At 34.7% G+C, this 144,179-nt stretch overlaps 10 protein-coding genes and 2 long non-coding RNA genes across 31 annotated transcripts; 4 read left to right on the top strand and 8 right to left on the bottom strand.

Moving 5' to 3' along the window:
• Positions 1 to 983: 983 nt before the first annotated feature.
• On the bottom strand, positions 984 to 8,265 carry LOC119067199 (ubiquitin carboxyl-terminal hydrolase Usp2). Of its 7 annotated transcripts, XM_037170034.1 has the most exons (9): positions 7,797 to 7,913; positions 6,711 to 7,023; positions 5,214 to 6,405; positions 3,950 to 4,133; positions 3,262 to 3,772; positions 3,030 to 3,199; positions 2,755 to 2,901; positions 2,612 to 2,690; positions 984 to 1,308 (listed from the first exon to the last, which is right to left on the bottom strand). In XM_037170034.1, the coding sequence occupies exons 2-9, from the start codon at positions 6,728 to 6,730 to the stop codon at positions 1,239 to 1,241; spliced, it is 2,373 nt and encodes a 790-aa protein (XP_037025929.1). In that variant the 5' UTR covers positions 6,731 to 7,023; positions 7,797 to 7,913; the 3' UTR covers positions 984 to 1,238. The 7 variants fall into 7 exon arrangements, with proteins under 7 accessions (XP_037025929.1, XP_037025924.1, XP_037025930.1 ...); XM_037170029.1 differs by lacking the exon at positions 7,797 to 7,913 and adding an exon at positions 8,140 to 8,265 and having other exon boundaries at positions 5,214 to 7,023; XM_037170035.1 differs by lacking the exon at positions 7,797 to 7,913 and adding an exon at positions 8,140 to 8,265 and having other exon boundaries at positions 6,276 to 7,023.
• Positions 8,266 to 9,766: 1,501 nt separating this feature from the next.
• Positions 9,767 to 10,873, top strand: LOC119067202 (mediator of RNA polymerase II transcription subunit 8). The gene is made up of 4 exons (XM_037170044.1): positions 9,767 to 10,017; positions 10,083 to 10,298; positions 10,372 to 10,498; positions 10,567 to 10,873. Exons 1-4 carry the CDS (start codon positions 9,853 to 9,855, stop codon positions 10,815 to 10,817), a joined length of 759 nt encoding a protein of 252 aa, XP_037025939.1. The 5' UTR covers positions 9,767 to 9,852; the 3' UTR covers positions 10,818 to 10,873.
• An 866-nt stretch (positions 10,874 to 11,739) lies between these two features.
• On the bottom strand, positions 11,740 to 37,409 carry LOC119067200 (kinesin-like protein Klp10A). 7 transcript variants are annotated; one of them, XM_037170041.1, is made up of 10 exons: positions 37,258 to 37,409; positions 36,270 to 36,395; positions 21,104 to 21,297; positions 19,074 to 19,214; positions 18,615 to 18,672; positions 14,449 to 14,794; positions 13,874 to 14,387; positions 13,167 to 13,811; positions 12,914 to 13,088; positions 12,205 to 12,841 (listed from the first exon to the last, which is right to left on the bottom strand). In XM_037170041.1, exons 2-10 carry the CDS (start codon positions 36,316 to 36,318, stop codon positions 12,696 to 12,698), a joined length of 2,268 nt encoding a protein of 755 aa, XP_037025936.1. In that variant the 5' UTR covers positions 36,319 to 36,395; positions 37,258 to 37,409; the 3' UTR covers positions 12,205 to 12,695. The 7 variants fall into 7 exon arrangements, with proteins under 7 accessions (XP_037025932.1, XP_037025936.1, XP_037025933.1 ...); XM_037170038.1 differs by lacking the exons at positions 36,270 to 36,395; positions 37,258 to 37,409 and adding exons at positions 22,116 to 22,226; positions 22,344 to 22,925; XM_037170037.1 differs by lacking the exons at positions 36,270 to 36,395; positions 37,258 to 37,409 and adding an exon at positions 22,116 to 22,929 and having other exon boundaries at positions 11,740 to 12,841.
• A 1,627-nt stretch (positions 37,410 to 39,036) lies between these two features.
• LOC119067126 (dnaJ homolog subfamily C member 25 homolog) lies at positions 39,037 to 40,383 on the top strand. The gene is made up of 2 exons (XM_037169900.1): positions 39,037 to 39,225; positions 39,310 to 40,383. The coding sequence occupies exon 2, from the start codon at positions 39,314 to 39,316 to the stop codon at positions 40,325 to 40,327; it is 1,014 nt and encodes a 337-aa protein (XP_037025795.1). The 5' UTR covers positions 39,037 to 39,225; positions 39,310 to 39,313; the 3' UTR covers positions 40,328 to 40,383.
• Positions 40,384 to 41,761: 1,378 nt separating this feature from the next.
• Positions 41,762 to 42,183, bottom strand: LOC119067124. The gene is made up of 2 exons (XR_005085870.1): positions 42,066 to 42,183; positions 41,762 to 41,999 (listed from the first exon to the last, which is right to left on the bottom strand). It is a non-coding gene; the product is annotated as an uncharacterized LOC119067124 (long non-coding RNA).
• A 6,678-nt stretch (positions 42,184 to 48,861) lies between these two features.
• On the bottom strand, positions 48,862 to 71,056 carry LOC119067261 (coronin-7). Of its 3 annotated transcripts, XM_037170138.1 has the most exons (18): positions 70,597 to 71,056; positions 67,661 to 67,842; positions 67,043 to 67,582; positions 66,757 to 66,978; positions 66,413 to 66,693; positions 65,329 to 65,811; positions 64,674 to 64,860; positions 64,484 to 64,599; positions 64,364 to 64,387; positions 64,110 to 64,288; positions 63,856 to 64,040; positions 63,512 to 63,793; positions 63,023 to 63,446; positions 62,812 to 62,950; positions 62,551 to 62,757; positions 62,348 to 62,483; positions 62,169 to 62,284; positions 48,862 to 49,505 (listed from the first exon to the last, which is right to left on the bottom strand). In XM_037170138.1, the coding sequence occupies exons 2-18, from the start codon at positions 67,818 to 67,820 to the stop codon at positions 49,413 to 49,415; spliced, it is 3,774 nt and encodes a 1,257-aa protein (XP_037026033.1). In that variant the 5' UTR covers positions 67,821 to 67,842; positions 70,597 to 71,056; the 3' UTR covers positions 48,862 to 49,412. The 3 variants fall into 3 exon arrangements, with proteins under 3 accessions (XP_037026033.1, XP_037026034.1, XP_037026035.1); XM_037170139.1 differs by lacking the exon at positions 64,364 to 64,387; XM_037170140.1 differs by lacking the exon at positions 65,329 to 65,811.
• Positions 71,057 to 73,468: 2,412 nt separating this feature from the next.
• LOC119067604 (actin-related protein 2) lies at positions 73,469 to 77,662 on the bottom strand. Of its 2 annotated transcripts, XM_037170699.1 has the most exons (8): positions 77,470 to 77,654; positions 77,172 to 77,282; positions 77,036 to 77,050; positions 74,903 to 75,118; positions 74,473 to 74,682; positions 74,257 to 74,406; positions 73,920 to 74,198; positions 73,470 to 73,852 (listed from the first exon to the last, which is right to left on the bottom strand). In XM_037170699.1, exons 1-8 carry the CDS (start codon positions 77,515 to 77,517, stop codon positions 73,685 to 73,687), a joined length of 1,197 nt encoding a protein of 398 aa, XP_037026594.1. In that variant the 5' UTR covers positions 77,518 to 77,654; the 3' UTR covers positions 73,470 to 73,684. The 2 variants fall into 2 exon arrangements, with proteins under 2 accessions (XP_037026595.1, XP_037026594.1); XM_037170700.1 differs by lacking the exon at positions 77,036 to 77,050 and having other exon boundaries at positions 73,469 to 73,852; positions 77,470 to 77,662.
• Positions 77,663 to 78,947: 1,285 nt separating this feature from the next.
• LOC119067147 (mitochondrial import inner membrane translocase subunit Tim9) lies at positions 78,948 to 79,565 on the top strand. The gene is made up of 3 exons (XM_037169945.1): positions 78,948 to 79,133; positions 79,207 to 79,302; positions 79,375 to 79,565. The coding sequence occupies exons 1-3, from the start codon at positions 79,080 to 79,082 to the stop codon at positions 79,507 to 79,509; spliced, it is 285 nt and encodes a 94-aa protein (XP_037025840.1). The 5' UTR covers positions 78,948 to 79,079; the 3' UTR covers positions 79,510 to 79,565.
• Positions 79,566 to 79,578: 13 nt separating this feature from the next.
• Positions 79,579 to 83,977, bottom strand: LOC119067138. Of its 2 annotated transcripts, XM_037169936.1 has the most exons (4): positions 83,547 to 83,972; positions 83,261 to 83,454; positions 82,823 to 83,195; positions 79,579 to 80,293 (listed from the first exon to the last, which is right to left on the bottom strand). In XM_037169936.1, exons 2-4 carry the CDS (start codon positions 83,398 to 83,400, stop codon positions 79,601 to 79,603), a joined length of 1,206 nt encoding a protein of 401 aa, XP_037025831.1. In that variant the 5' UTR covers positions 83,401 to 83,454; positions 83,547 to 83,972; the 3' UTR covers positions 79,579 to 79,600. The 2 variants fall into 2 exon arrangements, with proteins under 2 accessions (XP_037025831.1, XP_037025830.1); XM_037169935.1 differs by having other exon boundaries at positions 83,261 to 83,977.
• Positions 83,978 to 87,096: 3,119 nt separating this feature from the next.
• On the top strand, positions 87,097 to 138,169 carry LOC119067132. 4 transcript variants are annotated; one of them, XM_037169918.1, is made up of 8 exons: positions 87,097 to 87,111; positions 88,019 to 88,348; positions 115,138 to 115,230; positions 129,707 to 129,860; positions 130,771 to 130,898; positions 132,389 to 132,536; positions 132,615 to 132,737; positions 136,042 to 138,169. In XM_037169918.1, the coding sequence occupies exons 2-8, from the start codon at positions 88,280 to 88,282 to the stop codon at positions 137,172 to 137,174; spliced, it is 1,848 nt and encodes a 615-aa protein (XP_037025813.1). In that variant the 5' UTR covers positions 87,097 to 87,111; positions 88,019 to 88,279; the 3' UTR covers positions 137,175 to 138,169. The 4 variants fall into 4 exon arrangements, with proteins under 4 accessions (XP_037025813.1, XP_037025812.1, XP_037025814.1 ...); XM_037169917.1 differs by lacking the exon at positions 87,097 to 87,111 and having other exon boundaries at positions 87,178 to 88,348; XM_037169919.1 differs by lacking the exons at positions 87,097 to 87,111; positions 88,019 to 88,348; positions 115,138 to 115,230 and adding an exon at positions 120,219 to 120,338.
• Positions 99,416 to 101,494, bottom strand: LOC119067152. The gene is made up of 3 exons (XR_005085877.1): positions 101,483 to 101,494; positions 100,820 to 100,821; positions 99,416 to 99,489 (listed from the first exon to the last, which is right to left on the bottom strand). It is a non-coding gene; the product is annotated as an uncharacterized LOC119067152 (long non-coding RNA).
• LOC119067145 (CD63 antigen-like) lies at positions 132,875 to 135,249 on the bottom strand. Its single transcript, XM_037169942.1, has 5 exons — positions 134,913 to 135,249; positions 133,685 to 133,879; positions 133,451 to 133,624; positions 133,103 to 133,393; positions 132,875 to 133,040 (listed from the first exon to the last, which is right to left on the bottom strand). The coding sequence occupies exons 1-5, from the start codon at positions 134,958 to 134,960 to the stop codon at positions 132,936 to 132,938; spliced, it is 813 nt and encodes a 270-aa protein (XP_037025837.1). The 5' UTR covers positions 134,961 to 135,249; the 3' UTR covers positions 132,875 to 132,935.
• Positions 138,170 to 144,179: the final 6,010 nt, after the last annotated feature.

Here is a 144,179-nt window from a genome sequence, read left to right as displayed (position 1 = left end):
GGTTTCTGTGTTCCGTATAAAATATTAAAAATGGATTTTCACAAATTTGAAGAAAAAAAAGTCCGAAACACCGAATATTTATAATCCATTTTCACACACAAATTAACCTTTCACCGACGTCAAGCATAGTATATCGCCAGCATAAACATATCGAGAATCGGTTAATCCTTATTTTTGATCTAAGCGTTTTCGAAGAGATTTTAATGTACACCTTATGTTTGCTATTATATATGACTGAGTGAGCCTGAGCTCTTTGCTTATTTTATTGTATATGCTGTCGATAACAAGCGTTTAACCGTCCATGAAAGGTTAAAAACACTTTCTGGTATGTATATCACACACACCCACTCACACATACACATTTAACAATAATAAAACAACAAAAATATTTTTCTTTCATTTCCCATTTTGTTTTTTTTTTTTCAAATAAATTATAAATTAAATAAAAAAAAATAAAAAAAATAAAATAATTAACGAACAATAATTCGATAGAAAACTAAACAACTTAAATAAAAAATAATACCAAGCACTGTATGATAGATAAACTCAAATTGACTAGTCATGGACTGAGTAGTATTTGATACTGAATCAGTAGTAATTAGTAGACATTGCTGATGAATTCGATTAGATGGACCATCATCACCATCACTGGCATGACAATAATAATCGCGCTTATGGACTGAATTACATAAATGAATTTGTTTAGGATAATTGATGGAAATCGTATTGGCATTACGACAATGTCGTTGATTGGATGGTTGATGCATTGAGTGGCTATTAAGTTTTTTTGTTTGTTTTATTTAAATTTAATTTTTAGATTGAAATTTTTGTATTTGAACATTAATCGAGTTGGATAAAAAAGATTTCTTTTTTGTTCTAATAAATAAAAAAAAAATTCAATAAATTAACTAAAACTAAAAACAAAACACAAAAAATACAAAACAAAAAAAACGAACAAAAAATAAAATAAATAAAATTTTGTATACAGAGCATAAAATGTACAATAATTAATTTCGAAAATAAATTGATTTGTTTTCTGTTAATTTCTAAAATATATTAATTAATGGGTGTCACTAAATCGCGCGGGTTAATTGAAATTAAAAAGAAAAAAAAAACAACAACAACGACAACGAGAAACTTAAAATTTTTTTCTTTTCTTTTTGGTTGTTAGTAGCTTCGTTCTCACTTGTAAAATTTTTAGTTTCCTGTCAGTTTAACTAATTTTTGTTTTATTGTTCTTACGCTCGTTCGTAGAACAGTAGATAGGCACTGGATGAAACCAATCCGCTTTCACTAGCATCGTGTACCCTAAAATAATATTTCGATTTTTTAACAAATTTCTTTTGCACACAGTCATGAACACGTAAAATTGCCGCCGTGTTATCAATCTCTTATTTGTTGAGTCCACTTTGTTCCACACATTCACATGTGTTTCACAGGTGTATCAGTGTAGACAAAGTGGACTATGGACTAAACAATAATAAATAGAAAGATAGCATGGCGGCACTTTCAGGTGTTCATGCTTGTAAAATTTAATTATAAAAAATTATTTCTTTTAGCAAGTAATAAAATAGACCGTCGTCTGTGTTCCCTATAAGACAGCGATCTACCAATACCACAATCTGTGACAATATGATACCCGTAGAAGCAGTATGTTTGTATGAGAGAACTGGTAAATACAGCTGTGGAAAACGTAGACATAAATCCGGTTGACATTATCTGTATTCTACGAGTATCTGTTTGTGGGAGGTACGAGGGCCCCAACGGAAACAGATCTATAGTGTGTGTCTCAGCCATCACAAATGGTAAAAAGTTGTTGTCAATTTGCAGGAAACCGAAAAATTTGACTTGTCTCCCTCGACCATTTTTTTCTTCTTTTGGACGACAATACCTTAAATTTGACAGCAATTTGATTCGTATCCAAGTGTGACGCCTGACATATACACCTTCGTTAGACCACTCTTAACGTTTGAAAACAAGAATGGCAGAGCAAATGTTTTTCGTATTAGCACAGATAAGTTTCAGACCGTTGCCCCACAATGGAATGTTATGGGAAAAGATTGAAATGAAGCTTCCTAAATGAATGCAAAGTATGCAAAAATCCAAAATTGAGTCACAAGAAGAATTTTGCGATTTGACAAGAAATTATAGAAAAGTCCACGCACTTCCACGGATTTTGAGGATGTATTTTTGTATAAAGCCAAAACCGTTTCCTTCTTCTTTAACTAGAGAAAATAATGCAGAGAATCGCATTGCATGGTGAAGTAATAATACAGTAAAAACGCTCACTGAATGAACCTAAACGCTGACCAATCATTCCTGTAAAGTTTTATAAAATCAGACGACAATCTAGGTAATGTACTTCTACTAAAAAATAGACGAGAAAGATATGGTTTTTGCTTTAGCGGTTCGCTGTAATAGTAATAATAGTAATAGTAATAGTAATAATACCCACAAACGAAGCAGACAAAAACAAAAGTGATAAATACACCGACAAGCTAGTACATATTCGAGATGTCAGTTGTACTTCGTGTTTTTAAATTCCCAACCCACCGCTTGCCTGTATTATTCTATACGAAGATCATAACGGATATTAGATCAAATCACTTACATGTTATCGTTAAATTCATGCCATTTCTTAGTCACTGGGTGTTTGCACAGCGCCACATAATGTCCACCAGCAGTTGAACCTGCATAACATTTGCAATTTACAGCAAAGTTTCACAGGAAAATTTAAATTATCGGCACGCTTACCCATATGATTTGATATGCCATACAATGAATACAGTGCTGATGACGAATTGGCTGCATACGGTGCCATGTTCAGCTCTCGGTCACCGGTCGGAAACTCAACAATATTCGATAATTTGCTCCATCGTGTCTCCGAAAATCGTTTTAAATCTGTTTTTAAATCAATGTTAAGGAAAATCGGTTATGAATTAAACTGTACGACAATTTTGGTCCACAGTATTGTGAATGTGTTAGTAGCTATCGTGCGATAATTTATTTATTTATTTGGAAAAGGATACGAATTACTAAGTATTTGGGAAATCGTTGAATCGTAAATGTTTTGGTACTTTTCCGTCTCGTTTTGCACTTCGAGCATGTGGGCATTTCATCTCCATCGAGCACTTCCTCTTTGATGAATAAGTCTAGGCAACTTTCCAATTTACATTTGCTTGACGATGGCAACGGCACACTATGAACAGTCCAAATGTTATTCATTTTCCGAATACAGTCCGAACACATTGACCAATTTACCTCAAATCCCAAAATGGATCGAACGTCACACTCGTATTCCCGCACTGTGTACATTTCAAGCTACTTTTTAGCTGACCAACAAACAGATCCTTAATCATGGAATTTTCGACTTTGGTGTACCATTCCCATGTCAGATCGGCCTTTTTATTATCCGATAAATTGTCATCAATTTCCAGTGTTCCGCCCTTCGTACCCGTATTACACGCACTGTGCAATGAATCCAGAAAGAATCGCAGAAACTCTTGTGCATCCTGCTGTTGACATCCACTGTACATTCGATGTTTACACGAAAATGCCGATTTCAATTCACTGGGTGTTACGCTGCGAGTGTTCGTCGTCCACATATCACGTATCAGTTTCGCGAATTCCACCAAAATTCGTTGATCTTTTGTTGTTGACCGGCCATCGGTTTTGGTTTTGAGGAAACGTGACAATTCAGACGTATGACTTAGACATTGAATCACTGAATTCATGAAGCATGTGTTGCCGATATTGCGAAGACCACACAGACCTGCAATGGGGTAGGTTAGATGAGCACGGTTACCATTAAATTGCATTGATTTTTGCAAAGAATTTAGTTGGACAATTTATTTTGACAAATATGCCAGATTTTGGCAGACTTTCTGCGAAGCTAACTAGGTTTTGAATCGGTCGTTAAAAGTGTCACACAAAAAATAGTTATTTTTACCTTCGGACGAATCATCCGATACATCGGATATGGAGCTGGAAGCCAACGATTTGTTAAAGGCATCAGAATCGCCTAATGTTCGGCTGCTGAGTGTTGATCGTCCCTCTCGATCCCAGTACCGATTTGTTGACGATGGTGACGACGAAGACGATGGAGGCAACGAACGAAGAGACGTATTTCGTATCTAATGAAAAGGAAGACATGAAATTGGAAACGAATGACAAATGTTATGGGCCGGTAAATGATTTTCCGAAAAAAAGTATTTTTTTAATCAATGATTGACGAATGAATGAATGAAAGTGAATGCATCAAACGATCAAACAATGTCCAAATTTATATAATAGTACCACAAATACGATACGAGTAAATATTAAAGTGAAAGGCTGTGGTGCGTCACAAATTGAATTTTATGCTGACAATACAGTTAATGCCGATCAAATTTGTGTGTCAGTTTGCTTCAGCTATTTTACCAGCTAGCCGACTCATACAAACAAAATGCCTATGCGTGTTTATACTGTGTTATCAATACCACGCGCATATAATCCGTAAATAAGGACGGCATAAGCAGTGTGTTTGGACCAGCTGCTCAAGCAGCGGAAGCAAGCTTAGGCACACATTTTGGTCGGCATAACTGTAATGTCGAAAATAAAACATTTTGCAAAGGTATTGTTAAACGAACAGATGATGAAAATGTCAACAGTCGTACAAATTGCAACGGAATGGAGTAAAATCTAAGTGTCTCTGTTTTCAGGTGTTCGTAAAAATTACCACGTTCAAATCGATCCGTCATTAATCAATCAACAGACGATGTGTTCCTCTTTGACGCTAAATCAGATGGATCTTTAATTTACAAACCAACGTTAACACAACGTAAACAATTGGAAGTTTATTTATGAGGGGGGAACAAATATGGGGATAGGTACACTGAACGCGAACACGATAAACTCATTGCACCAATAATTTGTTTTTGTAAGTTTTGAATTTGAACTGAACAACTCCCGTAGCCATTTTCACTCTATTTGTTTTCAATCAAGTCAACAGTCCAAAATAAATTCAGCTCTCGATAAATGATGGATTTATGGACTAAAAATCGTCTAATTCGAACAAGCACAGCGCACAGCATATAATAAACTCAAGAGATATAAAATTCTCATTCATAAAATCAAATAATTTTTTTCTTGTTTTTTTAAATAAAACAACACAGATGAACAACCAGATGAAAAGAAATTAATTTATGATTTTCATGCGAAAAAATAGAACTTACACTTCCGTTGACATCACCACTAAGTTTTTGTTTATCTGTCGGCGTTTCATCGTTTCGTTTGTTAATCTGTCTCGATGCTGGTGACGTCGACCGCGAACCATTCTCACCACCAAATGCAAATCGCTTTTCACCGTTACTCAATCCATTTTCCGTTCCACTAACACCGTTCGCCTGATTACCACTTCGTGGATTCGTCAATGTGTTGTATTTATTGATGCCAGACGCTTCGATCGGTATTTTCGCGGTTGTAGGTGGTGGAAGTGTCGACGACATATGACCGTTAAAGTACTCTCTGGACGTTGTTATTTTCGAAATGGTCGGCGAATTTTTCCGTTCACTATCGTCACTGTCAATGTACTTGATGTCGTCTAATAGATCAGGACTTTTTTGCAAACAATTCATGTTGTTGTTCAATTCGTCCGATTTTTTAGTGTCACTTTTCAGGCTAATTGAAATATTCGTTTGATGCACCAATGGCTTAATTGGTCGACGATTCTGTCGAAGGTCTACAGTTGTCGCACTACTGTGATTCGGTGACGAGTCACGACTTTTTATGGATAGTCCGGAACAAACGACCTGAGATCTGGCCAATTCACATTCGTGACGCAAAAAGCTTCTATCAACGGTAAGCGGTCGCACACCGGTAATTTTCAAAAATTCACTCGATTTCGATTGATTGGTTATTGTGGTACTACTATTGTTGTTGTTGTTGTTGTTATTGATGTTGTTGTTATTGTTGTTGAACATACTGTCGGTCACATTTGAATGACTGTTTCGTACACTATTTTGACTGGACACTAATGACTTTTTACCGACGACAGATGAATTGACCACAACAGCGGTGGCTTTTTTTGTTTGTGAATTTTTTAAGCCAACAGCCGCAGTGGCAGTGGGAGGTGAATGGGAACAAATGAACACTTTTGGATTATTTGATTTTGTGTTAGTAACAGCAGCGGTAACAACAGCAGGCGGCTCAGTTAAATTATTATTATTTGAGCTTGGATGGAGTGAATTAAATGTGGAACAATTATGGGTTGCTAAAGAGGGCACACTCTTCTTTACCTTGCTTGTAATAGCTGAACTGTTAACGGGCGACGATGTATCACGGTCACGTGAGGCTGATCGCAAGAAACTACGTGCGTTGGATATATCCGCCGATGCTAATTTACTGCTTGTCGTTTCAGACAGTGATCTAGAACGTGATAATTCTAACTTTGGTATATAATGAGATGGACTATATTTCTCGTATAGATCCGCCCCGGATGTAGCTACTGAACGTGCTAATGATGATGGTGATTGTCTTTTTGTGTTGTGATAAGAATTTGAATCGCTTTTAGTGGCTGATGATGATGAACTATAACCACTGATCAATGCACTGCCACTACTACCATCCAATGAATAATCGCGCGATCGACTTTCCGATCGAAATCTCGATGATGTGGCGGATGATCCCGTTGGCGGTTTGTCAAAACTTGAACGTGTCGTGTATCTACTTACTCCAAATCGGGATGAATCATCGCTACGCGAACCGTAGCCAGAAGATGTGGTTAGACTGCTTCGATATTGGTGTGGCTGACGATTCGACGAGTACAATGATGATGTTGTACCACTGTTGGTTGACAATCTTGATGTATAAGTTGATGGCAGATATGAATTCCCAGTCGTCGTTGAGAATCGTTGCGATGAAAGTACAGGCATATTACAGCGAACACAATCGAATTGTCTTTGCGTCGGCTAAATCTGATTATCGCTGGTTCGTTCCGATAGATCAGTGACGTCTGCTGTGCTGTTCGTATATTGCCGATCGAATCTGCAAAAAAGAGGTGAAACAATCGTTATACTCGGGGTAACATTTTGTTACTTCGATCTACTTCGATTATACGGTGTGTCTGCCCAGTTTGACCGATTTGAAAGATAAGATACAAAGAGAGTGAGGTGAAGGAAGGTGACGGGATGTGTATGGAACTAAAGTTTTGAAGCCTTTGGCGGAGAAAAGTATTCGATTCCTGTTTGTCAAATCAAACCTTGTCTACGTTTAACAAGTGCGAGCGCGATAAATCACTACCGTATTGTGTCGAGCTATTGTGTATAGAAAATTATGAACGAAACACTAAGTCAATTCAAGGTCTGTCATAAATTAATCGAAATGTTTGCACGTTGTTCGCATTTTCTCTATCCGTTCGCAGCTGTAATTAAATCTAAACTTCAATATCAGAGAGAATACTCGCACCGTGTTTATAGTCTATGCCATCAAAATCAACCTACGCACAATTAATGTCTCACCAGGACTGTATATTTAGAAATTTTTCTTCGCTACCTTGACTACCACTTCACATATTTTTCTTCAGAAATCTACGCTATTTTTCCCATCAAATTCACTAAAAAGGTGACAAATTTTCCTTCGTACGTTAATTAAAGGTCATGTAAATCCGAAAACAGATTCTATTCCAATCATGAATGGAAAAAATCAATGGCCATAATTGGATAATTGGATGATTATGGAATTTCAATTCCACACTAGAAATGATGTGCAAAATCAAGGTCACTATTCGATTATGACAGCAGAGTTTTTCAATTTACAACCTTTTTTTTCCACTGTAACTTTTCGTTTATAAATTCAAATGCGAATGTTTCGGGTCACATCAAAAACTGTATTTATTTTAGAAGAATAACCATGACGCCTTCGGTATCACTATTGATCAAACTATTTATGAATGTAAGTGAAAAATATACCCCAAAAACGAGATTTCAAGTACACAAAAATGGAAAAAAAAATATTTGAAAATCAGGTCGGGAAATCGTTCTGTCAAAACACTTTTAGCCACCCGTAATGAATCATTTTCCTAGCACTCCTTGTTGATGCCATTTCTGGTCGGTTATTTAATTTGATTGGTCAAACGTTTCGTTAGTTTTTTCAATCACTTACTTTGTTGTTAAGAGAATAAATTGTTTCACTAAATAAAATTGCGAATTTCTTCCATTGAACAACACATCAGAACAATTTTTTTTCGTTTTAAGTTTGGTTTGCAAATGACAGATGGCGTTCGATTTTCTTTTACGATGTTAGAACACGTTCGCTTTTGGATCGGATGATTTTATTTTGAACGCACATCACTCTAAAATACAGGCAAATTGCAACGTAAAAAATGCAACCTTCAAATGGTCCCAATAATTGAATATCTTCTGTGTTCCGGCTACCTATGCATATTTGTTGTCTCAGTAGTTTTATTTAGGTATTCCAAACGCTCTGGTTAAGAGCGCAACGGTTTGATCCATGACTACGTTTTTGCTGTGCTCTGTGGTGTGGGTTTCAAGCAGCTTTCCACTTATCATCCGTTTTCCATCAGCGATGGCAATTTTTCAGTAAAATCGTCAACTACTTGTTCAACGTTGCGATTTTACGCTGTCTTGTGAACGAATGTGATGGAAGCAACTGAAGATGAACAGTTCTATACTGTTCTGTGACCACCATCACATTCGGAGGTCGAAACAGCGTCTTTGCCTCATGTTTATTCACTAAACGTGAACCATGGGAAAGGGAAAAGCAAAAAAGCTTTGTTGTTCAGCTGGGAGGTAATTTAAGTGATTCCAAACGTCCTGGATAAGGACGCAACGATTTGATCTACACGGGATCTTCAGCAAATAATAATGTAAGGCAAAGGAGCGTTGTGTTTTACTGTCTCGTCTGTGCTTTCCCTAATAAATTAAAAGAAAGGAGCTGCTGTTTTGGTTCTTGAATAAATTTGTTGAAACAAATGTATTTTATTCGTAGTTGTGCCAGTCCAAACAACACGTATATGTGGGTAAAATAACTGTCAAGTTACGAATTCTTAAAGTTAAGAAAGGCATAAGAATCTACGCTTTGGTGTCGTAGTTGTCGGGATCCTATTTTCACGTAAGAAATACGAATCGAGTATGTACGTACAATCGATAAATCAATCAGAGGTTTCCATACCATAAGCAAGTATGAATGATGAAGATTGTGTGTTCTATAGAGTTTTACGATGAAAGAGAAAGAAATATTTTGACAAGAACCCCAAAGCAAGTTATAATGAACTGGTTTTCGGTCTTCTCACTCATATCATAACATGTTGAAAGAGAAGAAAATACTTTGACAAGTACCCCATCATCATCATCTTGTCTTATTCCGCGGGGGAGCATAAGGCACCAACAAATTGCCTCCATCGCACACGGTTCAGCGCCAAGGCTTTCACTTCGCTCTAAGTCTTTCCTTGGTCTTTGGCTTCTTCAATGATTGTCTTCGTAGAGTGTGTGATCATTAATGCCATGTTCTCAACAACAAATTTTCGTTTGACATGACGTTCGGCCAAAAGATCTACAAGATTCGTCCTAAACATTTGTTAACAAAAACTTGTCACGTCTCACAGCCATATAACAGGCAGTGAAAGCCAGTTTGTCTTGAAGATATGAATCTTCAGGTTCCTTGAAATTTGTAGTAATTGTTGTTCAACAACGCTCCAAATATGATTGTCACTCTATCGCAAAATTGAACTTGGCCACAAATCTAAATTGAACGACTCCCTCCTTGTGACTGTCATTGAAAAGAGTCAACTAAAATTGCGAATCTTTGGGCGAGTTGTTTTGTTTTCCAAAAAGTATTTTTTTTAAACGCCTAGCCATGCAACGAGAAGAAAAACAACGTGAATCGATGCTTGACGCTCTGCAAACTCGTCTTAACGATTTGAAAATATCAATCGGCGGCATGATTCATAAAATCGAAACGGAATATGAGACCATCAACTGGCCAACTTTTTTGGACAACTTTGCCCTGATTTCAAGTCATGTAAGGATCAAATCCCCAAAATTTTATTTTTCAACCTTGCACTCACAATTGATTCTCTTATGCAGCTCACAGGCCTGACGAAAATTCTGTCGCACGAAATGGGAACACCGCTGAGGAATTTGACCGTGTTACCACTACTATTATCACCTGAACGAGATGAAGCCCTGCTACAGCTGACCGAAGGACGCATATCGGTTTTCTCTCATGACATGGTGCCCGATTATCTGAGAACCAAACCTGAACCAACCGCCGAACAACGAATGCTGCAACACGAACAGAAAGTGAGAACTAAAATGTTCTTTTTTTGTGTGAAAATCAACGCATTATCCACACAATAACTTTGTGAACTTACAGGCGAACAGTTTAATAGCCGAGACGGCAATAAAACAAGTGGCTCAATACACCAAAGTTGTTTCGCACGTCTTCGATTCGGTTAGCAAGGCACGAGAGGAATGGGAAGTGGAATCGTCGACTCGATCAGGTACAGTCAGTTTTTGTTTTAAACGAATATCCGTCGATAAAATCGGTGGTCGCCTTCTCTCTTGCAAGGTATACAGCAAACGAGTAGCATGTCCGATACACATACACTGGTTAGTGCAATTGGTATGGGAAAAGGACTGAAAGGAATTATGCCGCCGGTTGGTGGTCCTGGACCAGCTGGTATGATTCCACCATCTATACGGCCACAGGCTTCAATGAGTTCGGTTAGTCCATCGGGTGCGAATCAGATAGGAAAAGCACCGTCAGCTATTAAGACGAATATTAAATCAGCCAATCAAATCCATCCATACGGCCGGTAGTGAATTAAGTGAATGTTGTAGCCAGATCAATAAATGAACCTCGGAATGAACGAATTGATCAATTGTTTGTTGCTTGATGACGGTTCATAACCGCTTGGAAGTTAGCTGCTGTTTTAAAACTTCAAACTGGTCGATTCAAATCTTTCATCTCAACGTAACTCTCTTCTGATTTTATCGCAACGCAAACTGAGTGTTTGGAAAAAGAAAAGAAATTTTCCTGTGTTGAATTCTCTAGATCTGCACTCCAAGATTGTTGGAAGATGAAAGGTGGAAGGGCTGCCATGTATGACTGAGGCGGAATACTTTCTAATAAGAAAAAAACAATGTCACTCTGGGCCAAGATTTTGAAACAGCAGGTTACGCATCACGAATGTGGTGGCACTCAAACTTTCTAGTGGCTGAAGTTAGAGGAGAACATTTTATGCGAAACATATCCGCTCAACCGTTCTTTCAGACAATAACAGAACCAAAGTCGTCGCCACTTCGTCGGATCCGGTCAATGTTTGCGTTTTTATTGGAGGTAAGCGGAGTCGCATTTTTCTCGGGTATTTACTTTTTCCTTGTTATCGACTAGTAGCAGTAGTAAGTACATGCACTAGCACATTCTTTCACCTTTCACAGACGGCAAGGAGTTTCTGATCGGATCTATTACATCATTTTTGCTCTATGCAAGAGATGGAGTTCAAATCTTTTACTTCATTTTGTTGAACAAGCGTTTTGTTATATAAGACGGCATCAGTCAGAGCTTGTCGCTTGTTCTAGAATTCGTTATCGATAAAACAGATCGTCTATGTACCATGACAAACAGGCGCATCCGATAAAAACACAATGAAATGCCATTGTGTTTTAAAGACCGCGCCTTTTTCGGCATGAGATAGTCGTTGGTCCAATGGGACTGTGTCGGAATCGAAATGAAAAATTGTTGCTTTTCTATTAATTTTAATTTTCAAAATTAATTCTTCATTTAAGGCGACAATTAATACGAAATGTTAGATGAGTGCGACGATACAAAGAAAAAAATGGATGTCTGATGGTTGTTCTTTGTTCCATTTCAACGCAACGTATTTTTTATGATGTTTTTTTTTCTCTCTTTAAATTTTATTCAAAAAAATGATTTTCTCTCTTCTCTCTCTTTTCTCTCTCTCTCTCTTACTAAATTATTTTTTTTTTAATTTATATTTGAATTATTAGTTAGTATAGTACAGTGGTGGTTGTTGTTTGTTTTCTCTGATGTCTTTTCTTACTTCATTGACGGTTGGTTGGTTGTTTTAGTGTTTCAAATGATTTTTGTTTAAACTTTTAATTTTCCTTCTTGCTTCGCTATAAGATAAAATTATGCCATCTCAGCGACGGCGTAAACAAAACCAAAATGAGAAAATTGATTTTGTTTTTGTTCAAAGATCTTGAGTTTATAATTTATTTAAAAAATCGTTTTTATCATTGTTATTTGAAACATAATTTAAACCACACAAGGCAAACTAAGCACGTCAACAGAAAAACAAATGAAAGACAATTAGATCTTGCTGTTTCTCGTTGATTTTTTTTTTGTTTGTTTTGTTTTCTATGACTACACATTGATTTGTTTGTTCCTTTTGTGTCCGCAGAATCTCATTCTATAAAATTTGCAAGCAAATCCCATTGATCCCGTTTTTTTTTCTACACACAATCATATCTATCGACCACTGTCGTCTCCGGCGGCCGCTCTTCGATAGATCTCGATATTATTTATAACAATTCGTCACTCATAAATTTTGAAACGTAAATTAGACAATAGGATAATATTAATAGTAGTGGTTTTTGTGGTGTGTTGGTTTTTTGTTTTTAAAGTAATGTTGTTGTAGTGGCAATATTTGATTTTACATCCAGTGATTCGATAAGCTAACGTTTGTCGGGATTCGTTTTCACTTTATGCGAAAGCATTTCTTCGTTGGCAAGTTTCGTTTGAAAGTCCCCAAGTAGATCTCGACAAGCTTCGGCCGTTGAGATAAGTTGATTGAATAACATGATGCCATTTTTGCAATACGCTGAAATTGGAACCAGAGATAGAAGATGTGTAAATGACTACTATCGAACCCGTTGTCGTCACTTTTACTCACCATCTTGATCATACTCCACATAGTTTGTCATTGCGTAGAGTTTTCGTGTTTCTGGTAGAAATTCTGTTAAAAATTCAATGACCAACTTGTGCTGATCGACTGCTAACTCTTCGGCTTGTTGTAAGTCGGATATAGCAGCATGTTGATTGAACATTTCGTCAGACATATCATTTTCCTAAGAAAAACAAACATTAAAATTGAGCGAGACCCGAAAACGATTGCCGCATTGGGCTACAAATGATTGTCTACGTACATTCAACGACCGCAAGTGAACCAAATCATTTTCGTTGTCGCCATTTTTATCATCACTTTCCATCTGTTCCACATCATCTTGCTGGCGTTTCTCTGGATCCAATTCTTTGACCCGATTCGCATACCGTAGTGTATTTAGGGTGTGCTCGCACGAACTGAGTCCCGGCGAAATCATAGCAATCATGCATGTCTTGCTCTTTTCGCCGATGAATGAGTCACGCAACACCTGCGTCAGTTTGCTCACACGGAATGGAAGATGTACGCTTTGTTTGCCGAGCGCTCGAATGCACTCCTTCAAGGCCAACAGGGATTTGTTGATTTCAGCGCCCTCCATCCGAACCTGTCGATTTGCGGACTGTGTGTCGGCACCGCGTTCGTTGCCGGCCAGATCGATGAACGAAAATTTGCCGTGAATTCGTGATGCGCCGGGCGGTCGAAGTACAATTTGAAAGATTGCATGAGATCGAGACGAATTTGAGTTGGCTGATGTCTGGCCAGAAGTTCGAGTGCTGTTGCCGTGATTGATTATTTTCAAGACTTCATCAACGTTGTCAACAACCTTTTCGGTGAGCCCAACCACTTGCACTTGCTGCTTACCATCCTCCATGACGCGAAGTTTTTGTTTATCAGCGAGTAAATCGAAGACCTGGCAATTGTAAAATCAGTGTCAGTAAGGTCACGCAGGTGCGTTGCATAAACTTGAATCACCTTTCCACTGTAAATCTCAAAGAAACTGCAAGATGTAACTAAATTTAAGTGTCGATACTTAGGGCCCCGCAATTGAGTAAACACATCCTTTGCTGCCATTGCGTATATGCCATTTTTGGAGTCCTGAACTTTTCCGTTGAATTGACCACCCATTGTATGAGTTTTACCAGATCCGGTTTGACCGTAAGCAAAACAGGTGGCCATGCCACCCTCAAAAATGGTTTTCACCAGCGGTTTCGCCGTATATTTATAAACCATTTCATTGTCATGTGCTTCGCTGAAAGCGTAATCGAAACGGAATTTGTGATTTTCCAAATACTTCGTTAGATCAACTTTCGTTTTCGGTTCGTGTACAAGTAACTGATCTTTGGTAGGCACCGATATCACATCCAGTTCCTTTTTCATCATCTCCTTTCGACTGACCGGCCGTTTGCGCACACAAACTGTAATTTGATGATCATCAATTGGTTGGCCATCAGTCAACGGTCGAAAATCAATTTGACTCGTATAATCTCTGCACAAAAAAAAATGTTTAAAAAATGGAAATTTTGGCACCTTCTCCGACGCCTACGAACCTAATCATTTTAGCCAATTCCCAATTCGGATTGCCCGGATCCAGATTCATCAATGCATTTTTCTCCTCTTTCATTTCGGCTTGCCGGGCTCGTCGTTTTTCGCGATTTTCTTTCAATTTTTCCACCTCTTTAACGGCATACGATCGGCGAGGTTGACTACCTTGTTGGGACGTCGGTTGGGTTGTTTGTTGAGACACTTGTTGGGCATGCATTTGTGGGATATTTGAACTAGACATTCTTGACGGCTGAACCAGGCGTGATCGTGCAGCTGGAGCTGGAGGAATATTTTCTGTTGTTTCCTGATTATTCTGGCTAGCGTAGGTCGCTGCTCGGGTTGTTCGATGGCCTTAAATGAATAATAGAAAAAAATTAAGTTTTGGATTCCGACAAAATCTTTCATTAAATTTGATGAATATATTGTAGGTCGTAGCAGTTTCACTCTTGTACAATTGGCAAGCGTAATCGTTGAATCCGTTACGACGCATGTGTTTCAAGTAAAGTCTAGTACTTTATTACAAAAATCTTTTACTTCATTAGCTATTAGTGAACATATAAATTGATGGAACACCAACCCGAGTTCATCGCTTATTATCGACTTCTTTATCGATGAATAACCGTTTCTAAAAGGTGTTATACATGACAACGCGGTAGATGATTAACTAAATTCACACAAAAAATACAAACAAAAGCTCTGAAAATAGCTATCCTTTGTTCGCAATCGTACGCTCTACTGACGGTATGTAAGCATAATGCTTTCCCTAATTATTTCTGTTTTATTAATCATTTTTGTAAAAAGAATTTAATTGCACCACTGTTCGAAAAAAATGGGAGAATAATTATTGTCTTAAGTAATGGGTGAATGACCTCCATCCATATTAATAGACGTGATAGGAAAAATTATCAGTTGTTTAGGAAAATGTATGTCAAGGCAATGCCAATAAATCTTACCAAGATATACCATCCCAAGCTGTCCCAACCGAAATTTGTAAAATTAAAATTTTTCTAAATAGAATTCTTAACTAAAAAACACTTTTGGTCACTAATGTCCTGTATATCAAAAGCTTCACACACGTTCGTTCGGTTATATCTTTGCTCGCTTGATAATGGAACTGAAAACTTGACCACTTGTCTCAAAGTCAGTTTTACTAATACGTTAACTTTAACATTGAATTTTTCTATATTTGTTATTCGGTCATCACATAAATATCATGACGAGACCATACAATCAACGAACGTTTACTTGTTATTTAAATAGTGGTGACCATTGGCAACGAGAAATCACAAACAATACAAATTTTTTATATTTAATTGAGCTTTATCTACCATACCAAATACCAAATAAAATACACGAACGTGTGAATAAAGCCATCCCCATTTACCGAATGTGGGTAATTTGGTTTCACATAAATCCATAAATCCACATAAATCCAGGATTAACGAAATTCACAACTTCAGCTCGGCTGAACCGAATAAGGTCGCGAAGTGTAATGGCGGCACTCAGAAATTCCAATTAGGGTATCCCCTCAAGGAATGGACATGGGGAACAGAAAGAAATTTCAGTGCTGTACGTTTGGTAGGATTGAAGCATTGCAATTTAAGGTTATTGAATTTGATCAGTTTTATCGATGGCAACAGCAAACACTCCCCTGCATTTAAATAAAAAGACCTTAGTTCCGGTCGAGCATAACTACATCGACTGTAATCATTTTGAATCAATGTTTATGTGGAAAATTATTGTGGACGCAAAATTGATATCGTGTGTTTATTTGTGGACATGAACAATGAACATGAACTTCGAGGATTGATTTGATGTGGAAAAAATAAATTATCGAAATATTTTATGTGTTGAAACTCATGTCATGTTGGGTAATTGTAGATTGAAATAAATTACCGGCACGGACTCGTTCACGACTGTGCCTGTCCGGGAAACTGTTATTTTTTTTTAGATCTCACCTGGTTTTTTTACACTGATTTGTAACGTTCGAATTGCAATTATTTTTTGGTAAAATTTAATTTAAAAGATAAACATGAAAATTGTAAGTTTTGATGTCATGACTGCTTTGTTTAACACATAAGCTATGTTATCTGTTATGATCGACGGCAGTAAAAACAAGTCAGTGTTAAAGATAATGAAGTAAAAGATTTGGCATCAAACACTAAGCGATAGCGATACTTTAAACTAAAGGTTGCAACGATACGCTTGTCGACAACAATTTGTCTTTTACCAATGTGAAAATCAGGGAATGCCCACTAAATATCCTCTAATATACTTGATGGGTGTCCATCTCAATGGGCGGATATAATCACCATCTCCTTTTAAATCCTACACTTCTCACTACGGGCCTGTGAATATACGATGGAAAAGTACGGACAAAAGCGAAACAAAACGAAATCAAAACATAAAAAATGCGGAGCAAAAAAGAATTGTTGACGATCTCAATGAGCGATAATAGAATTGGGTTGACCAATACCTAGTAATTTTCTTACATTTTCTTTTTTGTTTTACTGCGGCGCTGTAGTAATAGATTTTCAATCAGAGCACTAAAGTTCATAGACCTTTCATTCACATCACGAATGTCACGCGGAAATTTCTTTTCTTGACATTTCATGGTGTTCAAGTGCGATAGGTCAGACATATCGATACGTTTACATTGTATAATATAAACTTTATGCGTGTGAACCAGCAGCATATAAATTCATCGCGTTGAGACGAAAGCGGTCGACGCAGAGGCGGTATAAAAATAAACATTTAAGAGACATTTCGATATTGATTACCGAAATTAAAGGATAGAAATGAATAATTTAGCTTTGAATCGAATTTTACGGTTATTTGAATCCTAAATCAAAAAGAACTGTTGAACGTTTTCGGTATCGGAAAAAGGTCTTTTTTTCTATTGACATAGGTCAATTGTGAGATTCCTGACAGATGTCGTGCGAAAGACGCAATTCGGAAGATACGAAGATCGAAACATCCTCTGTGGACCTTCAAATAGTCATCGTCTCATGTATGACTTTGATCCGAAAGTAGGTACAGAATTTCATGAGGAAAAAGCAAAAACATTTCTGCCTTTCTGAGCAAGACTTTTGAATCTGCCAAGTGAAAAAGTAGGGTAGATGCACCAGTCGTCAGACATGTATTTGTCGTCGGACACATATTGTTCTCTCACTGATAAATTGTTTCTATAAATGGAAAAACAGTCCGATGGCTCACACTTTGGAGGACTGGTAAGTGTACATAACAATCATGATTTTTGTGCGTAGCAACAGCAACTTACTGTTTCTATTTAGAAATGGCTAATCATCAGTTATCGGCAATTTTGACGTCGACGACGAAATAATGAGCGATGAATTTGAGTCAGTAAATCGGAAAATGTCGCTAAGGATTTTCCAAACACTTCGTGATACAAAAGCAGTAACAGATGAATTTATTACATTGCGATACGATTGCTCGTTGTAAGGTTGAAATAAATAATTTGCAAAAAAGACGTTTGTTAAAGCGATTCAATAAAAACCTTGTAATTTTAGGTAAATAAGATCACGGAACAGACAGTGAAACCGCCATGCGCTTTCTTAAAAAAGAAAAATAAGACTGAACCGAGGTCGTTAAATGAAGTTCTCACGAATAAATGTAAGATTATTTTCGATTGACCATAAGTGGACTGGACATATGTACGTAAACGGATTAAAAGTTAAGTCAAGCACCTTTGAACGGTGCGAATGAGTCAGACTAGCACATAAACAATGCAAAAAGGCAGTCATTGGACTGATATACAAAAACGATAATTTATACAGGCACCTGCAGCTACACTTTAGCTTTTAAAAATGGGTTGCCATCGGTTGGAGAAAACGATTGCATTGTTTTCCGTTATGAGAAATTGAAGTAAAAGATTCTGCATGGAACACTTGGTGACACTTTGAATACAGAAGGGATTTGATTGCGATTAGTTTTTACGATTCATATGATGAGGAAGAAATACTTTCATCAATCCAGATGTGGTAAAATTTAAAGGGACACACATTTCTAGAACGCCGACTTTGCAAATTGCAAATCATAGTCATGAAATTCTTTGAAGATTCTACAATACCGGTAATCTGCATTTAACAATCTTTCGTGTTTCTCATTAAAAAAAAAATAATAATTTTGTATGCTACATTGATACACTTACCGTTAGTGGCAACATTGTTATTTAGGAGATTCACTCGAATGCAGCCTTGAGTCGGATTCTGAAAATTATATAGAACAACATTAGTTGGAGACGACTTCATTTTCAATTTGAATAGTCCACGTGTATCATACAATAGAACATTTAAGCAACAAAATAAAGTTAAGTGCATCAGCTCTCACTCCTGTAAAATAAAGAGCAACTGAAATAAAGATAATTTACCGGAATCCGTTCGGTAGAAGTATACAAAATGTTTGGCCGCAATAATAAAAATTTCTATAAAAAAGGTGTGCTCGTCTGTACAAAACAAATGACATTTTGTACAAAAGAATAAGTAGTGTGACCACAACAATTAAAGCTAACTACAAGAAATCGAAAAGAAAATCCAAAAAGTAATTTACATGAAAAAAAAACCAACAACAACAACAACATAGAAAATCAAATTCAATTGTGAAACACTACCGATCGTGTTGTAGTAGTTTGTCTGATCGGCAATGTACCGCCAGACGTTTGACCGACACTTCCGCTGGACGTGTGCTCAATGCCATCATCATCCTCCTCATCATAATAGCTGTCGTCTTCTAGTGAAGAATGTGATGCTTCCTATAAAAATTGTTGGGAGATTTTTTGTTGCGTTTCTCTTTCTTACTCGCAATGATGAACGAAAATCATCTGAACCAAAGTCGCGTTAAATTAACATTATAATTTTTCAATAAAAACCTAATGTAAACGTTTCGTGTGAGATTGTGCCGTGGTGCTTTACTACTTCAACTAAGTCAATATTCAGGTGCAATTCTAGGTTTATTTCAATTTTTTCTCTCTCTGTTTCTTACGCATTTTACTGGTTCGTACAAAATGAACATCGAAAACATATAAAACTGTCGACGGGAATACTGCTGCACTCTGAATTGAAATTTTACCAACTCAACTCAAAATATAATTGACCGGTATTGTCCCTTCTATGGTATTAACTCAATGCTTACACAATACTGAACTGAATGAAGTCCCCGATTTTTTAATGATTTAATTTTGTCCGTTTGCATTTTATCTTGGCAACATGTAAACAACACCTAGGTTACGAGCCAGTTGTAAGTTTGTTGTCTTTTGAACGAAAGAAAAACCGCCCAACACAACGTTTTGTGTCTATACAATATGTAATCGCCCTTAATTCAAAAATTCTTTGTTCCGCGAAAATTACTTAGCGTGCAGACATAGATATGCAATAAAAAGGAACAGAATTCGCTATGGTATGATTGAAGAAAAAAAAAAAAAAATTGAGTGAAAATGAATACGGCAAAACAACAACGGTATGTTTTGAATGAAAACAAATTACTTTTCTCGCCTTTGTTCACTACTCCTGTGTATATGCAATAAAAATAATCGGTTTAGCACTATAGTGGCAAGAGAATTAGTTCTCTAACATCGAAAAGGAAATTAGTTCGACTTATTCAATATCGCAATATTGTGTACGCGAAGAAGCATGACGATACACGTTTAACCGGAGACTCTCAACACCATTTCTGCGAGATATTTATTTTAATTTGGTAAAAATTGTACATCGAAACACACACAAACCAATTTCGATAAAACATAATCTATTTCACACCAATGTGCCAAACACCGTGTGAGCAATGAACTATCGATTTTCTGTTGGAATGAATTGCAAAGCAAATTTAAATAAACGAAACGGTACACATCTACGCGATGCACCTAAAGTTTCCATGTTCTAACATTTTGAATTTGAATATAAAATGCACGCAACAACATTCGAAAAGTTACTTTCGTTAGCGGGGCGCCCCGGAAATCAGAAAACTCAGTCAGTAGTTCATAGTCAAATGAGTTACTTTACCAGCGATTTAAAGTTGCTATACATAGAAGAAATCAGGTTGATGGGTGGATGGGATAACGTATACAATAACTTATTGTCAATAAAAGTGATATTTATGGGGTAACGTCTTAAGTCATATTGGCCTAGTTTTACGGCTTCAAGTTTGCTATTACATTCTCCTTCAATTTATGCTCAAATGAATACTTGAAATTTGAAACTTATGCTCTCTTACTGTGGCAGCCGACATCATAACAGTCGTCTAGCTGTCTGCCGATTTAGTTTTATTTCTTAAAGAAGTGACAATCCTATTTCGCAATACAAATTAAAATAGCAAAAATGTGAAATATGTCGATTATATGTCCAAACATGGAGCAAACGACATCTCTGGAGAATAAGAAAATACAAAAAACAATAAGTTGACCAGCCTAAGAAAAATTGATACGCATGGTGTAAGTTTTATAGCATTTGGGACCATTCAAACACACACGCTTCCAAGGAGTTTGAAAATACGATTCTCTCAGCCAGCAAATGGTGGGACTAACGCCCCCTTGAACGTTAATAGTGTTTGAATAGTCCCATTCGTCATAAATATATAAATATGACAGCACATCACAGCATCGTGATCAGATCTAAGATTTATCGCTTAAAAACCAAATAAACTTACCCGAGACAATGGATTTCCACTGATTTGCCGCACAATTTTCGGCGACGATGCTGCAGCTTCGACCTCATTATTTAATTCTAAAATGGCATCTAATTCTACTTCTTTCCCCTTTGTTTCTCCATGTTCATACCATTCCACTGTAACCGATCTCGTATCTGCATTCACCTTCGACACCATGGCACCATGTATTCGTCCTGGAATAGTGGAAATAGTGCACATTTGTCAATTAATATTGTCAATATTATTTGTCGGTTTTATGGAAGATTGGTGTATAATGTGTCTATGCAATAGATTTATCCACTTCCCAATTATGAGACGTGACCATGTACGGCAAAACGTACTGCCATTTATATTGCATTGTTTGATACAAAAATCTGATAAGATTTACTATAATATAAACAAGCCAGAGCCAGAGCTTATTTCAGTCAATTTTGTCGATGAGAAATTGTTAAAGTTACCAAGAATTGCGAATTGTTTGAAGTTAATTATACTCAATTGAACTAGCGGTCACGACCTATATAATATTGAGAGTGGGTGCTGATACGATTTTTATTTCTATTATCTGAATGTATTTTCTATTCAGCTGCGCTTAGTTCAATATCACAACTTAAAAAAATCAATAGAAATTCCCAGCTGCATAATTAATCGGGTGTCTTACAGCAACGAAGTGAATGGTATGCCAATTATTTGAACGGAAATTCAAACTGCAAACTAAAGTTTAGGAAACAAAGCGATACCTATGCAAATTACCTTATCTATCGACAAGGAGTGCATTTCAATTTTCAGAGTAATTTTTTACCTTCCACATCAATTTAGTTGAATTGACTGTAATTGAATGTGGAATGGGATTTTAACTAGATTCGAGTTCAGATTAGACATAGAACATCGTGACAAATTTGAATATTAATAAGGGAACAGGTGTGGTGACCCTTCGTGACAACCGAAGACATGTAACATTTTAAACTCATAACTCCACATAAACTTCTAGTACAATCACAATATAAAAACTCACTTCCATCATTATGGTCTTGACCAGGGAATTCCTCCGATCCATTATCACTCTGTGCCCCATGCGGTACATTTACATTGCACTTTTTCTCTTCATCGATGAACTTTTTCGAATCTAAAATATTCCGTTGAACTAAACTCTGATCCCTATTTTTGCTGTAATCGCGATAGGCATTTTTTTCATCCTTAGCCCAACGATTGCCCGCGTTCAGATCGTTTTTTATATTCTTACCCAAACTAGCACCACTTTCGTCTACACTTTTAGCGGATCCGGACACGAAACCACTTAGTCGTTTAATATAATTAAAACGTCGTTTCAGCCACGAAGAAGGCATTGTTAACTTGAAAATTCTTTTTAAACACCGCACAACGGTACAAAACGTCTAACAAATTACTCCGAACGGAACAACATGCAACTTATTAATGCCGTGCAATCGTTGACAATGAATTTTCGTTCGGTTTTTTTTTTATTTCACTTTTTTTTCGCTTGTTACATACACACAAAATTTATATGTTTTATAGATTATGTCCAGAATATACTGTATATGTTACACCTTGAGTAACCCCTTCTATGTAGCTTCAAATGCTCACCAGTCCCCCACTAAAAATTGCCTGTTCATTTGTCGGTAGTTGAACTCAATGAACTAAAACGCACATCACTAATATTAATAAAATGAAACAAAAAGAAACGGCATTTTCCATTTGGTTCACCATTCAAATATACATAATAACAAACCACCGAAAAATATCAAATGTTCTAACAATTCATGTCCCTATTATGTAACGCAATGAACCGGAATGTTTGATCGATAAAACCGAACTAATGTTTCATTTCAAAGCAAAAATTCATACAGATATTTTTACAACCACATAACAACAACCATTACGACCATTACGTCTTTGTATGCCAGTTTTGGAGATTTCTATGTCGTTCACTTCTTCACTTTTCCGATACTTTTCGGTAAAACATTAAAAAAAAACAATCGTGAGAAATGCTAGACTTTCAAAAAATGAACAAAAAGTCTGTTCCAACTAATGCATTCGAAACAAAAATGGCAATCATTCAATTGAACGAAATATAAATCAACACAGCGAACTGCAAATTATGATAGGGAAATGTCGTTACAGACTCGAATCATTCTTCCAATGCAATGATAAGGTCAGCATGTAGTGCATGTAAGGGGTCACGTTATGTGTCTACTCGGAAATTGTGTATCGTTCGATTGATGCCTTTAATTATAATTTATTTACTATTCATGTGAATCGAACGGATTAATAATTGTTTCATTATTTACTTTCGTATGGCACCATTCCGGGTTATGGAGAGAGAGAGAGAGTATCATTTATTCCACATGATCAATTGTTTAAATGGTAAATAAACGCTGAATAAACTCTCCTCATGCAGAATGGACAATACTGCCGTGATTTGTAAGAAAAACAATTTCCAGTGGAAATAACAAAAGAATTTCCAGTATTTCTTTTGTTATTTCCTTGACTGAAAGTCAGGGTCTTACACCAGAAAATACCGAAAAATGTGGGTAACAAAAAGGTTTACTATGATTGAAAATGTATGAAATGCTATGAAAAACGTTAAATGCGGGTAAAAAAATCGTTGAAACGATCACGATCACTTGAGTAATTTTTAACCAATTTGGATGATTTTTTTTTTAATACGTGGAATCCCGAGGCTAAGTTCGAAGATGGGCTATATTGATTAATACTGTTGATCATAGCCTCAATTAAAAAAGATTACTTTGATGAAATTTGATTTTGTTTAGTCGTGTGGGTAAATCATATAAGTTTGTTTTCGACGTGCATGAAACTGGTAGGAAGAATAATTTCATCATTCGATGCCTAACTATCAGTGATAGTTTGATAGTTGACTAACAAATTTGTTAGTTTACTAACAAATTTGATAATTGAGTATCAGTTGAATATCAAATTTGATAGTTGACTAAAAACTTGATAGTTGACTATCAAACTTGATAGTTGACTAAAAACTTGATAGTTGACTATCAAACTTGATAGTTGACTATCAAATTTGATAGTTGACTATCAAATTTGATAGTTGACTAACAACTTGATAGTTGACCATCAAGTTTGATAGTTGACCAACAAATTTGATAGTTGACTAACAAATTTGATAGTTGACTAACAAATTTGATAATTGACTATCAAGTTGTTTGTCATTTATCAAGTGGGTCGTTTTTTACTCCCTTTACAACCACATCTTACGCCAGCAAAATGCCTGTTATCAAATTAGCACACTTTGATTAAAAAGTGTAAGAAATTTTAATAAAAAAGTTACATTTATGAGATAAGATGAATTATCTCAACTGATTTCTGAAGATTTTTTTAAAATATAAATGGAGTTAATTGAATCAAAGAGAATATTGTAAAGATTTTACGAGTGTGAAGTTTGCGGCCAGAGCGAAGCCGTAATCCACACGAGTCGTGACATTTTATTCACGATTGAAGGTTTTGTGAATGGGAAATCGAGGGATTATTTTTTCTCGGTCTACCAATAAATTTCTCCTTTTACAAATATTTTTAATCCCTTTAGTATTATAGAGTCGAAATTGGTACCAAAAACTAATAAAGGTCATTTATCACCATATCACCATGTGAAGGTATATTAAGTCAGGAGGGACTTCCCTTTTTTACGCAAAAATGTAAGAGAAGAACATCTATCTAAAAAGTCCTTGTTCCACATTTGCAAAACAATCTCCGCATCTACTCTGATGTAACAAAAACAGAATAATAGACAGCTCATACGAGTGGGAAATATACACGAGTCATATTTTAATTATGATTTGAGGTTGATTGAAAATATTGAAAATTGGAAATTTATACGAAAATTGAGAGCTCAAAAAGTGGTCAAAAATCATTCCACCTTACGCTCGATGGTTTCCAAGAAATTTCTTTTTGTCAAATTTTACTGTCTATATAGTAAATATATTTTTATAAATACGTTAAAAAAACATTTAGAAAAGTGTCAGTCAAGGGACCTGACCCGCCCAAAGGGTCTAGTTTTATTGGAAATTGTTTTCCTTCCGAATTACGGCAGTATAGAGCTAGTGGGTGCACATAAAATGAATAGATGTGAATAGTATGTGATAAGAACCAAGAAGTTAATTGTTTGTTGCTTGGCAGTATTACCAGCTAGGAACATTAAAACGACGTTGTGATACCAACCTGTTTTGATATGATACATACAGGTGAAGTAAGAAGCAGTGCATCTCCATATGTCCGCTTTGGCCAATCCTTATTGGCGCCCAAACTAATTAGCACCGTGGTCTAAGACATGCACATTTGAATTGAAAATTTGTGGCGCAAAAAAAATTTTTTGATGCTGACACAATGGAACAACGTCAGACACATTCGTACTCGGTACCCAATATACTTATGTATAAATAATGGCAGCCTAAAGTTGTTCAACGAAGAAATAGGACAAGGAAAATGATTTCACTTCAGTGACGATTGACTACTTCACGTACTTCACATGAGTTATGCACCCTTAACACCTATGTGCCAGTGTGTATGGGTAGAAGAACCAACTAATCGCGATTTGTTTTGCTATGCTTTTCAAATGAACTTCTATACACACTTGTTAATGAGTAGAGTGTTACACAATTCTAGACTAATTAAACCGACAAATCGTAAAACGTACTTTCCAACCGCATTATTACTTACTTTAATTTGTAAATAATTTGCACAATCCCATATACCTTTGTGGAACGTACACTCCGAGAGGCTTTACAGTAATATCAGCATAATCGCTTTCAATTGTTTTCTTTCATTTTTTACATTTTCCGGGTTTAAACTTAATTACAATCAAGCTTATGTATATGCTGCCATTCATCTGCGATACAACCATTTATAATGTCGAAATAACATTCCATACATTCTCTGGGACTGATTCACAGAGTGAAAAATAACATCGGCAGCGAGATTAGATAAGTAAATCTGTATCTGATAACAAACTCAAATAAAAGCATTTCCGGATTTCATTTAAATGCGCAAATTGATGAATTTTAATCGGAAATGCAGTAACCCAATTGACACTGAAGACTGGAAAAAATACACAAAACGGAAAATCTTATTTTTCATTAACTCTGTGAATGTCAGTCCCACATAGCAAAGGTTAAACGTTGCAGATGAATAGACCTAAACTAACTAATAGTTATGCTATACAGCATTTTATAAATTAATTAAAATTTGAAACGGTTGAAAGATGAGTGTAATGAATTCGTTTGTATCATCGCCATTTGATGTACGTGCACTCAGAGGTCAACTATGAGATGACAAATTGATTTAATTTAATGATCTATTAAATGATCGTCGTATTGTAACAATAACGGTTACTGTTTTCGCGCAATTATTACAAATTTAATGCCAATTTACGAGGATTTTTAGCGATTCGAATCGTACATTTATTTTACCTTGTAAACGATCTTTAAATGACGCAGAGCCAGCACGGGCGAATAAAAATTAACAATTCAATAAAGAAAAACGAAACATTTGGTTGGGTTAAATACATTTTCGGAAAATAAAAACGAAAAATCGTGATTTCCTTTATGCCTCGACGATATTTCCTTGCGACCGTATTCATCCTAAATATGGCACTTGATCGCCAAGAATTTAACCTTCGCTGAGTATAAATGTAAACATCGCCTTTTATGGGCTCAATAAAGTGTAATTGCTGAAAGTTCGAAACTTTTTTTTTAAGTGAGAAATTTTTCTCAAATACGGTGTCGCGTTACATTTATACAATATTTATTCGAATGTACAGTTTTGTGTTGTAGAATAGTAATATAAAATGCAGCGCCGTCTCTTCAAATATGGTGTGCTTTATTGAACAATAGCAGAAAACTTTTGACCTCTCTGAGTCTCTTTGTCATATTATTTAACAGCTTGGAGTTTAGCGAAAGAAACGAATAGAAACAACGTGATCGATGATTTATTGTGTGGAAGTGCTTCACGGCATTGAATATGTAGGGTAGAAGAAGACAGTAAATTGAGTATCAGTTTATTAAAATCAAAACTAAGAAATAATTATCAGTTTGCCGAGAAGCAAATAGGAAGGGCCAGCTCAGCTTTGCGGAGCGAGTCCCCCAAATCGCTCGAATTAGAATTACCTTTTTTCTTCCAGAGGCAGACACAACGTTTTTCATATGTTAACCGTTTATGTTTACAGAACAGTTGATCGATTTGTTACACAATTTTTTAAAACAAAGACAAAGGTGACAGTTCGGAAGAGAAAATTTCTTTTTTCTCCCCTGTCAAAACAAAAGAGGTTAGAATAAACACCATTTCCACCGAACTATCATCACACAAAGAGTCAAGAAAACGCTAAATACCCTAAATACTAAGGATAATCACACACAAAATGAAAATTCTTTTTCTCCTCTCAAATGCTGTGAGAAGATTCGATTTGTCAATGCTCTATCTGATGACATTTCAAGTTTTTTTTCTCTTTGCAACTGTCACTTTGTTTTGGTTTTTAAAAACGGTGAAACAAACTGACGTATGTTTCGTGGATAAAAGGCTATTCACTTCGGAGAAAACCTTCGCTCTTGTTGGAATTTCCTCTTTTTTCCCCTTGCACAGTATAATAGTATATTGCTATACACGGGAAAGAATGTGATATTTCGTATCGAGATAAGTGAAAATGCCCGAGGTACTTTTACTCATCGTGATACGAAATATCAAATTATTTCCAGATCGTAGTATAACGTTTTCCTTTACGAAGTAGGACTTTTACCTAGGGACGGAAAGTCCATTTTCCCTCCCTAGTAAAGAAAATAGCTAGTTTTTTATAAACAGAGGAGGACACAATTACAATCCGATTCTATTGATGCATCATCAATGCCATTTACTATATACCGTGTTCTCAGAAAGTCTTCATACATTGTAACAGACGGAATCGACGCATATAAACGTATATTGTATGTGGAATGAATAACATCAGTTGAACTGTAATCGTTGAAAATGTGACTTCATTCTCTTGTTCCACTGCATCTACCTAATTGTATTTGCTTATTTACCCAGATGCTGTGACAACCGATTGGCTAATAATGACATTAACTGGCTAAAACTGTTGTATGCTTATATCGAAATCAAATAATTACTTAACTGTTAATAGCCCTATTTAATCTACCATGAAAACAATTTAAATCGTCACTTAAAAATCAATTAACACTATCTTCTCGCTGCAATCATACCGATCAACCAACTGTAAATTGAGACAGGAAAAAATTTATATTAATCGCGAAAAAAAAACAACAACAACTAAGCGTCACATATATACAACAACGGTTAGCAATATAATCTGAATTGTCGCAGGTCTGTTGATATTATATATGCTCGAAACACACATGCTATATAGACAATGGTTTTAGTATGATAAGTCACGAAATTTATTGGAAAATCTTGTGCTTTTAAAGACACCAATAGTTTGTTTCACACGTTGCTAGTGTTGATAAACAAAATATTTCCATTCATCCAATTTCATTCAGTCATAAAAGCAACTTTTGTAAGAATTAGAGAAACTAATACTTTGAGAACGATATCGTAGACAAAGAAATCCTTGGGAAAAACGACAATCGATGAACGATGACAACGAGAAAATTTATTTGTTGTCTGCAAAGAGGTATAATGAGAAAGGAAACAATTTATTTTACCACACCAAACGAGCAAATTATTAGAAAATGAGTAAAGTTTTCAGGACCACATAAAACTACCTAAACCATTGATCTCTCAAAGCGTGAACATGCACGGTGACCTTGAAAATGTCCATACCTCCTGATATGTCGTGCACATGATTTTTTTTATTGACGTTTGGAGAGGGCAGCGCCGTGATTAAGAATCACATACCATTAAAATGTGTACGGCATAATTTTGAGATAGACGAATTGTTCTTTGTTCGGGACCTAGGTCAATCTTTTTGTTCTAAATTTGTAGCCTAGAGTCTCACCTTTCTAACGATACCAAACATCAGGTATGGACATTTTCAAGCTCATTGTGCATAATAATTATGACGATAATAGCCATGTCTACGTACCTATGAGACTGTACGAATACGGTTGTTGGTGGTTATGGTTGTAGCCGAAAGTTAAACCTCTAGCAGTTGAAAGATAAGAAAAAAAAATCGCAGATCATCTGTTAACGATAAGGACTCCAGAAATAAACGACAAGCTGTGACTACTATGGACTTATTTTCATGTTCAGAAAAGTGGAGTAAAAGATTGGAAATCAATCTTTTGAAAATACTTTGATCAAACGAAGTTATAGACCCGATAGTGAAACTGCTGATAGGCTTGCCGTCTGTAAAGTTAACGAATCAAAAGATTGACGGATGTTTAATACGAGACTTTTCCAATAACGCCTGCCTAACTCTGCTTCAACTTGGCGTGCTAAGTCCTAAAAAAAAATTAGAAAAACCAAAAACGTTGCTTAAAGCAAAACACTTGTAACATATATGACGTGTACATCTACAGGTAAACGAATGATTCAATGTCACATCAAAGTAAATACCACAGAGATGCCAATATTTGGAAAAGTGTTCGACATTTTCTCCATTGACAAAAAACATTATTTAATTTCCAATTTGCATAACAGTCAAATGTGTTTCTTAAAAACCACAAATTCAGTTTTTCATTGAATGTGGCTCGGTATCATCAGTACGAAAAAAAAATTGTGTTCGTATGCATAAATGAGAACAGAAAAAAAAAACATTTTTATTCCAATCATCATAACATTGATGGCTGATAGGAAAACTAGTTTGATCATTTAAAGAGTCAATTGCCTTGTCTATATTATGCTTTCTTTAGCAAGGTTTAACTGTTTATTTACAGGTTATTAAACACTGCATTATGGTTTCTAGATTAGATTATGGTGTGAGAAATGTGGATCTTATTGTTGAAATAACGTCATGGTTCGGATAATTATGTTTACATGATTGGATGTTTAGATTTCAAGTTAGCAATATACTGTTGAATTAATGAGATACTTTGCAGGTATTGCGTCACGCAGTGGCAAAAAAAAATGCGGAGACAACAAGACTAGTGATGAACTCACGTTTTTGTTGAGATGTTTCTTTTGGGGTCACAACTCTGCTATAAAAAGGTTTAGCTGAGGGATTTTGTAAAATAGTTTTTTTTATGAATTTTCCGATTTGTCATTGATTTACGCAGATTTTAGGATTTTTCCTTGCCTCAAGGTATTTGTTAGGCTTCGTTACGCTTCCAATAATTCTGAAGAAACTAATGTTAGTTCAGTGTCGCACAGAAAAGTTTCCTTGATTAGAAACGGCTTGGTACGACTACAACGACTACAAAAACAGAGAGACGAACTCTATAGCAAAATACTTGTTAAAGCTAGTGAAGTAAAAGATTTATCATGAGCCAGTGGGCAAAAATTTAAACAAAAGAAGGAATAGATTGGCGATACCATTTTGTCAAATGTGATAGAGGACTATTAAAATGTCATCTCCGTGGATCCATGGCTCTAACAACGTTGAACACATTCAAGGTAAATATACAGTCAATCACAATTGTAATAGCTGAGCTCCAGCGAAATCTACAATCCAAATCAATATTAAAATCCATTCATAAATGTTGCATAATTTCATGTCAACAACTCTAAAGAATAAACGTGTTAACAAATTTCGGATTATAACACAAACATAGCTATGACAAAAACTATATTGAAGCATGAATCATTCGATACATGGTGCGTATATGCAGGTGGAAAGCTGTTATCTAAAATTTGGTATGTTTGTGCTACACGTAAAACTTCATTTATGAAAATTTTAATATCGAACATACGAACAACTAAATTAGCCAAAAATTAAGTACATGAGGCTCCGTTAATCACAAATAAAAGAGGAGCAACAGCGTACGCCATATGTTTTCTGGTATAACGTTTTATGAGTAATTCACCTCAACTCTAAGAAACTTCATTCAACAACAACGAAATGTTTTTTTTTTTAATTCGTCTCGTTTTCGACTTAATGATGTGAAATGATGTACTTCATGTTGTAATTTATATTTTTTTTTCGGTTTCGAGTGGGTTTTTGGAAATGTAGAAAAAAAAAACGGTTTTCTAAATCGAAAAGCATTTGAAAGAATCACTTTGTGCTTATGAGACTGTATCTTAGGCTATTATCGAATGATGTCATCCAAAATGAATGGTGTTTACCAAATAAAAACGACGCTTTTTTTTGTGTGTGTTGCTGTTTTCTTCGATTGTTGGTGATGGAGCGACGAAATCAATTTCAAATTAGATCATCTTTTGTGAAGGACGTTTCGTTGATAAATTGATGAGTTTGGTGCAGGTTTTTAACTTCGCTGCAGATCCGAAATTTTAATACGAAACTCGTTACCGACTAATAATTTTTGGGTAACATTACCACCTTGTCATCCACTGACAACAAAAAATTAATTTTTCCAAAGTTTCCAAAGCACCGACAGACTAAGTTCGTGCAATATTCAATTTTCATAGTTTGAACTCAGATTTTGATTAAATACAGTTCATACGATGCGAGACACCGACTGAATAAACCGAAACTGTCGATGCAACTGTGGTATTTTTGCACCTTATTATCCAAACCGTGACAAAATCCATCGCTCTAGGACTTTTGAACCAATTTGCTTTTATTTGACGACCTGAATGCGCGCACTAGATCATAATTCCCCATGCAGACAATGAAATTCTGGCTAGCAATAAATGCTTGAAAGCTATTAAATCAGAGTATGTCAATGTTAGGAATAATTTTTTATTATCGAAACGTCCCTGAAGTCAAAATGCGCAGTGATAATGCTTAGTGTGTGGATGGTCGTTCAAAATATACTGAAATGCATCGTAAGTAATTCACATGAAATTCAAATAGTTTAACCGTTAAGAAACGGCAAGCATAGCATAGTATCATCAATAAGTCCGTGGCTTTTTTTTTGTTTAAATGTATGCTTCATTTTCGCATTAACCAGGAGGTCATTTCATATATATTGTTTGTCGTTACTATCGATATATGGGATTTCAGATAATTTTACTGAACCACCAGCAACGGAAACTCCATTTGCCCCATTCATTGGATGGGAATAAGGACGGGAACATGAGTTCGTCTATTTTAAATGTTTAATTTTCATTCGATTCCCCCCCGAATGTGGCTTTTTCAGTTATAAATGTAAGTTTCAAATTAAATTATTCATGCACACACATACTGTGTATGTGCTCTCTGAACAAAAAGGTACAATGAAACGAAACAATAAAAATTGTCTCGACAAAAAGTTGTTTGGTGGTATGGGCGTTGTAGACACCTTATTGGGAACATAAAAGAACATAGTCTTTTATGTTGTTTGTATAGTTTTTTAGCCAGTGTTCGTTCGTGTCATCAGTTTCGCATTGAACACTTCTTTTCAATAAATTTGCATGAATTTGACGAAAACGTTACGTTGACTGGAGACAAAATTTACAACTTCATTTAAGTACTTTTTACCACTAGCATTTCATGTTGTAATTCATGAACTTTGGATGAAACGTTTGTTGTTGTTACACTGTCGTCAGAAAAACTCGTCAAACGTGAATTCCAGTTAGAACGAGGTAGATCTAGATCAGAGCCGATCATCCCACACATGTTACGTTAAATAAAGTAATCAATCGAAATCAGAGCACATAACAATGTAGCGGATTGAAAATATAGAATTCAGAGTAAAAGACTGACGGAATTACAGTCACTAATGCAAGAGATCAGATGGATGGAAATTGAGTGCAGAGTGCTATTTTTAATGGATATTTTGAAAGTTAGAACATTTTTTGTTATTCAAATGACATGCAGCAGACATGTTATATTGTTATGTCGTGGTCGTGACTTCGAAGAAAATCGTATTCGTATAGGTTTGATCGCGTGATCGTACCAGTTGATTCTAAATTTATTTATTAGGACAAATGCAAACTGTGGAAGAAGGAGAAAGAAGTGTCGGTGGTGAAAGTATAATAGTTTTGTGAAAATCTAATCTTTCGAATTGAATCTTTTGAATACCGGGAAATCGAACTTTCGCTGAACAAAGCAACGGGAAATGTATGCACCTGGAAGTCAGTTTTATGTTTTCGTTTACCATGAAATTTTGACTCGTTTTACGGGAAGTAAACATTATTTCCACGCATCCAAGTCTTGTCAAGTCCTGTCCCAAAACTAAACGGATGAATTGCCTGAATCTTATTTCACTTACAAACAAATTACGAACTTGACCGGTAAGCCCTAAATCTCTGAGTAGTAGGAATGATCATAGAACCATGACAAAGAGTCCCGCAATTTCGTTTTAATGATTATGCTATAGACTTTACCGTAAGAGATGAAAATAAATGAATCAGAAATAATGCCTCTGTTGTCTTCGAATGAATAAAACGAGCAAAATGTAATTTGCATGGGACGGCATTTGATTCGGTCGAAATAACCGTCAAGACGCATATAATTTAACTACATGGCATGTGTATATATGAGGTGAACATGATGCAAATCTGCACGAAAGCAGCGTTGTATGTGTAATACAATATTAAATTTCCATATTGTTAACGGCCGTGTATCGTGCGTAAAATATTTTGCTCAAATCAATGACAACAAAACTTTTTTTTATACGTACAATAAATGTAACCGTAGCTATAATATCGTCGTCGTCGTCATAATAAATTCTATTTAAAGCAGTTTTCAGTTGTCATTGTCTATTTAGAAAACGAAAAATAATAAAAGAATTCGCTAAACAAAGCTCACTACATTATTATGAGCATACGAGCATCTTTTAGGTTACAAATCGATATTTCCTTAATGAGTTTCGCTTAAAATTCGTGTGTATTGTTGTAACGACCTTGCCGACAGAATTGAATGAGTTTCAGCGTTGTGTGTGAAACATCAATGATGCGGTGAAAATTTATTTTCTTCACTCATGAGGTGAATAACTAGTCTGCGTAAATACAAACATTTTATGCTGAAATATATATTGACAACGAAAAATCGTTACAAAAACGCGTATTTCGAAGAATAAAAAATGTGTAAACGCGTGTCTATCCAATAAGAAAATATTGGCACTGTACTACCACTTTGCCACATGTGGGATGAATGTAAACAGATGCAACCTTTTAGATAAAACTTTAGCGTTCTTGCATCGGTACAAATACAAAATTCCATCAAAGTTAAAGGTGCACATTCTGCAACAGCCTTAGAAGAACGACAAAAATCAGGGAGTCAGTTGGAACATAAACTTTTTGACAGACCAATTGAACATACTAGGTCTTAGTTTGATAGAAACGGCATGGATCACTGCCACAGGATCACTGATCAACGAGCTTCTCCATGGAATGGGAAAGAAAGTTAGTCTGAGCTGTTCGTACAATCATCTGAAGACTGATGCGGTTTTCGAAGACCGTCAGTGCTAAAATGTTCCTTAGTGTGAAGTAAGGGATTGGAACAGATCTAATGTTCTTGTCTGAAGCAAATGGTCAAGGCCCATTCCATAGCCTAGCCATCAATCCCAAATCCAATCCAGTTCATTTCCTGTCAGAGTCTGAGTTATTTGGTATTGTTTATTGATCTATGTTCATACCTAATCAATCAATGGGTGGAAGGCGAGAAGACCATATGAACAAGTAACTTAAGCATTTGTGACTAGACATATTCTGTACAAAATAAGAACCAACTGGGAAGATAGAGATGTCAAAGCTTTCTATTGATTTTCGCAACTAAAAACCTATCATTCAACGTCAAAAGATCCTCGCTTCTTGCGATCTATGACTTATGAGATGATTCTACAAACGGTGTTTAACGTCAAGTTTATAAATGAAAATCACAGTCGCTTTAGTAATGAAAACTAGCACGTTAAACAAGAGGTTTTTGGACGTTAAGATCGACCAAGAAACCCTTCGAACAAGTTGTTCGTGTAACAATTACGGTGTTCGCTGAACAATCAATTTTTATTGAATGGATGTACCGATAGATGATCAAACACACATTTTTGTAAAATTCTGAAAATACACTGCACTTAACGTTGGCTCTTCTGATTTTTTTTTAATTCGTTGAGAAGAGCAACTAAACACTTCAATCGTATTTGTTAAATCACAAACGTTTATAGAAATGTTGAACGTATCGGAAGGTATATACCAATTCATTGAAGAAAAAAATCCGTGAAAAAAAGTTTTATTTTTTACCAACACAACCGATGGGTTGATTTCGGTGAGGAAGTATAAATAAATATACTTTGCCATGGGTACATCTGATTAATGATTTATATTATGGCAAGCAATTGCAACGAACCATTCAAAAAAATCAATTAAGATTAAAGACAATAGTAACAAATGACTAAGGGCCGAATAAAACTGGATTGATATTCTATAGACATTATATACCCCATGATGAATACGTACTTGCGGTAAAATTTTAAGACGAAGAAAAGCCGTTACCGTTTTTTTTTATATTCTTCTTGTTTGCATTAAGCTTTAAAATGTTGTCATATTGTAAATACGTTTGTCACCGGTAAAAATTGCATCATGAAAAAAAGCAGAATTCACCAGCACTTCCAATGAAAAAACCGAAAATCGGTTTGATATCTTGACTTGGAAACGATGGAATAAAATTAATTAGGAAGTAACATGAGTCATGTGTGACAAGTTGAATACAGAAATTTAATCTATACTAAAACGAAACATGACAATCGCGCTTCGATCTTCCATTGAATTTTCTTTTTTTGTTGCATGTTAAATGATAACGAAATTTACATGGTATCGGTAACGATAACCGGCTAAAAATGCAGAATGAATAGAAAAAAGAGTAATATTCATTGGAACGAAGGTTACTTGTGCTGTGCAAGCTTCAAGATGGCTTTCAATCCCGTTTTTTCCCAACATACAATATGATAGTGTTGTACAGTGTGCAACACTCAACAATGACAGTAAAAAAAACACACCAAGTTGAATTATTCAATAAACTCAATGCCTAACCCACGCAACAAAATATTATTTTGCAAGGGTCACCTATTTGATAGTTTTCAGTGAGAAGCAACATTCCATTTATGGTAAAATTCATTCGAAAAAGAAACATTCGAGTACGGAACGCACGCAAATTTTTATAAAAAATTTAAATGGTAAAGAGAGTGCAAAAAAAACTTACCATCCGTTCGTTTGATGTAGACGTTTTTACCAACAGCAATTTGATCCATTTTTATCCTCTTTCTTTGTGTCCGATTGTCAGCCAATTATTTCAGTTGAATTTTTTGTAATTTTAATTCAAAACACACTGAAATAAATAAGAAATAGACACCAAAATGACACCAACTTTTTTTTGTTATTTTTTTCTTTTTATGTTTTTCGGATGGATGAACAATGGAAATTTAATCAATTTTCTGAATCCAGAAACAGGCCACGTCGAATATCTAATTTTTCTCTGTACATTCGAGCAAAATGTTTTAATTAAAACAATCGAAAACTATGTTTGAAAATACGACAAATTCCAAGATGAAGTTTAAACAAATTTTTTTCGATTCAATAAATTTGTATCCGTGTGTGGGGTATAACAATTGTATGTGCCAATCTCGCGTTTGTATTCACGTATCTAAAAGTCCAAATCGGAAAAATGACAGATCTGCTCCGGTTGCCTGATGATTTCAATTTATTCGCCGTTTGGGCGTTTACATGGTCACGTTAGCAATCGATCGAAATATTTGAAATTTTATTAGTTTTGCTTATCAATCGAACTCTTTTTAACGGAAAATGTAATTTAAGTAAATTAAACGCCACTTTTGGTCAACGCAATCGTTATTGTCGTTAATCCATCTAGACAATAAAGCAAAATAATTGAATTCGACGCAACATTGTAAACTCCTCGATAAATCATTTCGCTCTAATTCAAAAAGCTTCGCCGCTATCACTTTCAACGAATGAACAAAAATAATGAAAATCTCTTGACAACCGATTCAACGTTTTTTTCTAGCATTTTTCCATGCAATAATGAGGAAGTCAATCAAAAACCCAAATTTATTTGAACCGAAAGCTGTTCATGTTCCGCTGGACCCATTTGACCAACAGAAATGTACAAAATTTGAATAATTGAACAGTTTCCATCCAAGTGATGTTTTTTACATAAATTTTAAGCTACGAACCTTATGTTTAGTCTCAAACCAATTGCGGAGGATATTACTCGCGATAACGAAGAAAATTTAAAAAAAAATTACAATAAAACTGTCCTTTTTGCCGTTCTTCTGAGTTTGTTAACGTTCACCGAACTTCAGAGTCAACTGAAATGAAGAACAGGCGAAATACTACTTCTGCAGTGATGTCAGTTTGCGTTGTGTGCATACCATTGTCGTTCTAGCTCTAGCCTATTTTCCGGAGCTGTTTGGCTAGATTGCATTTTAGTTATTTGATGTTGAGAGATGGAGTTTCGTGGGTGTTCCACGACATTTCAAGTCAACTAAATCAAGTAAAAAATTATCCGAAATTAATGCAGGAAAAATTTATCAGACTTTTTTTCATTCATTCAGATTGAGAATTAAAACTAAAAATGGTTCATCTGAGCGGAAAAAAAATCTTTCAAATAACCACTAGTCAATAATCGGAAACTTTTAGAATTTTCACTGATGGTGATGGGATCCTTATGGATCCTATTTCGGCTCGGAGGACAGTAAGATTGTATAGAAAGGAACTCATTTTTTATATTATAATGACGTACATTTTGAGTTCTCGGCCGATTGTCCACACTTGATTTATACTTTCAATGAACAAGCAAAGGTGTGTTTAGCACTCAGGGTATTTGCCGCGCCTGATCTAACACACGAATATCAATGAACAAAACATGAGATGCCCAGTGAACCGTCGAATAACGTTAATGGTAGTAAGTATACAATTAAAACGTTTTTCATACTTATAGAATGTTTTGTCTTCCATTCTTTCCTATCTACAACGGTAGTGGTAACTAGTTTAGTTCTTTTGATTGATTATTACCACTATCGAGAAGTGACTCACAGTGTCGCTGTCCTTTTGAAACTTATCTGAGTAAACACTTATGTTATTGATTTATGCAAAGTATTTATATAAACACTAAAGGTGCCGCAGACCCTCAGGGAATGGAAAAAAATACGGATCCCGACTTTCGGGTGAATATAAGATTTATCATGTTGCATCTGTGATGTTTGACGTAATAATGTTGTCAGGACTGCGTTGCTCAGTGTAAAATTTTCTGTGTTGAGTATTGAGATGCAACCTAAAAATGTGAAATTTACTCAATTTTACTCGTGTCCAACGTTATGAAAATTATATTCACGCGAAAGTAGGGATCTGCGGTACCTTCAGTATTTATATACTTTGGATTTATGAGCATGAGCGCCACCAGGTCTCCTCCTGAGCATAACTCAATGGTTTGGAGTGTAATTTTGTTTTATACCAACCACGAAAGGTGATACAACCTTTCATGCCGAGAGCCTAAATTACGAGAAAAATTCTGAAATTTATTCCCAAGGCATGAAAGGAAACAAGTTGCTGAATAAGCAGTTTGTGGTTGTGTTTTTATGTGTAATAGATGTGACAGCAGAGAACGGTTCCATGAATTTCTATTTATTTTATGGGTATAAGGGAATAACAAGAGAGTTGTTATTGTCGACTACAGACAACCAAAGAATGTACATACCAGGTATGGCCGATTCTCTAAAATCGTTAGATTTATCTTGAACGCATTAATTATTTTTGTCAAAATAATATGAAAATGAGTTAGTTAAAATCCATTTTTAAGATAGTTATGTCCTCCGCAATGACATTAGACCATACCTGGACAGTTCACATTCATTGCAGATTACTTTCATTCAAATTACGCAATTTGACTGATGAGAGCCTGCTGTTTGCAACACTGCCGGCGAATGCAGCGAATCGACTAAATGTCATTTTGACATCACCGAATGACAGTACACACATTTTTCTCGTAGCACCGGTCAAAAATGTTTTGCTAAAGTGTTATCCAAAATTTAATCAAATGAATTTTTACCTGTAGCTTTGACTAAATGACAATAATTTAACGTAAGGCTTTAACGCAACAACGAAATCTATATCGCATGTTGTCATTCTCATAGCGATCCCGTGTACGTATAATCCGTTGATCTAGTCTGCTCTGTGGACCTTTTTTTTTCAACTACGTGGTCACTAATCTCATTTTTGAATTCCAGTAAAATGTACCAAGTCATCAAATATCCAGCTTTCGTACTCATTTTGCTGATGAGTATCGATGGTGGTTCCAGCCAATTGTTGGAAGGTCTATATTGCGGTAAACAGAACTGCTATGACGTGCTATCGGTAAACAGAGACTCAACTCGATCAGAGATCTCAAAGGCTTATCGACAGTTAGCCAAAAAATTCCATCCGGATGTCCATCATAATATCGACGCAAAACGCGAGGCCGAAATTAAATTCAAAGAAATTGCAACCGCCTACGAGATTCTACGTGACGATGAATCGCGAACCGATTACGATTATATGTTGGACAATCCACAAGAATATTATGCACATTACTACCGCTACTATAGGAGACGTGTATCGCCGAAAGTTGATGTTCGTCTGGTGCTGGTCGTTACAATATCCGTAATTTCGATCATTCAGTACTACAGTGCATGGCAGAGGTATGAGAGTGCCATAAAATATTTTCTAACGGTGCCAAAGTATCGGCTCAAAGCTGCAGAAATAGTGCAGTCAAGGCAAGGTAAAGATTTGACCAAAAAAAGCAAAGGGAAACTAAGCAAAGCTGAACAGAAAGAAGAGAACGAGAAACTGATTCGGCAAATAATCGAAGAAAATATGGACATCAAAGGGGCATACGCCAAGCCGGAAATAAAAAACATTTTGTGGATTCAGTTGCTCATGTCACCGTACACAATTACCATGTACTTTGTGTGGTACTTTCGATGGATTTTTAATTTCACGATAATGAAAAAACCGTATGGTGATGAAGAGAAATTGTACCTGATTCGAAAGCATCTGGGCATGGGACAAAATCAATTCAATGCGGTGGAAGAGGAGACGAAAAACGAGTACCTAGAATTGGAACTGTGGATCAAAACCAATTTCATCAAGTGGAAAAAGGAAAAAGAGGAAGAAATGAAGCTGAATTTGGCCGAGAATCCGCGTTACAAACAAATCCGACGGTATATGAGAAACCACGAGCCAAGAAGAATGACGTTCGACGATTGAACACATGGTACAGATTTAATGTTTTCATCAATTAAAATAAGTTTTCTAAGCCAAAACGAGTTTTGAATCCTTAATTTTTTTTTTTTATCCCTGTTGTCTGTGCATTACGGTCATGCACACCACTAGAATGAGACTGTTTTTAGAATCGACGAGAGTATTACTATCTTGCGACCATAAACATTACCTCTTTTATTTTCATGTTCTTTAAAATGTTTTCTGACATTTGAATACAAAATCTTTTACTTCGTTGATTTTAACATACGCTTTCAGAAGTCACTATCCACTCACCGCCTATTTGTCTTTGTCGGCTATAACGACACCTAAAATTTAACAGTCTAGAGAGTCTGCTCTTTGTTAGACAGTAGAGGTGAGTATGCACAGCCCATGTTTTATAGTCCAGTTTGTAGTCTGGTCGTCTGATGATTTAATCTGTTCACATTCAAAAACAACGAACCAAAATTCCTCGTTTTGTCTTCATGTTTTCTCACTAGTCAGGCTACATTAACTGATTCACAAACTGGGTGCAAAAAAAAAATCAAACCGACCAGTGCGGAAGCATACAGTTGAATAAAAACCATCAAAACGACGTCCCAAAGGTGATGATTATGGCCCGAAATTGCGAAAATAAGCATTTATTAATCTACGCAATTTAACACAATTAATAAAAGAAAAGTCAAAATTAAGAAATTAAGAAAGCTGTATTACACACTGTGTAATGAATAGCAATGGATATTTCTATCCAATTCAGTTGAGTGGTCTTAATCAAACCTATCGCTTAATCGGAATCAGAGAAAAGATAACAGATGGCGATGAGCTTACAGCAACGCTATCTGTTATCATTTCTCTGACTGAAACCGAATGTCACGCAGCTGTTGTAGGTTTTATCGACACACTGTTATACTGTTATAGTGTTATACACATAATTTCATCATTGTCGCTGTTCTGCTATGGATTATCTTTATGGTTATTGAATGGGTTGCGCAAAAGCATCTAATGAATGGGTTGTGCAAAAGCACCAAAAGGCTGTCGAAGTTAGATTACAAGAATATTGCAAAAATGATGTTGTGAATATTAGCAACCCGATGGAACTGTTTAGGTTTACCCGTTGAAATGCTTATTCAAACTAGAAAATGCTATATAAATGATGACTCACTTTTCGTAATTGTTTATACTACTTATTTATTTTTGCTGCTATTGCTATTATTGCTGCTAAAAAGTGACAAAGTTTCACAAAAGTTGACAAAGTTTTACAAAAAAGTTGACAAAGTTTCACAAATTTTACCAAAAATGTTTTACAAATATTAGACCATGGGTCAAACAATCAAAGTTTCAGGTCAGAAAATAAAAATTTTGTAGATTAAAATGAACGAGATTGAAAATCGTAAATTGGTTATTTGATAGGCTTGTTGGATGAAATGGTAATGGTAATGTTAATGCCGTTGACAGTGTAATTCCTTACACCAATATAATCAATTAGCGACTTCCCAAAGGAAGTCATACGTTCCATCAGAGCCTTTGAATAGAATTCCAATGCGTGGGAGTAGATCATCCATGAAACAAATAAAACGGCTGTAACCAGAATTAATACTTTCGACAAATAGACTACAGCTGGTCCTAAGTCTGCTGTTGTGAAATAACGAGAACGTTGGCGTGGTTGTTCAATATCTAAGTCCTGGAGGAAAAGCAAAAAAAAAACTTTTAGCAAGACACAATTAAAATATTTGTAAATGGGACACACTTTATTCTTGGACAGACACACGGATACAGGCTTCACTCCAACCATTTTGTATAAGCCAAATTTGTTCTATAATTTTTTTTAAATTTAAGTCGATTTCAACAATAATTGTAGTTATAGACACTCATTAAGGCACAAAATAAGACACGTCAAATGACAAATGTCGACATGCGATCAGCCGTACTTCAAATTCCGAATAGGATGTATTCATCCAGGACTATAATATAGGCCAAGAGGGGCCACACCACACACTTGAAGTAAATACATTCTCATTGAGGAATCTAATTTTGTGGCAAAAAAGAATTCGCAGCTTTTTTGCAATTTTCGATATAATCTGGTTGCAAAAATGGAAACTCTATCACTTTCGAAATTAATTCCGTTGTAAGGCCAATTAAAGATAGTTACATCATCAAAGCCGATGTCGCAATATTCGTGTTAGTGCGTTATTGGCTCCTGTCAAAGTACAGTAAGTTTGATGATGATATGCGTGTGTCGATCGATTGACACTCACATACATAAACATATAGAGGGATTCTTTTGAAAGTACTGCAAATGAGGTATTAGTGGAAAGCTTAGATAATGTACGTTACAACTATTATATTAGGTTCACAATAACCGTCATCAGTACCAGCCCAGACTTGTCTGAAGCTCACACGGATTTCGAAAATTTTGGTTGTACATTTTTTCTAACATATATCAATGGATGGACTCAAACCTGGCATGACCTGAAAGTATTTGACCTCAGCTTTCCAACGAGCCCACTCTCATCTGCATCGCTCTCATTATCTTTAAACTAACAAAATTTTGAGAAAACCGATGTTGCTCTAATGGCGTCAATTACTGTAAGTTAACAGGAAACAATGAAAGTAAGCAGAAAACGATCGCTATATAAAATTCTCCAACAAGCATGCTGGCGATGCTGGCTTAGATTTTCTATCAAAATTGCAGACATTGGTGTCGACTGTCTATAACATGTTTTCAAATATTTGGACTTGAATAATGTTACCAGCGTAGTACAAGTGAGTCATCAATTTAGATTACCCAATTTGCTGTAGCTGCTAACTACGTGTTGACCAGTAAATATTCAAAGAAAAGAATTGAAATTTAAATGATACAACACGGGTATGGATCTGCAGAGTCGCAGATAAATACCGGTTCTTTGAAAAGGATCGTCATCAGTCCAATCTGCGTAGGATTTGATATGATGTGCACTATTTTTCTGTAGCTGAAACTGTTGAACTGGCAACGGGTGTTCTCGATATCCTTTCTTTGAATAGACTTTTTCCAAAAAATGAAGAGTTTAAATTTCCAATGGTATGACTCTAATGACAGAGATCCAATCATATCTGAACATTATCCTCATTTACAACGTTTACTTAAAGGCCAATTTAAAGGCTTAATATTGACAATTTCTCTTGTTCAGCTGTGAAATTTGTTAAAATACTCTGCAATTGAATAAGTAAATTCAATATTTGGAAATTCGAACTGTACGCTCACTTTATTATCTAATGGAAACAATTCGATTCGATTACCAAACGTTAAAGATTTCCATTTTCGTGATTTTGGTTACCAACCACCGATACCAAAAAAGATCCCATTCAAGTTTGACAAACTGAAAGTCAACAACTATCATAAAACTTTATAAAGCGACATAAATCAATACAAAAATTAATCATCAATTATGCTTGGGAGGGTATATTCGGAGACCTATAAATGGATTTTGGAGTAAATCCAAATCGTTACAATCACTAGCTTCGTTGAAAGAGATCCGCTTGAAAGTTTGCTTTCAATTTCCCGTCGATTATGTTATCAAGTCGAGGGGAAAACCACTATTTTGTGATTAACATAATTAATCAGTTAATCTGTTAATCAGAAACATAAGGTTTGCGAATCCAAACGGTTAATCGGTGATTAACATTGATTAACCGGTATATTTCACGTTTATTTGTAGTTTTGCGACGATTCGGTCAAATGCTGGTAAATCACCAATTCATCATGTTAATCACTGGTTAATCATGTTAATCTCATCAATAAAAAAGAGTGGTTTCCTCCTCGTATCAAGTACATGCAGGACTTTGAAACACTCAAATATTTCGGTTTCTTTTGCTCGAGTACAGAAAATGATATGGAAAAGTTTCATAATTTGGGTGGTTGCAGTGAGTATGGTGGCTGCAACGGTGTACACACTAAATGTCTCGTATGACGTAGCCCAAATACGACGAATTTGTCTGCACAATATGTAGCCTGCATTGAGGCGAGATATCAATTGAGCGCCTTACTTTCTTCAGAGAGTATTTGCATACTTCGGCGCGTGGTTGTTTGCTGTCAAAGGCTCTTAGTGAGGTCCCTAAACGAACAAATAAAAAAAAAAACGAAGAACTGAAGACCAAATTTATTATTATCAACAAAAATAGGTGCTATGTCCGCATACACCTACAAAATGGAGGTTCGGCTTAGACTGCAAACTCCACACAAGTAAAAAATATCCCTTCCAGTGACCGGTAATTCATAAGTAGTATTCCACAAAAAATGTCAAAATAATGCATAAAAATGCAAAATGATTGAAAAATGTTGACAGAAATTATTATTTTCATGGATCATTTTTCAGTTTCTTGATGCATTTTAAAGGAACTCACGAGCTGTGTACTAGCCCTTTATAGGGAAATCGAGGGGTGACGCACTTCCATTTAATCCATTAAATCCATTTAATCCAAAAAAAAATTTTTAGTTTTACCGAAATAATTAGGCTACCCACCTGAAAAATTTGTAAAGTAATTGCGAAAAATAGATTTGCACGATCACCAGCTCGTTTAAGTACTCGTGAGGTAAAGAAAATTTTTTTTTGGTAAAAATGGTATTAAATTTATTTAATCCATTTAATCCATTTAATCCATTTAATCCACTTTACACCAAAAACTCCTAAAAGTGGATTTTTTTCGCTTTTTAACATTGTAGTATGAGTTGTAGTACGTGGTTCGATCAACAATTTTTAAGACTTTTACAGTATTTTGTAAAATGAAGTTTTTTCGTATTTAATCCATTTAATCCAATTTTTATTCCATTTAATCCATTTAATCCATTAAATCCATTTAATCCATTTAATCCATTTAATCCATTAAATCCATTTAATACCATTTAATCCATTTAATCCATTTAATCTAGAAGTGAGTTACCCCTCGAGGGAAATGCGGTTTGAAAACTAAACCTTAAAAGTAATAGAGTTTTTTTTTAATTCTATTACATTTCTAGTACATTTCATCATATAATTGCAACTAGTACATTTCATCATATAATTGCTAATAACAGTAAACCAACTTAACTGCTATGAAATTTCATGGATATTTACCATAGTGAACTCATTTCATCAGAAAATAGAGTTCAGAGAACGAAGTACTGAAGAAAATGAGACGCCTCTTCCAGCCAATCGAAGTTTCCTGCTACTGCTCATTATTATTTTTTGTCGCCACTGTCGATAACATAATAATAGTAATAAAAAAAAAACTCCAAAATAATACTAAGTTTAGCAAATAATTTAATGTTTGTTTAAGTATAAATACATGATTATACTGCTACGTTAAAAATTATGTAATGTAAAGCCATATCAGTATAATGTTCACGATAAAAATTATTTTGTTGTTGTTGTTGTTGTTGTAGTATAAAAACATCTAAGGTTCTACAATTCCACGAATACAAAAAAGTTTTATCAAAAAAGAAATTAGTTGTACAAAACATATCCCAATATTTTTTAGATTTTTTTTCCTTTTCTGTTTTGTCTTTCTATGTGTAAATTTAAATAAATGGAAAAATATCAAAGTCTTATTTATTATAGGTTTGGTTGTTGTGTCTTCTTCATTTTAGTGAGCAATATAAATAGTGGATTTTGTGTTCACTGGTTTTTGTGCGTTTCATTTAGTAGACAAATAAAAAAAAATCGGTATAAGAGTAATCGATGTTTCGCTGAAAAGCCTACATTTTGCTAATGTGACTTTTTTAGGTGGATTTTCAATATATTTTCATCAGAATCCTTTTTGAAAAATGTAAGACGACAATAATGACCACATTTCACATATCCTCTGCACAGAAACCAGTGCGTTTCATCAATCACTTCTTTCGGCGCATTAGGCATGTTGCACTTACATCGTACGATAAATCAAAAATCTCGCTTTTGAGTGATTAATTGACAAAATTCAACCGAAATATATATTTGAGGTCGTTACAGTGCCTCAAACTTTTCAAAAAGGATCTTTGTAGAAAGATTCCATCAAAAATACAATAAAGAAATGTGGGCTTTTCAGCGAAGCATCGGTGGCTCGTAAAATCTCATTTATGGTTTTGGAATGTTATGTCACTGTTAGAAGAATTCCATAGATTTTCCTATTCCCCTTTATTCCCATTATTCTACAATTTTCCAATGAGGTTCCAACTTATCAACATTGTACAAAAAATGTGAATTCTTGAATGTTTATGGCGATCATTCCAAATAGAATGCCTGACAACCTCACATCTGGAAAAATGTCTGGAGGAGCCAGCAAAGGTATTTATTTTAAATGCGACAAAAAAGACTGCTCACAATTATGGCGCAGCCGGTAAAACATCGATCTTTTCTCAAAAATTAAAAACTACAGTAAATAAATATCATCGATCTTCTTCTTCCCTAATGTTCCCAAAATACAAGCAGCGTTACCACGTTGAATTGCGATCGAAATTCTTTGCAGAAGGTATTCTTTTGATTTTACCTCACCCGTTGCCTTTTTCATTAAAGAGCCCAATTTATCAATAAATTTCTTCGTTTCCGGACCCATGCAACCTAAAGTCTCGAAAGCAAGTGGGGTTAGCAAATAGTTTTGTTTCAAAGAAACGTAATGGTTATGCTTATGTCTCTCTGCTTTTTCAGCAATGGACCGTGCTTTCTTTGATGAATCATTAATATATGATGCAGCCATGGTATCCCGGACGGTAACATCCCACAAGAGTGATCTCCCATGACTCCATGGTATCAAAGTCATACCGTCAGGTCTTTTACCATCATCTCTTGAAATACCTGGAGGCTGTACTATATTTGGCTGTACTATATTTGGCTGTACTATCTTGTTCGCAAAATGATGATTTTATATCTTTCACAAATCGCAGATTTTTAGAACTTCGAAATCAACGCATCTCGAAGGTGTAAAGCTTCTCGCTCTATTCCCACTTTGAACAATTTTTCAAAGATATGGTACGTTCGCTAGGCTCAGAATTTACCCAGATTTATCCTCAAGATTGAAAGTATCGATCAACTTTCATGTGAAAGGAGAGGTAATACATTAAAGATATATTACATGCGATGCAGCGCTCACTTTTTAACCTGTTTAACGACTTGCGCATTGCGATAAAATACTTGAGTCTCTCATATGTGATTAGGAATTCTATTTAACGTTTATGAAGACAAAAGGTTAGTCGCAAAATATCAACCGAAAAAGTGACCAACTGTTACACAAAACGGCATCCAAAATTCGATTTAGTCAGCCGAAAGTGTTTTTGGTGAATTTTGTAGGTGGAAACAATATTGTGATTGATATTTCACGAGAATGATAAAAAGCATCTGCAGCGGAAGACTTTTCGGAACACGGGATGCAAAAAATACGGAAATACGTAGTCTTACATCACAAAATCAAAATATTTTATTTTACACAACTCGCTATTCAATTTTCAGTGAAATGGTCATGTTAGGGAGGGTACGAGTGTTCGTCTGTGGTACGGTTGGCCGCTATTCAATTATATTAGACTTAGCCATTGTGAATTTGCCTGTGACGGTGTAAATGGATTTTCATGAATAACCTCTACAATCACAAGGGTTGTAAAGTAATTTTTATTTTTTTTTGTGCAGGCCCGGACTGGCCATATGACCATACTTGGAAAATCACAAGTAATTTAGTAATTTTATTGAATTTGCTATATTGTCGCCCGTCAAGAGAGATTTTTGGCGTCATCTCTTCACTATAAGCGGCTGCTCCTACATTTTACAGGAGCGCCCTTTGGTATAGCCAGTGCGACCCAGTTGTTTGTGTCGTTCGTGTGTAAAGTTGGATACACAACTAGGGATGTAAAAATTGAAAGTCACTTTTTCGTGTGATAATATTGACGGCTTCGCCCCGGATCAGTATTAAAACGTCACAAAAAAATTGGAGACTTTCTGTCGGTCTCTAGATTGTTTTGTTAAATAACTAGAATGCACATCAATGTGGCGGTTAAATGGCAGTTAATTTTGATTGGACTAAATTAAATAGAAAATGTCTAAAAGTAAAAAAAAAACGAGGAAAATAATTAATAAATATAATTAGTAATACGACATTGTCACAGCAATAACTACAAAATAACAAGAAGAAAAAATTTAATCGAAAAATTAATTAATTTAAATGGGAAAAATGATGAGAGAAATAATAAAAAAAAAATGAAAAAAATATCACACAAAAGCTAATCCAAATGGAACCTAAAATTAATTTAACATTTTCAATTCGTAATTAATTAGATGAACTTGGATTATTATTAAATCTGAGCGCTCACTTCCATTTATATTTCCTTAACGCACACCGATAGTTTTATCTTTACAAATTTTAAACAGAAATTTTTTGCGAGACGAAAAGAAACAAAAAAAAAACCAATTCCATTGAATCAAAATGTGTAATTACAAATCGCATCGATACGTGTGGCTTCGAAAAATGGTTCGATTTCAATATAATTATAAAGCGAAAACGGTAAACGAAAAATCAGAACAAAAAATAAATTAATTATTTTCATGGCACAAAAAGCATTATTTGTTTTCTTCTTCTTCCATTCCATTTTATACTTCAATCGCACAAAATTTTAAATATATTTCATTCGAAATGGAATTCGAAAATCACCAGAGAGTGTCTGCTTGTGTGTGTGTGTGTAATTAATGTGGGTGATGTGACTAAATAATTTTATCTTTTCGTCGATGTGAATAATTGTAATTATTTAGCTAAATATAATATAAGTTTAACAACCATTTGTGTTTCTTTAATAATTTTTTTGTGTTTTGTTTGTTTTATTTTTTTCTTTCTTCATTATCCTTGTTGTTCTCTCGTTCTCATCCTCTTATAATTCTTAGAAAAATTGTATAAAAATCGTATTTTAGTTTTAATTTTATGGATTATATGAATTTCGCCTTATCTCTTACAAAAAAAGAAAAACCAAACAAAAACAAAAAGTATGGAAATTTAAGTACTAGAGTTAGTGAGTAGTGGGGAAAAAAAGCGTTCAGACAGTTTCCATTTTACTTCAATTTTTTTTTTAAACATTTTCCTTTCTTTTTCTTCTGTGTAGTCCTTTACGTTCTCGCTGTCCCGTCGTTCATTCATTCCATTCTTCGTCTGGAACTCCTTCCATGTCATCCTGCTCAAGTTTTGTGTTGTATTCCATTCGAGCACTAAGTGCTTTTTGTATCTGTGATAAAAGAAACACCAAACGTCTCAATGCACGATCAACAATGAAACACGGAAATGAAAAAAATTTGAAATTCAATCATTTTATGCTAAATTGCAGGTCTCACACGCTTTAAAAATCCTCCTATTTTATGTTTCAAAAGGTTTTTAGAAGCTTTCATTTCCTAACTTTCAACAATTAAGAGTGATATCGCCAAAACATCGAACAAAATCATACATTTAGGGACAAGGGGTCACATATATTATTGAATCATTCGATTCGTTGAACTTTTTTGAGTAAAACGTAGAAAAACTTTATTTTGTTGTCGACGCTCGAGATCATGAAATAAAAGCCTGCCAGAGCTCCAAAATCGTTTTCTCGCGATTAGTTGGGAAAAAACTTTTTTAGCTAGCCTTGTAGGCCTTGAAGAGACGCACATTTTGAGTATACACACCACCTGCTCTACGATTATGTTGCAAATGGTAGTGGTGGAAATGAAACTACAGGAAAAAGGTACATTTCAAAATGTCTTTTTTTCGAGCAGAACAGGAAAAAGGTACATTTTACATTTTGCACGAAGGTAATATGTTTGTGAAGGATGATCGGCAAAATCTGTTCTTAACGAATTTTGAAAATTGTACCACCTGATTGGTACTTTGATCATGGGTCAGGAATCTTACATGTGTTCTCATAGCGAACACTTGGTGTTCTCTCATACAAATGGTACGTATTTCAACATTTCAACATTTTTAGTTTTCGTTATTACTTTCGGTCATTACTCCCGAGTTAAAATAAAGGTCTCAAAGGTTCGAAATGCATAGTCTCATGGTCTCAAAATACATGGGACTTGATACAGAGAGACTACGTATTTAGAACCTTTGAGACTTATATTTTTACCCGGGCTTTGACTGCGTTCTCTTTAAGGTATTGGTATTTCGGAGAACTCAATGTATCATGCAAATAATATTTACAATTTTGTATTATTTCGCTCAGAAAATTTATATTGCTTCGTCTGCAACGTCTGGAAGCGACCAGTCTGTCGCCAGTTTACTCGCACTTTGCTGCAGAATGGACCAGTTTCAGTAATTGGTTCGACAATTGATTGAAAATTATCGAATTAAATGTCCCCGTCGGTTGATTAGTCCCGCTACCATATCAGCAATTAATTTTCCTTTTTTTTAATGGAATTATAGAAGGTTTGTCTGCTGACGGTATCGGAAATGGCACAACTCAACCATGTTGACCTGTTGGTGATACAGTCCATAAACTTTAAAAATATTTGGTTTCAGTATATTTAGCTAATCCTTCTGTCACATCTTTTGACAGCTTTTTACGTTTTAGTACGTTTTCTCTCCCAGCAGCAAAAACCCTATCCCAGTACAAAAAGTATATCGAATGCCGCAAATGCATTTAAAAACGAACATTCGTTGAAATACTTTTTTATCACACCAAATCTTTATCATTTTATACAAATATGTTCATCTTTATAATAACACAACATCGGTGATTTGCATGCAATTTAAACAAAACCAAATCAATTGTTCATGTGTTACATTTACATTATGGAAGAGGAATGTCTTATTCTTTATCCAAATTTGTGCACAGCTAACTGTGTTTTTCTTTCTTTGTTTAACAAGTGTAACTTTCTGCAATAAGTCACTAAATAAACATTTCGATAAACTACAAAATAATTCAAAAATATTGTATTGTGGCTTGCCTACGTCTACGATATGCAAATTTATTAAATTTTTGTGGACGAAAGAGCGACGCAATCTCAATAAACTAAACAGACATCTGAAACAAATTATGATCGGATCTACTACCCTCTCGTTTTCATACGTTTTGTTCATTATTTCATTATTGTTCCTTGACATTAGAGATTTTTTTTTTTTTCATTGTGCAAAAGTCAACCGACAAGAGGACAGCGAATTATAAAACTTGTTCTTCAATTTGTAAATTTTAATTTAATTTTTGTGCTTTATTGTGACTTTGATATCAATTTCTATCAGTATTTTCGAAATTAGTTCAGCTAAATGCAAAGGAGTTGCGTGTTCAAATGTTGGATTTGTTGTATTAAATCAGTAAAAATGTTTTCTGTTTTGATCGTCTACAATCATTGTTTGGAATATTCTGTTTCGAATAGTTAACAATATTATTAACCAAGATGGCTCAGTATGTTTCTCAATTCGTCGGTCCGAAAATCAATAAATTGAAACAACTTTAAACATTTTGACCTTAACGCCATAATATCAGCTGTGGCTCAAAATATAAATACAAAAATCAAATTAGAATTTCTTACGTGTAGTCGAATTGACTTCAGACATAATTTTGTCATTTCGCTTGCACGTAAGGTGCGAGTTTTTTTAAAAGGAATTTTAACGTGATCTTATGTGTTTAAAGATTGAATTAATAGCTGATGTGTTATGTGACAATAAAGTCACGAAGCGTCGGAAAATGTTTCAATTTTGGATATTTTTGATCGACAAATCGAGAGACATGAAACCTCTAAAATGTGCAATAACTATTCGGTATAAGTATTACCGCTGTGCATTTTATATGTGATTATGATGGCCAATAATATTGATGATGTCTCTAATATCTGCAAGTTCGAACAAAACGCCTTTACGTTGCAGTTTGTAAATGGATGAATTCCCTAAGATGAAACAACACGCCTTTACGTTTCTCTTCGTAAATGGAATTGTACAAACGCCTTTATGTTACATTTCGTATAAGGATGAATTCCCAAGGATTGTACAAAAATACTTTACAGTAAAGGCTTTACGTTACATTTCGTAAAAGGATAAATTACTAATTGATAAGATTAACAATAAACAGATTATCATTAAGAAAAAAAAATTGACAAAATGTTTGTTAAATCCTAGCGATTTTTTGATTTTGATTTTTTGGTGAGATTTGGTGACATCACAAAAATTCGCATCACAAAGATCCGCACTGACTTAAAACACCTCTTTGTCTTATTTTGTCATAAATTGTTCACTCCTTTTATTTGATTGCAAAGAAATTTTCAGAACAAACAGAAAGATGCTTTAAAGAGGAGGTATTTCTTGTCTACCTCTTGAATAAAATTTAAACTCATGTGAATACGGCCGCAAAGCTCACAGTAGTTGAAATTTTCTAGATTAAAAGACTTTTTTAGCAAATAAATCTACTGAATTGACCCGATTTGCTCATCAATAAGGTATGCAACTAGTGTGTTTACGGCCCTCGCTTCGCTCTGGCCGCAAAGTTCACACTCGTTGATTTTTTTTCTAGCATAGACAGCAAGAAATCACTCATAGAAGTCTTTTCAGAACAAATCATAGATTATTGATCCATCATTTTCCATTAACGTTAACTTCGTTAGTAATTTCAGTTCTGTCGAAATTACTCCGTATGATAAGGAGACAGAGCCATCACAAATTTCATTCTTAGTCGAATAATTTTTTTTGTTGAGGATTATTCAAGCTATCGTGCTATCAAGCGACCGACGAGACGAAAATTCTTTTGGGAATATCTCTAAGACCTGCTCTAAGGTGACTCGTCCGTTATTGGCCATCTTCAAACTTAACCTCAGGAATTTAATTCCTCTCGATTAAAAAAAAGTTTTGGAAATCTGTTGAGAAATACTCAAGTTATCAAACGTTGACCCAAAAATTCTTTTGGGAATATCTCAGAGATCTCCGGTCTATTATAGCCCATCTTTGAACTTAACGTGAGGAATTGAATTCCCCGTCGATTAAAAAGAAGTTTTTGGAAATCCGTTTAGGATTATTCAAGTTATCGTGGAATCAAGCGACGAGCCAAAAATTCTATTAAGAATATCTTTAAGATCACCGGTCCGTTATAGCCCATCTTCAAACTTGACCTGAGGAATTGAATTCCTCTTCGATAAAAAAAGTTTTTGGAAATCCACTAAGAATTACTCGAGTTATCTTGTTATCAAGAGACAAGACAAAAATTCTTTCGAGAATATCTCCGAGCTCCCCAGTCTGTTATAGCCTATCTTCGAACTTAACCTAAAGAATTTAATTCCTCGTCAAATAAAAAAAATAATTTGGAACTCAGTTGAAGATTGCTCAAGTTATCGTGTTATCAAGCAATGAGACAAAAATTCTTTTGGGAATATCTTTAAAATCATCGGTACATCATAGCCCATCTTCGAACTTAACCTCAGGAATTTAATTCCCCGTCGAATAAAAAAAAAATTGGAAATCCATTGAGAATTACTCGAGTTATCGTGTTATCAAAAAATGAACAAAGTGTGACAAACATTTTCTGTATTTAAGATTTTTGGTCATACATTCATGTATTTTCAATCATAGTGAACATTTTGTGACAAACATTTTAGAGTGTTTATCATCCGTAAGACCCATGACTTTCAGTCAAGGGAATAAATGCCAATATATATTTCGTCTTTAGTTCAAACATTTAAAAAAAAAGTCAAAAATGTAAAAACAACTGATTTTGTCATGCAAAAATATAGATAAAAATTGACAAAATTGACGACCACTAAAATATGTCGTCGATTTATATGCATTTTTTATGCATAGGTAAAAAAGACAGAAACACGCAACGCAATATTTTGTCTCACATCAAAGTTCGACTTGCTTGTAAGACAAATATTGCGTTGCGTGTTTCTGTCTTTTTTACCTATGCATAAAAAATGCATATAAATCGACGACATATTTTCGTGGTCGGCAATTTTGTCAATTTTTATCTATATTTTTGCATGACAAAATCAGTTGTTTTTACATTTTTGACTTTTTTTTAAATGTTTGAACTAAAGACGAAATATATTGGCGCAATTATTTAAAAGAAAAATTGTCTTTTTTGAGCTAATCCGCCTACAAAATTCATTAAATGTTAAAATTATATCGATAAGATCCATTTTGAAAGTGTTGCATTGAATGCAAATAGAATTGAATACAGACGATTCATGGATTACTTCGGGGGAAGAAACAATTTTGGGATCTCGTAAACAAAATTAAAATTGACAAAATTGCCGACCATGAAAATATGTCGTCGATTTATATGCATTTTTTATGCATAGGTAAAAAAGACAGAAACACGCAACGCAATATTTTGTCTCACATCAAAGTTCGACTTGCTTGTAAGACAAATATTGCGTTGCGTGTTTCTGTCTTTTTTACCTATGCATAAAAAATGCATATAAATCGACGACATACTTTCGTGGTCGGCAATTTTGTCAATTTTTATCTATATTTTTGCATGACAAAATCAGTTGTTTTTACATTTTTGACTTTTTTTTAAATGTTTGAACTAAAGACGAAATATATTGGCGCAATTATTTAAAAGAAAAATTGTCTTTTTTGAGCTAATCCGCCTACAAAATTCATTAAATGTTAAAATTATATCGATAAGATCCATTTTGAAAGTGTTGCATTGAATGCAAATAGAATTGAATACAGACGATTCATGGATTACTTCGGGGGAAGAAACAATTTTGGGATCTCGTAAACAAAATTAAAATTGACAAAATTGCCGACCATGAAAATATGTCGTCGATTTATATGCATTTTTTATGCATAGGTAAAAAAGACAGAAACACGCAACGCAATATTTTGTCTCACATCAAAGTTCGACTTGCTTGTAAGACAAATATTGCGTTGCGTGTTTCTGTCTTTTTTACCTATGCATAAAAAATGCATATAAATCGACGACATATTTTCGTGGTCGGCAATTTTGTCAATTTTTATCTATATTTTTGCATGACAAAATCAGTTGTTTTTACATTTTTGACTTTTTTTTAAATGTTTGAACTAAAGACGAAATATATTGGCGCAATTATTTAAAAGAAAAATTGTCTTTTTTGAGCTAATCCGCCTACAAAATTCATTAAATGTTAAAATTATATCGATAAGATCCATTTTGAAAGTGTTGCATTGAATGCAAATAGAATTGAATACAGACGATTCATGGATTACTTCGGGGGAAGAAACAATTTTGGGATCTCGTAAACAAAATTAAAATTGACAAAATTGCCGACCATGAAAATATGTCGTCGATTTATATGCATTTTTTATGCATAGGTAAAAAAGACAGAAACACGCAACGCAATATTTTGTCTCACATCAAAGTTCGACTTGCTTGTAAGACAAATATTGCGTTGCGTGTTTCTGTCTTTTTTACCTATGCATAAAAAATGCATATAAATCGACGACATACTTTCGTGGTCGGCAATTTTGTCAATTTTTATCTATATTTTTGCATGACAAAATCAGTTGTTTTTACATTTTTGACTTTTTTTTAAATGTTTGAACTAAAGACGAAATATATTGGCGCAATTATTTAAAAGAAAAATTGTCTTTTTTGAGCTAATCCGCCTACAAAATTCATTAAATGTTAAAATTATATCGATAAGATCCATTTTGAAAGTGTTGCATTGAATGCAAATAGAATTGAATACAGACGATTCATGGATTACTTCGGGGGAAGAAACAATTTTGGGATCTCGTAAACAAAATTAAAATTGACAAAATTGCCGACCATGAAAATATGTCGTCGATTTATATGCATTTTCATGCTTCGGGGCCGAAAATGAGGGCAATTTTTCGAATTTTCTCGGGTTTCCGGCCCTCTGCATGAAAACTCACATGTGCACCTGTTTGGGACGGTTGATTTAAGGCACTTTCGCTTGTAGACCTCACTTCGTTCGGTCTACAATCCGCGAAATTGCCTAAAATCAATCGTCCAAAACAGGTACACAAATGACTATTTTTATGCATAGGTAAAAAAGACAGAAACAGGCAACGCAATATTTTGTCTCACATCAAAGTTCGACTTGCTTGTAAGACAAATATTGCGTTGCGTGTTTCTGTCTTTTTTACCTATGCATAAAAAATGCATATAAATCGACGACATATTTTCGTGGTCGGCAATTTTGTCAATTTTTATCTATATTTTTGCATGACAAAATCAGTTGTTTTTACATTTTTGACTTTTTTTTTAAATGTTTGAACTAAAGACGAAATATATTGGCGCAATTATTTAAAAGAAAAATTGTCTTTTTTGAGCTAATCCGCCTACAAAATTCATTAAATGTTAAAATTATATCGATAAGATCCATTTTGAAAGTGTTGCATTGAATGCAAATAGAATTGAATACAGACGATTCATGGATTACTTCGGGGGAAGAAACAATTTTGGGATCTCGTAAACAAAATTAAAATTGACAAAATTGCCGACCATGAAAATATGTCGTCGATTTACATGCATTTTTTATGCATAGGTAAAAAAAAACAGAAACACGCAACGCAATATTTTGTCTCACATCAAAGTTCGACTTGCTTGTAAGACAAATATTGCGTTGCGTGTTTCTGTCTTTTTTACCTATGCATAAAAAATGCATATAAATCGACGACATATTTTCGTGGTCGGCAATTTTGTCAATTTTTATCTATATTTTTGCATGACAAAATCAGTTGTTTTTACATTTTTGACTTTTTTTTAAATGTTTGAACTAAAGACGAAATATATTGGCGCAATTATTTAAAAGAAAAATTGTCTTTTTTGAGCTAATCCGCCTACAAAATTCATTAAATGTTAAAATTACATCGATAAGATCCATTTTGAAAGTGTTGCATTGAATGCAAATAGAATTGAATACAGACGATTCATGGATTACTTCGGGGGAAGAAACAATTTTGGGATCTCGTAAACAAAATTAAAATTGACAAAATTGCCGACCATGAAAATATGTCGTCGATTTACATGCATTTTTTATGCATAGGTAAAAAAAAAACAGAAACACGCAACGCAATATTTTGTCTCACATCAAAGTTCGACTTGCTTGTAAGACAAATATTGCGTTGCGTGTTTCTGTCTTTTTTACCTATGCATAAAAAATGCATATAAATCGACGACATATTTTCGTGGTCGGCAATTTTGTCAATTTTTATCTATATTTTTGCATGACAAAATCAGTTGTTTTTACATTTTTGACTTTTTTTTAAATGTTTGAACTAAAGACGAAATATATTGGCGCAATTATTTAAAAGAAAAATTGTCTTTTTTGAGCTAATCCGCCTACAAAATTCATTAAATGTTAAAATTATATCGATAAGATCCATTTTGAAAGTGTTGCATTGAATGCAAATAGAATTGAATACAGACGATTCATGGATTACTTCGGGGGAAGAAACAATTTTGGGATCTCGTAAACAAAATTAAAATTGACAAAATTGCCGACCATGAAAATATGTCGTCGATTTACATGCATTTTTTATGCATAGGTAAAAAAAAAACAGAAACACGCAACGCAATATTTTGTCTCACATCAAAGTTCGACTTGCTTGTAAGACAAATATTGCGTTGCGTGTTTCTGTCTTTTTTACCTATGCATAAAAAATGCATATAAATCGACGACATATTTTCGTGGTCGGCAATTTTGTCAATTTTTATCTATATTTTTGCATGACAAAATCAGTTGTTTTTACATTTTTGACTTTTTTTTAAATGTTTGAACTAAAGACGAAATATATTGGCGCAATTATTTAAAAGAAAAATTGTCTTTTTTGAGCTAATCCGCCTACAAAATTCATTAAATGTTAAAATTATATCGATAAGATCCATTTTGAAAGTGTTGCATTGAATGCAAATAGAATTGAATACAGACGATTCATGGATTACTTCGGGGGAAGAAACAATTTTGGGATCTCGTAAACAAAATTAAAATTGACAAAATTGCCGACCATGAAAATATGTCGTCGATTTACATGCATTTTTTATGCATAGGTAAAAAAGACAGAAACACGCAACGCAATATTTTGTCTCACATCAAAGTTCGACTTGCTTGTAAGACAAATATTGCGTTGCGTGTTTCTGTCTTTTTTACCTATGCATAAAAAATGCATATAAATCGACGACATATTTTCGTGGTCGTCAATTTTGTCAATTTTTATCTATATTTTTGCATGACAAAATCAGTTGTTTTTACATTTTTGACTTTTTTTTAAATGTTTGAACTAAAGACGAAATATATTGGCGCAATTATTTAAAAGAAAAATTGTCTTTTTTGAGCTAATCCGCCTACAAAATTCATTAAATGTTAAAATTATATCGATAAGATCCATTTTGAAAGTGTTGCATTGAATGCAAATAGAATTGAATACAGACGATTCATGGATTACTTCGGGGGAAGAAACAATTTTGGGATCTCGTAAACAAAATTAAAATTGACAAAATTGCCGACCATGAAAATATGTCGTCGATTTACATGCATTTTTTATGCATAGGTAAAAAAGACAGAAACACGCAACGCAATATTTTGTCTCACATCAAAGTTCGACTTGCTTGTAAGACAAATATTGCGTTGCGTGTTTCTGTCTTTTTACCTATGCATAAAAAATGCATATAAATCGACGACATATTTTCGTGGTCGGCAATTTTGTCAATTTTTATCTATATTTTTGCATGACAAAATCAGTTGTTTTTACATTTTTGACTTTTTTTTAAATGTTTGAACTAAAGACGAAATATATTGGCGCAATTATTTAAAAGAAAAATTGTCTTTTTTGAGCTAATCCGCCTACAAAATTCATTAAATGTTAAAATTATATCGATAAGATCCATTTTGAAAGTGTTGCATTGAATGCAAATAGAATTGAATACAGACGATTCATGGATTACTTCGGGGGAAGAAACAATTTTGGGATCTCGTAAACAAAATTAAAATTGACAAAATTGCCGACCATGAAAATATGTCGTCGATTTATATGCATTTTTTATGCATAGGTAAAAAAGACAGAAACACGCAACGCAATATTTTGTCTCACATCAAAGTTCGACTTGCTTGTTGCTCGATAGCTTGAATAATCCTCAACAAAAAAAATTATTCGACTAAGAATGAAATTTGTGATGGCTCTGTCTCCTTATCATACGGAGTAATTTCGACAGAACTGAAATTACTAACGAAGTTAACGTTAATGGAAAATGATGGATCAATAATCTATGATTTGTTCTGAAAAGACTTCTATGAGTGATTTCTTGCTGTCTATGCTAGAAAAAAAATCAACGAGTGTGAACTTTGCGGCCAGAGCGAAGCGAGGGCCGTAAACACACTAGTTGCATACCTTATTGATGAGCAAATCGGGTCAATTCAGTAGATTTATTTGCTAAAAAAGTCTTTTAATCTAGAAAATTTCAACTACTGTGAGCTTTGCGGCCGTATTCACATGAGTTTAAATTTTATTCAAGAGGTAGACAAGAAATACCTCCTCTTTAAAGCATCTTTCTGTTTGTTCTGAAAATTTCTTTGCAATCAAATAAAAGGAGTGAACAATTTATGACAAAATAAGACAAAGAGGTGTTTTAAGTCAGTGCGGATCTTTGTGATGCGAATTTTTGTGATGTCACCAAATCTCACCAAAAAATCAAAATCAAAAAATCGCTAGGATTTAACAAACATTTTGTTAATTTTTTTTTCTTATTGATAATCTGTTTATTGTTAATCTTATCAATTAGTAATTTATCCTTTTACGAAATGTAACGTAAAGCCTTTACTGTAAAGTATTTTTGTACAATCCTTGGGAATTCATCCTTATACGAAATGTAACATAAAGGCGTTTGTACAATTCCATTTACGAAGAGAAACGTAAAGGCGTGTTGTTTCATCTTAGGGAATTCATCCATTTACAAACTGCAACGTAAAGGCGTTTTGTTCGAACTTGCAGATATTAGAGACATCATCAATATTATTGGCCATCATAATCACATATAAAATGCACAGCGGTAATACTTATACCGAATAGTTATTGCACATTTTAGAGGTTTCATGTCTCTCGATTTGTCGATCAAAATATCCAAAATTGAAACATTTTCCGACGCTTCGTGACTTTATTGTCACATAACACATCAGCTATTAATTCAATCTTTAAACACATAAGATCACGTTAAAATTCCTTTTAAAAAAACTCGCACCTTACGTGCAAGCGAAATGACAAAATTATGTCTGAAGTCAATTCGACTACACGTAAGAAATTCTAATTTGATTTTTGTATTTATATTTTGAGCCACAGCTGATATTATGGCGTTAAGGTCAAAATGTTTAAAGTTGTTTCAATTTATTGATTTTCGGACCGACGAATTGAGAAACATACTGAGCCATCTTGGTTAATAATATTGTTAACTATTCGAAACAGAATATTCCAAACAATGATTGTAGACGATCAAAACAGAAAACATTTTTACTGATTTAATACAACAAATCCAACATTTGAACACGCAACTCCTTTGCATTTAGCTGAACTAATTTCGAAAATACTGATAGAAATTGATATCAAAGTCACAATAAAGCACAAAAATTAAATTAAAATTTACAAATTGAAGAACAAGTTTTATAATTCGCTGTCCTCTTGTCGGTTGACTTTTGCACAATGAAAAAAAAAAAAAAATCTCTAATGTCAAGGAACAATAATGAAATAATGAACAAAACGTATGAAAACGAGAGGGTAGTAGATCCGATCATAATTTGTTTCAGATGTCTGTTTAGTTTATTGAGATTGCGTCGCTCTTTCGTCCACAAAAATTTAATAAATTTGCATATCGTAGACGTAGGCAAGCCACAATACAATATTTTTGAATTATTTTGTAGTTTATCGAAATGTTTATTTAGTGACTTATTGCAGAAAGTTACACTTGTTAAACAAAGAAAGAAAAACACAGTTAGCTGTGCACAAATTTGGATAAAGAATAAGACATTCCTCTTCCATAATGTAAATGTAACACATGAACAATTGATTTGGTTTTGTTTAAATTGCATGCAAATCACCGATGTTGTGTTATTATAAAGATGAACATATTTGTATAAAATGATAAAGATTTGGTGTGATAAAAAAGTATTTCAACGAATGTTCGTTTTTAAATGCATTTGCGGCATTCGATATACTTTTTGTACTGGGATAGGGTTTTTGCTGCTGGGAGAGAAAACGTACTAAAACGTAAAAAGCTGTCAAAAGATGTGACAGAAGGATTAGCTAAATATACTGAAATCAAATATTTTTAAAGTTTAGGGACTGTATCAATCATTTTAGGTGGAAAAATAGGTGATTTTCCCAAGTCCCTGACCGGCTGCAGTGACATAAGTCCAAGACATGGCATGTATGGTGAGAGAGCTTAGTCTCTGTAGTACCATAATATGGAAAAACATCCTTGGATAAGTTTCACTGCAAACGGTTGGATCGACTTTAGTGGAAGTCCACTCCAAGTCGACGAAATTTTATCCCGTTCTTTCGTTTGCTTTTCCCTGTTTTGAGGTTTCATTATTTTAGTTGATCTCACTCTTATCAGCATAAGGGCATAAGAAAAAGGCTTGATTACCACTCGTAAGAGACATCAAGCAATTTTAATAAAAATTTCGAAAGCGTATCTGCCCATATATGGCCATTACGGACAAGGTCATATCGTTTGATCGGTTTTTCACCGGATGTTACGTTTCTTTCCCATCGATTATTTGATTGCATTGTTTTGCTTGTAAATGGAAAGCTAACTCTCACATCGAAGGCAGGACCTATTATCGACAGAGATAATTTTTTTTTAACTCGTAAGTTTGGAAAAAAACTGCAGTTCAGTAGTTTTTTGTGTGTGTCAAATCTTTGACTTCATTTTTGATCTAAGTAATTCCAAGAGATTGATTTCAAATCTTTATGTTATCAATAAACAACTCACCTCATCCTGTTTGGACTTGTCAAAGTCGTTACCGTGTCTGTTGAAAGTCTGCATAATATTTGGCGTTTGATCAGTAGATTTATTTTGTGGCTGGGGATTCGGCTGAATAGACGACACTGCAAATGGAAATTCACATCATTATTCTCCCGTCGATTTCATTCGAACCAAAGTTCACTCACAACTTTCCATTCCCTCGGGCTGCAAACTGATTTTCTGAACCTTTTTATCTTTCAAACTAAACCATTCGCCGCTGCTCATTGTTTCGGTCCATGTGACACGAGTGGGAGGAAACAGATCGTCTTGGAACAATTCATTCTGAAATTTTGAAAAGAAGCAAAATCAAATTGACGCTTCCACAGAATGGTCACATGACAATTCATACTTTGATTCGCGGAACGGTAAAGCTTAATGGTTCAATGGTGTTGTTTGTCAGACGTAAAGCTTTGGCAAACTCGACAGCAGTGACATCACAATGATTTTTGGTCAAAAAACTAAGACCTTGATGCAGTGTTGACACCCTGTGGTGTGATAGGGGACATATATGCGGTGCCTCATCTGTTATTTCGAATGCATAGATTGTGGAATCGCCCTGGAAGAATTTTTTGTTCAGCTTGACTGATCTTTACGCTTTAGAAAATGTTACCTTTCCAGTCACGAACAGAGTGGAGCTATCTTCATCGTAAAATGGCATGAGAATAGCAGGAGCAACATCTAAACCAACGGTGTTAAGCGGTGTGGTCAAATCATTGACTGTGTAAATGCTGATTCGCCTCTCTGACACTCTGGAAATTACAAACAAAAATTATTCGATTTGATTCTGCACCTGAGGACGTAGTTTCGTGTTCTCGAATTACTTATCAAATCCTGTACAAAGAATGTAATGTCCTTCGATAGCATAACTAATTCTAGCACCTCTAGTACCAACCGGACCGGGTCCTTCTGCGATAGGATTTTCGGATTTCCGTGGATTGTAGATTCTAATTTTGCCATCCTTACAAACACTTGCGCCATACACACCGCATGGACTCCAAGCAAAGTCAAATATTTGGTCGGTATGACCTTTCAAGCACAATTTCTCTGTCATCGTTTCCAGACACCATAATTTTATCGACATATCGTAGCTGGCAGTGAGCAAGACATTCTTCGCCAATGGATGAAAGCGAATGAAATAGATTTTGTCCGAATGAGCTGGCAATTCACTTTCTGGAACGTTTGTCGGCTCGTTCAGTCCCTCGTCGGGAATGCGCCACATTTTGACAATGCCATCATCGCAAGCAACTGGGATCATTATGGAATGAATTGTACCTTCCCGTTCATCCAAAAGGCACAGATTATTTTCTTACCTGCGAGCATTGACGCATCAAACGGATTCCACTGGAAGTCCATAATGTTACTACCGTTGACTAATGACGGTATGACGCCATCGGGCAATCGGCCTGGTTTGCTCAGTTCATAAACAGCTATTTTGCCGCCAGGACCAGATATCGGCACCGCTACACGTTTATGATTAGCGTGGAAGCCATTACACTCTCCTGGTATTTGACGACTGATGTTCCTGATGTTTTCAATGTGGGATGACTTGTGACCCGGTGTTCCCTTTAAATGGCGGAATTTCGAAACTTTACCTGAAACGTTACGGTAAGTGGTGAGCATATCGCACGGTAGAGTAATCGCTTTAGCGGCATACCGAACACGGTTGAAGTTCTCTTCGTTGCAGTGCTCACTTCGGATGCTTTGCTATTTCTGTTACTATTCGGCTTTTTGAACACTTCGTCGCCGTTGTCATCGTTTTTGTTTGTGTCGGCTGAGAAGCAACGATTCTTTTCGTTGAATTTGCCGTTGTCATTACGACTTTTCAGAGAATCTTTGCGACTAATCAACAAAATGAAAAGATTTTCGATCAGACGAGACAACATTGAATGTTTCAATTTCAGTAATTACATGAGTGGCAGTGGTGATTGCGGTTTCTCTTCCTGAACGCTTTTCGAACGATTTTCGTAGAGTCTCTTTCGTTCAGCAATGCTATTCCGATTCAAGGACATTCTACGCAATTCATTCTCAGTCTTGTCTCCGTCACCATTATATGAACTTTCCGATTCGGAACGATTATTCTCGAAAACCTGAAAGAATTTTGGGAGAGAAATTTGTTTTCATTAAATGAAAATTGTTGTTGAGGTAATGTCATGTAAAGTAACCTTCACTGAATTATCTTCGGTTAACTGTTAGTCGGTTGAGTGGAGCAAATAGTAAAGTAGAAACGTTAGTGGGTTAGTAGACATGAATTGACAGTGTAAATTTGTTTGTTGCACAAATACCTTTCTCCGTTCTGCAGTAGAAATGGCCTTCTGAAGATCCTCTTCCAACGAGTCACTTTCAACGTAATCGTTAATGATGACCCCTTCAATCTCACTGCCATTCTTTTCAGTCGAATCTAATCATTTTTTTTTGTTATTTACATCGTCTAGCAATACGCTTTACAGATCAGGTGTATTGTGTCTACCATACCTTGAACATCTACGTCTTTTTCCACACCTTCATCGTCATCCTTACAATCATTACTGTCGAATGACTTTTCGTCGCGTGCATGTTCCATATCAGTTGAGTCAGCGCCGGGAACTTGAGGCACGGAAAAGACTTTATCAAATGATATGTCACTGTTCGAGCTAGTGAATGGTTTCGGACCAAGGCGAGGCTGAAATCGGTACAAGAGATAAATTTTTTAAACCGATCGCAGTAAGAACGTACTGAAGTTAGTCGGTAATACCAAATTGGAAAGTGATTTGCATGTGAAGTGAAGGGAAACATTCGTTTAAGTAAAATATTGGTATGGTGTGTCGCCTTCGCTAATGCATTGACTGGTATTCCGAACGTATTGTCGGATACTAAATCGAATGACTTTCTTTGCAATTTGGTATTAACGAGAATCGCAAACAGATTTTTTTGTACGAAAACGAAACCAATAAAAAACAACAAAATGTGGATAAATGATATCGTGTTGAAAAGAACAAGTGTCGCCTACCAACAAGTGAACATTGAATGAAATAATTTAAAAACCAACAACAACAACAACAAAAAAACCCAAAACGTACAGCATGCTAAACGAGGAAACGATAAAGATCACTCTAATCAAAACACAACATTACAATTTGACTCGTCGAACCTTATAGCTTGTAGTCGTTCTTGGTCTGGCAACTGGCCGGGGAATTTTATCGTTTATTTCTTCCGTGACAACAACACCATTACCCTGTTCAGACACGGAATTATTTCGGCTTGTGCGTGGCAAAGGCTTCGGCGGAGTGGTATGACCGTTTTTCGTTTGGCCCTGTGGAACTGGTGACGGTAATTCCTTTTCGGTCGATTGTACCTCCTCGAAAACTTCTTTTTCGAGTATTTCAGCGGCGTCCGGTCGTTCATCCTTCAATTTGGTCGTCATCTTTTCGTGCTCTTCGCGGTATTTATTATCAAACTTTTTGATAATATCGATTTTCGACAGAGGAATATTTTCCGTATCCTCTTCCTTCAATTTCTGCTTGGAAATTCCGTTGTTGTCCATTGACATTATGCAATTTTGTTGATTGGCTAGTGGTTTGGATTGCTTGTTTGCTTGATTTTTTATGATTTCATTAAGATTTCCGCGATGAATCTATAGCAGAGCAATACGACAAGATTGGTTACTTTCGGTTTTCTGTTTATTTTATTTGATTTATCCGGTTCGGTATGAATTGTGTGTATATGTAAAAAATCGTGTAACAATTGCGCGACTAAAATTAACTTTTATTGCCGCCGTTGTGTATTATAATTCGTACAGTCTTCATTTTGCTTCCAAATAAATTCACAGAAGCAACGAAAAGAGAGACGAGATATTGCAGTCAACGAATCATAATTTTTCTTTCCAATCAATAAAGTAAAACTAAATTTAGCCTTTCATTGTTATTAATCATGCACCAGAGTAACCTCGATCGGTGAATGGTAAAGACACGAGAACGGACGTCTTGCATTTTTAATTTTTTTTAACAGGAAAAAAAACGAATAAATTTTCCTCTTAAAAAAAGAGAGAATGAAGAGAGAGAGAGAGAGAGAGGAGAGAAACACAAAATTTAAAATGAAAAAAAATGAAATGCATCGAAACGATCGCTTACACTACAAAATATCAACTGCAATTGAAGTACGTTTCGTCTTCCGTTTGTTATTCGTTGAGTATTGTCCCTCCCTCCCTAAATGCTCATAATTATAAAAATACTTACCACAATTGGCTGATCGCCGAGCTCACGTTTCGCTGGATCGAGGCTCATTTTCGGCACCGGCATATTAACGCCAGTCAACCAGTGGGCACAAGTCAAATTCGTTTTGAAGCCATTCGTATCCGGATACAAATCGGCATGGAAATCTCGGTATGTCTTCCGCGGTACTTGATACATGATCGGAATGACAGAATTCGATGTCAATTGCATGATGCGATTGACCTCACCTTCCATTACGCGGAGAGCGCGTTTCGGTACCAAACAGGCACCTTTGGTCTGTTCGCCTGTTGTAAATAGAACATTTTGTCAGACGATTAATAACACGATCCAATAAACGTTTGTTTTACCATTATGGCGAAGACCCTCGATAAGATGTGGATCCTTGTCGGTGACTTCCATGTAAGAGATAGTTGTATCACCTTTACCAGCTAAGAACAGCATATTGGTATCCGGATCAAATAGTGGCATTAAAACGCCGGTGGAACAGTCCAATTCTAATGTCTTCTCTGGCACATTGAATTTCCTTAAATCACGAATTATTATCTGACGAAGACGAGCAGCGTCGAACCCTATAATTTGCACATATTCGAACTTTGAACTCACCACTTTGGATCAATTAATTGGTTAAAATACCTGTCGTCAAAATACGGTTCTGGTCGCCCAACCACACAACTCTCGAATCTTTAATACTCTGGTGGCTTTCAGCTATTGCTGTCATGCAATTCTGTGCCCTCGGATCAATGATACGCACCATTTTATCCTTACAACTAGTCGCCATTATGGAACCGTCCAATTTCCAGCTCAATGACTGAATAACTTCCGGATGCTCGTTATTGGCGAACACTTCTTTCTGGCAAGTTATGTCCCATAAGCTGACATTGCCAGCAGACGTAGAATGTAGAAGATAATCGGCCGTTGGATGGAATCCAACAGTTTCGACGCGCCTTTGCTTATGGGAGAAAGTGCACTCTGGATTCGAGAGTGACGTTTCCAGACCCTTCTCCGGAATGTACCAAATTTTGACTAAGCAGTCTTGAGATCCCGTCGCTAACAGTCCATCGTGAAATGGCGAGAAATGTAGATCGGTTACTGTGTCTGTATGGCCGTGTAGAAGGGGCATTGTTTTGCTCTTACGACCGCAGTCATCGATTGGAAGAACAGCCAAACTGGAGCCTAATTGAAAGTTGTTGTTTTTTTTAAAATTATATTTCAAATTTCGAGAAAATAGTCTTGTGTCCTCTCTGTATTTACCCGCATGCTCCCAATTAAAGGCCATAAACATTGCCGATGCGGCAATGTTATTGCCATATGTTTGATATGAGCCCACGCATATATCTCTGACACACACTTCTGGCTTTGGAACAATCGGAGCTGCATTTTTGTATTTTGAAGCCTTGAATCGCCAGGCCATTTTTACAATCGGTCTTGGTTATCTAAATAGGATGTTGAAGAACATTTTGTATTAGTCTTGAATTGTTTTTAGTCGATTGCCATTTTAACGCAAGATAATACGCTTCCGATTACGAAAAGATTAAATTAAAGTGAATCATTTCCAACAATTTCATATGATACCAATACATTGAGAAATCGCGAGAGGTTGTTTAACAAAAATTACACAAAAACAACGAACCAAAATCGCTTACGACTCAATTCTAACAAAAATAAAACGACCGTGCAGATATGAAAGCTATCGAATTTCTTAGAAATTATCACATCAAGATAATTTTAATGTTGCACAAAAAAAATGAATTTTAATTTTGCAAAGTCTTGCGAGTATAGAAACGAACAATGTTCAAGAATTGCCAAACAACATTTAAGATTAAACATAATTACGACCCGTACAAAGTACCAAGTATACTAGTACGATTTGCAACATGTGGCGGTGATGAATTTAAATTTTTAGAGACCTAATTACGAAAAACGAATATTTTCTTCTCGGTTAATTCGACACTGATGTCAGAAGAGTATATTGTGTTACAAGTAATGTTGATTTTTTCAGCACTAGACCCCGTCCGGGACTGCTAGACCCAAGTATTCCATACGAGCCGAGCGAGTATGGAAAATTGGATCGTGTGCTGAAAAAATCTCATTACAATACACATGCTTTGTGCCAACCGAGAACTGAAATGGACCAATGCACAAATGGTTATTTTCCTAATAGTGTTGAAATATCGCTTCTTCGTTGTGTATTTTCCGACGTCGTTTAGGAACAACGTTGTGCCTAACTTATGCTAAAGGGCTTTTTTATCATGCGTTAGGAAAATAACTATTATGCAACTCAGCATCATAATGTGCACGCGTAATAATTACACATCTAGAGCCTAATAAATTACTTTGCACTCGATGTCACAATTAACTATTTCCGAACTAGTGTCGTTTAGAAAAAACATTGTTATGCTAAAAGACTGTTTTAGCGAATTCTCTTCCAGAACTCAGAATTAACAGCTGAAAAAATTCGTCTAAATATTTATAAATGAAATATACATACAGTGATAAACTCTTCAAATGACCGTCTTTTTCTCCATCTCTTATTTCTCCAACTTCTCTCATTTCTCCATACCGAATCTCTATGTATTCGGAGAGAGTGAGAGAAGGAAGAGAAATAAGAAATTTAGAAAAAGACCTTCATTTAGAGAGTTTATCACGATCATGAGGACTCAATGAAATAGTTTTAAAGTAACTATTGAAGTTGTGATCATGTCTCAGCCAAGAAAAATCTGAGTCGACAAAGTCGTGAATATGTTTTATCTTGTGTTTTGTAAGTGTTTGTAACAGAAAATGGAGAGCAGAAAATGATGATCACGTTAATTTCTGGGAAATAATCAGTTTCAGAGAACTTCAATATTTGCAGTAACCCGGAAACGTCTTTGCGAGCAAATGACGATTGTGGATCTCGTTCGTGTTTTATTGACATTACCGAGTAAGTATCAAGATTACGAAAGTTTTTCGACTGACTATTATTATGCACTCACGCAGGCGAATTCATACGAAATAATCAGGTATACGTACGGGTCGCCTGCTACCGTCAAAGCGTTATTGGTGTTTCTATTTATTATGAAAAATATTTACATTGTTTAGTAAACTCTTGACACCTGTTAAATGACTATGTGACCGAAATATCTAAAATCAAAATTTCAAACATTCGTTGGAATGGAAAATGAATCATAAAATTGGCTAATTATAGCTATAGTGAACATGAAAAATCAGCATTGTTAATCGTCAGGTGTTCACCGACAGATTATGATAATTTCAACTCGACTATAAAATTGATAGTTTTGAGTATTGTAATATTGAGTAATCGGACTACGTCAATAGTCTCTCTCGGCCATCCTTTACGGTAGTTTGCTACTGAATTGTTAAATGGGATACGATACGATTTGTAGAAGTGAAACTGTAATTGTGGAGTAATGTATCGATCAAAGAACTTTTATTTCAGATAGCAACAGTCAACAAGTAAAAACTATAGAGCTGAAAGAGTGACAAGTGAACACGAGCGAGAAGGGATCGAAACCTTCCCTAGCAACAAATATCGTCAGAGTCGCAATATATTCGCAAGTCTTCACATTTTTATGCGTAACGCAATGGACTTCGCACATCATCTCAAAATAAGCATGACCATTGGACCATTTCAAATTCTGAACTGAAATGCTCAATGTTTTTCTTTTTCACCGAGAGTTATACATTACATTTTATTGACGGTTTCTTTAAACTGCACAAAACAAGCCGGACAATGCAGAAAACAAAACACAACACTTCCTTAAAAGGACTGAGCATTCAGCATCCAGAGATGAATTTTAAAAATTCAATTCTCAGACTTCGGATTATTATTGTAATGGAAAAAAAAGTGCTGAACAATAAATGCAAACGTGATGACAAAGGACTTTGATGCAATTGATCTACAAATAATATATAGAATATTGTGCCTCTTTATACACTCTTCGATTACTGTTTGCAAGCGTTTGGTATAAATTTTTCCATTGCAAAGCCATAACTAGATTTTTTTCTTGAAAGTAAATTTTGCTGTTGTTGTTTTGTTGATAAAATTAAATGAATCATTTGCAATGAAACGGAGAATTGATGGAATCGCAAAATTGAATAACAGTCGAGAAATGATTCAGGGAAGAAGAGAAAAAAAAACGCCATCGGCCAATATTGATATTTATACAAACACACAAGTAACAACTCACCCTTTTTGGTTCGCCTACTTTTTTTCGTATTGATAGGTTGATAGCCGATTCGATTTGAATAGAAAAGAAATTCGCCGACAATTGCACAATTTATTACATTTAATCCGCATAAAAATGTCGCAATTTATTCGCTTTGTTTACACTTTATCCGCACGAAATCCGGAGTAAAAATTGTGGAAAAAAACTTTCTTTGTGATAAACACTCAGTTCCCCAGTTCACACCCTCTCACATCCACCAATGAAAAAACACCGACGCGAATTTTGTTTCATTAAAAGTATCACTTTGTTTCAACTGAATTTTTTGCTTCTTCGATTAGATTTAACTCTCGAATCAAATGCAATGATAAAATCTGATCGGTTCTTTGTAGTAACACACAATACACTATGAAAATAAACTAGCGTCCAATCAATCCAAATCAATGGATACCTGACAACTACTCACATACACTAGTGCATCGAATACGACACAATGCATATGTAAAAAATATAATAAAGTCAATGTCAAAACAAACAAAAAAAATCACAATTTTGTACCAAAGCGCTTTTCATCGTACTAGAGCGCCGCAGACTGACAATCGCATCATCATGTTGAAAATTTTTAGATCGAAAGAAGTAAATTAAACAATCGATATTATTGGTGTAGTTGGGCGTCTAGGGTGTGACTAGGTTCAAAACCGTCTACTTCACGTCATGGTGCAAGAAGTAAAGTAAAAAAGAATAGAATTATTTTATCGGTAAATTTTAAGAAATGAATACCAGGCCCATTAAGAGCGCTCACCCCTTGACAATTTTGTAGCCTACATTTGTGCGCAAAAATATTGGTTTTTTGATGATTTCTCTGAAACAAAATCTTTTTTTGAAAAAGTAAAACCATTAAAGTACGCAAAAATGTGTTACTTTTAAAGGATAAATTGGTTTGTGGATGATAACTTATCCACTTGGAGAAACCTTTACAAATGTGTAACTTTATGTGTTTTGCATAGGTTTGTCCAAGTGGGTTAAGCTATCAATCACAAAACAATTTTTCCCTTAAAAGTAACACATTTTTGCATGCTTTATTGGTTTTACTTTTTCAAAAAAAGATTTTGGCTCAAATAAATCATCAAAAAACGATTATTTTTGCGCACAAATGTAGGCTACAAAATTGCCAAGTGATGAGCGCTCTTAAGAGGCATCGGTGCTTTGCTGAAAAGCATACATTAGGGCGATTTTTAAGTACTGGACTTAAGTTTACTTTTGATGATATCTTTCCTTTTTCAAAAATGTACGACCGCAATTCCGACCACGTATGTGGTAGCTTTCAACAGAAAATTCATTTGGTTGTAGCAGTTTGACCGGCTCTGAGAAGCGTCAGCAGCTTATGAAAACTTCTCACTTTCTTCAGAGCTGGTCAAACGAATAGAACCAATGTATTTTCTGTTGAAAGCTAACACATTCGTGGTCGGAATTGCGGTCGTACAATTATGAAAAAGGATTCTGATGAAAAGATATCATCAAAAATGAAATGTGAGGCACACAAATGTAGGCTACAATTTTAGCTAAGTACTGGTGCCTCTTAGGATAGGATAGGATAAGATGGACAGGAAAGCTGATGCTTTCAAAGAACCTAAGCCGCTAATGGGTCTGTTGTGCATTACCCATATTTTCGAGAGATTTTACAATTGTGAATCGTATGCATGATTTATCTGTTAGTGACTTACGCATGTCACGTATGAGAACTGTATTCAGCATTTTTTGTTGTTTTCTTCAAGGATCTGAAAGAACAAGTTAAGACATTTACGAAGGCAGGTGAAACACAAATCTAGACAATTCAAACATGTATATTGTTTGAAAAGTCAACTTGAAAACAATTTTTTTTTGTTAAGTGGAAATCGTCGTATAAATTTTTCCAATACTAGTTGGCGCTACAGGAAAATTTTGATCACACCGCCATTGACTAATCATTTACGATTAGGAAAAGCCCTATGAACTATGTCCATCGCTCTACCGATTGAGCTACCTGGCATTATGATGATTTAGCTACAAGCTCCCTCTTCTGACCGGTGCCTCTTAATTAAAAAGGAAACTTTTGTTGTATAAGACGTTGTGTGCTAACAGCTCTCGTAATTCACTAGATATCTCAAAGGTGCCAGGCGAAGAGAAAACCATTCACATCTGACCATATGAGGAGGTTAGCGCGTTTTTAGGCGATCTACCAAAAGATGCTAAGAAACATTTAGTTGTGAGATCATAGTATTGTTTCTTTTTACAGTAAGTTTAACCTCATTGCAGCGCGCTCGGACCTATGCATTTTAAACCACTTTATGCGGTAATATCTCCTAATTTATGCTTTCGATGCTTTCGGTTGTTTTGTTTCTTTACATGTTTCTGCACCGAAAACCATTATTTTGATCGATTAGGCTCGGATCAACAAACACGCGAAAACTGTCCTTGTGACGTAAATAACTATTATGCAACTCGGCATCATAGTGTTCAAAATTGGATCCGCTTACACTGTTTTCATATTCAAACTCTTCTATTATAAACTAAATTGCAAGCAGCCACTGTCCGATTTCAGGCCTCTAAATTTTCTAAATTGCAAGAAGCCACTGTCCGATTTCAGGCCTCTAAATTTTGTAAACAATGAGTATGCGGTTGCTAGAGAGCTGCCTTGTTCTGTTGCATTCTATTCTGTTTCCTCTTCACTGAGAGGTTAAAATATCGATTATTTTTGGCTACTTGCTCCCTGCGATGTTATGTCCTAATGTTTCTACCACATGTTGACTGGTAATTCTAGTTCAAAGGGCAAAATCTCGATTCTCCCAGCTCAAAAAGAGAAAGAGAGTGATAGAAGGGAGTCTAAATAACTAAAATGACACACAACACTGTTATCTTTTGGTGACTGTTAATTGTTTTTATTTCTGATCACAATGAACGCCTTATATTAACGATGTATACAAACATAGATGAACGAATGATTGAAATTTTCTATGAAAAAAAAAAAAAATTGTAAAGGAAACCAAAATGAACTTGGAAATTGATCATTGTCTTGCCATTCTGTTCAACGGATATAATTGTAATAAATGCTTTCGTGGAATAAAAATTGCGATTAGGAACGTGGTCCCATTTTCTTTAATACCAACAGTCCTTGTTCTTGATATTCCTGTTTTGACATCCAAAAGTCGTCGCGATCTTTACTCACATTAGCCAGCACAGCTCCACCAACGAAAACCATATCTTTTCGACTAGGCGGATCTTCAATTCGAATTTTAAATTTCTGGAAACAGATAAATGAAACGGTCAAAATTGTTCGACGAAAATGTTCACGTAAATGATGACCTTACCGATAACTTATCAATGTCATTTTTGAGCACACGTTCCAAATATAATTGCTTAATTTCCCGTTCCAACCTACTGGGAAGACCAGGATACATTGTCGATCCACCAGACAGTACGATATGCTTATACAGAACGGAACGCATATCGATCGTAGCAGCTTGAATTGTGCTAAATACTAGTTCGGCAATACCTTGTCCTTCCACGTTAATTAAATGAGGTTGGAACAAGGCCTCGGGAGCTTCGAATCGTTCTCCACCTACTTTAATGACACGTCCATCGGGCAGCTGTAAAAGCGATTAGTCAGTGACGACGGAATGGTTCTTTTGTGTCCGTCGAACTTACCGTGTACGTCTCTACCAAGACGGTTGTTTCTAGTGCCAGTCTCTGTTCCATTTCAATGTCATATCCAATATAACATAAATTCTCTTTCATCATCCGAACTGTTTCAAAGTCAGCAGTATGATTGAATGCATATCCACGTAACAGCAAAAGCTTTGGGAAATATGATCAGACGGTGAGCTTTATGGAGTCAAAATGTCAATGAGTATCACCGCATACCTTAATGAGATATCGTGTAATGTCTTTTCCTGCGATATCTAATCGTCGTGTCAAATGCGGCAAAGTAAAGCCTTCGTACACTGGACAGATGTGTGTGACACCATCACCGGAGTCGATAACAACACCGGAAATCAGTCCTTGGGCGTATAATGTTAGCACAGCTTGGATAGCGATGTATGTTGAGTCGAACCCGTATTTTTCAAACATAACCTAGGCGGAAAAGTGTTGTTCAAATCTTCAAAATTCTTGAAAATAGACCTTGGATTAAGTGACTAGTACATTGATCTTTTTAAGTCGTTTATATGACATGTCGCTGCAACTTTCTCAACATCTCAGTTGCAAGAACTCAGACTGAAATGTTGTAGCTCCGTAAACTTTCCACAAGACGAGCTACGTCGACAAATTAAATGCATTTGCCTTTTAAACTCACCTCAATCATTTTCTCTCGATTTTTCAGAGGATTCATTGGCGGCTCTGTTAATAATATTTTTGTATTGTGTGGATCAATGTTCATTTTCTTTGGTCCAAATGTATAATCCCACACATGACACATGTCCTCCCAACTCCGTACAATTCCATTTTCCATCGGATAATTGACTTCAAGCAAAGCACGCAATTGTGACGCTTCATCGCCAACCATTAAATCCTAGAAATGGTTTTTAAAATCGAATTCTAGTTAAATGTGATACTATGTGAATGCGTGCGGCACAACATATTTTCAAAAAGAGGAGTCAAAAAACATCAGCTCTGGAAGAAAATTCGGTGATGAACTAAGTAACAAAATGAAATGGTAGGAAATCGAAGAAAACATTTTTCAACTGGAAATTGAAATTTAAAAATTTAACTAAAATTGTTGTTAGCTGAAACAAGCAAATAAAAAAAAAAACAGAGTCGGATGAACAAAAACAGTAAAATTCCAAATAAAAAATCGGTTGTTAAACAAAACAGCGAAACAGTGTCTGATTTACTTACAGGTAATGTAGTTGTCACACCATCCTAAACAAATGTTCGGTGTTAGAGTAATGCGTGCAAATGGCACAAAAAATTACAGTCATGAATATAGGTAAAAAAGAACAACTCAACAAAAACTCATTCAATAAAAGCCATTTGTGTAAAACAATCAAAAAGTAACGATTAATGTAATAACAACGGTTAATAGAGTCAGAAAACTGAACAAAAATCAATTTAACTGCAGAACTGTATATACCCACACGGTGTTATGATCCGATTGTAACTGAAAATGCTAAGGTTCTCCATGTGTTCATGTTTACGAAACGGACAGTTAATCCCTAGCCATGACGACGACATTCATGTCGTAAGAAAGGACAGTGCCGCACTGACTACTCAAAGGCTCTTTGGGGGTGGAATGACAAAGACTTCTTAAGAGGTCATTTCATAGAGTTACACTCGAGAGGTGGCATGGTGGCGCTGATGCTAATCGGCAACCAAAAATTACATGGACACCCAGACATGTTTAAAAATGACAGCGCCACCATGCCATCTCTCGAGTGCAACTCTATGGGTCATTTCATACAAAAAATCAAGATGTCCGAATGTTCATAGGGTTAGTGCGGGTCTAACCAAGGAGGGCTCAGTCGCCTCTTAAAATAGCAAAATGTATTGAAGTAAACGATTTTTGCGTAAATCATAAGGCCCGATGTTTTCCGCTGTTTATGCGGGGAGTCTGATAGTTTGAAACCGTAAAATAGCTACCGCAAAGTCGTCCTGGAATAGAAGTAAATCAAAGCAACAGCTAACGACCGATTAATCGGTTGTGGTTGCAAAAACGGAAAGTAAATCGATTCGAAATTAGACCTGAAACTTAAAAGTTAGTTTATAAATCGCACTGATTTGGTATTGTGAACTGGGCAATGAAAATCGCAGAATCGTTTGAAGCGAAGGATGGATGGAATTGACAATAAAATGGTCAATCTATTGCAACTCAGGAAGTGAACTTAAAAAATCATTTCAAGTCCAATTAGAATCGAATCAATTTAGCTCACAATAAACAGCGTTTCTGAATTTACTGAACGGATGAAGTGAATCATCAATTTTGTTTGGCTCGGTTCGATCTGTTTTGAGCATAGATGCAGTACTTACGCAGGAATTTTGTTGAGAGCAGTTTGCAAATAAAATGATTAGAGAACAGGTTACTAATTCATCCCATACCCTTGCGAAAACCGAAATTTTCGTTGAGAACTTCGAGGAACTGTATTCCAGTGAACGGAATGCTTTACTCACTAGCACAATTTTATCAGTCAATATTCTGGATAGAAGAACTGTTCCAGTTGTGATCAAAGTCTTATTTATATACACCAGTTGTCATGTCATTATTTATCTCGTTATGTATGTACACATCACTGAAATACAGAGCAAACATTTTGCATTTAAAGATTGAAATCGTTACAATCGCTGGATCAATGTTATGTGAAGCTTTCCGTGTGAGTATAAAAGATGAATGAAAGGTAAAGCTTGTGAGGAGGATATATGGAGACAAACAATAACAGATTTCGGTTTGATTCATTTTTTTTTGTTCGGTGTTAACATAAAATAATAGACTTACATCAACATGTAAATCCTGGAAAATAAATTTGAATATTTGAATATAAAGTAAAACAAAATTGAAAATTAAATCGAAAATTATTTATCCATTTCTAATCCCAATGGCTTTAAATTCTTATTTGTTCTGTGACACCTACCTTAACTTCGATGTCTCCAATTTTATTTACAGCTCTGATTATCGGTCGTCCAACCATGGATGGAAAAATGTGAGCTGGAAAATTACTGCCGGCATATCCGCATTTCACAAACTGTAACAAATCCAAATGAATTTTGAGTATTTCCAATCCGAATGGATAGCATCATTCAATGGTTTCAATCACAAAATCCTTATCTAACAAATTTGTGCAGACCCAACCCATTCCTTTCTGACTAATCAAGCAATCGGCCTCGATTTTGGAATGAGATAGTTTCTTACACCGATTTGTGGACACATACCCCGGTTCCATTATCACAAACGATTACATTTCGACCCTTGTTGTCCATTTTAAAGAAAATATTCCATGCGAAAAACACGAAAATTTGAAGAAAACAATTGGAAAAGCAATGGAATATGACTAATGTCAAAAGATATCTTGTGTATATATGTGTGTACCACCGTGTATACTAGCCGCATAATATAAATCGACAGAAAGATTGTGGGGGAGATATAAAAATGGCGAATACACTGAGATGTGAGTCGCATTTCGATTCGCGGATCGCATGGGTGTTGTAATACATATTATAAATTCAATAAATAGGTGGTAATATACTCTATCCATTGCATGTGGCACATAACAGGTAAGCGTAGGTCTGCAAAAACACTACGTACATTACGCATTACCTCAGGTTGGTGGGTAAAAGACTGTTGTTTTGACGATCAATATGATATGTGAGTAGGAGTATTTTTTTTTGCCTGTGCAACGCACTCCAAGCATGAGTGAGCGTAGTGACAGCTGCCAAATGTAGTAATATTTTCGTAGTGCATCGAAATTTCTCACAGAACCAAAGATTGTATGACGCAATGCCTACAGTTTCAGTACTCTATTAAATGAAGTAGCCACTCATGCTACAAGCGCGTTCGCCTGAGTTAAATTGGTCAAGGTTCTGAAAGAACCAGGTTAAGACAACTCTGATTGATCACGAAGGCGGTGACACACAAATTGAGTTCAGCGGCTACGAAGTTTATATGAAATAGGCAACGTAACAAAAACAAAATTCCGAATTTTCCTAAAAGACACTTTCTTCAAGTTGATTTCACATACAAACTGTACTGAGTGCGTTTATCAATTTCGGTGTCACCCGCCTTCGTGTGTCTTAACCTGGTTCTTTCAGAACCTTGAAATTGGCAGGGCCTGTAACAGGACCATAGCACTGCTCCTAGCATTAACATAGAAAATATTTGGTGTATAAGTGGTATCAGAATATGTTTTGTATTTCTTTCGTTATAACAGGAGTCATGGTGAACTGGTGTGTGTTAAAATGTACAACACATGCAAATGTACACGCGAAGAAGTATGTCAAAATGTATCTTGACATCTGACATGTGAGAGACAATGATAGGAGAAAAAGGAATCCTTGAAAAGAAAAGAACGAACTTGAGGAGGTATTGCGGTCATTGAGGAGTTACTTTAATTACAGTTTACAACTGAGGTACGGGCTTTGAGAGAACAAAAATTGCTTCATTGAAGAGAGATTAGGCTGACAGGAAAAATTCTGAAAAGCTGAAGATAAATTTTGACACGTCGTAGTTCATCATCATTGCCTGATATAATGTAAAAGACGTCTAATATTGCCTTTACATCCCATGTCCCAAATCATTGCCGTCGCGCTAAAATTTAAAATGAAACGAAAGAGCCACCAATAGTGTTCATGACATCGATTCTCGTGGTTCTCGTGTGCCTTCGGCACTTCTGTCATTCGCATCTCGTGCATGTGTTTTCCTTTCCGATGGTGCATGTATATGACTTGACAATTACGGCACCTCTTCGAATATAATATTTTTATAAACAGAAAAGACTAACCACTAACAATTGTTACTCGCAAAAGGTTTAAGAAAAGTCGAAAACATGAGTGCTGCTGGTGTTTCTATTGAGTCGCTAGACAAAGATCAAATTAAAACGGTAGGCCTGATCATTCACCTTAAATTAACAAGAGAAAATCGCACCACTAACCTTAAACCAATTCGATGGACAGTTTTCAGATTTTCTTCTTTCGTACAATAAACTCTCTGAACTTTGTTTCGCTGATTGTGTAACTGATTTCACAGCCAGAAGTGTGAAACCAACTGAGGTAAATTGCTTGGCTTGCTGAACAACTAGTGTTTAGTATCGTTATTCATGTTCCAATTTCTGACTAATTCAGGAAAAGTGTGCACTGAACTGCATGGAGAAGTACCTGAAAATGAACCAGAGAATATCCCAACGTTTCCAAGAATTCCAAATGTTGGCCAACGAAAATGCGATGGCAATGGTACAGAAGGCTGGATCGTCCGGTTAATTTTGTCGATTTTATTATAGGAAATTTGCGTTGAATTAGAACTTGTTTAAATGAAACTCAATGACTCTGGTTACTTAATTTACAACAGTTTTTATGTGCCATCAAATTTGAACAAATCGAGGGACAGATTCAGTATGGGCTGTGTTGTTTTCAGTGTAACCGCTTCGACAGCATTATCACTATCGATGTGATCGAAGTTCCCGTTACTCATACGGCCCTCCTTTCTCATCAAATCGTCGACCGTTTTCAGCAAACTCTCCTCCGATATTCCTTCAACCAAGTGAATCTTACTCTCAGATATGCTCGACAACGAAGCGTTGATGTTGTGGTCGATTTGATTCGGTAAAATGTTAGCGTCCGTCGCCGAATTATTGGCAAATTCAGCTGGATCCATTCCGGATGCCAGTTGATCGAGAATGTCCAGGCTAATATGATAGTTACCCTCCTGGGTGCCGAATATTTTACTGCAATGTTTGTCCAGATATTCAACCGATGAATGAGTATTGTCGTCGCACAACAGTAGCGACCGTATAGCTTCAAGCTTTTCAACGAAATCGGATATTTCACGGAAGAGAATATGTGACTTTTCGTCAGTAGGAGCATTTCTGATTTTCTGGATTAAGAAGTCGAACAGCCGATCGGATGATTGGAATGTGCTGGGCGGTATTGGTGTTCTGATCCTTGCTTTTGGCTCAATTGTTTTTACTCTTTGCTGTGGGATGGGCATGTCATGTTCGGGGAAGGCCTTCAAGTGTCTCATTACTTTTCGACGTCCCAGATAGACCTGCGAATAAAGGGGAAAACTTACTGCTATATCAACAGTTATCAAAATTAAGGCATGAGCTCAAGTTAACTGGTTTTTATGTAGCAACATTTATGCCAAAAATACTTCCTCTGGCTGGAGCACACAATACATACTTCATTTGTTGAGCATTTTCACAACAAATCAGTACGTTTGACCAAGGCAGCTGCCTTGGTTCGACGCAGAAACAAGGGAATTCCGTATGTGATCTGGCCTGTATGATTTTACTTTTAGATTTATCAGTTTGGAGCGATCAAGCGAGCTCGATCATGAAACACAGATTTAATGATCCTTTTGTTTCCTTCCTGTTTCATCATATAAATCAAGTTAACTTTCCTGTCTTAGGCAGGAACCTGTCCAATGTGATAAGACATGGATGCCCGACGTCTCATCTTCCAGACCGCAGGTGCACTCAGATTGGCTTGTATGATTTAGTCATACCTACTGTTTTTGTAGTATTATAGCAAAATAGCACTTTTCGTAAGACATCCTGAGCTCGCTCCGCTCGTATGGAAAACTTAGGATTAGTCATAATAGTCAAAAAGACAATAAAATTCAAAGTCCTGGTCGCATTTTTCGAAGTAGTTTTTACTAGCTACGATCTTATTATGACTTATTAATAGCTATTTTACTGTCAAGTGTCCAAATGTGACGTTTTTTTGTGTAACATGTGAAAATGGTCAACTCAAGGCGAGGTTGACCAAACACATGTTTTGCCAACGTACTTTAAGCATGAGTGGCACTCTACTCAAAATAGAGTTACTGAAATTGGACAGTGTATCGAACAAATTTTTGCGAGGGGTAACCGACTGGCCGAAATGGCGGAAAATCAATTACTATTTCCTTTTAGTTGCTTTCCATTCCTTTTATTACTTCTATTACCCGATTAACACCTATACTTGCCGGATTCGCCATTCAATTCCTATAATTCCAATTCCAGGAATTTTCGAAATAGTTCCACCATATTTTCCGTTATTAGTCAATTCCATTGCGACATATTTTTTTGTAGGAAATAGTTAGTTGGTGACTCACTATAAATATAGTTGTCAAATAGAGACTAAAGTCAAAGTTAAAAGATCGTTTTGTAATGAACAGATTATTTTGAAACGCTTTCGGCGAAACTAAAATGTAGAACAGCTACAAGAAATTGATGGAATTACAAGAAATTGATGGAATTACAAGGAATTGACCGGAATTGACTGGAATTAATTGGAAACACGTGAAATTGATGGAATAATGAGGAATTGACCGGAATTGATTGGAAATACGTGAAATTGATGGAATTATAAGCAATTGACTGGAAATACATTAATGCATTGTAAGGGAATCGAAAGTAAATTAGACTAAATACAGATAACTATGATGATCGTAAAAAAGTACCAGCAATTTCCAAACATCATACTTATCCTTATTTACTTTCGATTCCATACAATTTAATGTATTTCCAGCCAATTCCGGTCAATTCCTTATATTTCCATCAATTTCTCGTATTTACATCAATTACAATTATTTACCGGATTCTCCGGCAATTCCTTTAAGGGTGTGTAGTCAATTACCCGAGTCGCTTACCCCTCGACTTTTTGACACCGTAGAAACTTTTTTCATACAAAATATTACTCTATTCGGCAACTATCATTAAAAACCCTTTTGCTTGGCTGTGCGTAATATGCGAGTTTGGAATCAGATTTTTTTATCGAATGAACGTTTATGCAACTCAGCATCATAATGTTCGAAAATTGCGAACTTCAGATGCCTCTGTTGCATGAAACGTTGTACTTTGACCTTCATCTAGAGTCTAATAAAGTACTTTGCACTTGATGTCATAAATAGCTGTGATGTTCGTAGCAAAAATTGTGACTCTTGAACGAAAAATTTCTTTTATTCACAGCCAAATGAGAGGGTATTGTTTCAACTCTTTTCGCATTGTCTTAAAATGTCATACTCGCATTTGCTGCTAAATTTTCTCAAGTGAAATTAATCAATCAAAGAAAATTAGTAGGAAATGCGAAAAGAGCTAAAACAAAAGACATTTTTCGTTAACTTTGCATCTAAATCAGCAGTTATAGTGACCGAAAAATGAGTCGAACTGGTTTTTCATTCATTTCGTTCAGCTGAAATTCTTGGTAGATGTAAATAATTTCATTATGCAGTAGAGATAATGTGATCATGGACAGTAATTCCATTTGTCCAGTTTATAAATGGCATTACGAAATCATAAATGCTCGACATTGACTCTGAACAGGTTTTGTTTTAAAAATCTGACTGAAAGGTCTGAGGAAGTGGAGGAATTGTTGAGCGTTGAAAGTTTGGATCTTAATATCTGGTTAAGGAGGACATTTGTACAAAACTTTAAATGACTTTACAGAAAAGTACGAACGTCTAACGAGAGCGTTGTAGTGTAACATTTTTGTAAAAATTTCAATGGCTTAACTCGTATGTGTGTGCTGGTCTTTCCATGTGTATATAGGCTTATGGCTTATGGGTAGAACAGGAAATCTCTGATTTACTTACTTTGTGGCACGTTCTGCATCTATTCTTATCGCCAAGACCGTTTTTCGTTCCCGTTACCTTTCCTTCGGGAATTCTGTTCTCCGGACAGTACACGATTGGCAAAGCATTATTTTTGAGTGGTGACCTGGTTGCTCGACTGAAACGTGTTCGGGATACAGGTATGACTTCTACATTTTCCAACTGATCATCAGGTTGTTGGATTTTCCGTTCATTTGGATGTTGCTGCTGCAGTGGCTGTTTGAATTCTTCATTTATTTCGATATGCGATTGATCAGATCTTGGATTCGCTGTTGTACTCGTACAGAGTTGAAATCCCTCAGGGGTTACCAGTCTATGGATGGTGGATTTTCTAATTTGTTCGGAATTTTCGTTGCTGAAATTGGAAATGACAAAAAAGAAATTTAGCATCGGGCGATATGGGGAGTTGTTAAAACGTACTCGGTAGTCCTGCTTCGAATTGAGCGATTGAGCCAATCTTTCGGTTTCGTTTTCTCTGTGGCATCACCAGCATTTAAATTTCCCCTATTCTGGCGCATCACACCACTTAACGTTAACGGTCTGGTCCAGTCATTAGGCATGTACTGTGTTGTTCGTTCAACAATCCACTTGTCATTACAAAAATCATATACAGACTGAATGCGCGACGAAAGCGATGATTGGGAATATAAAACGTTTGACGGAACATTGGTCACAAAATTCCTCTTCTTCTGACTAGCAAACTCACCGGAACACACGGAACGGAACACTCCCGACTTTATATTCGTCGTAACAATTGGTCTCAGTCTTTCACTTTTTAGTATGAAATTTTTCGGCTTGAACAGTGCAACTCTCTTCTTTTTCAGTCGAGTTCTCAATTTTGTGTCGAATTTCCGGTCATTTGGCTCCTCACTGATGCACTGTGACAATAATGTTTCCACACATATCTGTGTATTGTTGGGTAGTATCAGATGGTGTTTGGAAAGGTTCTTCTTCTCGTCAGTGGTAGGTTTTTTTGTTAGCCTTGACAACGGTTGGACTGCTACTTTTAATATCGAATCGTTAAGTGATAATAAATTTGAACTTTTTTCCATTTAAAAATAAAATTAAAAAATTTGAAATCACATAAAAATAAAAATTATTTGGGTTATGTTATTGTTGTGACAGTTGTAAACGATAAAAAAGATGTTGGTTTTGTTTACTGCCATCTATGCAATGATGCAATACAAATTTCAGACCCAAATTTTGCGCAGTTTTTGAACTCGAGTCTAACAGGAAAAGAACGATCGAAGTATTTTGAACAGTTTAATAAAAAATCTAGTACTTCATTAGTTTTAACAGAGACTATGATATTTTAAATCGGCATTGGAAACTGGACAGTGTATCACACAAATTGTTTAAACATTTTTCATACAAAATTGTACTCTATTTGGCAGCTGTCACTTGAAACACTTTTGCTTGAAATGCGTTGCTAAAACACTTGATGGAACGATAACTTGAATAAATCTAAACCGATTTTCACAAATTTCAATCGTCGATGAATAACATTTCTCATGTCAATTTCGTAGGTGGTCAATATCGATAGTGTCGATAGTTATGAACCGATTTTCGGATTTTGTGTTTAATTTATTGAAGACCTGAAACTGAAACAGTATTTCCCAAACAGTATTTTGTGGGCCAATAACTATAGAAATTCTGAACCGATTTTCAAAAACTTTGTTTAATTCGATGAAGAATGCAATAACTAGGTTCCACATCTTGGGTGGGTCGATTTGGGCTGATGCATTTAAGCCATCAAACATACATCAATAGGCACAATGCACCAATTTTGTATTTTACAAGAGATGTTAAAAATGCCAAATATTCATGGATGCGTGCCCACTTCATGTGGTATTATTATTATCTCCTTGTCTTTGCCTTCGATTTTTTTGTTTCTTTTTGCAGTCGGTTTTAACCTGTGACCAGTTTTATTATCGGGTCTATTACTTCCATTGATTAAAGTATTTTTAATCTGTTGATTTCAAATCTTGTACTTCAATGTTTTTAACATACGTTTTACTAAATAACGAACATTATTACACAGACTTTGTCATTATTTTTGTCGTCGTTATCGATTACAGATGAATATCCGTATGTGACAGGTTAATTCATTATTTATGGTGCGTTATGGCTGATGGCTTTTGGTTTTAATTTAGAGAATAAAGTTTTGAAGTTAAAATAAAAGGTGTTTTGATAACTTCATAAGGTGTAACCTAGTTTTCCAAAGTTGTCCAAAAACGACTCAAAGTTTTTTTTTCATAATTGAATTCATGAATTTTCGACTGCCTTGTACATGTAAAAGTTGTGTGTTTTGTGTGATGACCTCGGTTTCGCCTAGGATCAACAAAATTTACATACAAACTGAACTTTTCAATTCTTATCGCTTGTTATGTAAACGTCTATCACATGCTTCTAAACAAAGTTTTAATTTATAATTTTTTCTATCTTTCTCTAATTAAAAAAAAATATAAAAAGTTTGCTCATCGAGTTTTCGTTTGACAAAAAGTTTCGCCGAGGTCCGATTTTCTAAAAAAATTTAAATGAAAAATCACTTCATTAAACTACTTTTCTTTGAGATACCTCGCTTTGATAGTATTTTAATGAAAGATAAAGAAAATAAAGATTTCCAAAAAAAACAATTTTTTCTGAGTCGTCGCCCTTACACAATTAACACATTTTCGTAAATTGAAACAACGATGCGTCAGGATATTTTAAAGTTTTTATTTTTCTGTATGAGCTATCAAAATAATTTACACTAAGGAGGTATGTCTTTTCAAACATTTTAGAAAATCAGACTTCAACAAACTTTGACGACAAATGCGAACAAGAAACAATATTACGTTCAGTTCCATATGGTTCACATGCTGCCTTTAATACGCAGATTCGAGATCTAAAACATTAATCTACTATTCTATTTGGGAACTATTCTACCATGATAGGTAATCTATCATGCTCACCTCAAAAGAAAATGTACAATGTGGTGTCTTCGATGATCATCGTTGTTCTATGCTAGCCTTGATATTTATGAAATAAAGGACACAAAACAAAATTTAGGAATATTAAGGAATTTACAGAATTTGAATTCATTCAAATAATCCCTGTAAACTCATTATCTCTCCGCCGTTAACATAAGTCTTTGTTACACGTTTCGGGGGTTGCGTGCACATTGATTAATCATTATAAATCTTACTGACTTCATTTCACTCATCAAATTGCTATCACAAGCACTATACTATTTTCCACAATACATCGCTACCTGCGAAGCAATTTTTTTACGATTACCTGGATTATAGACAGTGTAGAAGAGAAGAAATAGAGAAGATAATCAGGTGTATTAAATTTACAAGCTAAATTGAAGAATGTTTACACTACACTTGCACTTCATGTATAGGAATAGAGGTATCCTCCGCACAAAAGTACCAAATCAAATCTCATGTTTAACAAGAAATTGTTTGGTGCTCATGTAAAACTCCAAGAATTAAATATATTTGAAATCATATTATACACGAAGACATTCTCAGCAAGAGCTCAAATCAAGAATCGCATATGGCCGAGACCATTTGTTACAAATTGAAACTCATATATAGATATAAAATTGAAGTTCGCTCTTTTCGTCATGTCTTTTAATTTTTCAAAATTCATTTGTTAACAGTTCCGACCGGTTAAAATTAACTTAAATACGAAATGAGTATTAATTCCATCCCCGGTACACAAACGATAAACCGAATCAATTGTTATTCCATCTGTGTTGAAAATTTATCGAGAATAAAAAAACATTTCATTGAATAAACGCTCCACTAATAATACAAAATCTTTAATACAACAACGCTGAACGAAAAAAAAAACATTTTATTGAGAACCAACGACTTTGGTTCATTCACTTGTGTGCTGAGAAGCGCTTATAGACCGTTACTTTATAACTTAAATGGGGTTTCAGCATTGTGACGTAAGGGGGGCAACTATGTACCAAGTAAAACTGAATACATCTATCCGAGTCTCATATGTATAGAGTTAATAAGAAACAGATTCAAACAGACATCACCTTAACCATTAACGAAAGAAATGGTAAACGAAGACTCTCTGCACCTTTTCAAAATACTTTACGTTTAGCTGTTTAAGCATAAACACGTGTTCTTCCGTTTTCTTTTTAAAAAAAATTTTTCGATTTTTTTTTCTCTTGGTTTTCTTGTGCATTTTGATTTGAATGTTTTCGAATTGTTTTCGAATTGTTTTTTTATTTATCATATAAAACAAGTGGAATTCATTTAAAATAGGTTGATCAACAATATTTTTATATCGTAAATGTTATCGTAAAAAAAAAACGTTAGATTTATTGTAGTGACACGGTGATGATATTTAAAAATATGAATTGATCGAAATGAGTGCACTTGATAATGAAAATTGACTGAATTTATATTGTTAACGAAATTTGATTGTCTCAATTGAAATAATATTCTTAAGTTCGCACTGTTTGACGAAACGGATAATTTTTCAAATTGGAATTCTATGAGGGATCATGTCGATCGGAATGGTGTATTATAGTTCTTAAAGCTCATAAAATGTGATATATTTATTTCTCCAAGCTCTCAGATCACTTTTCCCAAGGCAAAATCGGTTTTTTGTTATCGAGATTTTTTTTTTATCCATTCTGTCGAAGTCTTTCTTCAATTCATTACATTTTAACCTACCTGTCTGCCCGATCACATATTTATTTATTTTTTGTATATCTATATATCTATATATAATACATATGTTCTCATTGTGCGTGTTATATATTTTCGATCAAAAAATTCTTGTGGAGACAGATTCCGCGAATCGATTTCTGAGAAAGTTAACATACGAGTCAAGTGAAACAGTGCGGCAAAAAAAGACAGAGTTCAAAGCAGAATTCTGAAGAATGAAAAAAAAAATGAAATAAATCGATAAATAATAAATAAAAAAAAAAAATTGGAACAGATTAATGTTAAGCAAATAAAAATTATTAAATGACACAATCAAAATTCTGAAATATATTTCAGACAAATGGGCGCTGATTTTTAAACTACATTTTGAGCGTAGATACAAGAAGGAAAAAAAATCCTCCTATGTTCGTCGATCAATCGTGTTTTTAACTATTCTTTTTGCTGGCGTGAACTTGCAAATTGATAAATAACAATTGTGTACAACAACAATATTTTGTAGCCAATCAGATAGAAGAATTTGTTGATTTTTGATACCACCTGAGTATATTGGAAGTATATAACCAATTTGGAAGAAAGAAGAAAAAAAAACGTTACTGTGTTACATGAGTATACAAAATATACAGAAAAAGTGAATGAACGTTGGATTTGATTACGAGATTTAAAAAAAAGAAGAAAAAAATTAATTGAATAGGATCATTGACACTATTTTATCCGCATTACCGTGGTGGAATATATATTTTAGGATATTTTTGTACCGCATATGCACAAAGTGGATAATCACACTGCAACCGCTGGCCATAAATCAGCCAATATTCAAAAACAACCAACGGTAATGTATATTTTATAATAAAAGTTTATATTTTTCGACTTTGTGTATGTATATTTGTGCAATCTCTGTATCTATTTAACCAGCATTTCAAGTAAACCATACAATAAATTTTTTTTCCGTAAATTCCGTTAAACAAAACTATCAAACCATAATATTTTTCATAATTCTGAGCATGGTGTGTGAGAAGAACAATATGGCACACATGTTCGGTCGTTTTTTTTTCTTCGTATATTTGTTTTATTTATTATATATATTTATATAATGTCTTCGGATCTCGTCTAGTGGTTTATAGGCTTGCTCAGATATTTTAATATATATAGAGCAGTGCCATCGATGGTATTACGTTTACATGAATTGCAAAGATTATCGTATTTGCTTGATACGTTTGCCATTATATTTTGCTGCCGAAGAGGTCCACAGTTGCTTAATAGTTACAATTCACACATTTTTACATTACACTTTTTATGAATCCTATAGAAACGGCTAGTCCAGCTAGTCACTTATTTATCGACAGCAACAGGCGTTTGCCTGCTCAATGTTCTCTTACCTCGTACCAAAAAGTTATGATGATAGCGATTTTGTATCAAACACTTTCCGACGTCTCAAAACGTTAAACAAAATAATGAGTTGAAACATCAAATGCTTACCCTACAATAATTACACTCGAATCGACGATTCCCCGAATGATTAATTCCAAATAACCAATTGAACGCATGGAATAGTATTGAATCAATTTGTTTCGAGCTCTAGTTAAAATCACTCAAAGAATCCAAGGTCTTGTGAAGGCTGTGCAGAAGGTTGGACTCTGTTTTGCTTAGGTTTGAAAAATGGAATTCGGATAGTACAAGTAAATATTTTTATTTGTCTAGAACGATAATCTCGAGCTTATCCCTCTAGGGAGTTTTTGTTTATCTCGATATATCTCTTCTCGACAGATAAAATATGATATGCACCTATTGCCAGACTGTTATTGTGACGTATAGGCCTTCGGCTAGGGCAATAATGTCCTACACGTCAAAATACCAATCTTGGCAACAGGTACATAATATATACTGCGGCATGTGTTCACTACTAAACATGAATTCATACATCACGTGTGACATTATTTTATACGCGCGCCACGTATTTAGTACGGAGTGATGCTAATATTTGGATTTCAATTGCCTAAGTGTAGTTCGCATAAAAATAGTTTCAAACTAAATATTTAAGTTAAACATTTTGTTTAACCTGTTACAGACAGCAAGCATACGACCAGTATTATTATCGGGTCTATTACTTCCTTCGATCTAAGTATTTTCAATCTTTTGATTTCAAATCTTGTACTTCAATTTTTTTAACATGCATTTTACTATATAGAGGACCATATTACCCAGAGCTTGTCATTTTTTTTGTCGTCGTTATCAATAACAGATTAATAGCACTTAACAAAGTAAGTAATAAAGGCTCGCTTGCGTTGTCAGAAAAAATTTTAATTGAGCAGATTTTTTTATAAATTAATTTTTAACGATCGAGCTATGCGAAACGACATTTTCGTAAATGCTGTCAAAGAGGCAGTCAGAAGGCAGTGAGCTGCTAACACAAATACATTTAAGCAAACACAATGTGAAATGTCAGAATTATAGAGAGCCAAAGCCGTACGAAGTAAAAGTCGACATTGTTTTTTGCGTCTTTTTAAAGAAGATAATGTTGTGAGTTTTGATTTCAATTTAAAAATTAAAAAAAGTGCGTTTTTTCAAATGTCGTTGAACAATTTTTATCTTAAAATAAGTCAACGAATCAAAATAAATTAAAAAGATGTGGCTGTTTCCCGATTAATTATAGTCCAGCTTCTTTACGTTTGACGGGTACGGTACAACAATATACACAATCCCCATTTAGGTCTTGCTAAAATTACTAATTTTATGACTTATTATGGAAGAATATCATCGTCAAATACGTCTGTACCGCGAAAGATTTGGTCAAGTTGATTATTTCTCTCGTGGTCTTCAGATTATGGTGAATTTCGGATTTCACTTCTCTTCAATGCATTGAGCTCATTTAAGTTGGACTAGGTGGTTGGTGATCATTTGTGTAAATAATTTTATCCTCAGCAAACAAATTCGTAAATCAACCATTGATCGTGGTTAGATTGCTCTAGTTATCGTTTGATTAAATTTCGAACATTCCAAAGCAATTTAGAGGAAAATTTCGAACATTCCAAAGCAATTTAGAGGAATTATTTTGAAAAACAGCCTACCGAAATCGGACACATTTTCCAGTGGAATTTTTTTTATGTGTCTAGAAAGACCCTAGAAGCCAAAACCACTTTCAAAAAATCCTTCGAAGCTTGTGTGGCTAGCGAGAGGTGATCAAAAACCGAAAACTGCACTTTTCTCTCCAAACGACCCTGTACGGCTCGTGTAACTGGAGAGAATTTTGTAAGAAAAGTGCAGTTTTCGGTTTTTGATGACCTCTCGCTAGCCACACAAGCCACAAAGTCCACTGGAAATGCGTCCCTTTGGTTTGGCTGTTTGGCTGTTTTTTAATACAAAATTATTGCTACCAACTTCCAATAACATTTTTTTTCTTCAATAAGGCGTTGCCTCTCAGAAATAATTATTTTTCTGTGAAACAGGTGAAATGAGCACGTAAATTCGTGTTTAGCTGCGATAATTTTACAAAATTTTGCTACTTCATATAGAAATTGTTTGAAAATGTATCGTATATCGTATATTGTTTGTTATAGTAAGAATCACATTAACGGGAGGTCTTCGCTTTTTTTTCGGTTAGAAGAACTGAATTAACGATAGGTCATCATTATTGTTGTTGTCGTTTGGCTGTCGATCGCCGTTTTTTTATAAAGTAAATACGATTTGTAAATATTTGTTTGGTAAGATGTGCCATCAGCACAGTGCTGCAGATATCGATAGGGGTAACCCATCATGGGTTAGTAAGTTCGTATGTAAGTTGTCAATTTCGTGAACTTTTGACATTTCTTTCATATATTAACTATCAAAAGTTTACGAAATCGACTCACTTACGAACTGAACGAACCACAATTTTTTATTCTATTGTAAGCTCAAAGGATTAATGGTAACGAATTCATAGCTTCATCACTACTTGTTGGTGCAAATTGTTTGTGTTAAGAAAAAGTTATGTCCATTCAAGTATGAACATGCCTCAGTAAAAGAAATTAAAAACCAAATTGATCGACTGATCATGATAATGAATATTATTGACAATGTCGAATGTTTCAATTGACTAAACATTTCTTATTGGATTGCCAATCGTCTAAAAGTATACGTTTTTTTTGTTCTTCATAAAATTAAATATAACGAAGACATTTCGTCAATTAAAGACAAGAAATTTGAGTGAAAAACCGTAATTATTGTATCCAAATAAAAATCGCATATTTTTTTACTTCTTCTTTTTCTTCATCAAATACAAATAAATTCGAAAAGAAAAAGCAGTCGCATTACTGGTTGATTAAATTTAATGACTGATACGTCTTAATAAGTTGCAAAAATAGCTGGAGCATGTCGGCTCAACTTACAATAATATATTGAATTCACATCAAATTTTTTTTCATCAAACTTACTTTACTTTACCTGCGCAACAGCCACTTGTGGGCCCTGGCCAGGTCGAGAATTAGGTTCCAGCGTGCCCGATCATTTGCTGCACTTTGCCAACCTCTTATTCCCTGTGCCCGAAGATCTGATTCGTCGCCATCTATCCATCGCATTTTAGGGCGTCCTACTCCTCTTCGCTCTTCTGCTTGCATCTGCTTGCAGCCATGATTCGCCTTTGGATTTCAGGTGTATTATCTCCATCCGAACGAATCAGCGCTCCAAGTTAGATGAATTCATCGACTACCTCGAGGTTGTACTCTCCCATGCTTATCACATCCCCTTGTTGATTGGCAACCGTATTGAGCTTGGCTTTCATGTACTTGGTTTTCGATTCGTTGATCATCAAACCCATTCTCTCCGCTTGGATTTTCAGATTTGTGAAAGTGTCTACCGCTGATCCATGTGTACGACTGGCGAGATCCAAGTCATCTGCCGTTGTCTCCTGCTGTTGAGATCATCCGCCATAGAATAGGATGTAGGAATTGATGAACAGAGGAGTACTACGATGCGCGTGAAACACCCTTTGACACCCTTTTTCCATCAAAACCAATGTTCGTTGAAAATGTTTTTCAATTCGAAATATAATTATTGGATGAATCAATTAATTGAAGATTAATTATTTGTTTAGTCGAATATATTTATGTTTTACGGCAGTTAATGTACATGTCAACAATTTACGAAAATATGAAAGACCTGTAAAATCGTATGTGAAGACTCGTAATATCAAAACACCATTTCGTTAAAAACGACCGCATTTAGAGTTATATACAGAACTTAAAGAAAAGAAAGAAAAAAAGAACTGATTTTCGAACATTTACTCTTCATTTACTAAGAGAATTTCTAATTTACATTTCACTTTGTTGTTGATAATGTTCCTCTATCGGTTAACCTGAACATAAAACGTGAGTTAATATATTCATTAACATATAATAATAAAACGGGTTTTGTTTATGCTTCAACATAAAATTAAATGGGCTTGTTTGGACTCTAGAAAAATGTATGTTTTTCGATTCGAAATGGGTCATGAGTCAAGGTCGATTAATGAAGATTACATCTCGGATAGGGTAAGAAAATCGAGAGAAAGAATAAATGTCGGCGAGTGCGTTAGAAGCATCATCCACTATATATTCAATTAAATTGTGTATCGACGTGTTGAAAAATTTGTAGAAAGATGATGTTTAGGAATCATCGTCTTTGAACATTCTCATTTCAATTTTTCAATTTTTTTTTTTTCAATTCAGTAACTAAAAGTAAAACTTTCGTGGCACTTACTGAGAAAAACATCGTATACACCTTTGGTGGTAGAGTTATTTATGCCACCGAGTGACAAACGTTTTTTTAGGTTCTCGAAGTGTGACTAAATCATTTGCCTAAAAAACCTTTATCAACGCTTTTCTCAATAAAGGCAACGAAAGGTTTACTTTTCCTCACTGCGTCGACCAAGTAACTATATCGATATGAAGAGGCGGCCAAAACTAACCAAAGGTGCTCAGCGACGACAAACATATCACCAGTTAAACAATCGAATCTGCTAATTTCTCTATGTAAAATCATATTACAGTTAATATCAACCAAATTGCATTGTTTGCTTCAGCGGTTTTACCAATTGGTCCGCTCATTCAAGCACAGTATTTATACTCCTTTTTGGCCTTTTCTGGTGTCACACAGCCACCCATACGAGCGTTATAAAACCTTATATGTACGAATAGGCAGTTAAGTTCGATGAGTGGACCAGCTGCTAAAACATCAAAAGTAAACTTATCTGTGACACAAACTAGGTTGACATTAACTGTAGCCAATGTTCGAAATACCGACATGGACTATCTAATAGCAGATTACAGACTTGCTTGGAAATTTGTTGTTTTGTGGGATTTTAGTAGCCGACGCACTATGTAAAATTTATTCAGATTTAAATAAAATTGGATAAAATTTGAAAGGATCTCTGTAAGGCAAAGTGAAGTCAGTGTCTTTATTTTCAATTCAACTCTGAAAAGTATTGGAATAATACGTAATCGTAATATCTAAAAAAAATCGATTCAAAATTTTTCATCATCGCTGTGAAGTACTGGATCTCTCAACATCAAATGCAGTTTCTTCTTTTCAATACATTGAGTTGGTATTTATGCATCATCACATTTTATTAATGACATTGACGGAATGACGGAAGATACATGGTATGTCCAACTGTTAGGTAGACAGACTTTTACATTGTATCCACAGCATGTTTTAACATGAACGTACATAAAGCATTAAAATTAGCTATGCTAATAATAAGATTGTTGAGAGTCGGTGGCTGATGTGTTTTTTCTTGACTTCAGGGATTCACTGCTTATCACTGTTATCCATTGATTATTTATTTAGTAACTGATCGAAGAGATTTGATTATGTTTCAATTCCATGTACGATTTGAAGTGAGAGAATTATAATTATGAATCAATTGTGAACACCTGTCATCGGTGTGTTAACTTCTGTTTTTCGTTGATATAAAAGTTTCCATTTGTTTTCATTAATCTCTATAAAACTAAAAAAATTTCTAACTGTTCTAGAATTTTAGAATTGACAGAAAGAATCATAAAACTTACTGACATATTTCTGGTCAAGACATTTTTTAAATCGATTTTTCACCATGAAGCCATGATGGCTCATTTTTGGCCACATGGAGAAAAATGTAGATCTGGTCGTGGACCAAAAATTAGTTATCACGGCTTCATGGTGAAAAATCGATTATTCTTTAGTCTTGGCCAGAAATATGTTAGTAAGTTTTATGATTCTTTTTTAGATATTGCAAAATTTTGTAGAAAATTTTCTAGCGTGCGTGCGTATAAACAAGTAGAAACAGTTTTAATTATATGCGTTGATCCGCTGAAAAACAGCTGAAGGAAGTTCATGCTGAAATTTCACTGCCTCTGACTGTAAATTTCTACGAATTCAACAAAATCGATCCATTGCGTGGATATGCTAGAATTTTTAAAATTTTAAATTTTGTAGAATTTGTTGAAATTTACAGTTAGAGGCAGTGAAATTTCAGCATGAATTTCCTTCAGCTGTTTAGAAGTTCTAAAAAAAATCTATGAAATAGGCCCTGCGAAAAGGCATACTTTCACTAACAAATTTCATTGAATGCTTCCCAGTTAAAAGTCAGCATAAACTCGTCAATATTATTTCATAATAAAATGAAGCGCTGTATTTCTAAGAATCTACAAAACGAAACGAATAGAAAAAAAATGTTATCGCAATTATCGTAACAGTTGATCTGAATTCGACGACTGAGAGTGTGCGAGGAATTTCTCCTTTATATACTTCTCTCTATATTCGTGCCATTATAGGTTTTTCTTTTATAATATTATTATCTACTAATAATAATAAAAAAACTGTTTGTTATATTTTTGATTTTATAATATTTTTTCGCTTATTCCGATTCGCTCGAAAGCATAATAAATATTTTTGCTTCGTTCTCATACTTCCTTTTCCATACATTTCGTTATGTTCTCATGTTCAAGAAAATTGAAAAATGTGTTAAGTAAATAATTGAATATAGTTAACAAAACAGAGAAAATATAACACACAAATATAATATTAATAAAAAAAAAACGAAAGAAAAAGAAAATATATTGAAGAAGTTCGTAAGCATAATTAGAAATGCAATCATAATTACTGATTGACTGACTGACTACTGCTAAATGGGAAAAATGGTCACAATTCAGTTGCGTTTTAGATTTCTGTTTTCATGATTCAACAATTATAATCTCATTTTAAGACATACACCGCAACATACTTTTTAAAATAGTTAGCATGGTAACAATTTTATGTGCAGTACCTTTGCCCATATATCTTGCCTGTGTGGTCGGATATGTTTCTCAAAGAGTGGAGATTGATTTGACATTTTTATCAACGTAAAATAACATGAACTCCATGCTGGAACTCATTTAAGTAGAGTAACGATTTGAATGCACTAACTTTTATGTATTTATCGACGTCAGAAGGATAGTTTGAAAGTTGTCACTGAAAATACATGACCTATTTCCTTTACAAGACATACATCCAATTTGTATTTTACTTCTATTGTGTAAAACAATTCATTAAGTTTTGCAGACCTCAAACAGTTACATTTCGATACCTTCATCTGTAAGCGACAACAACGGTAATAATAAACTATCTGGTCTGTCGTCTGGTTAGTGTTCTTCTATTAGTAAAATATGCGTTAAAACAATTAAAGTAAGAAATTTTGTATGAAATTTACGAAAATACTTCAAACAGATGAAGTAATAGATTTCGCTATTATACGGTGACCGTTTTTTGAAGGTTAAAATCAATGTTTTTGATACGGCGTATACTGTATTCGATATCCGGTAAGTGTACCTAGATCTTCCAAACGACGTAGGAGTCTTTTCAACCGATGTAATAGGTACACATCGTTTCCACACACATAAATGAGACGACCAACAGAGTCTTGTATTGTATTTATTTACAACAGAAGTGTATGGCATGGCATGCAACACTGCATCTATTTAAGGTTTCAATTATGTCTTTGGTATAACTAAAATCTCTTGTAGTTCTAACTGGGCTGCACCTTTGTTGATCAATGAATTGTATTGATATGACAATATGTGACGTACACCTATTATATCTACTCATCTGAAATCAATGTTGGGCTCACGACTGAAAGGCATTACAATTCTTTTTTTTTTGTTGAAAAAGAAAGAAAAACGACGATTTTTGCATTTTTATTTCTCATGCATATTTGATGTTAGTAAGCAGTAACAGCTATAATTACAGTCAATATACTGCGTCCGAGAATATGTGTTACGTGTCGATTTATATGATAATCTTATTTACAATTCTGTTGACACTTGTGTGCCATAAACGTTTCCAGTAAGATAATGTCCATACACAAGAAGACAAAAATTCGTGTTAACTTCACTTATTTAACTAGCCGTTGATGATTGATAAAAGTTTGTCATCTGAAGTCATGTCACGGCTACAATAGCGGATTTGTGAATGCATAAAAATCAAATCTCCGATCTAGATAAATGTTTTTCGAGAAGAAATGAAATGTCTGCAGCTGCATTCTCACCACGAAATATTTACAAAAGTAAATGCAATTTGGTTTCGAAACACTTTTGGATTTATGATTTAATTTGGAATTAATTTCATGGGGATGAAGCACGACATTCTCATTAACATCAATGTATAAAATTAATTCGCAATTACATTGGAATAATATGATAAGATGGGGTCTCGGGCTAGAACGAAGCATTTTCAAGAATAAAAAAAAACTCAGTAAAGCCAAAGTACACTACACATTAAACTGAATCGCAGTCACACTGTAGCAAAACGTTCAGAATTTAAAAGTTGAATGACAAATATGTAACCACCGATGATTAAGTAGGACCGAGTTGAATATTCTGGCCCCAAAAATGAATGTTTACGGTTTCTTCGGTTGGAAGAATATTCCTTCATATGTACACAGTTGCTATTCTCAAGCTAATTTTTTTTATTAAAAATTTTCGATTTAATTTTCTCTTCTGTAAAAATAATGATAATTAAATTGCGATCTCTGCTTGCCGACCTCTTAATATGGAATAAGGCGATTATGTTAATTTAATCTGATTTACTTTTTTTTGATCGCTTCTGACATGTAATTAAAGGTTTTGCCATAAACATAACTGACTTTGTCAAATTACCGGATAATTCGTAAAATAATGAGACTAAAATGGCTAGGATTTGCGTTAAGAGGAAATTATAACTGGACGAAATCGTCATCTAATGGTAGAATTTAACTCCCTGATATTTAGCTGATATTTACCCAAAGGCTATCCCAACCATTTAGCCGTGCTGAAACCGGTCAAATTATATGATAGTTATTGTATGGGTCTTTCATTTAGCAAAGGTTCGACATTAACAGCAGAATGTTCACAAATCATATATGAACCATACGCCACTATTTGCTACTAACACTCGTTTTCATAACGTATTCTGAAAACTAATCAACAATTAACAAGTACAGAAAACACGAAATTATGCGTTCAATCAACGCACTTCAAGCAAAAGTGGTACTCAAAATAGGGTACTGAAACTTGACAGTGTTCCATACACTGTAAAAAGAGTGGGGATAAAATTTCATACAAAAAGTATTCCATTTGACAGCTGTCATTAATAGCACTTTTGCTTGAAGTGCGTTGATTCAATGCTCCATCCACATTTTGAGTTAAAAGCAAATGTTAATGGAGTTGCTGGGCGAAGTTGTCCTAGCGATATTCTTAGCGACAGTATTTAAATAACTTTTTACAGGAGATAGCCAGCAATGACAAAAAAGAGTGAGCTCTGATTTAACCGGTAAAAAGACATTATAAAAGTAATGAAGTAAAAGATTTTGTGACAATCTATTCAAAATACTCAGATCAAAAGAAGAAACAGAATTATACTCCTGCCGTCTGTAAAAGGTTGACAAAATACAGTTTTCTCCATCGAAATCTGCAGCCCTCATCAAAAATAAAAAGACAATAAATATTGCTGTCATTATTAATGTTTGTAAATTGTTAGGCTAAACAGTACATTTAACGCTCACACTGCGTGTTGGTGTACTTGTTGTCGAACACCATATGATGCTAGAATGTGAACGCTTTGATCACGTTCCCAAAAATTTGCGATGCTTCATATACACATAATAAAAATTGATCTCAAACTTTGATTGGAACGTTTCTGTGTGTTTTCAAAATGTACGTTCGAAATATATGTGCTCATAATAATCGTATAAATGAATATATAGTATAATCATAATCTTGTCAATAATACCTGTTCCTCAGCATAAATGTACTCATTTTTGCGCAGGTTTTGTATTTCGGTTAATTGGTTTGTCTTTTATAATATATTGACTGGACTGTGTGTGCGGTGTTTTCATGTTTTGTTTCATTTTGCTTTATATATAAATTAAATTTAATTTTTTTTATATTCTAAAAAAGCCAACGTAAAAGTGAGTTATAGTTAAAATAATAAGTTTGCATGGAAGATCACTTTTAAGTGAGGGTAAAAGAATAATTTGCATTATTAAAGTAAATTATTTCCAGACGAATTCTTCGGGAGAGAACATAAATTAAGAGAGGTGTAGAACCGAAATCTGTGTCCGTTGATTGTAACCATAATTTAATTTAATTGGTAATCAGTGCATTTATTAAATGTTTATGCACCGCATATAGAATGAAAATTACAACCAACCGAAGACACACTGACAAAGGAAATTCCTTTATAATTTCATTATTCAGTAGCAATGAAAGTAACTGCATGTCACAGATTATAACATCGAATGTCAGAGAGATCTTAAAAGTAAATAACAACCAACCAAAGCAAGTAACATACTTTACTGACCTAGGGAGGTAATAGGGTCATTCCCTCCCTAGGGAAAACCATTTAGCTCGTTCAAAAAGAAAAATAACACTGCACACGGGAAATAATTTCGGGCTAAAGACCTCGGATACTTTTACTCATCTTGATACGAGAAATCAAATTACTTCCCTGGTATAGTAATCTACTATTCTATTGCAGTTTTCTAATCTTTCTTACTCCTTTAGGGACTCTACTAGAGTAAGCTTAATTTTACTTTACTTCAGTAGCTTTAACATACATTTTGTTATTTGCTTTTGTATAAGAGGAAACTAATTAACAATGACCACTTAACTGATATTTTCTCATTGCACCCAACGTATAAAAGTTTTTGCAAAACCACCTATTATGCGCCGATGTATCTTTAACTCATCTAAAATGTATTGGTCTCAACGTACTAGATTTTACTATGCTGGTGCATGTAATAAGGCTATTACATGCATAGGCATAGGCCTTTACATCACTCGCATAGTAAAACGTCGTACTACACACGGAAAATAAAGTGATATCTCGTATCACGATGAGTAAATGTAACTTTTACTCATCTGGATACGAGATATCACTTTACTTCCCTTGCATAGTAATGTACTATATATGAATTTGTGCGTTATTGTGCGTTGTTTAACATATGAATAAGACGGGTCAAATCAAGTGCCTCATAATATAAGAAACATTTGTGACTGCGCGTGGAACTTGTGAAATTTATTTAAGAGAATAAAATTTTCAAGTGTAGTTTTTGTTAGTTTGTTCGGTTATAGCACCAAAGCGCTAAAAATGTACTCTAATTACTATTTTTACTACTAATTCGTTAGTTTTGTTTCCTCCTTTAACGACTATAAGTGTTCAACTAGAAATAATGAGGAATCAAACTCTTTGTCACAAGAGTATTTTTGGAGTAGTTTTACATTGATTTTGAAGCATACACTTGCACGACTTTGTCGACAAACTCTGTAGAGTAGGGTTTAATACATTTTATGAACCTTTTGAAGTTTTTTTTTACGACTTTTTTAAATGAGTTTCTGTGCTTGATACACTTGAGCATTCTAGCTGACTTTGAGTATTTTCTTAATTTTTTTCATCTTCTAAATGACAATTCAATGTTTGAAAAGATTTTGTACGTCAATCCACTCCATTTAAAGAGCAGATTCAGATATATTTCCTCTGAGGTCACTTTTTTTGTTATTTTCCTAAGTTTCCGTTTTAAGTTTTCCGTAGTTGACTTTTTTCTGCTGTTTTTTGTGGTTGTTGTAAATTACAAAGTGTGAATTGCAACTTGTTTTGCATCCAAATAAGGAGAGACGGTATTTTTAAGACAATTTATCGACAAGGCAATTTTTCATCAAGAACATCCACCTAAACAGTAACAAGATAAATCGATGTTAATCTTTATGTGTGACACAAAATTGTTTAATTTTATCATAATAAGAATTTCAACAACTTCGGTGTGTTGACAATGGGCTTCAATTAGGTTCGGTGGTACAACTTCTGCACGAAAACGAGTCAGGCTCATTTTTTTTCGGCCATTACATGTTGTTATTTCTGCAAATTAACTACATAAATATAACCCGGTTACTTTCTGGTATAATATTCTGCTGAACACAACATACATTTTGGATAATGTACGAATAATGATTGATTGTTCGGTTGACAATTAATCGATGAAAAATTTATCGGTTGTGATAAAATAATTTGGGTTATATGCAAATATTTAGCGAATAATAACGTGAATGTGTCGTAAAAAGTGAAAATGCTTAGATATTAAGTGTTAAAAGAATTTTTGGGCTAAATAACCAAACATTAATATTGAACACGATCATCATTATGCTAATTCAGTTTCAATGAAAGAATTTTTTGTTTCCTTAATTATCATAATTATTATTATTTGAGATGATTCAAATGTCTTTTATGCTAATCAGAAAAGAATCTCTATGTATGCACACATAACACTTGCGAAAATTTTCATTTTTATTGAATTCAAAAAGTTGTAAAACTTTGAATAGATAAAACGAATAGGTAAGAGATGTAATAACTAGGAGAAGTTATACTTTTCACAAATTATAAATCTTTTGAGATGTTTTTTTTAATCCAAATTCATTTAAACACACAAGAGCTTTTGAAGAACAAACACCTTTTAGATATAAATTACAATTATATATAGGTCCGTACGTATTCCATTATTATGCATATTATGTGTGTGTACACTGTGTAGTACAGTACAAATAAAATGGGGAACATATTAAAAAAAGAAGACGAAGAAGACGAAGGAAAAAAACAATAAAAAGAAAATAAAAACTTGCCTCTGTTAATCATTATTACCTACAAAGAACAGAAATATGCCATGAGAATTTCGTCTTCGAACAGCACACCCAACAAATTGATATGCAAATTGTTTTCTTTTAAAGAACTCATATTCGCCTGGCATTCCGTTCGAAGCGAATAATATTATTTCATGTTTTGGTATGATTTTGTTGGTGTGAGATTCTTTCTGTTATTTTTTTTCTTGCTGTGAGAAAATTACGGTTTAAATGCGAAACGTTCATTTTTACACCATTTTTTTATGTTGGAGATGCATTTTACACCCACTCACTTGATAACTGTCTACATCTGAAAAGGTTTCTCGTTGACATTCACCACTTTAACGACCAAACAAAAAATTTCTAGAAAAAAAACGAAAAACCAAATGAGATGAGCTTTATTCTTCCTCTTATATGCGTACTTTAACTAGAGTCTTCCTTTCCTAAACCTCAAACTTATAACTAATAATATATTTTTCCTTCATGTTTTACAAACGGCATCGCGATGTAACAACGTACTCCAAGAACGGTTCCTTATTTCAATTCTACTCTTTTGCCTGTTCTTGTAGTGCGTTGGTCGTAATCATAACGTTTATTCTTTTATTCAAAGTGTAGAATAGTGTTTGACACAGAATCTATAGCTTCACTGGTTTTCAACAAACAATTGCATCAATAAAGATTTCTAAATTTTATTGAGAAACATTGGAAATGCCAAAAGACGTTTCATACAAAATAGTAGTACTCTACTGCGTTGACATGCCTGAAAAACCGTACTTTTCATGCACTTGTTTTGAAGTTTTCAGCATGTACATTGTACAATCAATTCCATTTACATGCTTTCGGACTAAATTGAAAAGTCTCGTTTACGTGTGTTTTATTAGGGTGGGTCAAATTTTACATTTTACTTTAGAACGACTGACCGCCGGTCGCACTTACGATGTTCCAGAGAATATTTTATTGATTTCAAAAAGTTTACCTTTCCTAGATTTTCTAAGAGCGTACCTATTCGAGCATACCTCACACTGACATTATTCAGCTATTATAGCTTTAGTCAATAGTGGTTACATCTCATATATGCCAGAGAAATCATTCAGCGATACAAACAGACTCACTTTAATCCTCAATGCAATCAGGGACCAGGCGCTTTAAAATTAAATGAAATGTCCCATTCGACCCTCGCTAGCGTGTATTGACGCCTGGGATCAACAAAATTCACACGAAAACTCATCTTTTTATATAAATGACCACATTGCATTTGCAAAAGATGCTCCATTTTTTGTTTTTATTAATCTAGAACTTTATCTCCCAATTACTAATCTTCAATACCTACCATCAGTTTCATCATCGAATAACTAATCGATCAACAGAGAAATCGAATTTACCTTACACAATATCGTTACAAAATAGGGCCACATAATAAAAACAACTTTTGTCAGTCTCAATAGAATTATTACCACTCATCATGTCAACAATCGAAAAATTATAACATTTTGATATGGTGAGAAAATGTAGCAACCACACATTGCACGCTAGAAATTAAAGCTAATATTTTCCTATATCATCAAAATGTCATGCCAAAGTGCTACACTCGATCATTTTATTGAAACATAAACGTCTCTACAAAAACGACTCTACCTTCCATGTACCGCGCAGCCAAACAAAACAAACAAACAAGTACTTATAAATCCGAATTAAAAAAAACTTTGATTCCGACAAAAAATTATTATAATTTTAGTCGGCATGTAAAGACAAGTTTAAATGTTAAAGAGATTTAAAGAGATATACACACTGAATAACAATAAATAATAAATTAGTTAAAATAACAATAACAAAATGATATATGAAATGAATTGTATTATAAAATATTGATCTGAGACTCTCTGCGCTTGTGTACCGTATTATAATGTACTTGACTTCAACTATTTTTTTTTATTATTATTATTTTTACCGGGTGATGAAAATAATGTTTTGATCATTGCAGACAAAATGTGTTTGTTTGCGGTTTATTATTAATTAATTAGCCGTATGAAAATTATTATATTCACTTTTTATGACTATTTCACGGGAGATAGTATCAATATCTCTCCACTTGTGTGGCATTTGATTTTTTTCTGAACTGAAAGAAACTTTGTGTGTTTGTACGGAAGCGAGATGGGTTAGCCTCGATTTTTGTTTGTGATATGAAGTCGATAAAAGGAAAGATTATTTTTTAAAAGTATTTTTTTGAGAGCAAATTTATTCTTTCGGTAGCAAAATTATTCTTTTCCAGCAGCAAAATTGATGTTTTTGTCCGCAAATCTAATTTTTTCACCTGTAAATTTAATGTTTTTTATCTGCGAATTTAGTCTTTTTTCTGCAAAACTATTCTTGTCATATGCAAATTTATTAGAGCCTTATCAGTGGATTTATTGTTCTCGCAGCAATATTATTTCAAAAAATCTGCGAAATTTCTTGCAAATTCTTGGGAGCATTTTTATTCTTTTGTCTGCAAATTTTAGTTTCCTGAGGGGCAGATTATTAATTTTTTTTCTTTTATTTTATCCGGTGGCAACGAACGAACGAAATCTTTGTAGAAGGAAGAATTCCCTATGGTTGAACAGATCATTTTTTCGTAGAAAGAAGAATTGTCTAATTTTGCTTATTGCTGAAGAATAATTTAAATTTATAGAACCAAATTATAGACGACAAAAATATAAAAAAAATTACACAGACTAATTCAGCAGCATTTTGCAATAACCATGTTTGAAAGACATTTTTTAAATGTTAGAAACTTTGTTATTACAAAATGGTGTCCAATTATTAGACCATACAAAAAAAAATAACTCCTAAGTTACCGACACCGTTCCGGCTCGCTCCAAGGCAATGGGCAATGGGCCGGATCGCTCGGCGGGTTAAAACGCTTTTTATGTACAATGAAAATTGGTATTCATTTCTTTAAAAGTTGAATTCTGTAGTGACGAACTACACTCCTTTCGTATCATTTCGTAAAAGTGTGAATTTCCTAGGAACGAAGTTACGTTACATTTCGTAAAAGGATGAATTCCCTGTAACATTACATGTAACACTGCAGTTTTTAAACACTTTCAGGGATTCCACGGAGAATTTAAAGTGAAATAGTGGAAAAGTGACCAAAAGTCACGAAAATAGTTTCTAGAAATAGTTGATTTTCTGATCAAAAAGCTAAAGGTTATTCCGCGAGTAAGTTTCTATAAATTAAAAATCGTCAAACCCAACTAGAACTTTGTTGCATCACAGCACTTTTCTAATCATCATGAATGTGATTTTAAGAAAATGGTTGTAAATTCAGAAAAAATCTAGGATTCGGCATGTTGTTGTGTGGAAGACATTGAGAATTTAATGATTGAGGCTTCGGAAACAGAGAGAGCTAGAGAAATCCAATACCTCCATCTTAAATTTCGTGTAACTCAGAAATCGGCAGATAGAATTGACTAAAAAACAGAACTTTAATAGAGGTTGCGTGTGAGGAACTTTACTGTAATTTTTATGGTCAATCAAACAGACTTTCATCGTCCTTCATCAGGATTTCCATAAACTAACTGTTTTAGAGCTCAACATTGTTTTAAACTATTGTTCTTGTGTCTTCCGTTTTCATTTCTTTCATTGAGACTTAATTCATTCCTGACCGTGACCGTGACCGTGACATATCAAGAGCTGGTGCCTGTGCACATAACCAGTAGAGTTTGAACGTTGAACCGCTGATAGTGGGACTTATCCACTTGGATCCCCCTTTTTACTCTCCGGTTCATAGTAAGCGTGCATTGTATATTAAACAAATCACGTTTACCGTGAACAGCGCTGGATCGCTACTCGAGGTATGTTGAAACTTAATCTAACAACAATCACCGTCGCTCGACAAAGTGATCGGACTAACTACACGGCAGTGGGGAGATGAACCGACTACCTGAGCTCTTTCATTGCTCGAAAAATATTGAGGTATAATACAATACAATGTGACACAATATAATGCCACAAGGAGAAATCAATTACCTGATAACGAATTAGTTGTTCGAATCTCACCTGTTATAACTTTACAATTACCTGTCTTATGGAGACTCTCACTAATCTCACCATTGTCCATTCCGTTTGTTCCGTTCAGTCTTTAGATAATATTGTTTCATTAAGTGGCCTAATTCCACATTTCATAATCACTCTTTTGTTCTTCGCGCCCATCGAAACAGAGTCCACCAGGAAGTCATTAGGTCAAGGTACATACGATGGAGATAATATTAAATTAGATGCATATACCTTCATATCTTCCACTGAGTGAACGAAGGTTCAGAAAGCGGTTGACGAGTCAAGAGTTGAAGGATGAAAGCGAAGACTAAGACAACTAACGTAATCCTGTATAGAAAAGCGGGCGAAAGTCGGTTACTGTCAACCGGCGTTCTTTTCGGTCCCAGAGAATTTCTCCTTCTACGAAAGGTAACGCAAAGACGCTTTCGGTCCTAGAGAAATCGGCTCTAGAGATTTCCTTCTTTTAAGAAACATAACGCAAAGGCCCGACCCTAGAGAATTTCTACTTAGTCCTAGCGAACTAGATACCTCAGGAAAGGCAACCCAAAGCAAAAATCTCACACAAGAAACGACACAGGGATTTCAACCAAGTGGTCGACTAAGGCCCGCTAAAACAATCATTAAAAATTTCGAAGCAAAATTCTTCGCTATTTGCCACTTCCAAGGCACACGTGGACTCAACAGAAGATTCACCCTTTTACGTAACACTTCCACTCTTTTGCGTAACTTTCAGTGCATCAGTCTGCACATTCCACTGATCAGGGTCACACAACGAGTCAGCGGTTAGCAAGTTTTTTCAACTTTCGTTGACTTGACAGACGTCGACAACAACTAAAACAAAACAGACTGAAACTCGAAGCGCGCAACATTACGGAAAGAAAAAACTCTAGACAAATCACAAATAATTGCAAACTGTTTGCACTTGCTCACGAATGCACAGCATAAAAAAGACTAAGGCTCCTAATCGTACCGGATTATCCGTGAAGGATCTGATTGACAAAGCTGGCAAAACAGCACATCCAAACTAAAAGCGTAAATGCTTATAAGAAATGACAAAGAAAAATTGTGAGAAACGATGCATTCAAAGAATGGCAATTGGAAAGCATCAACAACTCACACATCAAGTTACATCGCATACGTACCGAAACCGTTACCATATACAAACCGTATCTGCTTCAACTGGAGTCAGAGTTTTCTCCGAACCGTGCTGCACTGGGTCCCGATCGTATCAGTTCAGTATCATATATGTGGTACAAACCGTATTTGCAACATATTGATACCAGAATCAGAGCCTGCGTTCATCATTGAGTTTTACTGTTTCACCTGGATACAGTTCATTTCGATATCCCTCGTGTTAGTTTCCGCATTGGTATTCGGCCCCTATTTCTTGCCATTTCCCTCAAATTCATGAATTCCATTGAACAGCTTGTTGAGCAGAAAATGCTGGTAACCGTCCCGTTTCACCGCCCATGAGCCTACGTCTCCGTCCGTCGTAAATTTCATTCGGGAAACAGCAATCGCTCGCGAAAACAATCGGACACAACCGTAAACAACCGTAAACAACTTTGAAATGACTGAAATGATTGAGACTTAATTCATTCCTGATCTGAAACACGGATAGTTTCCAGTAAAGTTTGTGTGAAAGTTGCAGGTTACCTGTAACTCACCTGACAGGTTTGAAACTTTGATCAGATCCCTACATTATAATAAGCGTGACTTATGTTTGAATGATTCAAGTGATAGTAAAAACTCGTGGTGGGGATCAAGTAGATTGGAATCGACCCAAAGTTTCTGCGTACACCAACTCTAGAAGGAACATTTCTAAGTGCTAATGTACAAGACTAGTTAAATAGGTGATTTAGGAGCGCCGCATTCGAAATTTCACAAATCGATCAAGGTTTCCAACCTGTTTTAAGTGGTTTTGAAAAAAGTGAGTAAATGGACCTAAAATATTTGAAAAAAGTGAGAAATCGAGCAAATAGTTGCTCACTTTTTCACATGTTGAAATTAGTTGGAAAAAGTGAAAAAATTGAGTGCACTTTACGTGTATGTAGTGCACAACCGATTTTACGATCTTTACTTTCTACCAATAAATACTTTAAAAACTCATCCTATTATGCATCGAAACTATGCTTTTCCTGAAGGTACTGATCTTGAGGTAATCTTGAAATCTGAATCTCAACTCAGCTTGAGATTGTGGTAATCTAGAGTTCAGCTAACATATTCCACACACCCACAACGAAATCTTTGTGGAAGGAAGAATTTCCTATGGTTGAACCAATCGTTTTTTCGACACATTTCGTAGAAGGAAGAAACAAATTGTTGCAAAACCAATAATTTTGCAGATTTCGAAACAATAATTTTGTTTATTGCTGAAGAATAATTTTTCCTATAACTAAACAATAATTTACAGCTAAAAAAAAAATTTGCTCCCTAAAGAATAAAATTGCAGATGAAAGTAATAAAATTGTAGAAAAAAAGGAATAAATTTGCTGATAGAAAAAATAATTTTGCTGCTTCAAAAAACTAAATTAGATAGGTAAAAATGTATACATTATTTTTGATTTACTTTTCATTATTTGAATTTTGAAATGTGTAAATTCGGAGTTTCTTTTCTTTTCACTCTTTTATTCGTAACATTCTATTGTTATTTTAAATGTTGGCGTTGGGTGTCACCATATCGTTCAGTTTAATGTTAAATTTTATTTAACTACTTAACCCTGATTTTCGTTATAACAATAAAATGTATCTGTCTTGTCGAAACTGGTGTGAAAACTGATGAAGAGCGTTTGACTAATCAATACAGAAATTGGAGGAAAGATGGAAAGATTTAGGGATCGTAAAAAGTCGGAAAAACTATTCAGACAAACATAAATTGGGTTAGTTCACTACGGCTTATACTATGACAATCTTAATAAATAAATATCTCGTTTCTGATAATAGGAAATTATCCGTTGTATGCCTGAAGTTTACTTAGCATGAGGTCCAGAGGTGTAATTTTTAGGTTTTTACTTAATAAAACTTTATTTAAATGAAAACTTTGGTTCGCCTAGATTCGCAGGCAGTTAATTTTATTTTTCTAGGTATTCGGTGAAACAACAGTAAAGGTAAAGGTTTGACAACTTTACCAAACAAAGAGCGTATCGTGACATAATCTGTAACTTCGTTTGTTTCAACGTTTGGTTCAATATTTGATATAAAATCTTTTACTTCATTAGTTTTATTATACGTTGTGGTATAAAAAAGAACGTCGGATAGAGATCAACGTTTATCTTTTGATGTCATTATCGGTAGCAGATTATTTGAAAAAATTCAAAACCAATTGTTGGAAGTCTAAATCTTTCGATTTTTTTTGTAATCATTTTACATGTGTTGGTTTAAATATTTACAACTTAAAAATTTCGTCAAACTTGTTGCTTGTTGGGTGGGTACCTAAAATGCTGGCTGTGTTGCGTTGCCTTGTTGAATAGACAAAGATAAACGTTGTGTATTATTGGAAGTGATTGGAAGACTCACCATCCCCCTCACCTAGTTCCGATTACTTGATGGCTAAATCTATTTATTTTTCCCCACGTGTTCCAAAACGTTACTGCCACATTCATAAATCTATATTTGACATCAGTACGTCACTTTGCGACCCCTTAATGTACCGAATTACCCTACAGTAACAGTGGATTTTCGAAAAACCAAGAAAAACTTTTCTTGATTTTTTGGGGTTTGGAGCCCATTTTCCCCTTGAGGGGTTTGTAAATTTTCCTTGTTTAATATAAAAATCCTAAGGACGTTGCAACTTGTATTGAGACACCTCAAGCATACACCTTATGGTATACTTATTTTTAGTTATAAGCTAAATGGTCAAGTAAATGGTCGATAGTAACGATTGTAGTTGTTAAAACTGTCCGAAATGGTCAGGAAGTGTGTCATTTGAGTTTTCTCGACAGGACTGCAATCTTTTTTTAAATGTCTGTGTCATAAGAGGGAGCCCACTCCTCCTTGATCCCTAAATGTTCATGAAACCTCCTTAATCTCCTCAAACTCCTCATTTTTGGTTTCACTTTGGTTAAAACAACTAAGGAAAATAACATTTTAATTCTGACTCTGGAACCATCCATATGTCAAACCGTTCCTCGCTTACTTCACCAAAAAAAAGCTCATGAAACCTATATATAATTCACCAAATAAGTGAGAGTGCTTTATATCCCTTTTAAATAACTACAAATTTTGCTGTTTTCATATCCTTACTGATATATTTGTCTTAACTCATCTAGAGTAAATAATTTCGGGAATAAAATATTTGTTATAAATTCGGAAAATATTTTCCAATGAATATTCTCTTAGAAACACCAAAAATCTACTTCACAAATCCTTAATATGACTTTGGAAAGTCAACAAAATTTCGAATTCATCAAATTTAATCCAAAATGTCATATTTTAAAACTCCTGAAATGCTTCTTAAATAATCGAAATATCCTCCTTTATTCCTCAAAAAGGAGGCCGAATTTTGAGTGGGCTCTTTGATAGAACAGTAACACATTGCAATTACTATTTACAAAAATTGTCTAAAACATTCAGTGTCACACGGAAATACCCTGTTCTGCTATATAAAAACCGTCGCTCAAAATTCATTTTTTATTCGAATTACTCATGTTTGGTATCATTTGAAAACTGATGGTCCCACCTTTTGGGCGGGTCAGGTCCCTTGACAATTTTTATATTTTTATCAATTTCATTTTATTTTCCGTCGTTAAACTACCGAAACATCACAAATAACTGATGTAAAACCCTTTGCTTGAGTACAAATTCTTTGGTAAAGTACTTCTTCTGTTCTCTATCTTCTTGTAAATTTGCGGCCAGATTTTTAATCAAAATAAATAGACAAGGACTCGTGCCCTCGCTCCGCTCTGCCCGCAAACTTCCCACTCGTATAAGTTGTTTATTATTCAGTTTCATAGTCTTATTGCTAACGTTAATCAAAAGTAAAAGATGCGAATAAGGAACGATTAGAGGACTCTTTCACTTTGGTACAATATAAAAAAGTTCTTCCCTTACACTTATGTACAAAAAGGAAGCCCCCCGGTACTTACTACATTCACAAAACCTTTAATCATATCATGAATAAAATAGCACGACTCGTGCGAATTACAAACTTCACACTTGTAACATTTCTATTTGATTGTTTGATAACTGACTATCACCGTTATAGAAACCTATCATGCGTCATAGCTGACTTTCACCTGACTATCCCTGACTATAGCCAACTATCACCGTGATAGCTGACTATCCTGCGTCATAGCTAACTATCATTATGAAAGCTGACTATCATGCGTGATAGCTGGATATAACTAACCGACAAAATCAAATTCCATCAAAGTAATCTTTTTCGATTGATTGAATTTCCGAAAGTGGAAAATTCTGTTTTTCGGGAATAACTTCCAGATCCTTAATCCCAAATAGCCCATCTTCGAACTTAACCTCAAGAATTCAATTCTGTGTCAATTAAAAAAATAAAATTAGTAATAGGTTATCGTGTTTACAAGCAAAATATTGAGACAAACAATTCCGTTTTTCTTACCATACAACCTTCGGGACAAACATTATAGGGAATTTTCCGGCATAAGACCTTGACTTACAAGTCAAGGGAATAAATAGCCATCACGCAATCAGAAAATCAGAACTAGCGGAGGGGATGCCAAAACCTTCCAAAATGATCATAAATTGGGTTCTTTGAATTTTTCGATGCTTAACAATCACTTTTTACAATAACAAAAAACAGCATAATGTAAAGCAATAGGCTTCACACACTCACACAAATAAAACTCTTCAGATGATCTGATCAGCGGTTTTTAGATTCACGTCTACGTTTTTATTTTTTCAAATTGAAGATAAGTTTTCCATTCAAGTTGTTTGAGAAGTTTGTGCTACCTCGCTTACTTATAGGCTGTACTACAATGTTACAAAACCAAACCAACAGACGAGCTTCTTAAAAAATAATGGCATTACTGGTTTGAAGAGAGCTAAGCATTCATCAAACAGCACTTAATGTAACCCTATGAGTGCTATTATATCAGAAACGATTTTCTACATTTTCAAATGAAATGAAATTTTATTTCTTCGTGCTAAACATATAGGTTTTTTTTTGTAAAAAAAAGAACGAAGTATTTAGATGAAACAGCCGTTGGTATAGTTTTTTCCGTGAAACAATAATTGAAAAGATTTATCTTCTTTTCACATTTGTTCAGTGTACGTATCATAAAGCAGAACACACCTCTACAATAATTACACAGCAACACCACAAAAGTGCAATATGAATTACACGTAATGGATAATGCATAACTTAGATACTTAGATACATCGTTATCACGAGACTATACTCAACCAGTAATTACATATATGGAACAAGAGAGTAGGAAAAATATTCTAGCGGCAATATAATTCCTGAGCTTACAACTAGAATATGCTTTCAAAACAATTGTCTCGAATAGCCGCTGCTTTGAATTACATTTTATTTGTTTATCATTCATGAAATATATATAATGCAAGAGAACATTTAAATCAAATTGTGCAAATGTGTATTGTGTATGCGCACACACAATACACGGACCATATTCAACGCCTTGCATTCGAACTGGTGATGATATCAAATGAATTAGAACAGTACTGATAAAATCGTGTAATTATTATTCGGAATGTTCTACATCGTCTTGTTGCATATAGTTTATAATTTTCAAGTCAATACACGAATATACGTGATGATTATCACTGAAATAGTCTTCATGCTTCGCTGCAATTAAGTCTCGATTTAAACTGACTGAATTCTGAATTCTTTGCTATAAGATGAGTCTAAAAATTGTCATTAAAACGACCTAAAGACCAAAATTACTTGATATTGCTCAAAATTTTCTCGATTTGACTTTTTATATTTTTGAATTGAACAGTGTCCAATAATCTCTCCTCCACCAAAGTTAAAAAAAAAATTATGGAGCATCAGTCCTCTTCTACCTATCCGAGATTAACAGCTGTCTCCTTAAAACGTTTGTCGTATCAGCAAAACCTTAAAATTTTACAAATTCTTGCCTAAGACGCCTAAGCGAATGTAATTTAACTCATTAACCATCGAAGCTTCATGTTCGGTAGAATAAAAGTATTTTTTTAAAAGAAAAAACGGTTGAAGCATCGCGAAATTTAAAATTCTTTTCTTGTGCGCTCATCTTTTAAATGTTAATTTGCCTTCCATCTATTTAGAAATTATGCTGAACGTCGTAACTGCTGAGTTAATGTTTCAATTCGCTGTTGCAATAGCCTCAAGTACATAAGACATTTGAGCGACAGCATAATAATAATTTCATCAAAAGAATGAAGTCGGTTTGAGTTTTCACTTAAAACATTTTCTGAAGAAACTGATCCCAGACACGATTATGCATTTTGTCATCGAAATCATATAGTATAATCATCTTTTCTCAAAGTGCAAAAGAAAAGTTATTTTTTTTCTTCAAACTATAAAAGCAATCGTGTAATGAAGAATTTCCGAAATGAAACTGTACTTTGTGGATGGCAAAGCGATGTTTGAAATCGGAAACAAATAGACGAATAGGCTTAGATAACTCTATCTTTACTGTGTGTGGAATGTATTAACGCAATTTCGAAGCAAAAGGTCATTTATAAGCAAGTTCGATGATGATGTGTATAATATTGATGAGACACAAAAAACATTAAATACTTTGTGCGGCCAGTTAAGTACCAGGAATCTTGACGACTTTTTCTTTTTTTTTTTCTTTTTTTTAAGTTTTTCCTTCGTTTACCATTTTTATATAATCCAACCGATCGTCATCTTAAACATCAAGTTTCAAGTTTTGTTGTTGCATTACCGGACTGCAGATATTCTTTAAGAACAGGCTGCTTATGAGTTTTTATCTTCCTTAAAATGGGCAACGACAGATAAACAACAGACGATATTTTATACATATTTGATTTGATGATGTGCAATGCACGTTTTTGCTGCACATAATAATCATAAAAATAATGTTATTTGTATAATGGCTATTTGTTGGAACTGAAGAGAAGCATTGTCGACACTTTATTACAAACTTTTCAGGAACGTTTAGTGGTTTTAATAGTCATGTATTGCTAATGAAAGTTTTATTAACTTACGATCGCATGAGTGGGCTAACTAAAACGTTTAAGACTCACTGATCTTTGATTCATCATAGTTAAATAGTATGGTTTATGGCTGGTACTTATGGAGTACACAGTACTTTGTGAAGCCAACACTGCAGTTGATTTGAACACAAATAAAATTGCTTCCAAGAACGATACCGCGTGAGTTAATATGAAATTTTTGGTATCTAGAACTAGGTAATGAAGTCTAATGCAGGGAGCTATAAGTGTTATTTTTACCTTACGATTTTATACGGTCATACTGAAGAGCATCAATTGTGAAAAACGTTCTCTCCTTTCATTAATTTATTTATGGTCTGTGACGGACATCAACTCCTTCTTGCGGATTTTGCATTGGAATTTGAACTGAAAATTGTTTGATTTAAAAAGTCTCAGGAACACTTCTCAGGAATTAAACGCTCGCCTTTTTTTTGTTACGTGGTCTTGGTACACCATAATGGTTTACTGAACTCTACCGAATATTTACCGAATTTGTGTTTCCATTAATTCAATAGATATTCGGTAAATTTAAGTAAATTTTGGTAAGAAAAACTCGGTAAATATATTTACCAATAATAGACCCTGGTTTGAGGTCACTTTCTAAATGATCATAAGGAGTATTGAAAACACACTGCTGACGGCAAACCCTTAACTTTTTGTGTGAATCATATCAATGTATAGTATACCTACAACCTCAATATTTCTTGTTGTTTAAACCTGAATCATTCAGACAGGCTACAACAGCTAGTAACAAGCACTTGAATTAGCAACTTTCGCATAGCTGACCTTTTTGTTTCTGTTGATTGATTGAGCTTTTTGTCTATATTTTGATTCATCAAATAAAAAAAAAATCTGAATCAGACTCTACATCATACACAATTAATTATAGATTAAGGCAGTCATATAGATGAAGTAAGATTGGGGTTTGAAAGATCCTTCAATATTAAAACAGAAATTCGCATTCTGTAGACTTCCGTAGAAACTAGTCAATGAATTCGCGATGACCACCCCGACCTTTTATTCCCCAATATTCTGTAAATGGAATAAGATATGGCGTCTTCTAACAATATGACAACAACCCGTCGAACGTGATTCACCATTCAAGACATGTTTATTTACCTGTCGTCAAAGTGCATAATAAAAACCGAATTCACCAATTTATTGAAACAATAATATTCCTCGAAATAAATAAAAACAAAAAGCAATAAAACACTCTTAACGTTGCCTCTGCTGCCATTTGCTTCGCAACTACATAAAACAGAATTTTAATTTTATTTATATTTTGTTTATAAACAATTTTCTTTTCATTTATTTACAGAAATTCCAACATAGCTCGACAATGTGGAGTTCTCAAAAGGGTCCTACAAGGTTGTGGGACCTCAGATCTTATGTTATTGTTTTTAGTTGTACGGTAAGTTCTACTACATTCACATTTATTAAATAAATATAATATATGACGAGAGAGAAAAAAAACATCATAAAAAGTCAGTTTATACGCACATAAATACTCGAACAATGTCGTTAACAGATTTAATGTTTAATAAAAATGTTGAAAATAAATAAAATCAATATTATGTTGTAGTCATTGCATAATAACTCCTGCTTCGATCCACAAGTGGATTGAAAGAGTGCACAGACTCGCATAATTTTATTTATTGAACCATTGGAACGCACATTTTCTTAGTTATTCGAATTATTCTCTTCTTCATCATAATCACATTATTTATGGTATGCAAGGTTTGTTGGTAGCTCGATTTAGCTACTATAACTTATTCGTATCGTAGGGTGATTCATTGAGTTGTTGTCAGTATATATCATTGTTACAATGTATATCGCTATTCAGATGGCCTGCAATGGTGTTCGCTGGCTTATTCAGTGAAATGTACAAATGACGAATGTTGATATAAAATAGAAATTTTCATAAGAAATATTGAAACGATAATTCATAATGATTTGTGAGTTGAATTCGAAAGAAAATTTCAGCTTTTCCGCAACCCGTTGGTTATTAGATTGAAGATCGTTGGACATTAGTTTTTTTTTTTAAGATACATTTTGTATTAGTTTCCTTTTTATCGGGCATTTACTCCTTTCAAAAAAGGTTTCGGTTCTCGGTTCGGGATTTGGAAGATAATTGAAATTAAAATCGGTTAAAATTCAGTCATTTGGGATACGGTTTTTAAATCAATTGCAAAATCGGTCTTGTTTGTCCATGCTGATTAAGAGAATTGACATCATTACCTTCTGGAATAATAAATTGAAATAGTTCGATGAGTTGCTATTCAGCATCTAACCAGAATTATAAGGAAATTCTGCCTACATTGCGTACGTTCTATCAAACAAACCGAGTTTCGAGTCTCTTCTGAAAATTTTGTACCAAATTTACCTAGTTAGTAAATGATATATTGAACTTAATACATTGTACAATTATATCAATCAATCGACACCCAGATAAAGCAAACGAAAAGCTGAAAGTTCTGATTTTTTACACACTCTATACACTTCCGATAATAGGCACCCTGTACATGAATGATTGAATGTGCATACTGATTCAATTTGCTGATGTTCTCCTTCAGGTCCATTCCACCAATACAATATTCATATTGCAACAAATAAATTGTAAATTGTCTTTGCCAGTTGATTTAAATCATAGAAATTGAAAAAGGCGTGTGCATTTTCTGTTCAAATGAATTAAAATAATTATTAATTACCGCCTTGGTGAACATATACCAATCGGTTTTGAACAATAATTTGATTAACGGTTTTTCTCTTTGAACGGCAGAAAATTAATAATTTAACGCTCAATCGAGCGCTCAATAGCTTCGTTTCAATTTTTCGTTTCGTTTCTTTGATTCTTTTTTTATATTTAAATAATTTTTTTTGGATTCTTATCTCTCGTTCGCTCCGTAATGTTAACGAAATGATCGGGTGGTTTCCATTTTCGCGGCAAATCCGAGATAATTTAAACACAAGTATGAAAGCGTTGAGCTTGATCAATGGTAATAAATTTATTTGTTAGATAAAAAGAAAAAGATCGCTCCGCCGAAGTAAAGGATTAATATTGTGCGCGGATAAATGTCTAAAAGGTATTTAGAGGTTAGTTAGAAAATTAGATAGAAATACAATTTAAAAAAAAAATTCTTTACTTCTAGCTCCAGTGCAAATTATTTATGTTTTCAATTAAAAAATGTTTAATTTTTGCGTCGAATCAAAAATTATTTGCAATTTCTATAATTTTTGAGTCACAAGCCATGGGAGACATTCAAAAGTATCAATCGAAAGAAATTATCGATAATCGTAGTCATTGTCCATAATTTGATAATTATCGATACTAATCAAAACATCGAAATTCGATAAGTCCATTGTACGAAAATGACAACTTTGGTCACTATTTCAGTATTTTTATTGATTTATCGAATTATCGATTATTATTTTTTTAAATGATTATCGCCCATTCCTACTCAATCTGGGGTTTCTTTCTAGTTCCGACTTCTGGGTGGGTCAGGTCCCTTGAAAGTAAGATATGTAAGACAAAGTCCATATAGAACTCATACCAAAGAATCTGATACCATCACATCGAGTGCCATAAATTTCTGTTACTCACTTGCACTATTACACATTTTGTATTTACTTTTCCTTCAAGGCTCGAAAACAAAATTTTGTATGAAGAGCCAGTCACTTATTTCAAAGTTGCCGACTATACGTTAAAGGATAAGTCTAGGAAATCCTCCAGTCGTGGACCCTAGTGAATTGTATCGGACATGCTATTTAACATTTTTCGTTCATAGGAAGTCGTTAGACCATAATCTTTAGGCAAAGGATTCAAATCCTGTTACAGATGGCTATGTCGCGACACACCATAAAACATCATGAATGCGATTGGAAAAACACGAAACAGAACACTGAGTTTTCCGCGGTTTAAAGCGGTTTACTATCGCAATGTTTACATGCGATGAAAGGCGCTTTAACCTGACCTTAACTAATGTACTGTCTTCAATCTTGCCAAATATTTTTCGACAAAGCTCAGTAAGAACAGTTTAAATATTGAGCTAAACAAGAATTAATCCAATAGGAAAATTTGCATACTGCTTTATTAGAACTAAACGACATTTTCTTATAATCAATGTTCACCATGTGTTGTATGTGTGTAGAATTTACTCGTATTATTTTTCAAATAAAACTCCCGTTAATTTGCCATTAAGTAAGTAAAATAAATTTGTAATCTTTTTTTTTACTTGTAACGATTTATTACAATGTGAAAATAAGAATTTCACAAAATAAAATGAATGAAAAACACTGAAAAACCTGATTGTTCATCATTACACTGGATTCATCATACTACAATATACACATTACACACAATGTTGATGAATTGTTTAAAATTCTAGATATTAATTTGCAAAAATTCGCTAAAATATTAGCAGTTGAAAATGAAAAACGAATTAGTAGCTGAGAAATTTCTATTTGTTCGTGATTGTAACAAATGATTGCGTTTTTTTCGCGCGCTCATTCGCCAAATGTTCATATATGCCCAACACATATAATCATAATGTTTTTAATGAGTTAATTAATTTAAATTTAAGCAAATTATGATGTCTGTCGTTTTGTAATGAAATCTGTACAATATACGGATTATACGGATCGTATTTAACATTGTAAAAGAAATCTTAATGAAGAATCTATGTTTTATTGGATTGAGAGAAAAGAAATTATTAGTCAACTCGAATTGTGGGCCCCATTTCATTCATGAATGTAGAGACACGACATGTCATATTAGCGAATTATAAGAAAAATGAAAAATGTTTTAGTAACCAACCCCAACTTTTAATGAAAAATCTTATTCGTAACAGAGCTAATTGAATGAATTTTCATAATTCGCTAATGTGTCGCATTTCTGCCTTTAACTATTCATATATTTTAACCAATTACTGAAATTTGGTATCTCGCATCCATGAATCTCGCAGGAGAAATTATTCGGGGGCGTCATACTATTTATGATACGAGTGACATGAAAATTGTTGGTTCACTTTATCTGCCTTATACGCCCACTTAATTCACATAATACCGATGAGTTGAACTTTATTTTCTATTGTTCATCTATTAATCTGTTTATAATTGAAAATTAGAGCGCACTTACATGGTGAATTGTTGTTTGGTTTATTAGCTTACGGTTCATTGGTCTTTCGTTTCCTACCGTGTTACATTTCGTCTTTTATGGACTCGCATTCTCGTAGAAATGTAGACAACATTAAATGAATTATTTTAATTCAAAGTAAATGTACATCAGGCCATATGAGAACGTGATTGTTGCTATGTTATTGGCGTCATCATCATCATCATCATCTTCCATATGCATTGTAATTAAAGCTTAAAAATCTGTGAGCACTCCCCTAAAATTTCTGTTTAATTGAAATTATTGTTCGTCAAGAATTAGTGTGTTATGTCACTACGACATATATTACGTAAAAATAAAGATCTTTTAGAGAAAACCAGTGAATTTTGCAGACTTTGTTATGAGATAGGTATACTCCATGTAATATCCGCGGTTTGTTACGAGTTTGTCAAACATTATCACCGTTTACTAAGTCTGCATATTTCGTCATTGAGTAACAAAAAAAATATTTTTTTTAAGGTGTCATTCGCTCTAAAGGGGGTATGAAAGGCTTTGGCCTGTCTAGGCAAAAAAAATATTTCCTTATAATTCGCTAATAGTGATAAAAAGTGATGATTTTTAGCGAAATATACGGAATGGATATATATTGGCGTAGCTCAGAGAATGCATATTGTTACATACTTTCCTCTATAAAATGGTTCTACCATATCTTATTAACCAAGCGGTATAGCAAAACCATACGCTTCTCAACTTTTTTTCCGAAATTTTCACAGTGCATTTTGATGGATTCCACTAGACATTTGAAATTTTTCTCGTGTGTAGTTTGTGACGTATTGAGACATTACCGAATCTAGACAACCTACTTAGTGATCCAAATATAAGATTAAAGCCCCACACCACCCCCAATATCTCGTACAAACCTGCAAACATAAGCGAAAAGGGAAAATAATTTGCTACCTTATAGCAATAAGTTTAAACGAGATGTTTAAATTAACGACCACTTTTCGTTCCATTTAATACGTCGTCACCTACAATCCATAAATCTTCATTTACATCCCATCTCCGTGATAACATTTCCAATGAATTTTCATCCAAATTCGATGATACCATACGCTTCATGTACGCTACTCATACTTAGTGTGAAATATCATAAAAGAAATGTTTTTATTATTTCTTAAATAATTGCTTATCGAGATGTGCTATGTTACCGTACCGAGATATGATTAAGAAGACAGACTATAATGTAGTATCATTGATTACAGTACTTATTGCGGTTTATATAATTAAATGTACGGTGGAAATTAATGAAATCATCTTCAAGATGTACAATTTATTCTTTTTATTTATTAATCAGTTGTGTGATCAGTATTCTATTTATTTTCTGCCGTTCCGTTCATAATATACGTTTGGTGTGTATATAGTATAGTAGAATAATGACAGGGGTATAATAATTCAACATTTTAACATCGCTTTCGAGATTATGAACAATTCAAAATTCTCGAACTTACAATTGCGAATCATTGTGTGTGCTTGTGGTTTTTTTTTGTTAGTTTAATTTGGTCAGCCTGTTCAGACTAATTACATGAAAATTACGTGTAATACACAATAAACTTTACTGCATCTTCACTAAGTCGAATTTCAAATAATAAGGAACTGGGTTAGGTATTCTAGTTTATTGTAGCAATTTTGTGGTTGATATACGTTTAACAGTTAAAAATATCTTTAAATATCCAAATACTTGAAATCTGGTTCACCGACTAGTATGTATATGGAATCTATTTCAGATAAATTTATAGATTTAGAAGACAGATAAGTGGATCGCGCGGAGAAGATGGCCAATCGGAATAATAGTAGTGAGTGATTTCCTTTCTTGCGTCCGCGAATTTTGTGTAGCAGTTCCAGTTATATTCAACGATTCTTTGGAAGGTTCTAGTGCAGTTTTCTCTTGTCTTGAAAATAATCTTTAAATAGCCGATGCTCAGTTACATAAATAATTAAAATCAGGGACGCACTCAAGTCTAACACACTACTAAAAATGTTGAATTCTCTTGCTCCCAAAATTTTAAGACTAGACACTGTAAAGAATTTAAATTTTTCCCGCTTTTGTAATGTAAAATGGTTTGTTTGTAGCTTTTCTACTCTTAATCGAGCGCATGTGACAGTGACAGTCGTATTAAATAGATCAGTGTCAAATAACGCGGTTTCTTCTCTCAAAATAGTGTCAAATGAGTTGTCAATTTCACAAAGCTAACTTCAAACAATGACAGCTCCATATAAATTTATGTAACATTGTGGTTAGCTTTGTGAAAATGACAGCTCATTTAACATCTCAAACGACAATGATCTATTAATAGACTTTAACATAGCGCTGCTCCGTTAAATGAACATCGAAAATGTTCTTATCCTCATAAAATTAGAGCAAGCTCTATGGTTCTCTATCTAGGTATTTCGATAGATGACTTGTTTTTGTTGTATGAGTTAACACATAAACAATCTTAAAAATCAGTTCTTATCCCGAAAGTCTCCAAATTTGACGTTTATTAATTCAGTGTTAATGCTAGGAGCACTTCTATGGATTTACCGTTTTAAAGACTGAAAAATGTCAAAATTATTGGAATACTAAAATTTCTTAGTTTTGTTGGTTTTAGTATATCAGTCACTGTTGCTATAAAATAAGCAAAGGCGAACTATTGCAGATAATGTGAACACAAAGACACTTAGAATTATTCAAAAATTCAAAATGAAGTCGTCTGAGCGTCTGTTAGTTTTGTTATGAATTTAGCAATTAAATTGAGCAATCATAGAGAATGTAACTGCTTTAAGTTGGAAAGAAAGATATGCCCGCCACAGTCTAATATAGCTAATTGATTGGTTGACATAGGACCAAAATGATTTCAGATTACTATACTAAACCCAACTAAACGGGCTCTAGATCTGTGTGCAAAATCTTCAGTCTGACTATTACGAGACAAATATCAATGTGAATTTGATGTGTGGCGTATAAAATGGTATAGCAGTGATAATGATTCCACCCAAAAAATGCAAAACCAGCATCGTTCCAAGTTCAATTTTTACAAACTATAAATCCATAAGCAAGTACATAAAACGAAATCTCATTCAACTTTTATTGGTCCAAGCCCTTTTTAAGTATAAACAAACAACAAACGCTACACAAGTGGATCACGTACGTGCGTCTCAAGACAGACGCTACACGATGAACACAGAAAAAAAATTATTTAAGTGAAAAAAAAAATCATTGAAGCTTAATTGTAATTTATATGATGAGTGATTTCATTATACACAACTTATATCTTGTTGATATTATATATTTTGTAGCTTTGCATTTCATAAAAATAATAAAAATAATAGATTCGAAGTGATGTGCAGAGCACGTAGAATGAACAACAGGCACGCGATAAATTGGCTCGTCACGATAACGGCGATTTTTGTTTATTAGAGCTTTTGAATTTTTAGACTTTATGAACACACAACTCAATGAATCTGGTGTAGTCAGCGGTCATTAAATACGTTTTGAGTTCTTCGTTTTTTTTTTCGTCAATTTTTTTGTTGTTGTTATGATTTGCTGGACACGCCGAAAGATGATCTCTCCCATCCATTTAGTCAGTTATGTATGTATTATATGTTAACTCAGAGTCAATTAGCGTTCAATTAAAAGTTTGGTCTGACTACGTAAGCATTAAATAAATTAATGGAACCATTGCAATTAGGAATAGAGAAAAATTCCAAACATTTACGATCGAGACATTTTTGTTCGAAAAGCCAAAGGAACGCAAACGTAAATCCAATTTATCAAATGAATTGAATTTACAACGACAATATTGTAATGGCACATGCCTGCAATACAAATTTCGTATCATTAAAAATGTGAATTCTTGCCACCGATTGAGACTTAAATTACAGAACTTAATATTTGCCATTGAAAATATTTTGCATTTTGCATCTGTGAGATAGTACATTTACCATGTTAAATGGATCTTCATACCAATTCCAACGATCGGCTCAAACAGTTAGATATATCAATAAATTCAACTATGGTTCGGTATGAATGAAAATTAAAATAAGATTATTTGCATTCAGCAAACACAGAATCGGCGCATTTGTAAACAATTTATACACCGAATGGCAGATATCTATCGGAACCATTCTTTAAGCGAAAAATATTTTTGCAAAAACTCGGTATACATGCCCCGGTGAGTAATAAAAGCAATTTTTCAACATTTTATTATACGTACGAAAAAAAAAATTCTATGCAAAATGAATGTTTAATCGTTCCGTAACTGTATGATTGAGTGCAGCTTAAAATTTATTTTCCGCTTTTAATTTCCGATTACTTCACTAATTGTTAAGATGAAGATTCCAAAGAAGAACTGATAAAAATACAATGAAAATTGTTCAAAATCTACATTAGAACGAAGATACATACAGACTAGCCAAAAAAAAGTATTAGGTTAAAGTGAAGGAAAGCAAAAAAGAGTTTTTAACCTTTCATCACAGGGCTTATTATTGGGAGGTTTATTTACTGAATTTATTGAAAATTGTCAAGATTTACCTACCAACAGCAACACACAAGTACATGTGAGGGTCTGGTTCTAATATAGCTATATAATCCAAAAGGTCTATAACAATTACATGATTTTGGAGAACAGGCCCGGTTAAAATTAGCAACATTGTTTCTGAGCTAGCTTGACCACACGTCCCGCATGTGACTGCGTGGGTAATCATGAATTGGAATGAAACTTTACTTTCATTTCGTTTATGATTCGCTAGACTTGTGCATGCAACAGAGTACGACTAGCCACATGTGATTAGTTGTTTCCTTGCCACTGTCGTTACGCCCAGATGTTGTCAAAAATTATTCTTTAAAACTTTTGAGGAGCTATGAAATTACAATGTCTCTCAGATCGAAACAGGGGCAGAAACAATGTCGCGAATTTTTTTGACTGTGCACACATGTGTGGGTGACATATTTTTCTGGTCTGAACCACAGATAGGTGATCGAGACCAATGGAGTTGTTATTTGATGAACTCAGGAGATCCGAATAACTTACCACACCAACGGCCGACCGGATCGGTGCACTTTCATTGTCATATATTCCAGTTGGTTACCTCTCCACTCCACAGACGTCACTGGGACGAACGGAGGTGTGTTCCATATTCAGGGCACCAAGACCAATTCACTATGTCACCATCCGTGTACATGACCTCTGTTGCCTACCTAGTGTTATCAATAAAACAGATGATTTATTATCATTTATTGTTGCAATTTGAGCATTGTCATTTAATAAATGGTACAAGCTACCGCTCCACTCGTCAAAATAAAACTCTCAAGCTGCTTATTTGGGCTAGGGAAAAATCTCCGAGTGTATTATCGTCGGGGACGATAATATCGTTTTTGAAACGATAATATCGTCGCTGTGACGATATTATCGTTTTCTGTAACAATATTAGCGTCCGAGCGACGATAATATCGTATTAGACGACAATAATATCGTTTTCCGTACAATAATATCGTTTTCTGTAACTATATTATCGTCCGTGCAACGATATTATCGTCCGAGCGACGATAATATCGTATTTGACGACAATATTATCGTTTTCCGGACGATAATATCGTTTTCTGCAACGCTTTTTATGTGCAATGAATTACACAGACTAATTATTAGACGATGCGAGAGAAAAAAAAATTAACACCTAAGTTACCAACACCGTTCCGGCACCCGGCTCGCATTGCGGCCCTCCGCTTCGCTCCGGGGCAATGGGCCGGTTCGCTCCGCGTGTTAAAACGCTTTTTATGTGCAATGAATTACACAGACTAATTATTAGACAATGCGAGAGAAAAAAAATTAACACCTAAGTTACCAACACCGTTCCGGCGCCCGGCTCGCATTGCGGCCCTCCGCTTCGCTCCGGGGCAATGGGCCGGATCGCTCAACGTGTTAAAACGCTTTTTATGTGCAATGAATTACACAGACTAATTATTAGACGATGCGAGAGAAAAAAAAATTAACACCTAAGTTACCGACACCGTTCCGGCACCCGGCTCGCATTGCGGCCCTTCGCTTCGCTCCGGGGCAATGGGCGGGATCGCTCGGCGTGTTAAAACGCTTTTTATGTGCAATGAATTACACAGACTAATTATTAGACGATGCGAGAGAAAAAAAATAACACCTAAGTTACCAACACCGTTCCGGCGCCCGGCTCGCATTGCGGCCCTCCGCTTCGCTCCGGGGCAATGGGCCGGATCACTCGGCGTGTTAAAACGCTTTTTATGTGCAATGAATTACACAGACTAATTATTAGACAATACGAGAAAAAAAAATTAACACCTAAGTTTTAGAACGTTTGATCGACTAGACTAATCGGCAATAATATCGTCCGTGCAACGATATTATCGCCCATGAAACGATATTATCGTCGATTGAAACGATATTATTGTTCTTGCGACGATAATATCGTTTCATGCAACAATATTATCGTTTCTGCAGTGATAATATCACCTGTGAAACGATATTATCGTACAGGAAACGACATTTTTTATTTTTATTTATTTATTTAATTTAAAGATAAACAAACAGGTTTCCACCCAATTACATGTTCACCTATCATTAATACAAACATATAGAAAGAAAGAAAAAACAAAATTCGATCAAACAATCAGAAACAGCCATGGCCGAGTAAAGAAGAATTAATAAAGAAATCAAAACATTGCGAATCAGAGATTAAAGAATGATCTAATCATTCCTTTAAAACTTGCCAAACTTCCCCTTTGAAAGTCTACAACATTAAAGAAATCATTGTGATTCCTTTGCATCCTATAAACAGGCGAATTCAGTTGGTAATTCGTTGACATAACTGGAAGATAGAAAGTCGCATTTTGCCTCGTTGATCTCATTTATGATATGATATTATCACCCGTGAAACAATATTATCGTCCGAGCGACGATAATATCGTATTAGAGGACAATAATATCGTTTTCCGGACGATAATATCGTTTTCTGTAACAATATTATCGTCCGTGCAACGATATTATCGCCCATGAAACGATATTATCGCCGATTGAAACGATATTATTGTTTTTCCGACGATAATATCGTTTCATGCAACAATATTATCGTTTCTGCAGTGATAATATCACCCGTGAAACGATATTATCGTCCTTGAAACGATATTATCGCTGATTGAAACGATATTATTGTTTTTGCGACGATAATATCGTTTCATGCAACAATATTATCGTTGCTGCAGTGATAATATCACCCATGAAACGATATAATCGTCCATGAAACGATATTATCGCCGATTGAAACGATATTATTGTTTTTGCGACGATAATATCGTTTTATGCAACGATATTATCGTTTCTGCAGTGATAATATCACCCGTGAAACGATATTATCGCCGATTGAAACGATATTATTGTTTTTGATACGATATTATCGTATCAGACGACAATAATATCGTTTTCCGGACGATAATATCGTTTTCTGAAACAATAATATCGTCCTAGCAACGATATTATCGTCCATGAAACGATATTATCGCCGCTGCAACGATAATACACTCGGAGATTTTTCCCGTCACCGCTTATTTCACGAAATTACTTTCTTCATTTTTTTTTCGAAATTTTCTGCGAATTTCTCAGTTGTCTTTTCCTGACAAAATACACTTAAAAAAATTTACTTTTCGTTTTCAACAGATTCTACATAATTTCTAGATCCACAGATTTGACAGTCTTGATATTGAATGGTTTTTTGGTTTGTATCCCAGTAAACTGGTCATTACATGAGTGCGAGAAAAATTTCGACTGGGAAAAAATTCAACTATTTCATTCAATATAACAGCTGTCAGAGTCTGTGGGACTAGAAATATCAGATCCCACAAATGTGATATTAACTAATTTTTGATAGCTGTATATGAAAATATATTTGAAATGTAGGACGAGACGACATTAGTCAACACATTTTTAAAGTTATAGTCACAGTGATAACACCTGAAACTAAAATGGAACAGACCACCCACCAACAAGAAACTCTATTCGACCGGCACGTTTTAATCGATTTGATGACTAATCTGAGCATATTTTTTTCGCGAGAATTTTTTCCCCCTTCATTTCATTGAATGTACTGCGTCATTTTATGCACAATGTGTTAATGGTCGAAATCTTTATATGATATCAGTTTTGCCTCAACATATGACGAATAATCCCACAAAAAAAAGAACTGAAAATAATGCGAAATCACTCTAGACGCAGACCGATTCTAGAAGAAAAATATTGTTAAAAATAAAAAAAGCCGATCGGCTAATAAATTTTAAATTAATTAAGCATAGCATGTGGTAACAATGTTCGTAATTCGTCTGTAGACCGTAAACCAAACATAATTCAAAGAATACACTATGCACGTTCATAATCTTGGTGCTTTTAGACGCTATGAAAGTTCATAAATTTTTATTGATTGTTGTTATAAAAGAAATATAACCAAAAGATCATTAGAAGCACAACTGTATCTACACACGAAACATCAAATCAGTTATTTTTCATTAAAATAATTTAACAAATTGTGCTGAAAATTTGTTTCTTTCTATGTGTTAACTTCCGTGAAATTTTAATGAAAGCGTTGTGTTTGGTAATGATTTGTCTGTTTGTTCTGAAGAAATTGGTAAGAAGATTGATTGGTTATCGTGTGGTCAGATATTTTTGTGAAACGAATATTCGAGCCGCAACGTGTGTAAATATGTAAGATAAACCGAAAAACGTGATCATGGTTGCCATTTAATATGAAAACAATCTCCGAAAGCAATTTTATCTTCACCATTCTTTACTTACCGAAAAAAAAACGAAAACGAAATCGAACTTGACTCTACCAGAACTTAATATAATTCTTCGGACCGGAAACGATGAAAAAACGTTAATTGTCAATAAAGTTACCCTAATTCACCGACATTTCCCCTTTCAGTGATGCACAATGTAATGAGAATTAGGCAGTAAGACCATAGCGTGTTGCTCATAGCATTTTCACGTGTATGTCAGCACGGCAGAGTAAAAGTAACCCAGGCAGGAGCGCTTGTTTGACTAGGGACCTGAATAATCTAGTAGCCCTATGTTTTTCGCGAATTAAATTTTTCAACTTATGTCAGTGTTCATTTGAGTTCATTTTCATACAGTGTATTAGGTCCTACATTTGACGGTTCAATAATGAACCGCTCCTGCCAGTGTTACTTTTACTCTGCCATAATGTTTGACATCGAAAAGCCTCTAAATATTGACACATATGTTTGGCATTACCAGTTCGACTTTTGTGATGAGAACAGAAAATGAAAGCTAAAGAAATTCGTTTTGGAAATAGTATATTACTTGCCCACATGGAACAATTGATGGAAATGGTACTCGGTCGGTAAACATGCACGTAGTCATTTCCATCATTTGTTCCATTGCCAGTGGCCATGGCCCAGGATTACTTTACTAAAAAGAGGTAAAGTCTCGCCTGCCTATTGAGAATAAAACAGTCTCGACAGATTAGGAAGTCAAAAATTAGGCTCTATCAGTAACCATCAGTCACATATATAATAAGAAAAAACGTGACCGGTCGCAGATCTCATCTGGTAGGTAGTAGCTAGTGTAGTAGCGCCCAAAAGGAAGTGCAAGGCAAAAGTTGTCTATATCACGTAACTCATTTTTCCCCAGTGCCCAAAGTTAAATCATAAAAAATTTCTTCCAACAGGAGGTTATACGAAATTCACACACATTTTTCTATTATCATTTCCAAAGAGGAAAATCTCAGTTCACTCAGAATGCCCAATTATCACAAGCAAACAAACACATCATTTTCCGAACAGGTCATAACACTGCAATCCTATGTTCAGAAACAAATAGCTCGAACAAAATCTAACTCGTAATTGGACTGTCTTAATAAAGTTATTTATTTACATAGACTCCATGCAACAAAGCTATAAAATTTCATTTTTTTTTTCTTTCTCACATTTATTTGAAATTATATTGTAATTTCCGGTCCCTGTTCAGACGGTCTCCATCACACGCTATAGATATATATCGAGAGAATTTTATAATCATTTTATATTATTCAATAATGATCTCCTTTGTCTGTACAGTCATTTTGCCGATCAATCACTCATACTTAATACCATACAATTATTCATTTCGCGGCACAAAAAAAAACATATTAGTGTGACTCTCTGATTACAAAGTAATGCTTAGAAAATGATATAAAGACCAGCACAACATAAAACATGGTATACATCCATCCTAGAAATTGTGCTATATCATGTAGTAATGATCTATCCCCGTGTACACACCTAATAAATATTAAAACTAAACTTAAAGACAACTTACATCTCTCGCCAATCTAATTATAATTGATCACTTATTATTGATAAGGAAAATCTTCCGCGCTAACTTAGTTTATGGCAGAAAATTATAGTTATAAAGAAGAATCGATTCGATCATTTGCGGTATCAAATGCAATTAAGTTGAATAATTTATTTAATCCGAGTAATACAGATGATACTCAAGTGAAAATTATCGCCGCGTATTTATTGTATTACGTTGCGGTGTGAGAAATTTTAGGCCATCGGTTATAATGGTGCAATTGCATTTTATATGTATATACAATATGCGAAGAAGATCAAATAATAAACCACTAACAGTCGATAATTTTTCGTTTCGATTCAAATTATGGTGAAATGTTAATCGATTGGTTTACGATTTTTATGTTGTTTTTTTTTCTGTTTCGTTTTCAGATAAGTTTAGTATTAGCTGGTAATGAAATATGGCCATTGGACAGGCCGGATGGTATGCCTACGATAAGTTCGTTAGAGGTTATGTGCGGTAAAGATCACATGGATGTTCATTTATCATTTTCTCAACCGTTTGAAGGAATCGTTAGTTCGAAAGGTATGTTACCAAGATTTTCATTTCTTTTTTTTAAACTGATTGTCCCTCGCATACGAATATAGCCCCGGCAACAGGATTCATTATTGAATAATCTACAAATATGTTTTATTGCACACAAATTGAATAATATTTTACTTTTTCATCGGTGTTTCATGAAAATTTGTGCTGCCAGAGCCAGACACTTTGTCCGTTAGCTTGAAATTAACGCTTTGCTCTAGCTACTAGTAAAATTTATTGACTTTGATTTGGTCATCCAATCAAGTTTGCTGTTAGGCACGTTGTTCAGATCATAACTGTGTAATTGAGTAATATATGTTGTATAACGTTAGTTGTTGTCTCCTGTTACACAGTCCGATCATCGATCTCCCTTCCGGGTTTGATTAGCCTTTGCCATCTATAATACGGGACAATATAGCGGGCGTATCTAATTTGCTTTGCAGGTGTAAGGTAATGACCTCCCAAATACATCGGAGGCACCGGACAACTGCATACAAAATGGTTTGCCGTTTTCGGTTTTAAGCCACATCCCGGCACCTTGAAGAATTAGAAATCATCATCTTTATCATTTGATAATTTGTTGTGTCCGTATAGGATTCCTACTAACTCATGCAGCTTAAACCGGACGAGGAACCAAAGTTTGATGGGCTTTGCGTTACAGCCCTCCAAAAATTCATTCTATCGCTTGGATGATTTTTCATTATCTCCTTTCACAGCAGGAAGGCGCCTTACTTTATATTAAAGGTCTTAGGCCTAAAACCTAAATCGCAATTGAATACGATTATTCGTCAGTACGTACAATCTCTCTATATTATCGGGCTTTGGTGCTACACTCATGTTCAAAATCTATGACTCATTTCCAACACACCTAATTGCTAAATTCGATCCCATTCATTTCATTTCTAATCAACAGGTCAACACAGTGATCCCAGATGTGTATATGTGCCACCATCTACTGGCAAGACATTTTTCTCATTTCGGATAGCATATGCAAGATGTGGAACAAAACCTGATTTACACGGTCAATTCTACGAAAATACGGTAATTTATGATTTTGTCGATAAAAATTAATGAAAAAAATAAACACGCCGAAGAATCTGAAGAATCGTTCGAACAAAGTTCACATATTTCGTCTTAAACCCAATAAATTTTTTTCCTTCTATCCATTATTACACCCGTCGCTTAGATGTTGATGAAAGCATCACTATTATTGATATGCCTATCATTAGGCCAGATGTGTTAAATAATATTCGTTACGGCGTTGTGATTCGTAATTTTTGTTTAAAAGCTCTTATGAGCATGTCCATAACCTTTGTGAACCAATCCGAGCATATTTTTCAATAAAAATTTACAGAAAAAATTTAACGAACGAATAATAATCACACAACAAAAAATCACCCAATCCAATCCAATGAGCGTGCTTCAAAATGCCATGGGTACCTATCTTTTTATGGCCACATTCAGCCACATTTCACTTCAGCTCAAAGTGATTTTTATCTGTTTAACCACTCTGTTAGCGCAGAGGCAATAGTCCATGATCGCGTTGATCTTGAAATCCAATCGTAACACCACACCATGCAACAATGTACTCTCGCATATAAAATAGTAATAGCGATCATGCCGGATGATCTTTTAATTTTCATTGTTATTATTATCAAGTAAAAGGTTGGAAATAAATGAAAAAAAAAATATTATTTATGATGGAGCGTTCATTTCTTCCATGGTTATAATACCTGCTTATCACAACATACATGTACGAAAAATATGTGTGTAAATGGTGTGTACCGAGTTTAATACACCATGTAATGCTAATCGGCAATCGGCATAAAAGAGGCGCTTAATTAAGATATGATCATATGTTCAATTCAATTTACTCTTCTTTCTTATTCTTCTAAGGTAAAGTTCGTTCGATCTAATCCACGTAATCTTGTACCCACAGCCATTCATTCTTATGGGATACATATTGATTTTAGATAATATTGTGTGTATGGTGCACAAAATGCTAATTGATAGTCACACTAACGACCAAAAAAAGAAGAAAAAAACGAAACCAACAACAACGATTAGAGGACGCAAAAATGCAAGGTGAAAAATGCAAAGTGCAGTGCATTTCTCGCTGAAAAAAAGGCATTAAAATACTGAATTGGTATGGGTGTTCTCTCGCATATAAATAGCATTTGGCTTGTGTAACATTTTTTCAATTGGTTCGCATTAACACTTTGTCCGTTCACATACAAGAAAAAGCGAACTTTTTCACCGTTTCGCGAATGTGTCATAACGATGCACGAATCAATTAATTTTAACGTTTTTTTTTACTCATATCGTAAACGTAGCGTCCAAGCGAACTTTTAATATTTACATCGATTTTTTTCATTCAAGCAAATGGAAATTGAAAATATCGACCGGCCGAACAATAAACAATACCGACAACAACAAAACAAAATATAATAATAAAAAACTGAACCGCACGTCGGCCGTGTAATAGCACGAATGTAGAATGTTTATTAATTATTTTCCTATACTCTCTGCAGGTTGTTGTACAATACGACAAAGACCTCCTAGAAGTCTGGGACGAGGCGAAGCGCTTGCGATGCGAATGGTTTAACGATTACGAGAAAACAGCATCGAAACCACCGATGGTCATTGCTGATTTAGACGTTATTCAACTCGACTTCCGAGGTTATTTTTTTTTAAATCAAAAACCTAATTAGAATACCGAACTGTGATGAATGTCTAATCGGTTTGACAACATTTTAGGTGATAATGTTGATTGCTGGATGGAAATTCAACACGGTAAAGGACCATGGGCACCACCGGTCAGTGGAATCGTTCCTCTTGGATCGACTTTGACATTGGTTGTGGCAATAAATGATTATAGAGGTAAGATAAGCATACAGTACTGATAAGATGTATCGAGTCCATTCGAGTTAACAATAACAGCGCCGAAAATAAGAGATGATTTCCCAATTAACACTAGACCCGACACTCGAAACAAAGGTAGTGGCAGAAGCGCACGATGTTTATGAAAGTTTAAATACAAATTTATTGCCGCTCAATTAAGTCAAACATTTCGATTCACTATCTGTAGCTATTCTTCACTCCCAATTGACTATAGTCAGCTTCAATTTCACGTACACGACGTAACGACTTGCTAATCAGGAAAGCGACTATGGCTCCGAGCAACTGAAATTTAAAAGTTTTCTTTTAATCATCTGCTCATTCAAAATAATCTGTGAACCACCTACATCAAGTAAAGCCATACCCAAAGCTAGGAAACTGGCTATCATTACATTAGTCGATAAAATATCCTGTACGAACGTAGAACAACCATTCGGATAGTATTTGTCACATCGAAAATTGGTGTAATCACTGTCAGGAAAGCAGCATGATGCTGGCATAGCATTCACGTTTTCATTAGCGGCAGTTAATGTTGACGTACTATTTTCAGTGGGAGTGGTTGCCAATATGTCTGGCACCTTAACAGATTTCACATAGTTGTTCCAATCGTCCGGTCCATTATTACCGCAACATTGGTACTGATTGAATACGAATTTAGACCAGATTAGGAAACAAAAATTTAATTTCTCCCTTACTTTGTACTGTGTCCAATCCATTGTCTGTCTCAGCATCGTGTTATACTCATACGAGTGCACAAATGCCGTTAGTGTATCCGAAACGATTTCTTTGGAACGGCACACTCCAAGCATCAATGCGGATATCGCTGTTGCCACATGCAGAACTAATACCAGTGACAGTAAGATTGCATACTGGAATAAACACCCGCATTTGCCATGAACTGTATTTTGTTTTTAAGTTTTTCTATTTACCGTGTTAATGAGAATGGTACTTTGGCCACTGCTTACAAGAATTCCGAACATTGAAACCAACAGCAAAAAGCATCCAGCTGCAATCCATAGTGTTGGGAATACTGACACTCCGGTGTGATTTTCTAGGATGTAGTAATATTGACCGAACAAGTACTGGACGATAGATCCACTGGTTACGGTCAAAACCGATATTATCTGAAAGTTAAAACATGCTAACAATGCAATTTCGTTTCTTAATTTCTTATTGCTTGTCTTATTCCTTGTGTCTGCCCGATATCTTAGTCCTAGTCTCACTCTAAATAAAGTCAATAAAATCACCGCAGACGTACGTAGTGCTTCTTAGATTGGAACGGTAATCTTTGAGAATTTTTTCAGACAAAATCTGTGACTTCTTTTGTTGAAAGTAAATCCTATTTGACATAAAATCTATTACTTCATTTGTATTACTTATTTTTGTCCTTAAGGACTGTCGCTAACAGATGATTAGAATGATTAGAAGTTTCTGACCTCCGAACTCGTGAGCTTTCCGAATATCAATTCGTCCCCCGTCACAAACGGTCTTCAAATTAGTGCATCCTGAACGTTACCATTAATGACTATAAAGACAGTCAAAGTGATCATTTTTTAAGAAAAGTTCGTGTTTGAAGACTTTAATAAAGAATCTAGGGTTTCCAATAGGTCGCATCCTGGCGCTTTACCTTTTGTTATATTTAGAATGAAATTTTCTATCGAAATACAAACTATGAAAGAAAAAATACAGAAACGGTGCTCGTTGCGTATCACGTAAACAAACATTTATTTACTCGAAGAAATTTTGAAAGTTTTAAAACTAGATTCGAATCAGTTTGGGACACTTGAGGTGTACCACATCAAGAACATTATTTCTGAAATTGATGTGATTTTCAATGGGAATTTTACTCGATTACCCAGTAAAATGAACAATCTGCATTCTCTACCTATTGCATACCGTAAACTTGATACGCGTGTGTATCTTATAGATATATAAACAATGTTCAAGAATCAAGTGTGTGACTCATGCATTTCGGTTAATGTTATGCATACAGTCAGTAGTGGAGGTGTAGCAGATCGAAAACAAGACCCAAACCAAATAGACACAAAAATTCTATTCAAATAAATTGTTCGATTTAATTAAACAAGTCTCTGGCGAATAAAGAATGTGTCGCCATCACAGTGGTATAATTTTAATGGAGATACAACACAAATTTACCAAAAATAAGATGTTTATCGAAATCAACAAAATGGTTGAGCACTTCATTTCTGAGCCTGTGTGTAATTAACTTATATGGTGATAATTGCGCGAAAAAAAACCGAACCGAAAAGCGTTATGCAGGAGTGCACATCACCGTGTACTGATTTCAGATCTATCGTCGAATTTAAATTTGTTTTTTCTAATTCGTTTAAAATCAGCCCGCCGTACACAATTCAATTATACGACGCTAATTTATGAAAATATTATGTTAAACGTTCAGCGATTTTTATCGCAGGGAATTAATGTAAGTTTATTCGACAAGAGGTGTTGCTCTTCACTAACATTATGAGATAACTTAGATCGGCATAGATGTGGTGAACCGCTCTGTGTTTTAAAAATAGAGTGGAAAGTCGCCATATATTTATATTATGTTCCTATATTTAGTGTACGATGTGTTTATTGCAATAAACTCACGACGGTATTACGTAATCGAGCGAAAATTCGGCATGTAAAATAATAATGTAACCGAACGTGCATACACACACATATATACACCAATTCACCAAAAAAAAGAATGTTTTGTAAATAAGACGTCTTCGACGGAAAACTATACCAATCAGTCAGAGTGTTATACACTGATACGCTGACAAAAACACGTACTCACACGCGTCTGTATTTAAGTTTTAAGGTGACTGATTCTAGGCAATTTCGTCTGTTTTATGAAGCGAAAATTTGTAAAACCAACCCGTGTAGGCCAAACAGTAAACAAATACTTTATTGATGAGAATTACACTCGTTTTCGTCCCCATTGTCTGAAATAACTATTTTCAAACTCGTTTTCTAACTTTTCGGCACAAGTGTTGTAATGAATTGTAGGAAACGGGCAGTACTTCGATGAAATGTTCTATTAGTGATTTCGAACCCAAGATAAGAATCTTCTCTTGTTGACACACTTCGATAGTACTTCAACACTTTGGAAGAGCTATTTTTGAATGAGTCAAACTGCCCTTAATGCACGTGCGCGGGCGCCTTGAACTAACATGTGTGACGTAATAGGCAATCGTTTTTAGAGTCCATGAGATTGAATAGTTTTTAGTTAGACTACACCAAGAAAAATTGTAATTAACAGACCGAATCCATTTTCCAGGTGAATTCGACATGAGAGTAAAATCATGCGCCGCATCCGATGGAGCTGGTCATGTCATCAAATTGTCCGACGAATACGGTTGCGTTTTGCGTCCGAAAATGATATCGAGATTTTTGAAAGCCCGAGCACCCAATGAAAAAGCAACCGTCATCACGTATGCCTTCTTCCATGCATTCAAATTCCCTGACGCGTTGAGTGTGCACATCAAATGCAAGGTTGAGATCTGTCGTCATGGCTGTTTGGACCATTGTCAGGTGACTGGCAACATTCATGAACGCAAGGACAATCTTTTCGCGAAGCCGAATGAAAATCATGAAACGAACGAAATAACAGATGAACATGATGATGTGCATGATGAGGACGAATCGGCTCAAGAGCATGACGTGTTCTATGATGACATCATACACAATGGCGATGAAATGGCATCGATCGGAGGTATTGGGGCGAATGAAAACGATGGCAAACACGACCACCGGAAGGTACCAGAAGTGCACGAAGACCAGGAGGATGTACCCAACGATCAACCAACACAGGAAATGTTGAAATCAAACTTTTTGGATTCGAAGAAGAACTCCGACGAACAATTTCCCCATGGTCCACGATTTTTGGAAGGTAAAGATCGTATGGGCATACCAGTGGCCGGTCCCAGATCACTCGATCTGAGCAAAGACGATGTGCGTCCCGTTTACGTACGCGAAAATGAGACAAACGGTAAACCAATCAAAAGAAAGAAGCGTTCCATTGTCATCACGGATCGAAAAGTGCGCAGCGCCGATGTCGGCGTCAGCGGTCTGTACGACGTCATATCGGAAGCGGATCTGGCATTCAGTCCGGACACCAAACAAGAGGCGGTGACCGTATTCCAGGGCAAAATAACGGAAGAAGTGGTTTATGGCATATGTATGCCGGTACCCGGGTTCAGTGTTTTATTCATTGTGGTTGCATCGGCAGCAATTGTGTCAGCGTTGATAGCAGGCTCGCTACTGTATCGATACCAGTTGCAGAAGGAGGCATTCGCAATGCAGAAAAATGTACAGAGCAATATTAGTCCAAATACGATTACGTCATGGATGACGTTAAGACTTTTTAAGCTGCGACAAAGCACTAGTGAGACGGAAGCTCAATCGCAATAGAATTTTATATTCGACAGAAGATTAAACGGAAATGAAAAACGGAAAAAAAATAATTGTAAATTGGTTTCAGTTGAAGATGGACTCTAATGTTTTGGAACTTAGTCAGTCGATTTTTAAATTATAATTTCAAAATAACGAGTCGATTGCCCATCTCATATACATGAGTACACATTTCCATGTGTCGTATCTATTTAAAAAAAAAAATGTTCCCGGAAAAATCGCCCTTTCGGCCTTTCATTTACCTTTTCATTTAACTTTTTTTATAGCAAATTTTAATCCAAATGAACAAAATCAATTAAACGACCGAAAAAAAACTTTTGTTTAATGAAAATAAAAATTTAGTTAAATTTAGCGTTAGCATGGTATAGTAACATTAGCTTAATTAAGAGAAATTAAATTAAATTAAAGCAATTTTATCTTATAGAAATATTTATTTATATACTCTCAAGGTATATAACAATTTGTTGGAACAGTAAATGCGTCGAACGGCAATGATATCAATTCACACCGTGGAAAGTGGGTTCCAACTTCCAAAGTGAACAAAAAATTGGTCAACACAATTCAGTTTTGTTTATTCATCACCTTCATCCACACCATCCATTTCAATTGATTTTCAGTTGATTTTTCTCTTCTTCTTTTCGTTCATTCTCGTTCACTTGTTCATGCATTCACTTCCATATAAAAATATATTTATTCAAAATTAGAGAGGCTACCACTTACACGACGTGTGTTTTGAATTGAATTTGATCCAATTTTTCAACATTGATTGTTTCAACGAATTTCCTATATTTTGGAATTATATTTACTCGTTAGTTCGTTAAATATAATTTTGTAAAGATTCAGCACAAAAAAATGGAAAGAAATTCTAATGAAAATTTATTTATTGACAGATCAATTAAATTATTGTTTAAAACGAGACGATTTTTATTATAATTTTTTTGTGTGTTAAATTTAAGGAATTAAATTAAATTAAAATGAATGCAACACGTTGATTATTGAATTTGTTATTTTGTCATTCATTCACTAATATTGCCGGCGGTGGAGAAGCTACCAGCCTATAGTGAGCGCACAGACATTTTGATTGACCACGACAGCCGCTGTAATGAACTCAAATGAACACTTACTCTGACCAATTGTCAATATTGCGCATGTGTATTGAACATAATATAATTTCCGGTTAACGATATAATTTCGCCAGTCTGTTTTTATGGAACTCAAGTCCACCAATATTTCAACCAAATTTTTCAATTACTTTGCGGTCTCACCATCTTGAAATGAATGGTTAAAGAAGTGAACTAACAGATTTTGTATCGAACTCTTGGTAAGCTTTTGAACAGCAGAAGTACAAGACTTATTATTTCGCGATACGCGAAAACAAGTAGGAAACAAAAAGGAACAGTTGAGACAAGGAAAGGAAATAAAGGAAAATGAACAAGTATTTTCACATCTGTCCCCACTGTTCGGTAGCTTTTCAACCCCTTCCATTTTCGTGATTCCATCGACCTTCCGTCCTCTATACCACGTTTGTAAATTTTAAAATTTTAAACGAGTTCCAACCGAGTTTTCTTAGACACAGATGCACCACCAACAGGTCATGTAAAATTTGGAGCGGATATCCATAAAACAGTATGTTATGTTAACCTGGCTGATTCTTACTGACTATCCTCAGTGATCAATTGATAGACAAAAGAGAAACCAAAATTTCTGTTGATTCTCATAGTTATCAACCTTATATCGCTATCGTGGTTTGCTACTTCATTTGATCTAAGCATTTTCAAATGTTCTTGATGTCATTTACTTCATATACATATTCTGCTGAGCAGAGATGAGCAGCCAGAGTTCATTTCTTATTATTGTCACCACTCTCAACAGAGGACATATTCGTCTAAATCGTCGTTTTGTTGGATTCCATAGAATTTCCAAGTTTCTTAGGTTTTGATAAACTTTCTAAGCTATGAGAATTCGCCAACCTCGTAGAAAATAAAGAAACGAGCCATCAGAATAGTCGGAGCGTTTGCTGCGACTGAGCCCCGTACAAACCCGTATATCTATTGCGTACGTGACCCTAGTGCGTCTGTCACCCTACTTTGACCGTAAGCCTATTGCGCCGGTTAATGTAGTTAAAGTAAAATTATTATGTAATGTGTACATCTTAGAAATTGCGCATAGCGCAATTACGAAGCCCCGTACGACGTTCCTTTCAAATGAAACAAAAATTTCAAATCGCCCTAAAATTTTATTTTTTTGAAGGGCCTAGTATCGGCCTCAGTCCGAGGACCCAAATTTAAAATTTTTTCAACTAAATTCTATTCGGCCTTTGATTACCTTCCAAATGAAACAAAAATTACGAAAAACGGATGAAATTTGCTCGAGTTATATGTGAAATACACATAGGGCCCTAGTAACGGCCTTAGGCCAAGGACCCAAATTTAATTTTTTTTCAACAACATTCTATTCGGCATTTGATTACCTTCCAAATCAAACAAAAATTACGAAAAACGAATGAAATTTACTCGAGTTCTATGTAAAATACACATAGGGCCCTAGTAGCATTTCACTTCTAAGGCCCTAACTCACGGTCCACTCACCCGATTTTAAAAAACTTTTTTTTCCTGGATTGGTATTGACAATACCTATCATTTGCCGTGTCATTTACATTTCCATAAATATCACCAAAAGACCTTAAATCACTTAGGTGGCCCTAACTCACGAAGGGCCGACCCGAATATGCCCATCTTCGAACTTAGCCTCACTTTTTCGACTATCTTTCAGGGAAAAAAAAAATTTTTGAAATCGGATTTGATTTACTCAAGATATCGACGTGACAGACGGACAGACGGACAGACAAAATTTTTATTGCAGATTCGTCATCTATGAACATAGGCAAACACTTTGCCCTTACCGTCTGTTCGAATTCCATCAATTACACACGGCATCGTAATCCTATAAGCCCCTTTGTACTTCGTACGGGGCTAAAAATTACGTGAAATTCGATTCTAGTGGAGTACAAAATCTAATCTTTCTTCTGAGAAGAGAGAAAAAGCAAGAGATGACAAGAAATTATAAAACTAAGTTCCTTATGATCGCGACGTACCCATATACTTCAACTCTCTAACAGACATATTGTCATAAAGAACGGGATAAATAGGGTAAGTAAGAGGTGAGCATGAAGGGTCGATCCGACCTGACACTATTTACTCTATTCCTCATTTTTTTAAATGCTGCTATTCATAGAGTGTCCAGCCAGTGGGTCAATCGAAATTTTAAATGCTGTAAAAATCAAAAATTGGAGTTTTGGAATAACGGAAACGGCATTGTTTTCAGCGTGTGTAAAAAAGAAAACATCGAACTACATTTTCTGTAGCAGGGATATGTATTTTGTTTATTTTCGGTAAGTACTCTTTCAAATGAAGACCTAGATTTTCGTTAAAATCGCTGCTGCCACTTAGTGGAATTTTTAAAATGTAGAAATCTATTTGTAAGAGTGTAACCAACGCACTTCAAGCATGAGTGGTACTCTAAATAGGGTATTGAAACTGTACAGTGTATTAAACAAATTTTGGCACTGTAAAAAAAATTGGAATACAAGATAGTACTCTATTTGGCAGCTGTCATTAATAGCACTTTTGCTTGAAGTGCGTTGGTGTAACTCGTAAATGAATAAAATGTAAACGTTTTTCTTTTCGAATGTTATTTATTCATCAACATTTTTGTTTTTTATAAATGAAAAATGTTTCAGTTTTGAGTTTTCTTTAAATTTTAAATTGCAGTATTTTCGTATCTACCGTCTCTTTGTAATAAATTAAATATTTTTCTTTGTAAATAAATAAATCAAAATAATGTTCAACAATTTTACTTCTGATGAGCCATATAAATAAATAAATAAATAAATTATTTTTTTAACTTTTAACATAAACAATCACAGTTCGAGACAAAAATAAAATCGTCATCATTCTGTATCATCTGTACCGCACACAATACTTATCGAAATGGTGTTCTATTCATTATATTTATACCGAATGATGACGTTTTGTTTTTGTCCCTGACTGCATTACAAACATAAATATAAACTGACGTAAACGTAACACTAAATGTATTGAATCTAACAAATATGGCGCCCAAAATACCTTTAACCATTTAATTCAAAAATAAATAGATTTGTAATTATGCTACAAACTAAAGTAAATGACTACAATTTCTTAATTTATTTTCTTTTGTTTACATATTGTTTTTGTGGTTTGAATTACTTTTATTGATCTACACTCACGGAATTTTGAAAATCGTCGAAATTCACGCCGTAAGTGTGCCTAAAATTTGAATTTTAAGTGAACGATTCGATGAACAAGTGAACCGAAAAGTACATTTCAACGCTTCATTGTTTGAAAATGACGCTACGTTAGAAAGACCTCCGCACTTTCCATTTTGAATTTCGACCGCACTTACGGCGTGAATTTCTCTGTTTTACTTTTGAGTTTTTGATTTCTCCATGCAAAATTCACAAAAACCAGTAAACCACAAAACAGAAAATTTGTCGTTTTTCGAAATTCCGTGAGTGTATATGCGAAAAGAGCTAATAAAAAGCCCAAAAGATTTTCACGGTTTTTCTTTCGGCTAGAGTTAGTAGGTATTTAGTCTATGAATTTTGAACCAATGATTTAAAATGATTTTCCACAATTAATTCGGCACGTCACCAATTTTTAATTCTTATTCATTAGGCGAATAAAACAGTATTACGTTTTAAGGAATATTGTAGCACATCAGGTAAACTTCATAATTTTATGCATAGTAAACGAAAGGCTGCGCAACTTGCCCATCTAGGTAATAGATTGGCCTTCCTCCCTCTTTTCGAAATGCTAAATTTTGTTGACAATTTTTTTTGACCTCGTGTGATCCGAGTAAAAGCCTAACTGGAAAACGAATTCACTTGAAATGTGCCGAATCCTGACATTTTTCTAAACCTTAAATGTCAGCCCTTCCAAGTGAGGGCGTTAACAGCGAAATCGAAAATATATTTTTCGAAAATTATTGGTTATTATTGGCGAAATAGCGGAAAATCAACTCACACCTCGTTGTCAATTTTTTTTTTTTTTTTTGAATACCAAGTAATTTTGCAAACTAGTCTCTTATATATCTCATTCGCTGCTGATGATCCAAACAAAGTTGTAAACTCAAAAGGAGGGACATCTTAAGCAGCTAAAGCTGCTTAACCATCATCCTATGTTTTCTTCTTGAGTTAGATAAATCGTTTGAGAAAAACTTTAATGCAGACACTCTTGCATTACTGACCCAGTGCAGAAACTACAGTTTGCATAATCTATTTAAATTAATCCTTCAATACTTATAATCTGCTTTTGGGTAGGACCGTTTGGCGATTTTACATAAAAATAAAATTCAATCCATCATCACGGCGACACTAATCATCTCGGTAGGTAAATTATTTGTATTGAAATCAGCAATAATTATCATTAGATCTAGTGTGTCACCCACCCGCGTTTCTTTCTTTGGATAACCGCTCCATAATTTAGAGTCCTAACCATTAACGACGTTTTACATAGTGACTCCGTTGAAGATTGAAAATGAAAGAGAAAATGGACACACGAAGGCCATGATTCTTTCTTTTAAAAAATTGACTGAAAATTCTTAATCTTCGGAAAATTGGTTCAAGAAGTTTTACACTAATAGCCGATGCGATTCCTTCGCCATGTAACGGGGTAACGTGGCCATTTTTTTTAAGATCCGTTCGAACGTCGCAAAAGATATTTAAAATTTAGATCAATCCACGAAACCATCTATTTGTTCCAAATTTTTAAAGGCAAAACTGTTTTCCTATAACAATTCGTAAAAGGATGAATTCAGTTGAACCAAAGCAAATATTTCACTTTAAAATGATTGAAAGTGTAGTAAAATAGATGGTGTCAAACAATTTGCAATCGTCATAGCGATCTCATGTAATCGATGTACAGCAAATTACCGTAAAAATTTGATGTTTTTTACATTAGATTTAAAAATTAGAAATTTTAATTTTGTGTACGTCAACTTAAACGTATTGAATGGCAAAACAGTAAAGCAATCAATCAGTACCCCGTTGCATGTGAACTTATGACCTTTTTCGAATTTTAGCGCTCACAAAAAACAAACGATTTGTTACACCTCTTGATCTAGTACGTTCAGTACTGCCATTTTGACGTATTGAGAAAGCGAAATGAAAAACATTGTTGATGTTTACAAAATGGTTCGTTGTATTAATGGAATTCTGTAAGTAAGAGTTGGAATCAAAACTCAAATATTTTAATATAAAATATTTAGTGTTTGATGACGAAATGTTGTGGAATTGATAGGCCTTATCTTTAAGCAGGTAATTTAATTCATAAACATGCATCGAAAGATGCACTGATTGAAATTTTCGAATTCTTTTAGGAAAATGATCCAGCATCAACTGTTTACATTAGATTAGATCAGATTATTGACGGTCCAAACTTTGGGAAATAGATTTTTGTCTTAGAGTCGATGCGTTATGATGATATTGTTGTATAAAAAATCCAAGTGACATAAAGATCTCTACTGTAAAATGAAATTTTGGTGCCGCACATTGAGACTCTTGGAACATCGAGTGACTTAAAATCTCAAATCGGTCTACTGACCTCGGCCATCAAAAATTTCTTGTGTGAACCTTTTCTCCGAAGAAACCAAAACTCTACGACGCCATCTTGTCGCCGTACCAACGTCGAAGTTGTTGCTATGTTTTGGCACATTTTTCGACATTTCTCAAAAACGCTTCCGACGATTTTTTTGATATGCACATCAATCGATAGGTATTTCCAGTGGCTATCGATTGATGTACATATCAAAAAAATCCATCGACAAATTTTGGAGAAAATCGAGAAAAACTGTCAGAAAAAGCAGTCTTTTGCTATTTGCGGCAGCTCACAGGCTTCTGGCGGCTCTCAAATGTATTCTATTGGAAGCGCCGACCTAAAAAACCCTTTAGACGCAACTATCACGCCA

This window comes from Bradysia coprophila (assembly GCF_014529535.1).
Source record: "Bradysia coprophila strain Holo2 chromosome X unlocalized genomic scaffold, BU_Bcop_v1 contig_12, whole genome shotgun sequence".
NCBI classification, from domain to species: Eukaryota; Metazoa; Arthropoda; class Insecta; order Diptera; family Sciaridae; genus Bradysia; species Bradysia coprophila.
This window is presented reverse-complemented; position numbering and strand designations above follow the sequence as displayed.

Excerpts from the sequence above, each read along its gene's own strand:
- LOC119067199 (XM_037170029.1), bottom strand. The coding sequence starts at position 6,911 with ATGCCTGTACTTTCATCGCAACGATTCTCAACGACGACTGGGAATTCA. Across the intron at positions 2,902-3,029 it reads TCCCAAATACTTAGTAATTC|ATTTAAAACGATTTTCGGAG; the intron begins GTATCCTTTTCC and ends ATTTAAAAACAG. Across the intron at positions 1,309-2,611 it reads CATGAATTTAACGATAACAT|GGTACACGATGCTAGTGAAA; the intron begins GTAAGTGATTTG and ends ATATTATTTTAG.
- LOC119067202 (XM_037170044.1), top strand. The coding sequence starts at position 9,853 with ATGCAACGAGAAGAAAAACAACGTGAATCGATGCTTGACGCTCTGCAA. Across the intron at positions 10,018-10,082 it reads TTGCCCTGATTTCAAGTCAT|CTCACAGGCCTGACGAAAAT; the intron begins GTAAGGATCAAA and ends TCTCTTATGCAG. Across the intron at positions 10,299-10,371 it reads TGCTGCAACACGAACAGAAA|GCGAACAGTTTAATAGCCGA; the intron begins GTGAGAACTAAA and ends GTGAACTTACAG.
- LOC119067200 (XM_037170037.1), bottom strand. The coding sequence starts at position 22,446 with ATGCCTTCTTCGTGGCTGAAACGACGTTTTAATTATATTAAACGACTA. Across the intron at positions 14,388-14,448 it reads GAATTGGCTAAAATGATTAG|AGATTATACGAGTCAAATTG; the intron begins GTTCGTAGGCGT and ends TTTTTTGTGCAG. Across the intron at positions 12,842-12,913 it reads TGTGGAGTATGATCAAGATG|CGTATTGCAAAAATGGCATC; the intron begins GTGAGTAAAAGT and ends TTCCAATTTCAG.
- LOC119067126 (XM_037169900.1), top strand. The coding sequence starts at position 39,314 with ATGTACCAAGTCATCAAATATCCAGCTTTCGTACTCATTTTGCTGATG.
- LOC119067261 (XM_037170138.1), bottom strand. The coding sequence starts at position 67,820 with ATGGCCTGGCGATTCAAGGCTTCAAAATACAAAAATGCAGCTCCGATT. Across the intron at positions 65,812-66,412 it reads TCGGCGATCAGCCAATTGTG|ATTCATCGCGGAAATCTTAA; the intron begins GTAAGTATTTTT and ends GCTCTGCTATAG. Across the intron at positions 64,861-65,328 it reads GAACGACTACAAGCTATAAG|CCTCGCCTTGGTCCGAAACC; the intron begins GTTCGACGAGTC and ends TACCGATTTCAG.
- LOC119067604 (XM_037170699.1), bottom strand. The coding sequence starts at position 77,517 with ATGGACAACAAGGGTCGAAATGTAATCGTTTGTGATAATGGAACCGGG. Across the intron at positions 74,683-74,902 it reads ATCGAGAGAAAATGATTGAG|GTTATGTTTGAAAAATACGG; the intron begins GTGAGTTTAAAA and ends TTTTCCGCCTAG. Across the intron at positions 74,199-74,256 it reads TCTTGGTAGAGACGTACACG|CTGCCCGATGGACGTGTCAT; the intron begins GTAAGTTCGACG and ends TCGCTTTTACAG.
- LOC119067147 (XM_037169945.1), top strand. The coding sequence starts at position 79,080 with ATGAGTGCTGCTGGTGTTTCTATTGAGTCGCTAGACAAAGATCAAATT. Across the intron at positions 79,134-79,206 it reads ACAAAGATCAAATTAAAACG|TTTTCAGATTTTCTTCTTTC; the intron begins GTAGGCCTGATC and ends TTCGATGGACAG. Across the intron at positions 79,303-79,374 it reads GAAGTGTGAAACCAACTGAG|GAAAAGTGTGCACTGAACTG; the intron begins GTAAATTGCTTG and ends TGACTAATTCAG.
- LOC119067138 (XM_037169935.1), bottom strand. The coding sequence starts at position 83,892 with ATGGAAAAAAGTTCAAATTTATTATCACTTAACGATTCGATATTAAAA. Across the intron at positions 83,196-83,260 it reads ATTCGAAGCAGGACTACCGA|CAACGAAAATTCCGAACAAA; the intron begins GTACGTTTTAAC and ends TTCCAATTTCAG. Across the intron at positions 80,294-82,822 it reads GATGCAGAACGTGCCACAAA|GTCTATCTGGGACGTCGAAA; the intron begins GTAAGTAAATCA and ends CTTTATTCGCAG.
- LOC119067132 (XM_037169918.1), top strand. The coding sequence starts at position 88,280 with ATGCACAAAGTGGATAATCACACTGCAACCGCTGGCCATAAATCAGCC. Across the intron at positions 88,349-115,137 it reads ATATTCAAAAACAACCAACG|AAATTCCAACATAGCTCGAC; the intron begins GTAATGTATATT and ends ATTTATTTACAG. Across the intron at positions 129,861-130,770 it reads AGGAATCGTTAGTTCGAAAG|GTCAACACAGTGATCCCAGA; the intron begins GTATGTTACCAA and ends TCTAATCAACAG.
- LOC119067145 (XM_037169942.1), bottom strand. The coding sequence starts at position 134,960 with ATGAAGTGCTCAACCATTTTGTTGATTTCGATAAACATCTTATTTTTG. Across the intron at positions 133,625-133,684 it reads GTACCATTCTCATTAACACG|TATGCAATCTTACTGTCACT; the intron begins GTAAATAGAAAA and ends TGTTTATTCCAG. Across the intron at positions 133,394-133,450 it reads TGGATTGGACACAGTACAAA|TACCAATGTTGCGGTAATAA; the intron begins GTAAGGGAGAAA and ends GTATTCAATCAG.